This window comes from Nicotiana tabacum, chromosome 3 (assembly GCF_000715075.1).
Source record: "Nicotiana tabacum cultivar K326 chromosome 3, ASM71507v2, whole genome shotgun sequence".
NCBI classification, from domain to species: Eukaryota; Viridiplantae; Streptophyta; class Magnoliopsida; order Solanales; family Solanaceae; genus Nicotiana; species Nicotiana tabacum.
Window position 1 is genome coordinate 126340434 of NC_134082.1, and position 144179 is coordinate 126484612.

Consider the following 144179-nt stretch of genomic DNA (forward strand, 5'->3'; position numbering starts at 1 on the left):
CTATTGAAGCACCTATGACCAGGCTGACCCAGAAGGGTGCTCCGTTCAGGTGGACGAAGGAGTGTGAGAAGAGCTTTCAAAAGCTCAAGACAATTTTAACTACAACCCCTGTATTGATATTGCCCACAGGTTTGGGGTCTTATACAGTCTATTGTGATGCCTCGAGGATTGGCCTTGGAGCAGTATTGATGCAGGACGATAGGGTGATTGCCTACACGTCCAGACAACTGAATGTGCATGAGAAGAATTATCCTGTCCATGATCTCAAGTTAGCTGCTATTATTCACGCTCTAAAGATCTGGCGTCATTATTTGTACGGTGTTCCTTGTGAGATTTATACTGATCACCGGAGTTTGCAGCATCTGTTCAAGCAGAACGACTTTTTTCGCGCCAAAGGAGGTGGTTAGAGCTACTGAAGGACTATGACATCACTATCTCATGGTGGCCGATGCTTTGAGTCGCCGGGCGGAGAGTTTGGCTTATCTACCAGCAGAAAAGAGGCCCATGGCAATGGATGTTCAGGCCTTAGCCAACAAGTTTGTGAGATTGGATCTTTCGGAGCCCAGTCGGGTACTTGCTTGTGTGGTTTCTCGGTCTTTCTTGGTTGATCGTATCCGGGAGCGTCTGTATGATGACCATCATTTGCTTGTCCTCAAGGACAAGGTTCTACATGGTGATGCCAGAGATGTGATCATTGGTGATGACGGGGTATTAAGGATGCAGGGTGGGGTATGTGTACCCAATGTTGATGGGCTTCGGGAGTTGATTCTAGAGGAGGCCACAGTTCGCAGTATTTCATCCATCCGGGTGTCGCGAAGATGTACTTGGATTTGAGGCAGCACTATTGGTGGAGGCAGATGAAGAAAGATATAGTTGGGTTTGTAGCTCGGTGCCTCAATTATCAGCAGGTGAAGTATGAGCACCAGAGACCGGGTGACTTGCTTCAGCAGATAGAGATTCCAGAGTGGAAGTGAGAGTGGATCACCATGGACTTCGTAGTTGAACTTCCATAGACCTTGAAGAAGTTTGATGCCATATGGGTGATTGTGGATTGGCTGACCAAGTCCGCACACTTCATTCATGTGTGTACTACCTATTTTTCAGAGCGGTTGGCTGAAATTTATATCTAGGAGATTGTTCGCATGCATGGAATTCCAGTTTCCATCATTTCAGATAGAGGTACTTAGTTCACATCACGGTTCTGGAGGGCCGTACAACATGAGTTGGGTACTCGGGTGGAGTTGAGCACAACATTTCACCCCTAGACGGACAGGCAGTCTGAGCGCACTATTCAAATTCTTGAGGATATGCTCCGTGCATGTGTGATGGAGTTTAGAGGTTCTTGGGATCAGTTCTTGCTATTGGTGGAGTTTGCCTACAACAACAGTTATCAGTCCAGCATTCAGATGTTACCGTATGAGGCCTTGTATGGTAGGCTGTGTAGATCCCCGGTGGATTGGTTCGAGCTGGGCGAGGCTATATTATTGGGAAAAGACTTGGTTCAGGACGCTTTGGAGAAGGTTAAGGTGATTCAGGATAGACTTTGCACAGCCCAGTCCAGACATAAGAGTTATGCGGAGCGGAAGGTTCGTGATATTTCATTTATAGTTGGAGAGTGGGTCTTACTTCAGGTTTCGCCTATGAAGGGCGTTATGAGATTTGGAAAGAAGGGGAAATTGTGTCCGAGGTTTATTGGTCCTTTTGAGGTATTGCGACGTGTTGGGGAGGTTGCTTATGAGCTCGCCTTACCTCCCAGCTTGGCAGGAGTCCATTCGTACTTCATGTTTCGATACTCTGGAGGTATCACAGTGATCCGTCGCACGTGTTGGATTTCAGTTTAGTCTAGTTGGACAAGGACATATCTTATGTTGAGGAGCCAATGGATATATTGGACAGGCAGGTTCAAAAGCTGAGATCAAAGAGCATTGCATCAGTAAAGGTTCAGTGGCGGGGTCAGTCGATCGAGGGGGCAACTTGGGAGACCGAGCAAGATATGCGCAGCCGTTACCCTCATCTTTTCACCACTTTAGGTATGTCTCTATGCTCGTTCGAGGACGAGTGAATATTTTAAGAGGGGGAGGATGTAATGACCCGACTTGTTATTTTGAGAATTAATGCCCTGATCCCCTATTAACTGCTTTCCCCATGTTTATTTCTACAATTGTGATTTGCCGAGAAGATTCATTTTGAGTTTCGGAGTGTTTTGGAACACTTAGTCCCCAAACAAGAGTTTAAGCTTTAGAATTTGGACCGTAGTCGGAGCAGTTTGAAGACGGTTCCGGAATGGAATTCCATCGACTTCGTTAGCTCTGTTGGGTGATTTAGGGCTTAGGAGCTTGTTCAGATTGTGTTTTGGAGGTCCGTATCTTATTTAGGCTTGAAATGCTGAAAGTTGAATTTTTGAAGTTTCCGGATCGATAGTAAAATTTTAATATCTGGGTCGGAATCTGATTTCGAAAGTTGGAATAGTTCCGTATGTTCTATGTGACTTATGTGCAAAATTTGGAGTCAAATGGACATGGTTTGGTTGGGTTCGGCATCAGTTGTAGAATTCTTGAGATTTCTAGTTCATTAGGCTTGTATTGGAGGGTGATTCGTGGTTTTAGCATTGTTTGAGGTGAGTTGAGGGTTGGATTAAGTTCGTATAATATTTTAGAATTGGTTGGCATGTTTTGTTGAGGTCCCGAGGGCCTCGGGTGAATTTCGGATGCTTAACGGAAGTTGAATTAAACTTAGAAAATTTCTGATCTTGCTGAACCTGTTGGTTTCGCACCTGCAGAGTTTGGACGCAGGAGCAGCACCACAGAAGCGATTAGGCAACCGTAGGTGCGGTCTAAGGCATAAGGGAAGTGGTCGCAGATGCGGCCCAAGGACCCCAGAAACGGAACCAAATCTGCTTATAAAGGGCCGCAGGTGCGAAATCTGGCCATTTAATGAAATTTCGCAGGTGCGGAGTAGGAGCCGCAGGAGCATGACTACAGGTGCGGTTAACCCCTCGTAGAAGCGGAAATCGCTGGGCAAAAAAGAGAGAAATCTAGGGTTTAAGTTCATAACTCTAAAAATTGAACTGGAGCTCGGTGGAGGACGATTTCTGGAGATATTTTGAAGGAGAAGGATTGGGTAATAAATTCTAACTCTAATTTGGTTCTAATACATTAATCTATTGTTAGTTTTATCATTTAATTTTGGGATTGGGGTGAAACTTTGGGAAAAATTGAGAAAAGTTCTTAGGCCGAATTTTGGGATTTTGATCGAGATTTTGGTATCGGATTTTAGTGATTTTCGTTTGGTTAGACTTGTGAGTGAATGAGTGTTCATAATTTGTGACTTTTACCCGATTATGAGACGTGGTCTCGGGGAGGATATTTGGGCGTATTTCTATTTTCTTGCCTTCGCTTCGATTCCTTTATCTAAACTCGTTGTTTGTAGTTATATTTATATTATGGAATTGATTTGATTAGATTTGGGCCACTCGGAGTTGGATACTCGTGGCAAGAGCGTGATTTCAGATTGATTGAGCTTGGTTTGAGGTAAGTGGCTTGTCTAACCTTGTGTGGGGGAACTCTCCTTAGGATTTTGGTACTGTTGCTATATGAATATCGTGTACATGATGTGATGAGTGCGTAAACGTGCTAATTGTTGAAAAACCCAGTCTTTTATTAAGTAAACATCTCTGTTCTCTTTTAATTGAGCAATACTTGTACTTGAAGTTCTTGTTTAGCTTAGGAAAGCATGACTATGTGTCCTAACTGCCTTATATGCTTTAACTGCTTACTTGGATTCTATGTAGCATGTTTAGAGTAGAAATTCATATTTATTCTTGAATAGAACTGTAGATTTCTTTCTTGCGACTGTTGTGTGTTTACTTTGGGAGTACGAGATGGTATCCCGGAAGATCCCTCTTGTTTGTTTACTTTGGGACTACGGATCGGTATTCCAGGAGACCCCCCTGCACATTTATAATTAGGACTACGGGATGATATCCCGCAAGATTACCCTGTATTGGATATTTATGTTTTGGACTACGGATCGGTATTCCTGGAGATCCCCCTGCACATTTACGATTTGGACTACGGGACGATATCCCGGGAGATCCTCTGCACATTTATGTTTGGGACTACGGGACGTTATCCTGGGAGATCCCCTATTGTTATCTTTGTGTATTGAGTTATTTCTTCCTATGATTTCATCCTTATTGACTGTTAGCATATTTAATTATACTGTCTCATTTTACGTTATTTTACCTTGTTATATATATATATATATATATATATATATAACCAGTAGGGCCCTGACCTTCCTCGTCACTACTGAATCGAGGTTAGGCTTGGCACTTACTGGGTACTACTGTGGTGTACTCATGCCCTTTCCTACACATGTTTTTCATGTGCAGATCCAGGTTCTTCTGCTCAACCATACTACCCGTGAGGCGGAGCGATTCAGAGTCTTCGAGCTATATCTGCAGACCTAGAAGATCCTCTCTATTCTCCCTTTTAGCTATAGACTTTTTGCATTTACTCTTGTTTAGACTTCTGGAGTTAGAACACTATGTATTTCTTTACCTTGTGATTTATGAGATTCCGAGTTTTGGGAGTGTTTTGTGTTCAGTTTGAGAGAGTGAAATTGTATATGCCGAGCGGCATTTTTAAACTTCTTTATTATACTACTCATAATTTGCTAGTTTCGTATTTTATTTTCCTTTTCTGAAAATTGTTAGGCTTACCTAGTCGTAGGGACTAGGTGCCGTCACGATAGTTAGGGAGAACTTGGGTCGTGATAATACAAGTTTCTTATTTACTATGTCTGAATTCTTCTGAATTTGTGAGGGCTCCTTTTTACTCACCAAGAGAAAAACCTATTTTCATTGCAACCAAAAATAAACTTGGCAGGAAATGTAAATTAAACACATTACAGTTCAATGCATTTTGCTTATGCCGTTTTGAAAATAAAGCATTTACCTGTTGAAAGTCTTTTTTAGAAAAATTACAGTTTTCAAACTTATTAATATTTTTCGACGATTTTGGAAAAAGATTTGGGTTTTCAATGATATACTTAAAAGGCAGATCTATTTTCTGGAACTGTGAAAGAGCTGAGCATTTTATCTCCGAGTTACTTCTTTTATTACTTTCATTTTTTTTATGAACTGTTGTTGGCTATTGGTGTTGGATTTCGACCTTTGTACCAGCTCGTCAGCACTTTCAACCTAAGGTTAGATTTGTTACTTATTAAGTACAAGGGGTCGGTTTTACTCATACTACACTTCTACACCTTGCGTGCAGATGTTGGATATTGATGTTGCTGTGATCGACGGGAGCTGAAATTGAAGACGTACATGCATTCCGGTTGTAGCTGCCTCTTGTTCATGGTAGCCTTAGATTTATAAAAATCTATTTATGTACATTTCGAACAGATGATATATTTATTTAATACCAGCTTTGTAAACTCTAATATTAAGCTCATGATTTGTACTACTAGTCTTTAGGAAATGTATAATATCCAGATATTTTCTTTTAATTAATTGTCTTTTTAAATTTCATTGGAATTGGATAGTAGTTAATTGGCTTACCTAGCTGGTTGGGTTAGGTGCCATCACGACTAGTTGAATTTTGGGTCGTGAAAAAATATCAAATGCGCTCACTGTGGGGGGTATAGACTCCGGAGGGGCTACTTCAGCCCAAGCATTATAATAAGCCAATCTGGTCGGCTGCGGCGTGCAGCCCGATCCCATAATAATAAAGCCTATAAGTCCTGTTGCGGCGTGCAACCCGATCATATAATAATAGCATATATAAAGCCAATATGGCCTGCTGCAGCATGCAATACGATCCCATAAATATCCTCACAATCAGGCCCTCGGCCTCACTCAGTCATCAATCTCTCTAGTCTCTCAGGCTAAAAAATGTCATGAAAATGATGCCCAAAAATGATGATATGATGTATCAGTAAATAGAAACAAAGACTGAGATATGATATGAAATGAATGAACATGACTGAGTATGAAATTACAATTTAAACAAATAATTCAACAGTAATACGACCTCTGTAGGTCTCAATAATACCGGCATATAGTCTCAACATGATTTTTATGATTCTCTGCTCAGTTTCTTTAACACATGAAAGATAGATAATGCCAATAATATTTGACTACACAATTCCACGGAATCAATTACGTTACAATTTCTACTGTGTACGCTCACACGTCTATCACTTAGCATGTGTGTCACCTCCAAATAAATCACATAACACATATATTCAGGGTTTATACCCTCAGCTCAAAGTTTAGAAGTGTTACTTACCTCAACCCGTGCAATTCTGTATTCTAATAAGTCCTTGCCTCGTTAATTGGACTTTGAACGTCTCGAATATAGTTACAAATAATTTGATACAATCAACACGAGGTATAGGAATCAATTCCATATGAAAATGTTAAGTTTCACAATAAAATCTAAAAAGTCAACTCAAGGGGCCTACGTAACAGATAAAGTTACAAAATACAAATGCCCAATCAACCACGAGTACAACCATACCAAATTTACAAAAATTCCGACATCAACTCGACCTCTAAATCTCAATTAAAGTCTATGAAATTTTCTACATTTTCCCAACTCAAATACTAATTAAATGATGAAGACAATGATGGATTTATGTATATTAACCAATTCTGAGTTAGAATCACTTACCCGCCCAACAATTTTCTTGAAATATTCCTCCAAGATTCACTTTAATCTGAGCATCCAAAGTCACAAAAATAATGGATCCCCGTTGTTTTTGTAATCTACCCAGGGATTTTGCACCTGCGGCTCTTCTTCGCTTCCGTGACACGGCACATGCAGTCCAAATGTCCGCACCTGTGGAACTCACTTAAACCCCCTATCTCTATCGCTTATGCGGCCCCAGTTCAATCATCTGGGAGCTCGCGCTTGCGCGAAAACTTTTGCATCTATTAAGCTGGCTGCCTTCCATTAATCCGTATCTAAGGAGCTTAGGCATACTTGCGGGTGTAACGACCCGGCCGGTCATTTTGAGAATTTACACCCCGATCCCATATTAACTACTTCCCCCATGTCTTTTTTTGCTATTATAATTTGTCGGGAGGGTTCATTTTGAGTTTCAGAGTATTTTGGGACACTTAGTCCCTAAATGAGAGTTTAAGTCTTAGAATTTGGACTGTAGTCAGAGTAGTATAAAGACGGCTTCGGAATAGAATTCCGTTTATTTTGTTAACTCCTTTGGGTGATTTCGGGCTTAGGGGTATGTCCGGATTGTGTTTTGGAGGTCCGTAGTTTATTTAGGCTTGAAATGACGAAAGTTGAATTTTTGGAGTTCCGATCCGATAGTCGAAATTTTGATATCGGGGTCGCAATCTGATTCCTGAAGTTGGAATAGGTTAGTAGTGGTGAATATAACTTGTGTGCAAAATTTAGAGTCAATTGGATGTAGTTTGGTTGGTTTCGGCATCGGTTGTAGAATTTTGAGATTTCAAGTTTATTAAGGTTGGATTGGAGGATGATTCGTGGTTAGCATTGTTTGATGTGATGTGAGGGCTCAACTAAGTTCGTATGATGTTTTAGGATTGGTTGGTATGATTGGTTGAGGTCCCGGGGGCCTCCAGTGAGCTTCATATGCTTAACGACTTTGGTTTGGGACTTAGGCATTTTGCTGAAGAATTTATGCTCCTGTTGTTTTTGCACTTGCGGTTATTGGACCGCAGGTGTGGAGTTGCAGAAGCGGCTATGGAGCCATAGATACGGAATTGGACTTTGGCAACAGGAACCGCAAGTGCGACTGGGGGACCACAGAAGCAGATTCGCAGATGCGGCCGTGTGACCGCAAATGTGGTCCCAGCATGGATAAGTGGTCTTCGTACCTTCGATGATTTCTCCGCAGGTGTGGGACCGCAGATGCGGCCCTATGAGCGTAGACGCGGAAATTGCTGGGCAGAAAAGAGGATTTCGAGGGTCTGAAATTTCATAACACAATTCGATTTGGAGCTCGGTGGGAGGCGATTTCTCGAGGGATTTTGAAGGAGAGCTATTGGGTATCTAATTCTAACTCGATTTTGATCATATTACATTAATCTATTGTTGGATTCTTCATCTAATTAAGGAATTTGAGGGTGGAAGTTTGGAAAATGGGGGAAAAGTTCTCAATCAAAAATCTGAGGTTTGAGTGAGAATTAGACGTCGGATTCAGGTGATTTTTGTACGAGTGAACTCGTGAGTGAATGAGGGTTCATAATTTGTGACTTTTACCCAATTTCGAGACGTGGGCCCGGGGAGGATTTTTGGATGTTTTTCTATTTTCTTGTCTTAGCTTCGAATCATTAGCTAAATTTGTTGTTTGTAGTTATATTTACGTTATGTAATTGATTTGATTAGATTTGGGCCACCCGGAGTTGGATACTCGTGGCAAGAGCATGATTTCGGATTGATTTGAGCTTGGTTCGAGGTAAGTAGCTTGCCTAACCTTTTGTGGGGGAACTCCCCTTAGAATTTTGGTATTGTTTGATATATGAGCGATGTGTACGTTAGGTGACGAGTGCGTACACAGGCTATTGTTGTAAAACTATGTTTTTCACTAAGTCTTAACCTGTTTTGTTCTTTGTTTGAACTACATTAGCTTATGTTATTACCTTGATTAGGTTAGAAAAGCATGCTTACGTGTTAAACTCTCTATTTGAGCGTTGTACAGCATGTTCTAGTGAAATTCCCTGTTTTCCTTAAATGCAAACTTTGTTTAAACTGCAAATTCCTTGATATAAATACTATTTGTATTGACTATGCTGCATATTTACTTTTGGACTACGGAATGGTAATCTGGGAGATCCCCCTGTACTGTATATTTGCTTATTTACTTTGGGACTACGGATCGGTATTCTGGGAGATCCCCCAGCACTGCATATTTACTTTGGGACTACGAAACATATTCTGGGAGATCCCCATACATATTTACGTTTAGGACTACGCGACGGTATCCCGGGAGATCCCCTGTTGCTATTGCTGTGTTTTGAGATGTTATTCTTTTGTGCTTATTTCCTGGTTAAAACTTTAGTATTTACTTTTTTACTGCGATATACCTTTCTATTAAATTTTATTATATTAAAACCAGTAGGGCCCTAACCTGATCTCTTCACGACTAAACCAAGGTTAGGCTTGGCACTTACTGGGTACTGCTGTGATGTACTCATGCCCTTTCCTGCACTTTTTTTCTGTGTGCAGATCCATGTACTAGCTATCAACATCGCTTTTAGCTGTGTGGTTGCTGCTTCGAGAGACTACAAGGTATATCTGCCGCGTCCGCAGACCTAGGAGTGCCTTTCTACTCTTCCTTAAGTTAAAGACTTTCCTTGTATTTTCTTTGTTAATTCAAGAGTTTAGGAGTACTATTTACTTCTGTAGCTTGTGACTTATGACATTCCGGATTTTGGGAGAGTTATTGTATTTTTTTTGAAGTGTTAATGTATATGTCGAGCGGCATGTCACTTCCTTATTTAAACTTACTTATTAGTTTATAGTTTCATGTTTTTGTCTATTATTTCGCAAAATGTTAGGCTTACCTAGTCGTAGAGACTAGGTGTCGTCACGACAATTTGCGGAGGGAGAATTGGGTTGTGAGAAGTTGGCATAAAGCTCTAGGTTCATAGGGGTCATGAGTCACAAGCCGATTTATTAGAGTCTCGTGGATCGATACAAAGACGTCTGTACTTATCTTCGAGAGGCTATGGAACTGTTAGAAAAATTCCACTTCATTTGATTCTGTGTCTTGCGAGATGTTGACTTCGAAATTCTAAATCTTTTATTCCCTCACAGATGGTGAGGATACGTGCTGTTAGAGAGGACTAGGCACCTGCGCCCCCTGCTAGAGCCGCCCGAGGTTGGGGCTGGGGTAGAGGCCGTAAACGTGCACGCGGTGCAACCAGAGCACCCGCACGAGTTGCTGCAGAAGAGCCACCGGTAGTTCTAACCATAGCACATGCACCTGATACGCCTACTGCTACTACTCCAGCTCTTTAGGAAACCCTTGCACAGTTCATGAGTATGTACAACACTCTAGCTCAGGCAAGGTTGATTCCCCTTACTGCAACCACATCTCAGGCCGGGGAAGAGTATAGACTCCTGCCGCCCACACTCTAGAGAAGCGGCTTCAGGTTGATCAGATCCTAGAGGTTATACTGGTACCGCTTGTAGCCCCAGGGTAGCAGCTTTAGAGGAGGAGAAGTAGAGTCTTGAGAGGTACAAGAAGTACAAGCCTCCTACATTTAGTGGTCTAGACTCAAAGGATGCTTAGGGATTTCTAGAGGAGTGCCATCGTATTCTCTGACTATGGGCATAGCAGAGTTGAGTGGTGTTCCTTTCACTGCCTTTTCACTTCGAGGGGTAGCCTATAATAGGTGGCTGACTTTTGAGTTGGACAGTCTGGCTGAGGAAGCTTCTCTTTCATGGACTCAGTTCTCTGACATGTTTTTGAGAGAGTATTTCCTTTAGAGCCTCAGGGATGCTTGGTGCGTGGAGTTTGAGCAGTTGCGCCAGGGTACTATGTTTGGAGTATGCAGTCCGTCTCATCGACTTGGCTAGAGATGCACCGACTTTGGTTTCTACAGTTCGAGCGAGGGTTCGCCGGTTCATTGAAGGACTCATTCCTAGCATCAGGACTAGCATGGCCTGTGAGCTTGAGATGGACATCTCGTATCAGCAGGTGGTGAGTATTGCTAGGAGAGTGACATGCTTGCTCGGGATAGGAAGGAGAGAGAGGCCAAAAGGTCTCAAGAGTCAAGCCATTATTCTGGTGCTCGTGCCCCAACTGCAGTTCGCCAAGGTAGGGGTTATGTGAGTCGCCCCATTCATTCACCTCTTCTAGCAACCAGTGATATTCCAGCTCCGCCTAGACCTCAGGAGCCTTATTATCAACCTCTAGTATCTAGTGTGCCTCCTACACGAGGTGCTATCAGTGGTCAGTCCGGTCGACCTAGCCCGAGTCAGACATAACCGCCACGCCCTCCTAGAGCTTATTTTGAGTGTGGAGACACTCGCTATATAGTGAGGGATTGTCCCACATTTAGTAGGGCTGCACCTCCATAGACTTCTCAGCCACAACATGCTCCTCCAGGACCTTAGGCTATGATTACAGCACCAGTTACCACCCCACCTGCTCAGCCAACCCGAGGTAGAGGTCAGGGTGGTAGGGGTCGCCCTAGAGGGGGAGCTCAGGCCAGATACTATGCCCTTCCTACTCATACCGAGGCTATTACTTCAGATTTTGTCATTACAGGTATTGTTTCGGTCTGTCATAGAGATGCATCAGTTCTATTCGATCCAGGATCCACCTATTCTTATGTGTCTTCTTATTCTGCCCGCATTTGGGCATATCTCGGGATTCTTTGAGTTCCCCTATGTATGTGTCTACTCCTATGGGAGATTCTCTTATTGTGGACCACATTTATTGGTCGTATTTGATTGATCTTAGTGGTTTTAAGACCAGAGCTAATTTATTATTGCTTAACATGGTAGATTTTGATGTTAACTTGGGCATGAACTAGTTGTCGCCCTATTATGCTATTCTTGATTGTTACGCCAAGACCGTGATGCTGACTATGCCACGTTTACCGCGATTAGAGTGGAGAGGTACCTTAGATTGCACTCCTAGTAGGGTTATTTTATTTCTTAAGGTTCTGCGAATAGTTGAGAAGGGGTGTGACGCATATCTAGCCTATGTGATAGATGTTAGTATTGATACCCCTACAGTTGATTCAGTCTCAGTAGTGAGGGATTTTCCATATGTGTTTCTAGATGATCTTTCGAGTATGCCACCCGACAGAGATATTGATTTTGGCATTGATCTATTGTCGGACACTCAGCCCATCTCTATTCCGCCTTATTGTATGGCCCCTCCTAAGTTGAAGGAGTTGAAGGAAAGGTTGATAAGGGTTTCATTCGGCCTAGTGTATCACCTTGGGGTGCTCCTGTCTTATTTGTGAAGAAAAAGGATGGTTCTATGCGTATATGCATTGATTATCATCAGTTGAACAAAGTTATAGTGAAGAATTGGTATACTTTGCCTCGTATTAATGACCTATTTGATCAGTTACAGGGTGCTCGAGTGTTTTCAAAGATTGATTTGTGTTCAGGTTATCATCAGTTAAAGATTCGGTAGCCAGATATCCCGAAGACTGCTTTTAGGACTCGGTAAGGTCATTATGAGTTCCTAATTATGTCATTTGGGCTGACCAATGCCCCAACAATATTTATGCAATTGATGCACAGTGTATTCCGACCATATCTTGACTCGTTCGTCATTGTCTTTATTGATCGGGAAGATCATGAGCAGCATATAAGGACAGTGCTTTAGACCTTGAGAGAAAAGAAATTATATGTGAAGTTCTCAAAATGTGAGTTGTGGCTGGATTCTGTGGCATTCTTGGGTCACATAGTATTGAGTGAAGGGATCAAGGTGGATCCGAAGAAAGTGTAAGCAATGCAGAGTTGGACCAGGCCATCCTCGACCACAGAGATCCGTAGTTTTCTTGGTTTGTCGGGTTATTACTATCGATTTGTTGAGGGGTTCTCATCTATTGTAGCACCTATCACTAGATTGACCCAAAGGGTGCTTCGTTCAGGTGGACGAAAGAGTGTGAATAGAGCTTTCAGAAGCTCAAGACAACTTTGACTAAAGCCTTAGTACTGGTATTGCCTTTAGGTTTGGGGTCTTATATAGTTTATTGTGATGCTCCACGAGTTGGCCTTGGCGCGGTGTTGATGTAGGACCATAGGGTGATTGCCTACGCGTCCAGATAGTTGAAGGTGCATGAAAAGATCTACCCTATCCACGACCTTGAGTTAGCTGCTATTGTTCATGCCTTGAAGATTTGGAGGAACTATTTTTACGGTGTTCCTTGTGAGATCTACATTGATCACCGGAGTTTACAACATCTATTCAATTAGAAGGACCTTAATTTACGTCAAAGGAGGTGGTTAGAGCTGCTTAAGGATTATGACATCACTATTTTGTACCATCCGGGAAAGGCCACTGTCGTGGCCGATGCCTTGAGTCGCCAGGCAGAGAGTTTGGGGAGTCTAACTTATCTACCAGCAATAGAGAGGCCCATGGTGATGGATGTTCATGTCTTAGCTAGCGAGTTTGTGAGATTGGATATTTCTGAGCCTAGCCGAGTATTGGCTTATATGGTCTCTCGGTCTTCTCTTTATGATCGTATCGGGGAACGTCAATATGATGACCCCTATTTGATTGTCCTTAAGGACAAGGTTCTGCATAGTGATGCCAGAGATGTGATCATTGGTGATGACAGGGTATATAGGATGCAGGTCCGGATATGTGTGCCCAATGTCGATGGGCTTTGGGAGTTGATTCTAGAGGAGGCTCACAGTTTGCGGTATTCCATCCATCGGGGTGCCGCAAAGATGTACCAGGATTTGAGGCACCACTATTGGTGGAGGAGGGTTAAGAAATATATAGTTGGGTTTTTAGCTCAGTGCCTCAATTGTCAGTAGGTGAAACATAAACATCAAAGACCGGGTGGCTTGCTTCAGCAGATAGAGATTCCGTAGTGGAAGTGGGAGCGGATCACCATGGATTTTGTAGTTGGACTCCCACAGACTTTGAGGAAGTTCGATGCTATTTGGGTGATTGTGGATCGACTGACCAAATCCGCACACTTCATTCCTGTGTGTACTACCTATTCTTTAGAGCGATTGGCCGATATTTATATCCGAGTGATTGTTTGCCTACATGGTATTCCAGTTTCCATCATTTTAGATAGAGGTACTCAGTTTACATTACGGTTTTGGAGAGCCATACAACATGAGTTAGTTACTCGGGTGATAGTTCGAGCGCACTATTCAGATTCTTGAGGATATGCTCCGTGCGTGTGTGATGGAGTTTGTAGGTTCTTGGTATTAGTTTTTGCCACTTGTAGAGTTTGCCTACAACAACAATTATTAGTCCAACATTAAGATGGCGCCGTATGAGGCTCTGTATGGTAGGCGGTATCGGTCCCCAATGGGTTGGTTCGAGCCGGGCGAGGCTAGATTATTGGGCACAGACTTGGTTCAGGGTGCTTTGGAGAAGGTTAAGGTGATTCAGGATAGACTTCGCACCGCCCAGTCCAGACATAAGAGTTATGCGGATCGGAAGGTTCGTGATGTTTCATGTATGGTTGGAGAGCTGGTTTTGCTTCGGGTTTCGCCTATGAAGCGCGTTATGAGATTCGAAAAGAGGGGCAAGTTGAGACCAAGGTTTATTGGTTCCTTTGAGGTGTTGTAGCGTGTTGGGGAGGTTGCTTATGAGCTTGCCTTACCTCCCAGCTTACCAGAAGTTCATCCGATAGTTCATACTTTGATGCTCCGGAGGTATCATGGTGATCTGTCGCACGTGTTGGATTTCAGTTCAGTCTAGTTGGATAAGGATCTATCTTATGTTGAGGAGCCAGTGGCTATATTGGATAGGCAGGTTCGAAAGCTGAGGTCAAAGAACATTGCATTAGTAAAGGTTCAGTGGCGGGGTCACTCGGTCGATGAGGTGACTTGGGAGACCAAGTAGGATATGCGCAGCAGTTATCCTCATCTTTTCACAACTTCAGGTATGTCTCTATGCTCATTCGAGGACGAACGAATGTTTTAAGAGGGGGAAGATGTAATGACCCGACCGGTCATTTTAAGAATTTACCGCCTGGTCCCCTATTAACTACTTCATCCGTGTCTTTTTCTGCTATTGTGATTTGCTGAGAGGGTTCACTTTGAGTTTCAAAGTGTTTTGGGACACTTAGTCCCTAAATAAGAGTTTAAGTCTTAGAATTTGGATCGTAGCCGGAGCAATGTGAATATGGATCCAGAATGGAATTTTGTCGATTCTGTTAGCTCCGTTAGGTGATTTTGGGGCATAGGGGTGTGTCTGAATTGTGTTTTGGAGGCCCGTAGCTTATTTAGGCTTGAAATGGCGAAAGTTATATTTTTGTTCCGGGCCGATAGTAGAAAATTTGATATTGAGGTCGAAATCCGATTCTTGAAGTTGGAATAGGTCCTTAGTGGTGAATATGACTTGTGTTCAAAATTTGGGGTCAATCGGACGTGGTTTGGTTGGTTTCGTCATCGGTTGTAGAATTTTGAGATTTCAAGTTCATTAAGGTTGTATTGGAGGATGATTCGTGGTTTTATCATTGTTTGATATGATTTGAAGGCTCAACTAAGTTTGCACGATGTTTTTAATATTGGTTGGTATGATTGGTTGAGGTCCTGGGGTCCTCGGGTGAGTTTCGGATGCTTAACGGCTTTGGTTTGGGACTTAGGCATTTTGCTGAAGAATTTCTACACCTGTTGTTTTCACACCTGCGGATATTGGACCGCAGTTGTGGAGCCGTAGAAGCGGCTATGGAGCCGCATATGTGGAATTGGACTTTAGCAACAGGAAACGCAGGTGCGACTGGGGGACCACAGAAGCAGACATGCAGATGCGGCCCTGTGACAGCAAACGCGACCCCAGCTCGGATAAGTGGCCTTTGCACCTGCGATGATTTTTCCACAGGTGCGGGACCGCAAATGCGGCCCAATGAGCACAGACGCGAAAATTTCTAGGCAAAAAGAGGATTTCGAGGGTTTGAAATTTCATAACACAAAATTTGATTTGGCGCTCGGTGGGAGGCAATTTCTTGAGGGATTTTGAAGGAAAGCTATTGGGTAACTAATACTAACCCGATTTTGATCTTATTACATTAATCTATTGTTAGATTGTCCATCTAATTAAGGAATTTAAGGGTGGATGTTTGGAAAATGGGGGAAAAGTTCTCCAATCGAAAATCTGAGGTTTGAGTGAGAATTAGACGTCGGATTTGGATGATTTTTGTACGAGTGAACTCGTGAGTGAATGGGGGTTCATAGTTTGTTACTTTTACTCGATTCCGAGAAATGGGGCCGGGGAGGATTTTTGGGCATTTTCCTATTTTCTTGCCTTAGTTTCAAATTTATTAGCTAAATTAGTTGTTTGTAGTTATATTTACGTTATGTAATTGATTTGATTTGATTTGGGACACCCGAAATTGGATACTCGTGGCAAGAGCGTGATTTCAGATTGATTTGAGCTTGGTTCGAGGTAAGTGGCTTGCCCAATCTTTTGTGGGGGAACTCGCCTTAGGATTTTGGTATTGTTTGATATATGAGCGCCGTGTACGTGAGGTGACGAGTGTGTACACGGGCTATTGTTGTAAAACTACGTTTTTCACTAAGTCTTAACCTGTTTTGTTCTTTGTTTGAACTACATTAGCATATGTTATTAACTTGATTAGGTTAGAAAAGCATGTTTACGTGTTAAACTGTCTATTTGAGCGTTGTGTAGCATGTTCTAGTGAAATTCCCTATTTTCCTTTAATTCAAACTTAGTTTAAACTGCAAATTCCTTGATATAACTACTGTTTTGTATTGTTTGTGCTGCATATTTACTTTGGACTACGGAACAGTATTCTGGAGATCCTCCTGTACTGCATATTTAATTTGGGTCCGAGAGATCCCCAGCACTGCATATGTACCTTGGGACTACGGAACGGTATTTCGGGAGATCCCCCTGCATATTTACATTTGGGACTACGGGACGGTGTCCCGAGAGATCCCCTATTGCTATTGCTGTATTTTAGGCTGTTGTTCTTCTTTGCTTATTTCCTGGTTAAAACTTCAGTATTTACTTCTTTAATGCAATATTCTTTCTGTTAAATTTTATTTAATTAAATCCAGTAGGGCCCTGACCTGATCTCGTCACTACTCGATTGAGGTTAGGCTTGGCACTTACTGGGTACCGCTGTGGTGTACTCATGACCTTTATTGCACATGTTTTCCGTGTGCAGATCCAAGTACTAGCTATCAACCTCGAGTCTAATTGTGTGGTTGCTTCTTTAAGAGACTTTAAGGTATATGTGCCGCGTCCGCAGACCTAGGAGTCCTTCTCTACTCTTCCTTAAGTTAAATATTTTTCATGTATTTTTCTTCGTTGATAGTTTCCGGAGTTTAGGAGTACTATTTACTTGTGAGCTTGTGACTTATGACATTCCGGATTTTGGGAGAGTTATTGTATTTGCCGTTGAAATGTTAATCTATATGCCGAGCGGCACCTCACTTCCTTGTTTAATTTGACGAATTAGTTGATAGTTTCATGTTATCGTCTGTTATTCCGCAAAATTTTAGGCTTACCTAGTCGTAGAGACTAGGTGCCGTCACAACAGTTCACGGAGGGAGAATTGGGTCATGATAGTGGGCTCGCAGATGCAAAGGCTTTCTGTAATGACCTGACTTGTCATTTTGAGGATTAACGTCAGTTCAACCGCTTAAGTCGGCGAGTAGCTTTTAAAATATATCATGACTTGTGTGTGTGGTCGAGTTTTGTTTTTGGATGATTTGGGATTAATTGTGAAGAACAATTTTTGTTTAGAAGCTTAAGTAAAAAGAGTTGATCGGAGATTTGACTTTTGTATAGACGACTCCAGAATGGTGTTTCGATGATTCCAATAGCTTCTCATGGTGATTTCGAACTTAGGCATGCGTCTGGATTTGGATCTGGAGGACCGTCGAATAATTTGAAGCATTTTGGCAAAAAAATCTCAAAAAGTTAAAGTTTAGGAAGGTTGAGAGGTTTGACCTAGAATTGACCTTGATGATATCGGGTTCAGATTTCGATTTCCTATAATTGAATATCCTCATTACGTCATTTGGACTTTCCTACTAAAATTTATGATCAAATTACTAAAGTCACACTACACAGTTATTTTGGCAGACAGCGAAGCGAGGCTCGCTTTGCCAGATCAAACGCGGATCCTCTCTTCCCTTGCATGTATTGGACAACAAAGTGAAGCACACTTCGCTAGACTAGAGCGCCCCAGTTTCAGCTCTTTTTAAGCCAATTTAGAGGTTAATTTCCTTCACCTCACTTAGATGGATTTTGGAGCTCTTCTCCACTCTCTCAAGACCACCAACTTCTTTCTTCTTCAATGTAAGAAATACCCAATTTCTTGGTGTGAAATTCCATCATTTCTACACTAGTATTGATGAAATTCACACATAAAATACTTAGATCTTCAAGAAATATCTTCAAGAATTAAAAGGAGGGTTTTGCTAGATTTCTTCCAAAAATGTAATCCTACACCCTTAGACTTACATGTATGGATTTATATTGGGAATATGAATATGAATTAATTATTGGAACTCATGGTATGGTGATTGGAAGCCATAAATTTCCAATTTAAATACACAACCATTGTACAGATTGAAAGATGATTAATTGATGTAATTTTTGCTTGTGGGGTATGGACGAATGGTCACACATGGGATGATTGAAAGTTATAAATTATTTAAGAATGATGGTGGAATAAATTATTGATAAATGGTGGTAGTTGGATGTACAAATTCTATGGTTAAGAGGTGTAGAGATTTATGCACTCTAGGTGTTTGATAAAATGCCTAAATGACATAAAATATGGAAATTTTTACTAATATTTGTCCAATTGAATTATGTTGATGTAGATTGAAGTTGTAAGAATAGTTAGAGGTTTTAATATCACTAGATATGTGAATAAAGAAAGCTCGGTTTGTGGCGATTTTGCCGAGGGATTGTCAAGGAAATATTCATCTAGATTCGAGCTATTCGGAGTTGGATAATCATAGAAAAAGCTTACCAATGGATTGAGTTAATTTTTTTTGAGATAAGTATCTTGCCTAACCTTGTATGGGGAAATTATCCCTTAGGCATTGAGTCTTATGTGAAACTTGTGTAATGTGAAAGTCGTGTACGCGAGGTGTCGAGTATGTACTCGGACTTATATGTGAAAATTCTATCGGTAAAAATTCTTAGACACCCTTATGTATTAAATTGGAAATTATTGGCACTTGTTAAATCCTTAATTTGCCATGTCGCATTCTTTACTTGCAGAGTTTCCCTTATATGGTTATTTGGAATTATTACTATGTTATCCATTCGCGAATACTTTTATTACTAAATTGCCTTGTTCGTGGAAATAATCATTATTGATTCTTATTTGCAAATAATTAAAGGAGAATTTAAGTTATCAAGAGGCATTAATCTAATTACCTAAAATTTGAATTAAAGAAGGTGTTTTTCCTTGCTGATTTACTTTTCCATTCATGATGTTATTTTTGAGAATTTTATATACGTTGTGTGGAGCCGTGGACTATCTGTTGTGAAATTATTTGACATAGTTGTACCCTTTGGAAAGGTTGTTACCTATGGGCATTTGTAATACGAGTTGATTATGTTGTGTAATTTGGATTATTCTTATAAAGAGTATAAGGGTGACATTTCATTGTTGATATTATACGAGGCATAAAGGGGGTATTTCACTATTGTTATATGTGTCTTAATATTGTACGGGCAGAGCTATAAGGGTGACTATATACGGAGAGATAAGGGAGATTATTATACGAAGAGATAAGGGAGGCTATTATACAGAGCGGTGAGGGAGAATATTATATGGAGTGATAAAGGTCGCTATAGGGGAGACAAGGGTGGCTAAAGGAGCGATAATGGTGGCTATTGATATTGTCTGGGCGGATTGATATGCGTGGCTATAGAAGAGACAAGGGTGGCAATGTCAGGGATGATATGTCATGTTGTGGGGTTATTGTGTTGGTGATTTTTATGTGATGTTGTGATTCTTTTGTATTTATTATACACTTTGTGCAACTTGTATTGTATTTTCTTATTGTTTTGGTAAACTTGATAATAGTCTGATCTATGTAGAAATTGTGAGCATGTGGCTATTGCCGGGCGGATTATGTTATTGGCACGTAAACTGTCCGTGCAGATATGATATGAAATGTGGGCACAAGGTGCCTGATAAATATAATGATTATGTTATTGGCATGTGAGTTGTCCGTACAAATGTGATATGAAATGCGGGCACGAGGTGCCGGATAATATAATGATTTTGATATGTGCAGTTTTGTTATGACATGTGGGCACGAGGTGCCGTGAGTAGATGATGATTTTATTATTGGCACGTGAGTTGTCCGTGCGGTTACGCTAGAAATATGGGCACGAGGTGCCGTAAAGTTGTGAATGAGATATGGGCACGAGGTGCCGTGAGAATATGATAGTGGGTTGAGACCCGTGTTTTATAACTATGAGATGAGATATTACAGAGTGACTTTGTTGTGAAAAACTTGTATTTGAAAGACTTGATTAATTGGTTGTCCTTGTGTTCTTTATTTGGTTGAGCAATATTTATGATGTTCTTATTGCTTTGTTGTTCATATCACTGATTGATTCTTGTTGCCATTACTGCTTCCTGTTTCCCATTATTGTTGCTATACTGTTATATCACACAACTTCTTTGAGTAGTGAGTGTCTTGACTGTACCTCATCACTACTCCACAGAGATTAGTTTTTTATTCTTACTGGGTACCGACTGTGATATATACTTTACTCCTACACATTTTTGTGTAGAGCCAAGTAATGGAAATATTGGACTCTGGCATAGTTAGTTGTTGATCACTAGGATACGAGGTAGAGCTGCTTGGTCGTCACAATCCCTTAGAGTCTTTTCATTTTATTGTACTGTCAGTTATCCTTCAAATAGTACTGTATTTGGATCCTTGATATTATTTCATGTATTCGGTTGGAGTTCGTGACTCTGTATTACCAGTCTTGGGAGGTTGATATACATGTTTCCATTTTTGGCTCGATACTTGTTTTACATTATGTTTAAAAAAATATGTTGGGGGGGGGGATGAATTGCTATTATAATTGACTTACCTAGTCTTAAAGATTAAGTGCCATCACAACGCCTGTGGTGGAATTTTAGGTAGTGACAAGTTGGTATCAGAGCTCTAGGTTCATAGGTTCTACGAGTCATGAACGAAAATAGTAGAGTCTTGCAGATCGGTATGGAGACGTTTGTACTTATCTACGAGAGGTTATAGTCCTGTCGTGCGAATTTATTAATTTTGAAGTTTGAGTCTTTGTGTCTCTATTCTCTCATAGATGGTGAGAACATGTGCTACCGGATCATCTAAGCAGATACCCGCACCCCCGCTAGAGCCACGAGAGACCGGGCCGAGGTAGAGGCCAAAGAAGGGCACATGCCACAACTAGAGCACCTGTCAGAGCAGCAATTGAGGAGCCGCTAGTAGATCCGATTGGGGGATAGGTACCAGAAGCATCTGTTGTTACCCCTGGACTGCAGGAGACTTTAGCACAATTCCTGAACATGTTTGTTACATTAACTCATGCAGAATTGATCTCTGTTGAGGCAAGTATTTCAGAGAATAGGGGAAGAGCTCAGAATCCTACCGCTCGTACTACAGAGCAGTGGGTTCACATCGGTCAGGTTACGGGTGTAGTGCCGGTACAAAATGTTATTCCAGTTCACCTAAGGTCAGGCCAGGGACAGTCAGAAGAGGAACAAAAGAGAATTGAGAGGTATAGTCCACCTACTTTTAGTGGCACACGTATCGAGGATGCACAAGGATTTCTAGAATAGTGTCACAGTATTCTCCGTACCATGGGTATTGTGGAGGTGGGCAGAGTTGCCTTTACTTCATTTCAGCCATTAGGAGTAGTGTATTAATGGTGTCAAGTTTATAAAGAGGATATACTAGCAGATGCAACACTACCCATTTGGGCTCAATTTTCGAATATGTTTTTGAAAGAGTTTGTTCCCTAGACTCTCTAAGATGCGTGGCGTACAAAGTTTGAACGGTTGCGTCAGGACACTATGACGGTGTTAGAATATGCCATCAAGTTCAGTGAGTTAGCCCATCATGCACCTACTTTGGTTCCTATAGTCACAGAACGAGTCCCCAAATTCATTGAGAGGCTCGATTATGATCTTACAATATGCATTGCTTGGGAGTTGCAGACTGATACTCTATTTCAGCAAGTGGTGGAGATTTCCAGGATGTTAGAGCGTGTTCAGGGTGAGGAAAGGGAGTCTAAGGAGACCAAAAGGTCTGGAAGATTTGGAGGATTCAGCGGATTCTGTTCTTCAGCTATGAACCATTATGGCAGAGACTCGGGAAATTGGCCAGCCCAGTCTGTACATTAGACTACTCGTGGTGCTCCAGTTAGTCAGGGTACTCATGTGGGATAGTTATCTTTTAGTGCACCCCCAGCATTGGGTTCTTACAATGGTTATTCCAGTTATCAGGCATAGACTCGGTATGAGCAGCAGCTTTCGCAGAGGCATTGTTATGAGTGTGGTGATACTAGGCACATCATGAGAGATTGTCCCAGACTTGGGAGAGGCGGATTCCAATAGAGTACTCAGGCTACAAGCTCTATTCCAGTTAATACTCCACCTGCACTGTCATTTAGGGGTGGAGGACATGCGAGTAAAGGGCACCCTAGAGGGGGAGGCCTGACCCATTGATATAATTTCTATGTATGGATGAGGCCTCTAAACCAGATGGTGTTGTTAAAGGTATGATTTTGATTTGTTACAGAGGAGCACTATTCTTATATTGATTTAGTTCCAACTATTGAGGTGAGACCTCCTATCATGCTCCACTTATGGTGAGTTTGTGATTTTGTACTCCACTCATATGTTTATCCCTTTTGGGAGATTCAATGGTGTTAGCCTATGTCTATCACTTCTGTTTTGCACACTATTAAGAGCTAAGAGGCTAAAAGTGACTTTCTGTTACTCGCTAGGTATGTTTTTATGTAATTTCGATATAGTTTGGTTCAATTTGTGAATTACATGCCCTACCAGTTTGGTGCTTCATTATGTATTATGATTTTTTTAAATGGAATTTATTAAAAGAAGAAAAAGAAATGGAAGGTTTAGGTTGGCACGATGTGCATAATACTTGTGATTCATAGCCGAGGATAGGATTCGTGTTCCATGTGATTATATGCTTGAACCGGGCTACGTGTCGTGGTGGAAGTTAAATTAGGATGAGATTCTTGTAGTTAATTCATGTGTGTTAATTTCTCCCTTGTGAAATTTATTTGTATTATAGCATTGATAGGGAGTTAAGCCTGTTGGGCTTATTTTATAGTTCTTTTATGTGTTTCTCTGTGCATATTTAGCCATATTTGTGTTGTTATCATTAGGTTTTAGCTTACGAGGTATGTAGCTAGGTGATGTTAAATGTGACTCATTGACTCCGATAATAATTAGGAGGTCTTCATGCCTCGTGCTTCGTTGTCAGTATTGTGAAGGTTTAAAATGAGGTTTTAGTTTAGATGAGGTTAATTGATGGTACTATAATTGATTATGAACAACCACTATGATTAGAGATATGGTTTTGGGCATACGCATGATGTGTTACGTCGTGTGGCTATACCTGGTGAGTGTAGGCACGAATTGCTACAGCTAGTAGAGGCTAATACCGTGTGTTGATGTAAAAATCGGGTCTTTTGAAATGGTCAGATAATGATAATGTGATTCTAAAGTTTATAAGTGATGATAAGGGAAATAATCTTTAATTGAGATGGTGTTGTCGAACCTATGTTGATTACGATGATATGGGATCACCCGTGAGTACATATATGATGAATACAGTCAATAATTTGATGTCCTCAAAAAAGGTTCTTGGCACATTCAAGGACGAATGTTTGTTTGACAAGGGGAGAATGTAATGACCCGACTTGTCATTTTGAGAATTAGCATCACATTCAGCGACTTAAGGCTGGGAGCAGCTTTTTAAAATGTATCATGACTTATTTGTGTGGTCGAGTTTGGTTATTCGGATAATTTGGGATCAATTATGAAGAATAATTTTTCTTTTAAAAGCTTAATTGAAAAGAGTTGACCAAAGATTTGACTTTTATGTAGACGACTCCAGAATAGTATTTCGATGATTCCAATAGATTCTTATGGTAATTTAAGACTTAGACATGCGTCCGAATTTGGATTTGGACGACCGTAGTTTGAAGAATTTTGGCGGAAAAAAATTTGGAAAAATTTAAGTTTAGGAAAGTCGAGAGGTTTGACTGAGAGTTGACCTTGATGATATCGGTTTTGGATTTCGATTAATGACAATTGAATAACTTCGTTATGTCATTTAGACTTTCCTACTAAAATTTATGATCAAATTACTAAATTCATACTAACTAGTTATTTTGGCGGACAACGAAGCGAGGCTCGCTTTGCCAGACCAGACGCAGATGCAGATCCTGTCTTCCCTTGCATGCAGTGGACAAGAAAGTGAATCACACTTCGGTAGACTAGACACACCCCAGTTTCAGCTCTTTTTAAGCCAATTCGAGGGTTTATTTCCCCCGCTTCACTTAGACAGATTTTGGAGCTTTTCTCCACTCTCTCAAGACCACCAACTCTTCTCTTCTTAAAGGTAAGTAATCCCCATTACCTTGGTGTGAAATTCCATCATTTCTATACCAGTGTTGATGAAATCTAAACATAAAATACTTAGATTTTCAAGATTTTTCTTCAAGAATTCAAAGGAGGTTTTGCAAAATTTCTTCCAAAAAGGTAATCTGTGACGATCCGGCTGGCCGTCTTAAGAATTAACACTCTGATCTCCTATTAACTGCTATTCCCAAGTTTATTTCTGCTATTTTGATTTGTCGGGATGTTCAGTTTTAAGTTTCGGAGAGTTTTGGGACACTTAGTCCCTAAATGAGAGCTTAACAATTGAAAAGTTGACCGTGGTCGGAACAATGTGAAGACGGCCTCAGAATAGAAATTCGATGGTTCCGTTAGCTCCGTTTAATGATTTCGGGCTTAGGGGCGTGTTCGGAATGTATTTTAGAGGTCTGTAGCTAATATAGGCTTGAAATGCCGAAAGTTGAATTTTTGATGTTTCCGGTTTGAGAGTGAAATTTTGATCCGACGGTCGGAATGGAATTTCGAGAGTTGCAATAGTTCCGTTATGTCATTTGGGATACGTGTGCAAAATTTCAGGTCATTCAGAGGTGGTTTGGTTGGGTTTTTGATCAAAAGCGTGATTCGGAAGATTTTGGAAGACTTAGGCTTGAATCCGATGTGTTTTGGTTGAATTGATGTTGTTTGAGGTGTTTTGAAGATTCGTACAAGCTTGAATAAGGTTTTAGGATATGTTGGTGCCTTTGGTTGAGGTTCCGGGGGCCTTGGGTGTGTTTCGGATGCTCAACAGATAATTTTAAGTTGTTAAAAAGTTGCAGATTTTGTTCAGCTGTTGCAGAGGAATTTTACCCTTCGCATTCGCTAGTGGAACCTCACGTTCACGAAGAGTCATTTGAGGAAGGCAAATATTAAGCCTTCACATTCGTGATGGGAGATCCGCGTTTGCGAAGGGCTGGATACTTGTGAACCACGATCGCGACTGGGCTTCACGTTCGCAAAGGAGGAAATTTGGCCCAGTAGAATTTACTCATCGCGTTCGCGATGAGAGGAACGCGTTCGTGAAGGTTAGACGGGTAAAGAATTGTGTTCGCGAGGGCCTTGTCACGTTCGCGTAAGAGAACTTTTGGTCAACGTCATTTTTGTGCTTCTCGAACGCGAGACTTTGACTGCGTTCGCGAAGAAGGAATTAAATGCCTGGGCAGAATGTTTAAAAGGTTTATTTCGTGAATTTTAGCCCAGGTTTCTCCATTGTTAGGCGATTTTGAAGCTTTTTGAAGAGGGTTGAAGAGGGATTAAAGGGGAATCACTTGGAGGTAACATATTGACTTCATAACTCATTTTTATGTGATTAAAGACCTAATTAGTGGTGTGAAATTTGGGAAAAAATGGGTAATAAGGGCTTGAGTTTAAGAGGATTTGAGGGGTCATTTGGACTCCAATTTTAGTGTTCTTATTATGTATAGACTCGTGAGAGTATGAGGTTTCTGAAAATGTAAATTCTACCCGATTGAGAGATGTGGGCCCGAGGGGCGTTTTGATCATTTTACACATTTTCGCGTAATATCTTAGAATTTAATTGTAGAATCAGTTACTTGAAGTGTTATTTACATTATGCCAATGAATTGAATAGATTTGGCCATTTGGAGTCGAGTACTCGTGGCAAAGACGTGGTGTCGGGTTAATTTTGAGCTGCTTCGAGGTAGGTGGCTTGTCTAACCTTGTGTGGGGGATCTTCCCCTTAGGATTGATATATTTGGTAATTGAACTGCCTTGTACGTGAGGTGACGAGTGCGAACTTGTGCAAATTGTTGGAAATCTAGTTTTCTTTAAGTACTTATCAGTATGTTACTTCTCCTGCTTTTATTACTTGTACTATTAAGCCCATTATTAGCTTAGAAAAGCATGTCTAAGTGATTTAATTGCTTTAATTGTTCAATTTGTTTACTTGAACTCTGTGCAGCATGCTAGGCTAGAATTATTTGTTGCCTTAATATGAAATTTCCCTTCTCTGAATATTTTCTTGCTGCTGCTGCTGTGTATTTACATTGGGACTACGGATGTGGGATTCCGGTAGCTCCCCCTTGTCTGTTTACTTTGGGACTGCGGGTTAGATTCCCGATAGACCCCCCTGCACATTTACTTTGGGACTGCGGGTTAGATTCCTGATAGAACCCTTGCACAGTTATATGGAACTACGGGAATGCACCCGGTAGATTCCCCCAGACTGAGTATTTACATTTGGGACTACGGATCAGGATTCCGGTAGATACCCGTGCATTGATAGTTGGACTACGGAACGGGATCCCTGGTGATCCTTCGGACATATATATGATAGACTATGGGATGGTATCCCGGGAGATCCACTGGACAATTGTAATTGGGACTACAGGAAGGTATCCTGGAAGGTGCCCCGGTTGTTATCTCTGTGTTGAGCTGTATTTATTTCTGTGGCTTATTTTGTCTCTGTTCTAGTTGTTGTTATTCTGTCAATTCTATGTTATTTCTTACTGTTGCACTTATTTATACTGTTTTATTCCACATTGTTAACCCTTATATTGTATTTAACTTCAGTAGGGCCCTGACCTTCCTCGTCACTACCCGACCGAGGTTATGCTTGAAACTTACTGAGTACAGCTGTGGTGTACTAATGCCCCTTCTGCTCATGTTTTTCATGTGCAGATCCAGGTACTTCTACTCAGGCCTACCATCCTTGAGGGAGGCAACTACTTAGAGACTTCGAGGTAGATCTGCCGCATCCGCAGATCGAGGATTCCCTTTCTATTCCTGCCTTTTAGTATTTAGCCCTTCTGTACTTTCTGTTCTTATTAGACAAATTTCAGAGTTAGAGCTATGTAATATTTCTTTTTCTTAGATTGTGATTCGTGGGTTTCCGGGTCTTGGATTTGGATATTGGTTTTGAGATTTATATATGGTGCATGCCAAGCTCTGCTTTTAATTTGTTTTACTCCCGCAAGTTTTGGTTATCTTCCGCAATTTAGGCTTACCTAGTCGTAGAGACTAGGTGCGGTCACGATGGTTCACGGAGGGTGAACCGGGGTTGTGACAAGTTGGTATTAGAGCTTTAGGTTCATAGCAGTCATGAATCACAAGCTGGTTTATTAGAGTCTCGCTGATCAGTACAGAGATATCTGTACTTATATACGAGAGGCTATGTAACCGTTAGGAAAATTCCACTTCATTTGATCTCCCTTTCATGCGAGATTTTGACGTTACAATCCTAAACCTTTGTCTTCTATCTCTCACAGATGATGAGAACACGTGCTACCATAGATGATCAGACACCCGCGCCCCTTGCGAGAGCCGTCAGAAGTCGGGGACGGGGTAGAAGTTGAGGATGTGCATGCGGTGCAACCCGAGCACCCACGCAAGCTACCAACAATTCTATCCAGAGCCCATGCACCGGATACTCCTACTGCTACTATTACTCCAACACTTCAGGAGACATTAGCACTGTTCCTGAGCATATTTGTTACATTAGTTCAGGCGGGGTTGATTCAGGTTGTACCAACTACTTCACAGATCGGGGAAGGGATCTAGAATTCCGCCACCCCCTCTCTAGAGAAGTGAGTTCCCATTTTTCAAGTTCCCGGTGTCATGGCGACACAACCTGTAGTCCCAGTTCAGCGGGTGGTGAGGACCTCTCACCGAGTAGAGGATTGACGAAGTTAGGAAAGAGAAGGGAAGTGAGGAGACCTCGCAGACTGGAGAGACCCACTGGTCCTTATTTTAGAGGAAGAGTATGGCATGGTAGAGGTTTTGTGGGTCTGCTAGCTCAGTTTGCATATTAGATTTTACATAGTGTTTCAAGTGTTCAGGGTCTTGGAGTACCTGTACCGCATAGTTCCCACTGCCACATCCTCCCAGAGCTTGTTTTAAGTGTGGTGACACACTCCATGCTGTGAGGGATTGCCCTAGACTTGGGAGGAGTGCACCTCTATAGACTTCTGAGCCATAGTGTGCCCCGTAGAGTTCTCAGGTTGTGATTACAGCACCAGTTGCTACCCCACCTACTCAGCCAGCTAGAGGTAGAGGTCAGGAAGGTAGAGGTCGCCCTAGAGGGGGAGACCAGGACAAATATTATGCCCTTCCTTCCCGTACTGAGGTTGTTGCCTCCGATTCTGTCATCACAGGTATTGTCATGGGTTGTCATAGAGATGTATCGGTTCTATTTGATCCTGGCTCCACTTACTCTTATGTGTCTTCTTATTTTGCCCCGTACTTGGGTGTATCTAGGGATTCCTTGAGTTCCTTTGTTTATGTTTCTACTCTTGTGGGAGATTCTCTTGTTGTGGACCACATTTATCGGTCGTGTTTGGTTGCTCTTAGTGGTTTTGAGGCCAGAGCCAATTTATTGTTGCTCAGCATGGTAGATTTTGACATTATCTTGGGCATGGACTGGTTGTTGCCCCATTATGCTATCCTTGATTGTCACGCCAAAACCGTGACACTGGCTATGCCAGGTGTAATGCATGTTATGTGGAGTGGTACTTTAAATCACACTCCCAGTAGAGTTATTTCTTTTCTTAAATATCAGCGTATGGTTGAGAAGGGGTGTGACGCGTATTTAGCTTATGTGAGAGATGTCAGTATTGATACCCCTTCAGTTGATTCAGTTCCAATAGTACGAGATTTTCCCGATGTTTTCCAGCTGATCTTCCGGGCATTTCGCCCGATATAGATATTGATTTTGGCATTGATCTGTTGCCGGGCACTCAGCCCATTTCTATCCCTCTGTATCGTATGGCTCCTCCTGAGTTGAAGGATCAGTTACAAGAATTGCTTGATAAGGGTTTTATTCGGCCCAGTGTATCGCCTTGGGGTGCTCCTGTCTTGTTTGTGAAGAAAAAGGATGGCTCTATGCGTATGTGAATTAATTACCGCTAGTTGAACAAGGTTACAGTGAAGAACCGTTATTCTTTGCCTCGTATTGATGATCTATTTGACCAGCTGCAGGGCGCACGAGTGTTTTCTAAGATTGATTTGTGCTCAGGTTACCATCAGTTGAAGATTCGGGAGCCAGATATCCCAAAGACTGCTTTTCGGACTTGGTATGGTCATTACGAGTTCCTCGTCATGTTATTTAGGCTGACCAATGCACTAGCAGCCTTTATGCTTTTGATGCACAGTGTGTTCCGGCCGTATCTTGATTCATTCGTCATTGTTTTTATTGATGACATTCTGGTGTATTATCGGAGTCGGGAAGATCATGAGCAGCACCTGTGGACAGTGCTCTAGGCTCTAAGAGAGAAGAATTTATATGCAAAGTTCTTGGATGGATTCAGTGGCATTCTTAGGCCACGTGGTATCGAGTGAGGGTATTCAGGTGGATCCGAAGAAGATAGAGGTCGTGCAGAGTTGGCCCAGACCATCCTCAGCTACAGAGATCCCTAGTTTCCTTAGTTTGGCTGAGCTACTACCGTCATTTTGAGGAGGGGTTTTCATCGATTGCAGCCCCTATGACTAGGTTGACCCAGAAGGGTGCTCCATTTCAGTGGATGGAGGAGTGTGAGGCGAGCTTTCAGAAGCTCAAGACAACTTTGACTACAACCCCAATTTTAATATTGCCTATAGGTTCGGGGTCTTATACGGTCTATTGTGATGCCTCGAGGATTGTCCTTGGAGCGGTGTTGATGCAGGATGGTAGGGTGATTACCTACGCGTCTAGACAATTGAAGATACATGAGAAGAATCACCCTGTTCATGACCTTGAGTTAGCTACCACTATTCATGCCCTGAAGTTTTGGCGCCATTATTTATACAAGGTTCCCTGTGATATTTATACTGACCATCGGAGCTTGCAGCATTTGTTTAAGCAAAAGGATCTAAATTTGCACCAGAGGAGGTGGTTGGAGTTGCTGAAGGATTATGACATCACTATTTTGTATCACCAGGGCAAAGCCAATGTAGTGGCTGATGCCTTGAGTCGTCGGGCAGAGAGTTTGGGGAGTTTGGCTTATTTACCAACATCGAAGAGGCCTGTGGCGATGGATGTCTAGGCCTTAGCCAACCTGTTTGTGAGATTGGATCTTTCGGAGCCTAGTCGGCTTCTAGCTTGCGTGGTTTCTTGGTCTTCCTTATTTGATCGTATCAGGGAGTGGAAGTATGATGACCCTCATTTTCTTGTCCTCAAGGACAGGGTTTAACACGATTATGCCAGAGATGTGACTATTGGTGATGGTAGAGTATTGAGGATGCAGGGTCGAATTTGTGTACCCAATATTGGGCTGTGAGAGTTGATTCTAGAGGAGACCCATAGTTTGCAGTATTCCATCCATCCCGGTGTCGCGAAGATGTACCACAAGATTTGAGGTAGCACTATTGGTGGAGGCAGATGAAGAAAGATATAGTTGGATTCGTAGCTCGGTGCCTCAACTATCAACAGGTGAAATATGAGCACCTGAGACCAGGTGGGTTGCTTCAGCAGATAGAAATCCTGGAGTGGAAGTGGGAGCAGATCATCATGGACATTGCAGTTGGGCTCTCACGGAATTTGAGGAAGTGTGATGCTATTTGGGTGATTGTAGATCGGCTGACCAAGTCCACTCGTTTCATTCTTGTGTGTACTACTTATTCTTCGGAGTGGTTGGCGAAGATTTATATCCGGGAGATTGTTCGTTTGCATAGTATTCCAGTGTCCATCATTTTAGATAGAGGTACTCAGTTCACATCACGATTCTGAAGAGCCGTTTAACATGAGTTGGGTACTTGGGTGGAGTTGAGTACAACATTTCACTCTCAGACGGACGGATAGTCCGAGCGCACTATTCAGATTCTTAAGGATATGCTCAGTACGTGTGTGATCGAGTTTGGAGGATCATGGGATCAGTTCATTCCATTGGCGGAGTTTGCTTACAACAATAGTTATCAGTCCAGCATTCAGATGGCACCGTATGAGGTTTTATATGGGAGGCAATGTAGACCTCCGGTGGGTTGGTTTGAGCCAAGTGAGGCTAGGCTATTGGGAATAGACTTAGTTCAGGATGCTTTGGAGAAGGTTAAGGTGATTCAGGATAGACTCCGTACAGCCCAGTCCAGACAGAAGAATTACGCGGACCGGAAGGTTCGTGATGTTTCCTATATGGTTGGAGAGAGGGTTCTGCTTTGGGTTTCGCCTATGAAGGACGTTATGAGATTTGGGAAGAAAGGGAAGTTGAGTCCGAGGTTTGTTGGCCCTTTTGAGATATTGAGGCGTGTTGGGGAGGTTGCTTATCAGCTTGCCTTACCTCCCAGCTTTTCTGGAGTCCAACCGGTTTTTTTTCATGTTTCAATGCTCTAGAGGTACCACGGTGATCCGTCACGTGTTAGAATTCAGTTCAGTCTAGTTGGACGAGGATCTATCCTATGTTGAGGAGCCAGTGGCAATATTGGACAGACAGGTCAGAAAGTTGAGGTCAAAGAACATTGCCTTAGTGAAGGTTCAGTGGCGGGGTCAGCCGGTCGAGGAGGCAACGTGGGAGATCGAGCAGGATATGTGCAGCCGTTACCCTCATCTTTTCACTACTTCAGGTATGTCTCTATGCTCGTTCGAGGACGAACGAATGTTTAAGTGTAGGAGGATGTGACGACCTGGCCGGTTGTCTTAAGAATTAACGCCCCGATATCCTATTAACTGCTTTCCCCAAGTATATTTCTGCTATTTTGATTTGTCGGGATGTTCGGTTTTAAGTTTCGGAGAGTTTTAGGACACTTAGTTCCTAAATGAGAGCTTAAGTGTTGGAAAGTTGACCATAGTCGGAACAGTGTGAAGATGGCCTCAGAATGGAAATCTGATGGTTCCGTTAGCTCTGTTAGGTAATTTTGGGCTTAGGGGCGTGTTCGGATTGTGTTTTGGAGGTCTGTAGCTAATTTAGGCTTGAAATGCTAAAAGTTGAATTTTTGATGTTTCCAATTCGATAGCGCAATTTTGATCTGTGGGTCAGAATGGAATTCCGAGAGTTGCAATAGTTCCATTATGTCATTTGGGATATGTGTGCAAAATTTCAGGTCATTCAGAGGTGGTTTGGTTGGGTTTTTGATCAAAAGCATGATTCGGAAGATTTTGGAAGACTTAGGCTTGAATCCGATGTGTTTTGGTTGAATTGATGTTTTTTGAGGTGTTTTGAAGATTCGTACAAGCTTGAATAAGATTTTAGGATATGTTGGTGCCTTTCGTTGAGGTCCCGGGGGCCTCGGGTGTGTTTCAGATGCTCAACGGATCATTTTAAGTTATTAAAAAGTTGTAGATTTTGTTCAGATGTTGTAGAGGAATTTTACCCTTCGCATTCGCGAGTGGAACCTCGCGTTCGCAAAGAGTCATTTGAGGAAGGAAAATATTAAGCCTTCGCATTCGCAATGGGAGATCCGCGTTCGGGAAGGGCATGATACTTGTGAATCGTGTTCGCGACTGGGCTTCGCGTTCGTGAAGGAGGAAATTTGGCCCAGTAGAATTTACTCATTGCGTTCGCGATGAGAGGAACGCGTTCGCGAAGGTTAGACGGGTAAAGCATTGCGTTCGCGAGGGACTTGTCGCGTTTGCATAAGAGAACTTTTGGTCAACGTCATTTTTGTGCTTCGCGAACACGAGGCTTTGACCGCATTCGCGAAGAAGGAATTAAATGCCTGGGTAGAATGTTTTTAAAGGTTTATTTCGCGAACTTTAGCCTAGGTTCCTCCATTGTAAGGCGATTTTAAAGATTTTTGAAGAGGGTTGAAGAGGGATTCAAGGGGAATCACTTGGAGGTAACATTTTTGACTTCATAACTCATTTTTATGTGATTAAAGACCTAATTAGTGGTGTGAAATTTGGGGAAAAATGAGTAATTAGGGCTTGAGTTTACGAGGACTTTAAATGAGGATTTGAGGGGTCATTTGGACTCCAATTTCAGTGTTCTTTTTATGTATAGACTCGTAAGAGTACGAGATTTCTGAAAATGTAAATTTCACCCGATTCCGAGACGTGGGCCCGAGGACCGTTTTGGTCATTTTACACAATTTCGCGTAATAGCTTAGAATTTAATTGTAGAATCAATTACTTGAAGTGTTATTTACATTATGCAAATAAATTGAATAGATTTGGGCCATTTGGAGTCGAGTAAATGTGGCAAAGACGTGGTGTCAGGTTGATTTTTTGCTGGTTCGAGGCAAGTGGCTTTCCTAACCTTGCGTGGGGGATCTTCCCCTTAGGATTGATATATTTGGTAATTGAAATGCCTTGTACGTAAGTTGACGAGTGTGTACTTGTGCAAATTGTTGGAAATCCGGTTTTCTTTAAGTACTTATCAGTATGTTCCTTCTCCTGCTTTTATTACTTGTACTATTAAGCCCGTTGTTAGATTAGGAAAGCATGTCTAAGTGATTTAGTTGCCTTAATTGGTCAATCTATTTACCTGAACTCTGTGCAGCATGGTAGGCTAGAATTATTTGTTGCCTTAATATGAAATTTCCCTTCTTTAAATATTTTCTTGCTGCTGCTGTGTATTTACATTGGGACTACAGATATGGGATTCCAGTAGCTCCCCCTTGTCTGTTTACTTTGGGACTGCGGTTGCATATTTACTTTGGGACTACGGGTTAGATTTCCGATAGATCCCCTGCATAGTTATATGGAACTACGAGAATGCACCTGGTAGATTCCCCCAGTACCGGGTATTTACATTTGGGACTACAGATCGGGATTCCGGTAGATCCCCGCGCATTGATAGTTGGACTACGGGATGAGATCCAAGGAGATCCTTCGGACATATATATGATGGACTACGGGGCGGTATCCCGGGAGATCCACTGGACATTTGTAATTGGGATTACAGGACGGTATCCTGGAAGGTGCCCCAGTTGTTATCTCTGTGTTGAACTGTATTTCTTTCCGTGGCTTGTTTTGTCTCTGTTCTAGTTGTTGTTGTTCTGTCAACTCTATGTTATTTCTTACTGTTGCACCTATTTATACTGTTTTATTCCATATTGTTAACCCTTATATTGTATTTAACCTCAGTAGGGCCCTGACCTTCATCGTCACTACCCGACCGAGGTTAGGCTTGGCACTTACTGAGTACCGCTGTGGTGTACTCATGCTCTTTTTGTGCATGTTTTTCATGTGCATATCCATGTACTTCTACTCAGGCCTACCATCATTGAGAGAGGCGACTACTTAAAGACTTCGAGGTACATCTGCTATATCCGCAGACCGAGGAGTCCCTTTCTATTCCTGCCTTTTAGTATTTAGCCCTTCTGTACTTTCTGTTCTTATTAGACAAATTTTGGAGTTAGAGCTATGTAGTATTTCTTTTTCTTAGCTTGTGATTCGTGGGTTTCTAGGTCTTGGATTTGGATATTGGTTTTGAGATTTATATATGGTGCATGCCGAACGACACATTTAAACACTGTTATTTCCTTATTTCTGCTTTTAAATAGTTTTACTTCCGCAAGTTTTGGTTATCTTCCGCAATATAGGCTTACCTAGTCGTATAGACTAGGTGCCATCACGATGGTTCACGGAGGGCGAACCGGGGTCGTGACATAATCCTAAACCGTTAGACTTACATGTACAAATTTATTATGGGAATATGAGTATGAATTAAGTATTGGAACTCGTGGTATAGTGACTGGAAGCCATAAATTCCCAATTTTAATACGTACCATTGTTGGTGGGGTGTGGACGAATGGTCACACATGGGATGATTGGAAGTTATAAATTGTTTAAGAATGATTGTGGGATAAATTGTTTATAAATGGTGGTAGTTGAATGAACTAATTCTATGGTTAAGAGATGTAGAGATTTATGCACTCTAGGTGTTTGATAAAATGCCTGAATGACCTAAAATCTTTAAACTTTTACTAATATTGGTCCAATTGACTTACTTTGATGTAGATTGAAGTTGTAAGGGTAGTTGGGTTTGAATATCACTAAAGAGCTGAATCAAGAAAGCTCGATTTGTGGCGATTTTGCCGAGGGATTTTTAAGGAAATATTCGTCTGGATTCAAGCCATTTGGAGTTGGATAATCGTGGAAAAGGCTTTCCAATGTATTGAGTTAACGTGTTTTGAGGTAAGTATCTTGCCTAACCTTGTGTGTGTGTGTGGGTGGGGGGGGGGGGGGAATTACCCCTTAGGCGTTGAGTCTTATATGAAATTTGTGTAATGTGAAAGTCGTATATGCGAGATGACGAGTACGTACTCGGGCTTATATGTGCGAATTCTATCGGTTAAAATTCTTATACACCCTTATGTATTAAATTGAAAATTGTTGGCATGTGTTAAATCCTTTATTTTCCATATCACATTCTTTACTTGCCGAATTGTCCTTATATTCTTATTTGGAATTATTACTATGTTACCCATTCGTGAATACTTTTATTGCTAAATTGCCTTCTCCGTGGAAATAAACTCATTATTGATTCTTATTTACAAATAATTAAAAGAGAATTTAAGTTATCAAGAGGAATTAATCTAATTACCTAAAATTAGGATTAAAGAAGGTGTTGTTCTTTGTTGAGTTACTTTTCTATTCATGTTGTTGTTTTTGAGAATTTTATATACATTGTGTGGAGCCGTAGGCTATATGTTGTGAAATTATTTGACATCGTTGTACCCTTTGGAAAGGTTGTTGCCTACGGGCATTTGTAATACGATTTGATTATGTTGTGTGATTTGGATTATTCTTATGAGAAGGATAAGGGTGGCATTTCATTGTTGATATTATGCAGGGCATGAGAGTGGCATTTCACTATTGTTATATGTGTCTTAATATTGTACGGGCGGAGCTAAAGGGTGACTATTATACTGAGAGATAAGGGAGGTTATTATACGAAGAGATAAGGGAGGCTATTATACGGAGCGATAAGAGGGGATATTATACGGAGTGAAAATGGTGGCTATAGGAGAGACAAGGGTGGCTAAACGAGCGATAAGCGTGGTTGTTGAAATTGTCTGGGCGGAGTGATATGGGTGGCTATAGGATAGACAAAGGTGGCAATATCATGGATGATATGTGATGTTGTGGGGTTATTGTGTTGATGATTTTTGTGTGATGTTGTGATTCTTTTGTATTTATTATACACTTTGTGTAGCTTGTATTATATTTTTGGTGAACTAATTGATATCCTTGATAATTATCTGATCCATGTTGAAATTGTGAGCCTGTGACTATGCCGGGCGAATTATATTATTGGCACGTGAAGAATCCGAGCAGATGTGATATGAGTGTATGGTGGGCACAAGGTGTCGTGGGTATATAATGATTATGTTATTGGAATGTGAACTGTCCATATAGATGTGATATAAGATGTAGGCACGAGGTGTCGTGGGTATATAGTGATTATATTATTGGCACGTGAATTGCTTGCAAATGTGATATGAGATGTGGGCGCGAGGTGCTGTGAGTAGATGATAATTTTATTTTTGGCACATGAGTTGTCCGTGCGGATATGATATGAGATGTGGGCACGAGGTGTCGTAAGTAGATGATTATTTTATTATTGGCACGTGAGTTGTCTGTGCGGATCTTATATATTGATATTTTGGGACGTGATTTTTCCGTAGGGTTGTGATTAAGATATGGGCATGAGGTTCCGTGAGAATATGATAGTGGGTTGAGACCCGTGTTTTATAACTATGAGATAAGATATCATATAGTGACTTTGTTGTGAAAAACTTGTATTTGAAAGGCTTGGTTAATTGGTTGCCCTTGTGTTCTTTATTTGGTTGAACAATATTTATGGTTCTCTTATTGCTTTACTGTTCATATTACTGATTGATTCTTCTTGACATTACTTCTTCTTGTTTTCCATTATTGTTGCTATACTATTATACTGCACAAGTTATTTGGCTAGTGAGTGTCTAGACTGTACCTTGTCACTACTCTATCGAGGTTCGTCTTGATACTTACTGGGTACTGTATAGCCAGGTATTGGAAACAAGTTGTGCATAGCCAGGTATTGGAGATATTGGACTCGGCAGAGTTACTTGTTGATCGCAAGGATTCGAGGTAGAGTTGCTTGGTCGCCACAGTCCTTGGAGTCTTTTCATTTTATTGTATTGTCAGTTATCATTCAAGCAGTATTTTATTTTGATCCTTGAGATAATTTCATGTATTCGGTTAGAGTTTATGACTCCGTATTACCAGTCTTGGGAGGTAGTTATAATTTTTTTTGCCTTTGATTCCATACTTGTGTTACATTCTGTTTAAAAGGGGGGGGGGGGGGGCTTGAATTGCTATTATAATCAACTTACCTAGTCTTAGAGACAAAGTATCATCATGACGCATTGTAACGACTCGACCGGTCATTTTAAGAATCAATGCCCCGATCCCCTATTAACTGCTTTCCCTATGTTAGTTTCTACTATTTTGATTTGCCGGGATGTTTGTTTCTGAGTTTCGGAGAGTTTTGGGACACTTAGTTCCTAAAATGAGAGTTTAAGTTTTAGAAATTGGACAATAGTCAGAGCAGTGTGAAGACAACATCAGAATGGAATTCCGTTTGTTCCGTTAGCTCCGTTGGGGGATTTCAGGTTTAGAGGCGTGTTCGAATTGTGTTTTGGAGGTCCGTAGCTAATTTAGGCTTGAAATGCCGAAAGTTGAATTTTTGAAGTTTCCGGTTCGATTGTGAGATTTTTATCTAAGGGTCGGAATGGAATTCCGGAAGTTGGAGTAGGTCCATTGTGTGATTTGGGATGTGTGTGCAAAATTTCAGGTCATTCGGACGAGGTTTGATAGACTTTTTGATTGAAAGCGGAATTTGAAAGATTTTGGAGTTCTTAGGCTTGAATCCGATGCTAAATTGGTGTTTTGATGTTGTTTTGAGCATTCTGAAGGTTGGAGAAAGTTTGAATGATGTTTTAGGATTGGTTGGCATGTTTGGTTGAGGTTCCGGGAGCCTCGTGTGTGTTTCGGGTGGTTAAACGGATTATTTCATGTTGGAAAAAGTTGTAGATTTTGCTTCAGGTCTGTTGAAGACATTTTGTTCTTCGCGATCGTGTATAAGGGGCCGCGATCACGTAGTCTTATTTGAGGGAAGGGGCAGAGTTGTTCTACGCAATCGCGTAAGTCAGGTTACGATCGCGTGAGTCTGAGTGGTATAGCTTCGCGATCGTGTGAGTCATTGTTGCAATCGCGTAAGGTAAGTTGAGGGGTAGTCCATTTTTGTGCTTCGCGATCGCGAGGCTAATTCCGCTATCGCGATGAAGGAAATCACTGGGCAATATTAACCATTTAAAAAACAAAGGTTTTGGCCATTTTTATCAAAACATAAGCTTAAGAGCTCGGATTTGAGCAAGGTTTTGAGGGAGTTTCAGAGATATCGATTGGGTAACGATTCTTAACTCCTTTTTGCTTGTAACCCATTAATCTAAACATGAATTCATCATTTAATTTCGGAATTTGTATAAAAATTGGGGGAAAGTTCTTAGACCAAAAATTCGAGTTTTGATTGGGGATTTGACATTGGATTTGGATAATTTTGGTATAGTTAGACTCGTGAGAGTATGAGGATTTTTAAAATATAAATTTTACCTGATTCCGAGACGTGGGCCAGAGGGGCATTTTGGTCATTTTACCTAATTTTGCGTATTAGCTTAGAATTTGTTGTAGAATCAGTTACTTGAAGTGTTATTTATATTATGCTATTGAATTGAATAGATTTGGGCCATTTGGAGTCGAGTACTCGTGGCAAGAACGTGGTTTCGGGTTGATTTTGAGCCGGTTCGAGGTAAGTGGCTTGTCTAACCTTGTGTGGGGTTCTTCCTCTTAGGTTTTGGTATTGTTAATATTTGAAATGCCTTGTACGTGAGGTGACGAGTGCGTACTTGTGCTAATTATTGAAAATCCAATTTTTCACTAAATAATTAAGATTGAGTTTCTTCTTCTGTTATTACTACTTGCAATTTAAGCCTGTTGTTAGCTTAGGGGAGCATGTCTAAGTGACTTAATTGCTTTATTTTCTCAAACTGTTGTCGCGCCCCCTTTTTCTCTCCGCAGAGAGGAGTCCAGGTTTCGACATTCATGGGGTGTAATGACTCATTTCCTTTTGAGAATTGAGTATTTGAAGAGTTGCCACCTAACGATTTTAAGGTGCGTTAGGGCACCAAGAAGGTTCATCTACAACTACATTTAGATAACCAGAGATAGGGTAAGGGCTTGAAATTATCCTAAGGGGAAGGTGTTAGGCACCCCTCAGGATCCACTAGTGTGGTTCCTGGCTAGACAGTTTTTGTGAATTTGTGCAATTAACAAGTAGAGCTCAAATAATAGGGGATTTAAATTTAAACACACAAGTGTTTGAAAACGATTAATATAAAGCAAGGTTTTGAAAAGAGTTACAATTTAAGCATGCTTATGAATGTAAAGGGGTGTCCTAGGTTTATTTGTAATATGGATCGCATCAATGCAATACCCGGTATGACACTTCTCAAAAGAGGGGATACACGTGGTATTAGCACACCGGTCATCGTATCCATATCTATCCTTTCCTGCTCCATGAAGGTAATTAAAGCGAGGGTTGGTCTCGACCTCTATTGCATGATGTTACCCGTCCCATTCCTATCAGTCCCGGAGGAATTTAGGACTCCTATAAGAAGGAGGTTCTAGGCAGACCCTCAGGTTTAAAGGCAAAATACTAAGGCGACATACAAAACAAGTAGGACTGCATTTAAAAGTGGGAAACATAGAAAACAAGCAGAAGGCTCAGTTATACCTCCACAAATAATGCACATAGATAGTATGACTTATACACAATTAAGGTCTAAATTTAAAATCCTAGAGCAGGGTATTTAAGTAGTAACATCAGATCCAGATTTATTACATGACTCAGAAAAGAAGTCCGAATCAGGTTTGCCAACTGATTTTAATAGCTGATAATTAAACAAAGGCAATTTCAGTTTTATTTAAGTTATTACCTAAGGCTTGCCTAGGTGCAGAGTGAGATGCAGCGGTTGTTCCAAGTCATTAAGACAGTTTGAAGATTATTTTTATTACCTACAACATGTTGTTCTAGTTGTAGAGATTTTCTCCAATTTTATTCAGAAAACAAAGGTGAAAACTATTACTTTACTACCCTTTTCAGGAATCAGTAGTTAACTAGGCATTTTTTAAACAAAATGCAAACAGGATCCTAGAACATGGTATCTAATATGCACATGTAAATTGCAAGGTTGTCGAAAACAGAAACCCTAAGGTATGATTCTAAATGCACACAAGAGTTGCAGAATTTTTGAAATAACAGATTTTTATACCAGTATTGTTATTGCCCTAGGAACAGGATTTCTAAGTGATAGTTCATGGACTAACGAATGAAGTGCTGAAGCAAGAAACATAGGTCCTAAGAACATGGTTTTCTAATGCATGTATGAATCCTAAACATTGTTTCTAGTGCACAATTAGGAACATAAACCTAATAACATGATTTCTTCCCTTTAACAACTATAACATGCATATTTCCGCATCCCTTTTAACTATCCACCCCCAATATTTGTTTACAAATTATTACAGACTATGTGATAGAATTACATAAGAAATGAAAAATAAGAAGTTACAACTATAGAAAGCCTGATTCTGGCTTCCTCTATGAGTTATGTAATAAACTACCTCAAATGCCAATATTGTTACAAAGCCTTTCTCATATCTGGGTGTGTTAGAGTTACCTAAGGACCTCAAGGGATCCCGAGCAGTGCTCACACCCAGATTGCATAACCAAGAGTAAGTGCAGTGTGGAAGGGCTAGCTCTTATGTGTCCAGGTTCAGAGGGAGCTCAAGGGTCCCAAAGCAAGACTCACACAAGAGGGGCAGAACCTAATGATATAATAGTGCATGTGAGAGTGCTTGACATAGATTTAAGAGAGTTGAGTTGGAAGACAGTTTTGAAAATGATTGATTTGAAATAAATTTGCAACAACAACAAAAGAGTTGCTTAGGGAAAATAGTTTTTTTGAAAGGGAAAAGGGATAGGAGAAACAACACACATACAGAACTAGTTCAGAGAGTAGTACAACTTCAGCAATTACAAGCAGGGGGGGTAGGGGTTGGGGACATAGATGACCCAAATTAGAAACACACAATTAGTCATGAATCAAGTACATTAGAAGACATACTAGTTGAGGGACATGAACATGAACAAGTAAACATGCTGATTACATTTGAACAAAGGAGGGCAGAATTTTAAGCATGCTGAGTAAAGCAGTAAACGAGAAGTACAATTTAACAGCATGAGCCATTAAGTTAGCGCAAGGATTGACAAATAAGGGAACACATAGAGTGGTGTTTCAGAATTTAAACTAGGAACATACCAGTTGAAGAAGAAAAGTGCAGAAAAAGTAAAGCAATCAGAGTTCCACAGTCTAGCCTTGGCTTTCAGCCGGCTAGACAAAGCAGTAGCACAAGTAGTAGTAGAGAAAGATAGAGTTTGAGTGTGTAAGTGTTTGTTCTGAACTCAATTGTTCGTGTCTTTAGAGAAGAGAGGGTAGGGTATTTATGGCTTTGAAAACGAGTAGAAAAATAAAGTAACAAGTAAAGGTTTAACACAAATATTGAAGTAGTCACAATCATAATCAATTAATACAAGTATTTCTTTAATCAAGAAGTTACTGCTCAAACGGATACTAACAGGGATAATTAAGGAAAGAAAATCAATTTAAGAAAGATTGATTTTTGACCATATAAGGGATAGTAAAAATATAGAGTATACAATTGAGTCTAGGTACATAATATACTTAATTTGTGGAAAGGATTCAACAGGGGTGAAACATCACGGCAAATAAAGGAAGAGAATCAATCAACTTAAACAAATGAGTAAAATCAAGGGTTTATAAGAAAACCTTGCAATCAAACCATAACTTAAGGAAATCAAGATCAATCAAGATGGAGTCATGATTCTGCACTTCGACATATAAATAGAAAAGAATGAATAGGCGTATCAGACATGAGGGGTCAAACATATTGATAAAAGAAGCAAACTGGATGAACACAAACATACCAAGGTGACATGAGTAGGCTAAAGACTACTCGAAGCATGGTAATCAACAAGTCAAGTAGTCACATAGAACCAAAAATGAAGAAACCAGTCTAACACATAGCAACAGGTAAAGGAAGTCTTCAAAAGCTCATAGTAACAAGTGAGAAAATTTTTAAGAAATTAGGGTTTTAACAAAGTTGGGTTAAAACGGTAAGAACTTAGAATCAGTCAAGACAAACGAAGGAAAAGAACTAACCATAAAGAACTCAATCGAAATAGGCATACATACAAAATAAACGAAGACAGTTTCATAACCCCAAAAATACCTAGGGTTTTCAACACGATGAACCAGGTTGAAGAAAAACATAAACAAACCATTTAAACATAGTAAAATCATAAGATAAGACTGAAAATCGGAGAAGAAGTCTTTTAAAAGAGGTTAAGAAAACCCTAATCGTTGAAGGCGGAGAGTCATTTTGAAAGAAATCGGAAAAACTTTAGAGAAAACACCAAGAGGTTCATAACATGCATAGATCTAAGACAGATCTGAAAGAAAATCAGAAAGCTTTTAAAGCTAGGGTTTCAGAGAACCCAGAAAAAGTGAGAAAACTTTAAAAAGTTACCGATCTAGCCGGAAAAGCCATGGATTTGACTCGAACGACCATGGATAGCCGGAAAAAGACTATAGATAGAAGTTGAGCAAGGTTTGGACCAGATATCTTCAAAATCTTATCATGAAATCACGAAAACAGGCAACCAGGAGACATAGCAGACAGGTATACATCTCAAACAACTATGAGAGTCCATGTATTGAGTGAGAATCGAAGGGGATTAGGGTTAGTTTGGGTGGCAGCGGCTAGTGTTTGAATGAGGTTGCAGAGAGAATTGGAGAGGAAGGGGGTTCAAGAGTGGGGAGTTGGTGGGAAATGAATTAGGTTAGGAGGTCATTTGGGTTTAATTATGGCAGGTGGAATGGGGACCGTTGATCTGAATGATCAACGATCCAAATTGAATGGGGTAGGTGGGGATCTGGTTTGGGCTTGGGTTAAAATTGGGTGTGGGTCAATTAAAATTAGAATTGGTCCGGGAAATTGGGGTCCAATTTGGGCAAGATTCGAAAGTCAATTTTGGCTACAAGTTAAATAGCCATTTTCCCTTTTATTTATAAAAAATAGTAAATAGTTTCTGAAAATATATTGAAAGTACTAAAGTATTTTATAATATTTAATTAGTAATTTAAACATATAGGATCCAATTTTATGAATATAAAACATAATTAAACCTTAAAAAGGCTAGTATTGTAATTATGTGCAATTTAGCTTTAAAAATACTAAATGAAATTGTAAAAATATGTAAAAATTATTTTAGCCATATTTGTGCATAAATATAAAAATTCAATAGATGAATTATCAAAATAATAATAATTATTGGGATTTTATGGATAAAAAGAGGGAACAAATCAATTAAAAAACCTTTAGAATTATGGAAAAATAATAAAACACTTGGACATGCTTATATATACATATATATGATATTTTGAAGTTATTTTGCATATTCAAAAATATATAGGAAAAAATTGGGTATCAACAGCTGCCCTTCTTTACCCGGGAAGAATGAAAGAGTTTTCGGGTAAACAAATGATGGCCAATTTTGACCGAACGAAATAGTTGAAGAAGTTAGGCCGCACCCTGACTTCTGAGTTGCCTACATATCCCTAGTTTTACAAGAATCAGGCCGTATGTAATTCAGGATCCATCGGCGGAGTATACCGATGAAGACCTTCCAAAAACGGACGTAGTATCTAGGGCCGAGTGAGTGAGAGGTTTTACGGGAATGGTTAGGTTCTATATGGATTGGGGGAACTGGAGCGGGACCGCTCCTGCCGGGTTGGCCGTTGCTTGCCGTCTTACCTGCAAATAAGCAATACAAGCGTATATCGTGCATAAATTTAAACATGATGCAAATTCCCGTCGGAGCATGAATGTTGTCTTTGGACGGTTAGGATGACGTCCTTAGACCATGACGTCCTGTGCCACGAAGCGTATGATAAAGGATTCACCGGCCATGAAATGATGTCCTCGGACTATGAGGATGGTGCTTCCGAACCATGAAGCCTTTGAATAATGATATTCTAAAGATTGAAAGGGATCCTCAAGCCATGACATGGTGTTCTCAGGCTATGAAGATGGTGCCTCTGAATGATGACGCCTTTGGATGAGTTGGCTATATTTCAGCCCATGAGGGATGCAGTAGTATGATGCGGACAAGACAGAGCTTAGTCTTGCGAATTGAAGGGCATGGCTTAGCCCGTAAGAAAAGAGAAATAAATAGTGCTTGAGATGGCGCTTAGTTTTGAAGAAAATTGGAGGCAGAGTTTAGCCTCGGAAGGCAGAATGATAGCCTTATGCAAAGATGCGAATGCAGATGGAGGTAGAGCATAACCTCGGAAGGCAGAATGGTAGCCTTATGCAGATTGGAAGGAAGAATAGTAGCCTTATGCAATGCAGATGAAGGTAGAGTTTAACCTCGGAAGGCAGAATGGTAGCCTTATGCAATGCAAGAATGCAGATGGAGACAGTGTTTAGTCTCGGAAGGCAGAATGGTAGCCTTATACAGATTGAAAGGCAGAATAGTAGCCTTATGCAATGCAGAGGCAGATGGAGGTAGAGCTTAACCTCGGAAGGCAGAATGGTAGCCTTATGCATTGCAAGAATGCGGATGGAGACAACGTTTAGTCTCGGAAGGCAGAATGGTAGCCTTATGCAGATTGTAAGGCAAAATAGTAGCCTTATGCCATGCAGAGGCAGATGGAGGTAAAGCTTAACCTCGGAAGGCAGAATGGTAGCCTTATTCAATGCAAGAATGCAGATGGAGACAACGTTTAGTCTCGGAAGGAGGAATGGCAGCCTTATACCAGAAATAAGATAACGAATGATAGTAGAGTTTTCTTAGCTGATAACAGATTATGGCTTTGTGATTACTGGGAGCATTGTGACATACAGGACATCACTGGTGTGTGCTAATAGCAAATGTTGGCACGTGCAACGGTTCAGAGAGTTGTATTCTTGAACAATGTTTGTTCATGGGCGTACAGTATGTTTAATGATTTCGCAATCCTAGTGCCTACATCCAAAGAAAAATTGTGAGTTTTGTAAGGTGGAAAGGTTATTTTGTATCCCTACTGGCTTTGCTTGACTCGTTCGACTTCGATCTGGTGATACCATTTGTATCATTGGGGTAGCGTTGCTAAACAAAGCAATTTCAATGCATGGTTTTGTAAAAGTATGACATAAATGTATAATTTAGAGATGACCTTTAGATGAATCGACGATTGTGACGTGGTTCAGGACATTGTAACCTCTCCTGCTACGGAAGTTTGAGGGTCCTCCTCAAAATTCTGCCCCAATTTAATGGGTTGACGTTTCTGACTGCTGCTCGTGCGAAGATCGGCTGAAATTACTTCGGAATTTTGAGGGTCCTCCTCAAAATTCTGCCCTAGTTTCCAATTGCAGGGGAAATGAATTTTTTCTTGAATTGTGACCAAACCCATAGGGCTGCCTACATATCCCCTCTTAAATGGGAATCGAGTCAGACGTAGTTCAAGTTACATCATATAAGGAAAACATAAAGATTTCACATAGTAGCGCTTGACTACATCTGAATTGATCGGATTTGGCCAGACTTCTCCGTCCATTTCTGCAAGTATGAGGGCTCCTCCTGTCAAAACTCGGTGAACCATGTATAGAACCTGCCAGTTGGGAGAGAACTTCCCTTTGGCTTCATCTTGATGCGAAAAAATTCTCATTAACAGCAGCTGCCCCGGTGTTAACTATTTTGGCTTGACTCTTTTGTTGAAGGCTCTGGACGTTCTGTTCTGGTAGAGCTGACCATGGCAGATTGCATTCATTCTCTTTCCATCTATAAGGGCTAATTGCTCATAACGACTTTTTACCCATTCTGCGTCGTCGAGCTCATCTTCTTGTATGATCTTTAGGGAAGGAATTTCCACCTCAGCGGGAATGACAGCCTCTGTACCATAAACCATCATATAGGGGGTTGCCCCAGTTTATGTGAGGACTGTGGTGCAATACCCCAATAGAGCAAATGATAACTTCTCATGCCACTATTTATGCTTCTCTATCATTTTCCTCAATATCTTCTTGATATTCTTGTTGGCGGCTTCTACAGCTCTATTCATTTGAGGCCTGTAGGCTATGGAATTCTTGTGTTTGATCTTGAAAGTTTCACATATAGCTTTCATCAAGTCGCTGTTGAGGTTGGAGCCATTATTAGTAATGATTGACTCTAGAATCCTGAATCGACAAACAATGCAATCGTGGACAAAGTCTGCCACGACTTTCTTAGTTATTGCTCTATAAGATGCTGCTTCGACCCATTTGGTGAAGTAGTCGATGGCTACTAGGATAAACCTGTGCCCGTTGGAAGCGGCAGGCTCGATTGGTCCAATAACGTCCATTCCCCAGTCGGTGAACAACCACGGTGAGCTTATTGTGTTGAGTCGCTCGGAGGTACCTTTATCATGTCTACATGTATCTAACAGCAGTGGTATTTTCGGACATAGTGGATGCAGTCCGTTTCCATAGTCATCCAAAAGTAACCAGCCCAGAGTATCTTCTTTTCTAAGACAAAACCGTTCATATGTGGACCGCAGGTCCCATCATGAATTTCCTTTAGTAGCCTGGATGCTTCCTTTGCGTCAACACTTCTTAATAGTCCCAAATCAGGAGTCCTCCTATACAGGATTCCTATGCTGTGAAGGAAGTTGTTGGACAATCTCCGGAGTGTGCGTTTCTGAGTAGTATTAGCAAGCTCCGGGTACTCTCCTTTTGCCAAATATTCCTTGATATCATGAAACCAAGGTTTTTCGTCTGCTTCTTCTTCAACATGGGTGCAGTAAGCTAGCCGATTATGGATTCTTACCGGAATGGGATCAATGAAATTCTTGTCGGGATGCTGTATCATAGATGATAGGGTAGCCAATCCATCGGTGAACTCATTCTAGATTTTGGGGACATGCTGGAATTCGTATTCGTGAACCTTTTTCTCAATTCCTGTACATGGTGCAAATACGGGAGTATCTTAGAGTTCTTGGTTGCCCATTCTTCTCGTACCTGACGTATAAGTAAGTCTGAATCTCCAATCACTAGCAGCTTTTGAATGTTCATGTCAATGGCCATTTTGAGCCCTATGATGCAGGCTTCATATTCGGCCATATTGTTGGTGTAGGGGAACCTGATTTTGGCAGACACCGGATAATGCTGACTGGTTTCTGATACTAGGACTGCTCCTATGCCAACTCCTTTGAAGTTTGCTGCTCCATCGAAGAACATTCTCCAACCGTTATAGGATTCTGCAATGTCTTCTCCTATAAATGATACCTCTTCATCAGAAAAATACGTTTTTAGGGGTTCATATCCTCCATCCGCGAGGTTTTTAGCAAGGTGGTCTGCTAGTGCCTGTACCTTGACCGTTTTTGAGTTACGTAAACAATGTCAAACTCACTCAACAGGATTTGCCACTTGGCCAGCTTGCTGGTGGGCATGGGCTTCTGAAAGATGCACTTCAAGGGATCCATTCTCGATATGAGATATGTAGTATAGGTGTAGAAGTAATGTCTCAGCTTCTGAGCTACCCAAGTCAAAGCACAACAGATGCATTCCAATGGAGAATACCGGGCCTCGTACGGGGTGAACTTATTACTGAGATAATAGATGGCTTGTTCCTTCCATCCTGTTTCATCATGTTGCCCCAGAATGCAGCCGAAAGCTCCATCTAACACTGCAAGGTAGAGTAAGGGTCTACCTGGCTCGGGCAGGACTAAGACTGGTGGTGTTGACAAGTATTCCTTGATTCTGTCGAAGGCCTTTTGGCAGTCATCGGTCCATTTAGTAGCGGCGTCCTTCTTCAACATCTTAAAGATTGGCTCACAGATAAATGTGGACTGTGCTATGAACTGGCTGATGTTGTTAAGCCTTCCCAAGAAACTCATCACATCCTTCTTATTCTTTGGTAGTGGTAGTTCTTGAATGGCTTTGACTTTTGATGGATCCAGTTCTATTCCTCAGCGTTTTACAATAAACCCAAGCAATTTTCCAGCAGGAACACCAAATGCGCACTTTGCAGGGTTTAGTTTCAGGTTGTATCTCCGAAGTCTATTCAAGAACTTCCTCAGATCTTCCATGTGGTCAGTGGCCTTCTTGGATATGATAATAACATTATCCACATATACCTCTATCTCCTTGTGTATCATATTATGAAAAATGGTAGTCATGGCCCTCATGTAGGTGGCCCCTGCGTTCTTTAGGCTGAATGGCATCATCTTGTAACAGTACACTCCCCACGGTGTAATAAAAACCATTTTCTCAGCATCTTCTTCATCCGTCTAGATTTGATGATAACCAGCGAAGCAATCTACAAATGATTACAGCTCATGCTTGGCGCAATTGTCAATCAGGATGTGTATATTTGGCAAAGGGAAGTCGTCTTTCGGGACTGGCTTGATTGAGATTCTGGTAGTCGACACAGACTCTGACCTTCCCATCCTTCTTTGGCACTGGCACAATGTTGGCTAACCATGTCGGGTGTTCAACTACCCTTAGAACCTTAGCTTTGATCTGCTTGTTGACTTCTTCCTTGATTTTCAAACTCATATCAGGCTTGAACTTTCTGAGCATTTGCTTTACCGGTGGACACATCGGATCGGTTGGCAATTTGTGAGCCACAATAGACGTATCAGACCAGTCATGTCATCATACGACCAGGCAAATATGTCCTCATATTCTTTCAGAAATTCTATATATTCTTTCTTCTCTGATGGCGATAGGTGGATGTTGATTTGTGTTTCCTTGACATTTTTTGCATCTCCCAGGTTGACAATTTTGGTCTCGTCCAAGTTGGACATAGGTTTGTTCTCAAAGTTCTCAACTTCTTTAACAATCTCGTCAGGTATGTCATCTTCCTCTAAATCAATGTCCATTTGTTGCGTTGTCTCGTTGCATGTCACATTCATTGGTTCATCAAGATAAGTAATAGTAATGATGTATTGGTAAAGTGAGAAAAGATAGCAATAAATATGAAATCATAAGAAAAATCAAACATTCCTTTGGTAAAATATCTGTTTTGAACATCGAAGATCTTATTGCGGGAATTGAAAATGCGAAAAGAAAATCATTTAATAAATAAAACAGTGAATAATACTTGTTTTAGCCTTGCTACCCCGAGGCATGTCTGGCTTTGGTTGTCCTGATGGTCCAATTCTTGAGATGGGCACCTCTACTCACAGCTTGTATGGAAGGGCCTTCCTCCCCCTCCTCCTCGAGAATAACACAACAGTCCATATCATTGTCCTCTAGAAACAAGTTCTTCATTGCCGCAAGTGCTTTTTCTTCATATGACCCATAAATAATGTTGGCCTGTTGGAAGGTCTATTCTAGATGAGGTATTGACTGCCCTAGTGGATAGTAAGGACCGCGCCATGGTGGTGACAAGTTATTGAATTCTTCCCATGTGTATTCATATCCCAAACCGAAGGTAGTGCCATGTTTCTTGAGTTTTATGGGCTTAGAGATTCCTTGGAGGTTCTTGCCGTGCCCTTTGCCATGTTTTCACCCACTCCAATTCAGTATACTCTCGATTTTACTATCTCACCATTTGTCTTTGTCGACAGCATTAACCTGTTCGATGTGGTGGTAAGTTTCTCCACCAAGTTTCCTTCTTCCCTCGATCGGCGAAATGATCTGGTGACTGTCTATAGGGTTGCTACCTTCGCTGTGAATGATCACTTCATGGTGATTCCATTCGAATTTTATTGCCTGATGTAGCGTTGAAGCTACGTCCCCAGCAACATGAATCCATGGCCATCCCAGCAGTAGGTTGTAGGACGCTGATACATCTATCACCTGGAAATTGACCTCGAACTAGGTTGGTCCCATCTGCAAGCATAGAATAATCTCGCCAATAGTGGACCTTTGGGAACCATTGAAGGCTTTCACATTGATTGCTCCATCCTTTATCTCATGCATCCTTTTACTCAACTTATTGAGTGTTACCAACAGACAAATGTTGATACTGGAACCCCCATCGATCAGGATTCTGGAGATGAAATAATCTTCGCATTGTATAGTGATGTGCAGTGACTTGTTGTGCCCCAACCCTTCAGGCAGCAGCTCGTCCTCATGAAAGGTGATCTTGTGGCTTTCCAGCACTTGTCCTACCATGTTAGCCATTTCCCCGCCAGTGATGTTACTTGGTACGTATGCTTCACTTAGCACCTTTAACAGAGCATTCTTGTGCGCCTCAGAATTTTGCAGCAAAGAAAGAATGGATATTTGTGCTGGCGTCTTGTTTAACTGGTCGATGACCAAATATTCCTTAGCTTGTATTTTCCTCCAAAAGTCGTCCGGACCTGTCTCAATGAGGGGTGGCCGATTGGAGGCCTGCTTGTTTGATTCAGCTAGTTGTTCAGGGGTATAGACTCTACCAGTTCTTGTCATATCATGTGCTGCGACAGTTTCTTCAATCCTGACCTTGCCCTTCCTTCTAGCCTCGGTGATATAGTCCCAGGGTACTTCATTTGTATAAAATGGTGTCATGGTTGACATCGCCACTGGGATCGACATGGCTATCCTCACTCCGAACGGAACATGTGCCATGGGTGGCAAGACTGCAACCTCAAATGGTGCAAGTGCATTTGCCGGAGACACGAATTCAACCTCAATTGGTATCGGTGTCTTTGCGGATGGTGCTACTTCAAACTCAAATGGTACAGACATATTCACCTCAGTGTCCTTAGACATTTGGATTTGGACTATGATTGGATTGAGAGTAACTACCGGTTTCTTTGGGTCATAACCTTCTGCGATCAACCCGATTGATCCATCAGGATGCTAGTCATCTTCTATTTCAATTATGTGGACACCTCCACCCTTATGGTCTGGTAGAGGGTTGTTACGAACATTTGGAGCGGGTTCCTTTGCCACAATAATCTTGTTATCAATCAAGGACTGTATCTTGTCTTTTAAGGAGCGACATTAATCGATGGTGTGCCCTTTCATGCCGGAGTGGTATGCATAGGACTTGTTTGGGTTAACCCACTGAGAAGGATTCTCAGGGGTCACATCAGGGATAAGGGTGACATAACCAACAGCTTTGAGCCTCTTATACAGCTGGTCGATGTGTTCAACAATGGTTGTATATTGTTTTGGAGGTCTGTGATCAAAATTAGGTCAAGGTCTAGGGAGGTTTTGGCGTGCAGGGGGTGATTGATAATGGGATGGCTCAGAATTATAAGCTTGGTAGACATGAGCGGGTTGGGAGTATCTAGGTAAAGTAGGTTGATATTTAGGAGGTGAAGATGACTGATAAGTTGGTGGCGGAGCTTGGTATGAAGATGAGGGTGTTTGGTAATTTGGGGTTGGCTGGTATGTGAGTGGAGGTGTTGGGTAAGTTTGGTATTTGAGGGGAGATTTGGTCCTCTGTGCAACCATCATGGCCCTTACGTCCTTTTTCTTAGACACATCACCGGACTGTAAGGCCTTATTTGTAGCTTACAAGGCCTCAAAGTTTGTAATTATACCGCTTTTGATACCATCTTCAATCCTCTCACCTAATTTGATAATGTCATAGTACTGTGGGTCCTAAGCCCGGACGAATAACTTGTTCATTTGTTCCTCTTCTAAGGCAGGTTGGATCTTAGCAGCTTCGGTCCTCCACCGAGTAGCATACTCGTAAAATATCTCCGTGGGCTTCTTCTTCAAATTCTGTATATAGAACATGTCTGGTGCATTCTCTATATTAAACCTGAATCTATCCATGAAGTCAGATGCCATGCCTACCCAGCTTGACCACTTCTTGGGATCTTGGCTGATGTACCAAGATAACGCATCTCCCTTCAAAGTCCTCATGAACAGCTTCATGCGGATTCTTTCATCCTTCCCTACTCCAACCAGCTTGTTGCAATATGTCCTCAGATGGACCCTTAGATCACCCATACCATTAAATATTTCGAACTTAGGAGGTTTGTACCCCTCAGGCAGTTTGACATCAGGCTGTATGCAAAGATCCTCATAGTTTAGCCCCTCAATTCCTTTGCTTCCCTCGACGCCCTGAATCCGGCTGGTTAATTTCTTAAGTTCCTCAACCAAGTTCCTGATATGCAGATCCTTTTCATCAGACTCAGGTGTGCATGAGATAGGTTGGGTGGAGTGTGGCATGGTCTCCACGTAGATAGGAGTGTTATGGTTTCCTGGTGTATGGGTGTGGAAATGGTCATTTGTGGAGTTTTGAGGTTCTAGGATGAGTAGTGGAGTGTTGTTTGGGGTATGACAAGTGTTACATTGGTTCTTTGGTAGAGCAACGTGATGGTGATGGGCGGGATGATTATATTGTTTTAGGATATTTTGATGAGGTGTAGGTTTTTGAGTGTTGGGGAAGTTTACATCTGGGGTGCTGAGGGAAAATGACAGGATTGCCAGATTTCGAACCTGATCGAGCTCTTCTTGGAATTTCAGCAGTTTCTGTTCAAGTTGTGACACATTCTCGTTTGGAACCCGAAGACCCTGACTATTAGTGGCCTCTACCCGTTCAGCCGTGTTCTCATTCCTGATGTTGTTCAAATCTTCCATCTTGCCTTTGTTCTTGCTTTTAACAGGACTAAGAGGAGGAGTGGGTGGAGGTCCCCTAGATCTTGTGAAGTAAGATGATGATGCCAGAATGCATGAACTAACTTTTGGGGAGGGGAATAATAAAAACAAAAACAAAAACACAAAGTAATCAAGTTAGTGAGGATTATAAAAGTATTGCAATATTTAAACATATAGTGCGGGAATGTAAAGCGTGTCCTAATTTGGGAACCTCTTTTGTGTCCGAGGTAGGCCTAGTGATAAATTGATTTGGAGAATTTAAAATGCTAAATGCCTCATTTTATTGATAAAGATAGGCGAATCCCAAAACGACACTAAATAAACAAGAAATAAAAGTCACTAATGGCCATTGACCTTATTACATTGATAAAGCGAAAAAGATAAACTCCTATCTACTTGGTCCCAGAAGGACCTTTCCCAGACTCGGCATCCCTGGCTCCGTTGAACATCTTCCCCAACTCGCGAAGTCTCAGCAATAGGTACACTCTCGCTAGATGTCCACCTTCGGTCCCTTCAGCCTCTTGACAATCTTCAACCCTTTTGAGAAATTTTCTCTCCAGTTCTACTATGCCCCGCTCCAAGTATCCTAGCCTTTTGTTGGCACTAATAGCCATGTCTTTCCATTCCTCAATCAACTTTTGGTTGGACACTTGTATCTCTCGGTGTTCTCTCTCACATTCACGGATCCTTTTGCGCAACTAGTTGTACTTGACTTGCGCCTCGGCCTTTTCATCTATAATTCTGTGACCTTGAATGAACCCTAGCTGGCCCAGACCATCATGATTGTCTTCCAACTAACCAGAATAAAAAGGAGTATAACCAGCATGATATCTGTCTGGCTCGATGGTTTCTTTCCCCGTTACGGTCTTGCAGTGCCACATATGCTGGGCTTGGCACTTGTAGCGACTATCATCATTTTGGAAGTCAGCTCTGAAATGGCTCATCTTGTCGATCTTGGGTATAACTTGCTTCCTACCAGCTTGTCTCATGACTCGAAGAGGGACGTAAGGGTAGGTTCCTCTTAGACCAATTAGTCTCAGGAATGGTGCATCTCTGGATCGTGCAATGAATTCCTCTGTCGGAAACCACTCAAACATCCATTAAACCTGTTCTTCAGTCAGATTATCAAAGAGCTCAACCCATCCTTTGGCATTCTCAGGCTGAGCGAACATGTCGGGGATATAATTCATTTGCTTTGGATGGTGTAAAGCGATGTGGTCATCTCAGTCTTGCCGCTGAATTTCTTGTCGGTATTCGCGTTTTTGGAGATGTTCCATGAGCCAAAGTTGCAATAGTAGATTGCATCCTTCGAAATGTTTTGCTCCTCGATGACACTTCTCCAAGGCTTGGTGTATGTCTGCGATGATCATGAGTACAATGCTAAACATCTGCCCACCAATCCCTTCCATTAGGGTCTTGGTTACCATAGCTAGCCTAGTATGGATACTACCTTTCTTCATTGGAAACACAATTCGATCCAGGAAGCAAAACATGAATACGAACACCCTACGATGAATATGCCGCACGGATGTGATGGCAAACTCATTAGGGTAGGTACGGTATAATTTGCTGTGACTGTACTTTTCATACAAGTAGTCAAAAGGGATGTATGATTCCTTCAGGCAAATTAATTCTGCATTCTTCTTCAGACCCATCATTTTAAGGCAACCCTTGCCTTTGCGGTTCTCAGGCATTAACAAACCCAAAGTTTCCCACACTAGGCCGGTCAGTCCTCCTATCTCCTCTAGCAAAGGTGTCATCTCGATGTCCCCAAAGCGGAACACGGCCCTTTCACAATCCCAAAATAATGTAGCAGCTTCTATGATCATGTTGTTAGGCTGGACCTCCAGGAGGGATGGTAGATTACCCAGATATTTTCTGATGAGGGTTTGGTCACTAGAATATAAATCTCTCCACTAGCTTAGCAATCTTGGGTGGATGTTGGTGAACATGCCGAATTTGGGGACTTCGTGCCTCATATTTCTGCAAGACAAATAAGGTTAGGCCCTTACCCCCACCAGACTCGACTATTAATATCAACAATTAGCATGAAGCATTTAGTTCTCCAAATAAATGCACAGAACGTGATGATGTTCGCTTGGGTTTAGGGAAACCCAGTGGACTTTTGGACAAGGCTATCTTAAAGGATCATTACGCGGACAACATAACTGATCCGACTAGGTTTGACCATGATGCATGCACAATTTTAAATAGAGTAAGGTTTCTATGGGGTTTTAGACTGGTACCCTTGAGTGGAAAACTCAAGGGGGAAAGCACGGAACTGTCGACTGCACCACTGATCGACTAGTTTTACCGCAAATATGCATTTCCGAATTTAGGGATTAATGATATAGGAAGAACGCAACCACTTATCAAGCATTGCTATATTATTTGTTTGGCACGAGTGGAGTATGATGTTGAGCATGATTATGTAATAATTAAAAGCATGTTGACATGTATTTGCATGTTAAGAAAGCGATAAATACAGTAGTTTCATAATTTAAGGCAGTAGTAAAGGAAAGAAACAAGAAAAATACGTTAGTTTTGCTTTTAAAAAATAAATTAAATGCTTAAAGAAATTTAAACAAGTAATTGCACATAGGGAGGTACAAATTAACAAAAACAATCTGAAATGGTAAAAGCCTAAAAATCCCCAGTAGAGTCGACATGTTGTCGTGCACCCTTTTTCCCTCAGTGGAGAGGAGTCCTGGTTTCGACATTCATAGGGTGTAATGACTCATTTCCTTTTGGGAATTGGGTATTTGAAGAGCCCCTACCTAACAATTTTAATTTGTGTTAGGGCACCTAGAAGGTTCATCTACAACTACGTTTAGATAACCAGAGATAGGGTAAGGGCTTGAAATTATCCTAAGGGGAAGGTGTTAGGCACCCCTCTGGATCCACTAGTGTGGTTCCCGGCCATACAGTTTTTGTGAATTTGTGCAATTAGCAAGTAAGACTCAAATAATAGGGGATTTAAATTTAAACACACAAGTGTTTGAAAACGATTAATAAAAAGCAAGGTTTTGAAAAGAGTTACAATCTAAGCATGCTTATGAATGTAAAGGGGTGTCCTAGGTTTATTTGTAATATGGATCACATCAATGCAATACCCGGTATGACACTCCTCAAAAGAGAGGATACACGTGGTATTAGCGCACCGGTCATCATACCATATCTACCCTTTCCCGCCCCGTGAAGGTAATTAAAGCGAGGGTTGGTCTCGGCCTCTATTGCATGCTATTACCCATCCTATTGCTATCAGTCTCGGAGGAATTTAGGACTCCTACTCCTATAAGAAGGAGGTTCTAGGTAGACCTTTAGGTTTAAAGGCAAAATACTAAGGCGACATACAAAACAAGTAGGACAACATGTAAAAGGGGGAAAACACAAAAAACAAGCAGAAGGCTCAGTTATACCTACACAAATAATGTACATAGACAGCATGACTTATAAACAGTTAAGATCTGAATTTAAAATCCTAGAGCAGGGTGTTTAAGTAGTAACATCAGAACCAGATTTATTACACGACTGAAAAAAGAAGTCCGAATCAGGTTTGCCTACTGATTTTAACAGCTGATAGTTAAACAAAGACAATTCTAGTTTTATTTAAGTTATTACCTAAGGCTTGCCTAGGCACAGAGTGAGATGCAGCAGTTGTTCCAAGTCATTAAGACAGTTTGGAGATTATTTTTATTACCTAAAATATGTTGTTCTAGTTATAGAGATTGTTGCCAATTTTATTCAGAAAAAAAATGTGAAAACTATTACTTTACTACCCTTTTCATTAGTCAGTAGTTAACTAGGCATTTTTTAAATAAAATGCAAACAGGATCCTAGAACATGGTATCTAATATGCACATACAAATTACAAGGTAGTCGAAAATAGAATCCTTAAGGCATGATTCTAAATGCACACAAGAGTTGAATTTTTTTTGAAGAAACAGATTTTTATACCAGTGTTGTTATTGCCCTAGGAGCAGGATTTCTAAGTTATAGGCATAAAGCATGGACTAACGAATGAAGTGCTGAAGCAAGAAACATAGGTCCTAAGAACATGGTTTTCTAATGCATATATGAATCCTAAACATGGTTTCTAGTGCACAATTAGGAACATAAACCTAATAACATGATTTCTACCCTTTAACAACTATAGCATGCATATCTCCCCATCCGTTTTCACAATCCACCCCCAGTACTTGTTTACAAATTATTACAGACCATATGATAAATTACATAAGAAATGAAAAATAAGAAGTTACAACTATAGGAAGCCTGATTCTGACTTCCTCTCTAAGTTATGTAATAAACCACCTCAAATGCCAATATTGTTACAAAGACTTTCTCATATCTGGGTATGTTAGAGTTCCCTAAGGACTTCAAGGGATCCCGGGCAGTGCTCACACCCAGATTGCATAACCAAGAGTAAGTGCAGTATGGAAGGGCCAACTCTTATGTTTCCAGGTTCAGAGGGAGCTCAAGAGTCCTAAAGCAAGGCTCACACAAGAGGGACAGAACCTAATAATCTAAGAGTGCATGCCAGAGTGCTTGACATAGATTTAAGAGAGTTGAGTTGGAAGACAGTTTTGAAAATGATTGATTTGAAATAAATTTGCTACAGGAACAGAAGAGTTTCTTAGGGAAAATAGTTTTTTGAAATGGAAGGGATAGGAGCAACAACACACATATAGAACTAGTTAAGAGAGTAGTACAGCTTCAAGGGGAGTAAGGATTGGGGAGAATTTTAAGCATGCTGAGTAAAGCAGTGAACGAGAAGTACAATTTAACAGCATGAGCCATTAAGTTAGTGCAAGGATTGACAAACAAGGGAACACATAGAGTGGTGTTTCAGAATTTAAACCAGAAACATACCAGTTGAAGAAGCAAAGTGCAGAAAAAGTAAAGCAATCAGAGTTCCATAGTCTAGCCTTGGCTTTTAGCCAACTAGACAAAGCAATAGCACAAGTAGTAGTAGAGAAATAGAGAGTTTGAGTGTGTGAGTGTGTAATTATGTATTCTGAACTCAATTGTTCGTGTCTTTAGAGAAGAGAGGGTAGGGTATTTATAGCTTTGAAAATGAGTAGAAAAATAAAGTAACAGGTAAAGGTTTAACACAAATATGGAAGTAATCACAATCAGAATCAATTAATACAAGTATTCTTTTAATCAAGGAATTACTACTCAAACGGATACTAAAAGGGATAATTAAGGAAAGAAAATCAATTTGAGAAAGATTGATTTTTGACCATATAAGGGATAGTAAAAATATAGAGTATACAATTAAGTCTAGGTACAAAATTTACTTAATTTGGGAAAAGATTCAGCAGGGGTGAAACATCACAGCAAATAAAGGAAGAGAATCAATCAACTTAAACAAATGAGTAAAATTAAGGGTTTATAAGAAAACCTTGCAATCAAACCATAACTTAAGGAAATCAAGATCAATCAAGAGGGAGTCATGATTCTGCACTTCGACATATAAATAGAAAAGAATGAACAGGCGTATCAGACATGTGGGGTCAAACATATTGACAAAAGAAGCAAACTAAATGAACACAAACATACCAAGGTGACATGAGTAGGCTAAAGGACTACTCGAAGCATGGTAATCAATAAGTCAAGTAGTCACATAAAACCAAAAATAAAGAAACCAGTCTAACACATAACAACAGGTAAAGGAGACCAGACCAACACACGGAAATAAGTAAAGGAAGTCTTCAAAAACTCACAGTAACAAGTGAAGAAACTTTTAAGAAATTAGGGTTTTAAAAAAGTTGGGTTAAAATGGAACTCAGAATCAGTTAAGACAAACGAATGAAAGGATCTAACCATAAAGAACTCAATTGAAACATGCATACATACAAAATAAACGAAGACAGTTTTAGAACCCCAAAAATACCTAGGATTTTCAACACGATGAACCAGGTAGAAGAAAAACATAAACAAACCATTTAAACATAGTAAAATCATAAGATAACACTAAAAATCGCAGAAGAAGTCTTTTAAAAGAGGTTCAGAAAACCCTAATCGTTGAAGACGGAGAGTCATTTTGAAAGAAATCGGAAAAACTTTAGAGAAAACACCAAGATGTTCATAACATGCACATATCTAAGAATATTCTAAAAGAAAATCAGAAAGCTTTTAAAGCTAGGGTTTCAGAGAACCCAGAAAAAGTGAGAAAACTTCGAAAAGTTACCGATCTTGCCAGAAAAGCCATGGATCTGACTCGAACGACCATGGATGGCCGGAAAAAAACCATAGATAGAAGTTGAGCAAGGTCTGGACCAGATCTCTTCGAGATCGTTCCATGAAATCATGAAAACAGGAAACCAGGAGACATAGGAGATCGGTATAGATCTTAAACAGCCATGAGAGTTCATGGATTGAGTGAGAATCGAAGGGGATTAAGGTTAGTTTGGGTGGCGGCGGCTAGGGTTTGAATGATGTTGCAGAGAAAATTGGAGAGGAAGGGGATTCAAGGGTGGCGGGTTGGTGGGAAATGAATTAGGTTAGGGGGTCGTTTGGGTTTAATTATGGTAGGTGGAACGGGGACCGTTGATCTGAATGATCAACGGTCCAGAGTGAATGGGGTAGGTTGGGATCCGGTTTGGGCTTGGGTTAAAATTGGGTGTGGGTCGGTTAAAATTGTAATTGGGCCGGGGAATTGGGGTCCAATTTGGGCTAGATTCGAAACTCAATTTTGGCTACAAGTTAAATATCCCTTTTCCCTTTTTATTTATAAAAAATAGTAAATAGTTTCTGAAAATAAATTAAAAGTAATAAAGTGGTTTATAATATATAATTAGAAATTTAAAAATACATGATACAATTTTATGAATATTATACATAATTAAAACTTAAAAAGGCTAGTATTGCAATTATGTGCAATTTAACTTTAAAAATACTAAATGAAATTGTAAAAATATGTAAAAATTAATTTAGCCATATTTTGGTATAAATATAAAAATTCAATAGATGAATTATCATAATAATAATTTTGGAAAATAATTATTGGGATTTTATGGATTAAAAGGGTGAAATAAATCAATTAAAAACCTTTAGAATTATGGAAAAATAATAAAACACTTGGACATGCTTATATATGCATATATATGCTATTTTGAAATTATTTTGCATACTGAAAAATATATAGGAAAAAATTGGGTATCAACAACTACTTTACCTGAATTCTATGCAGCATGCTAAGCTAGAATTTCCTGTTTGTCTTGATATGAAATTGACATTGGCAGAATATTCTTCATATTGCTGCTGTGTATATACATTTGGGACTACGGATGTGGCATTCTGGTAGACCCCCCTGCACAGTTATATAGAACTACGAGACTGCACCCGGTAGATTCTCCCAATGCTGGGTATTTATATTTGGGACTACGGATCAGGATTCCGGTAGATCCCCGCGCATTAATAGTTGGACTACGGGATGAGATCTTAGGAGATCCTTCGGATATATATGATGGGCTATGGGACGGTATCCCGGGAGATCCACTGGAGAGTTGTAATTGGGACTACATGACGGTATCCTGGAAGGTATCCCCGTTGTTATCTCTGTGTTGAGCTGTATTTCCTTTCCGTGATTATTTTGTCTCTGTTTTAGTTGTTGTTGTTCTTTCTATTCTATGTTATTTCTTACTGTTGCACTTAATTATACTATCTTATTCTACACTGTTATACCTTGTATTTTTTTTAACCTCAGTAGGGCCCTGACCTTCCTCATTACTATCCGACCGAGGTTAGGCTTGGCACTTACTGAGTACTGCTGTGGTGTACTCATGCCCTTTCTGCGCATGTTTTTCATGTGTAGATCCAGGTACTTCCACTCAGTCTTATCATCCTTGAGGCGAGTCACTTCTGTAGAGACTTTGAGGTATATCTGCCTCGTCCGCAGACCGAGGAGTCCCTTTCTATCTTCTGTAATAGTATAGCCCATCTATATTTTCTTTTTGTTAGACATTTTTGGAGTTAGAGCTTCTTATGTATCTCTTAGCTTGTGATTCATGATGTTCCGGATTTTGGGAAGTATTAGGTTGAGATTCTTATACTGTTATATGCCAGGAGGCATCTTAAATGCTATTTCAGTTGTTATTTCAGTTTTATATTATTTTTCTTTCCGCTAATTTTTCTTTTTCTGCATTTGTTAGGCTTATCTAGTCGTAGAGACTAGGTGCTGTCACGATAGTTTACGGAGGGCGAACTGGGGTCGTGATAAGTTGGTATCAGAGCTCTAGGTTCATAGGAGTCATGAATCATAAGCCGATTTATTAGAATCTCGCGGATCGGTACAGAGACGTCTGTACTTATCTGCGAGAGGGTATGTAACTGTTAGGAAAATTCCACTTCATTTGATTTCCTTTTCATGCGAGATTTTTGATGTTACAACTTTAAACTTTTGTCTTCTATTCTCTCACAGATGGTGAGGAAACGTGCTACCCGAGATGATCGGGCACCCGCGGCCCCTACTGCAGCCGTCAAAGACTGGGGTCAGGGTAGAGGTCGAGGACGCGCACGTGGTGCAGCCAGAACATCCGCGCGAGCTACCGCCGAGGTACCACTAGCAGTTCCGGCTAGAGTCTAGGCACTTGATACGCCTACTACTACTACTACTATTCCAGGTCTTTAGGAGATTCTTGCGCAGTTCATGAGAATGTACACCACTTTAGCTTAGGTAGGGTTGCTTCCCCTTGTTGCAGCTACATCCCAAGCCGGGGAGGTGCACAGACTCCCGCCGCCCGCACTCCTGAACAATGAGTCCATGCTGATTAGGTTCCAGAGATTATTCTTGTACAACCTGCAGTCCCATATCAGCTCGAGGATATGGTGGTGGCTTCAGAAGATGAGCAGCGGAGGCTTGAGAGGTTCAAGAAGTATGATCCTCCTGTATTCATTGGGTTATCATCAAATGTTGCCTTGGGATTTCTGGAGGAGTGCTACCGTATTCTCCATACCATGGGTATATCAGGGTTGAGCGGGGTTTCCTGCACTACTTTCCAGCTTCAAGGTCTGCCTGTGAGTGGTGACGTACTTATGAGTTAGACAGTCCAGAGGAGGTAGCTTCCCTGACTTGGACTCAGTTTTCAGATATGTTCCTGAGAGAGTATGTTCCTCAGAGCTTCAGGGACACTTGGCGTGCAGAGTTTGAACATTTGTGCCAGGGTACTATGACTGTATCGGAGTATGCTGTCTGTTTCACCAGCTTGGCTAGACATGCACCAACCTTGGTTTCTACTATTCCCGAGAGGGTTCGCCGGTTTATTAAGGGGCTTATTCCCAGCATCAGGTCTAGCATGGCTCGCGAGTTGGAGATGGATATTCATTATCACCAGGTGGTGAGCATTGCTAGGAGGATTGAGGGTATGCATGCTAGGGATAGAGAGGAGAGGGAGGCCAAGAGGTCTCGAGAGTCGGGCCATTATTCTGGTGCCCGTGCCCTAGCCGCAGGTCATCATGGTAGGGGTTATATGAGTCACCATGTTCATTTAGTTCTTCTATCAGCCAGTGGTATTCCAGCTCCTTCTAGGCCTCAGGAGCCTTATTATGCACCTATCGTATTTAGTGCGCCTCCTACGTGGGGTGCTTTCAGTGATAAGTCCAACAGACCTGGCCTGAGTCAGTCGTAGCCAACACGTCCTCCCAAAGCTTGTTTTAAGTGTGGTGATACATGCCATATGATGAGGATTTGCCCCAGACTTAGAAGGGTGCACCTCTACAAACGTTTTAGCCATCGTGTGCCCCGTAGAGTTCTCAGGCTAGGATTACAACACTAGTTGCTACCCCACCTGCTCAGCTAGCTAGAGGTGGAGGTCGGGGAGGTAGAGGTCACCCTAGAAGGGGAGGCCATGCCTGATACTATGCCCTTCCTGCCCGTACCAAGGCTGTTGCCTCCGTTTCTGTCATCACAGGTATTATACTGGGTTTTCACAGAGATGCATCGGTTCTATTCGATCCAGGCTTCACTTACTCTTATGCGTCTTCTTATTTTGCTTTGCATTTGGGTGTACCTCAAGATTCTTTGAATTCCCCTATTTATGTTTCTACTCCTATAGGAGATTCTCTTGTTGTGGACCACGTTTATCGGTCGTGTTTGGTTGCTCTTAGTGGTTTTGAGACCAGAGCTGATGTCGTGCCCCCTTTTTCCCTCTTTATGCAATCAGGAGATCGGGTTTGTGACATTTGGGTATGGGACAACTCATTCCTTTTGGGAACTGGGTTTTGCATATTTGAAGAGTCGCCACCTTATTATTTAAGGTGCATTAGGACACCTATAAGAGCTACTCCTAAGCTTGTTTGATAACCAGAGATTAGGTAACGGCTTGAAATTATCCTAAGGGGAAGGTGTTAGGCAACCCTCAGGATCCACTAGTGTGGTTCCCGGCCAGATCGTTTATTGTGAATTTGTACAATTTAGCAAATAGACAAATATAGGCTCAAATAGTAGGGGGTTTAAGTTTAAACACATAAGATTTTGAAAACAATTAAAGGCGAATTTTGAGAAGAAAGGGTTATAACTTCTACAAATACTTGAAAATATAAAAGAGGAAGGGGGGGGGGTCCTAGGTTTATTTATAATATGGATCACATCAATGCGATACCCGGCATGACACTCCTCAGAAGAGGGGATACACGTGGCATTAGCGCACCGGTCATCATATCCATATCTACCCTTTCCACCCCGTTAAGGTATTAAAGCGCGGATTGATCTTGATGTCTGTTGTATGCTACTATCCGTCCCTTCCTATCATTCCCAGAGGATTTTTAGGAATACTATTCCTAAAGGGGATGGATATTATGCAGATTTTAGGTTTTAAAGTGAAAAAGCTAAGGCGACATATAAAACATATAGGGGCTGCACATTAGGGGAAACATATAACAAATAAGAGGCTTATGTATACCTCCTCAAATAAAGCACATAAATAGCATGACTTAAACATACATATAAGGTTTGAATTTAACATATTAAGGTAAGGGAAATTTCAATTGTTGAGGCAGACCAGTTTATTACATAACTCAGATAAGAAGTCAGAATCAGACCTACCTGCTGGTTGTAGCAATTAGCAAATGAGGATTCAATTTTTTGGTTGTTATCACCTAAGGCTTGCCTAAGCATTTATGATAGATCCTATAGACACAGTATCTATTCAGAATGAAGCGAAACAGTAACAATTGAAGACGAACGATTTAGATCCTATAGGCATGCTTTCTAAACCGTGTTAAAGTAAAGAGTGAGGTTGTTTAAAACTGATTCAGAGTCAAATTGATTTTAAATTGGTTTTAGATCCTATAGGCAGGATGTCTAGTATTGCTCATTTTGTAATCCTATAGACATGATATCTAGTCGAGCGTGAATTGAAACATGCAGTATCCCTATAGGCATGATTTCTACAAAAGGGGTAATGAAAATGATATCTGATTTTTAACCCGTTAGTTCCTAAGCATGGTGTTTCAGTGTGGTAATGCAGAAATTAAGACAAGCTCTATAGACAGGTTCTCTAAATGCAAAATTCAATATGCAGAATTTAAGTCCTATAGGCATATTCTCCAAATTTAGAACATTCAGAAATTTAATGAAATTGGATCTTATAGGCATGATATCTAGATGCAGAATTAAACATGCAGAACAACAGATGATATCTAAATTGCAGAATTGAACATGCAGAAATTTAGATCCTATAGACGTGATATCTACCCTCGAACATGCATAATTACCTAGTCCCTTTCACTAGCCAAGACCCAGATGTTTATTACAAAATTATTATAGACTAGACAATGAATTACATCAAGGAAGCACAAAAGAAAAGTTACAACCAGAGGAAGCCTGATTCTTGACTTCCTCTCTGAGTTATGGAATAAACCACCTCAAGTGCTATTGTTTCAAAGCCTTTCTCAGACTTGAGTGTGTCAAAGTTCCCTAAGGGTCTCAAGAGGACCCCAGGTAGAGATGAGTGTAGTGTGGAAGGGCCAACCCTTATGTGTCCAGGTTCAGAGGGAGTTCAGGTCCCAAGGCAAGGCTCACACAAGAGGGGCAGAACTTAAGTCTAAGAATATGGTGGAAGTGCAGGAGTATAGATTTAGAACTGAGTGGAGAATGGAGAGGGGTAAGTTGAAAACATTAGTAGTAAAGCTAAAATCAAAGAATCAGTAATTGCACAAAGGGGTCAGGGGTTTGGGAAATACATTGCAAGGAGCATATATCCTTATTCAGGGACCAGGTTTGGGCACGTACAGTAATAGATGGTGCTGTCATGCCTATAAACCAACCAGAACACACAACATATAGAGGGGATATGGAGGTTATGATCCCAAGGAATCAGGTTTGGGTCATGCACAACTATGTTCAATGTTGTCATGCCCCAAGCCAACCAAAGATACCAAAACATAGGGGATGTGGAACATAGACCCAGGGAGGTCAGGTTTAGGTCATGCACAACAATGCATGATGCTGACATGCCCTTGAACCAATATACAAACACATATGGGGTATGGGGTATTGGGGTTCATACATGAGAAAACATTAATTCAGAAAAAGGAAAGGGTAAATCATAGCATGCTTGATAATGAAACTCGATTAAACATAAACAGGAAACAGGTAAGAGTGAAGGAATTAGTAAAGAAACATATTGTTGTTGATGCTGGAAGAGTAATTAGGACATACCAGTAAAAAAAGAAAATGCAGAAAGAAAAAGTAGGCAAGTTTCCCACATCCTAGCCTTGGCTTTCAGCCGGCTAGACAAGGTAGCAACACAAGTAGTAACAGAGAAAAGAGAGAGACTTTGAGTGAAGTGTGTGTTTTTTAACTCAATTGGTTCGTGTCCTTGAAAGAAGAGGGGTGCAGGGTATTTATAGCCTTTTTAAAAAATGAGTGAAGGAAAAGTAATAAGATACAAATATGGAAACAATCATAGGTCAGAATCAATTACACAGGTGATTCTCTTTAATTAAGGAATCATTGTTTAACAGATTCAAATAAGAAAAGAGATCAATTTAGATACAGACTGATTATTGCCATAAAAGAAGTAGTACAAGCATTCAGTAAGTAATCAAGTCTAAGTACAGAATATACTTATTTTGGAAATAGATTCAGCAAGGTAAATATTACAATAAAGGGAAAAGAGTCAATCAATTTTGAACGGGCTAGTGAAATCAGGGTTCATAAAAGGGAAACTTTAGAAATCAGACACAAGGTGAAGATTAATCAAGGAAGAAATTTCAGTATATAAATAAAGTGAACAGGGTCATCAGATATGCGAGGCCAAACAAAAGAGATAATCACAAACATGCAATAGTGGCAGAAATAAGCTAGTAGTAAAGAAAACATTCGAAGCATATCAATCAAGCAGGTCAAGTCACATTGAATCAATAATGAAGAAAAAATAAAGTATTAGAAGCATGCAAAGGTCTCACAGTAACAGATGAGAAACCTTTTGAAAAGTTAGGGTTTCAGGCATAGTCAAGTTTTAAAGATAGTAGAAACCCAGAGTCAGAGGAATCACACAAATGAAAAGGGATTCTGAAACAAGGAATTTCAAATCAAGTTAGGCATTTAAATGAACAGTTTTAGACCTAAAGCCACAGGGTTTTCAACAATAGTCGAGCCCTGAAAATAGATCAAACAAAAATTAACCAAACGAACACTCATCTAACAAACAACTTTTAGAACTCGACTGAGACCCACAAGAGTTTAGGGTTTTCAGCAACAACGAGTTTGAAAGATGGTAAACAGATGAGTCAAGAAAGATTTTAAACAAAAAAATTCACATCTTAAACATATTAAAAGTCAGAGAAGAGATTTTGAAATAACTTAACAGGAAAAATCCTAATCGGAAAAAGACAAAGAGTTGTTTTTGAAAGCAAAATTGAAGAAACTTCGAGAAGATGCTTAAAAGTTCAGAACAAGCATAGATATAAAGTAGATCTGAAAGAAATCGAAAGACCTTAGAGATTAGGGTTTCAGAAAACCCAGAAAAGATGAGAAAGGCTTCAAAAGTTACCGATCTAACCAGGAGAGTCAAGGGTTTGACTCGAATGACCATGGCCAGTCGGAGAAAGTTCAAAGATGACCAGAGAAGGGACATGAACTAAAATCGAACGAAGGCTAGACCGGAGCTCTTCATAGTCTGGCCTTGAAACCATAAGGACAAACACATAGGAGCCAGGGAAGGCTGATACAGGTATCTGATGACCTTAGAAGGCCATGGATTAGGGCGGATTAGGGTGGCGGCGGTTAGGGTTTGAGTGGTATTGCAGAGAGTTTTTGAGAGGAAGGGGATTATAAGGTGGCGGTAAGTGAGAAATGATAGGGTTTTGGGGACGTTTGGAATTAATTAAAGCAAGGGCGACTATTGGGCGTTGATCTAAGTGATCAACGACCTGGATTAAAATGGGTAAGTGGGGCGGTTTATGAAACTGGGTTTGGGCTTGGTCCGATGGGTTAAAATGGGTCGAGAATTGGGTTAAAATTGGGGTAGGATTTAGGCTATGATTGAAATGAATTTGGGATATTATTTAAATAGCCACTTTCCCTTTTTAAAATTATACAAAATAGAAAATTGATTTCTGGAAATACGTTAAAGGTACTAAAATGATTTATAACACATAATTATCAATTTAAAAATACTGGACTTAATTTTTATAAATATAAAAGCAATTAAATCTTAAAAGGGGATAATATTGCAATTATATGCAATTTAGCTTTAAAAATGCTAAATAAATTTGTAAAAAATATGCAAAAATATATTAGCTCTATTTTACTACAAATATGAGAATCCAATAAATGAATCACCAAAAATGATAATTTTGGAAATTATTATTAAGTTTTTATGAATAAAATAGGGGATAAATTGGTTAAAAATCTTTAAAAAAATAAGGAAAAATAATAAAACATTTGGACATACTTATACATGCATACACATACTGTTTTGATGTATCTTGCATATTAAAAAATATATAAAAAAAATTGGGTATCAACAGCCGATTTATTGTTGCTTAACATGGTTGATTTTGATATTATATTGGGCATGAACTGGTTGTCGCCCCATTATGCTATTCTTGATTGTCACGCCAAAAACGTGACGCTGGCTATGGTAGGTGTACCGCGTGTTGAGTGGAGGGGTGCTTTAGATTACACTTCCAGTAGAGTTATTTCTTTCCTTAAGGCTCAGCGTATGGTTGAGAAGGAGTGCGATGCGTATCTAGCTTATGTGAGAGATGTCAGTATTGATACCCCTACAATTGATTCAGTCCCAGTAGTACGGGATATTCCTGATGTGTTTCCAGTAGATATTTCGGGCATGCCGCCTAATAGAGATATTGATTTTGGCATTGATCTGTTGCCGGGCACTCAACCCATTTCTATTCATCCGTATCATATGGCCCCTCATAAGTTGAAGGAGTTGAAGGATCAGTTACAGGAATTGCTTGATAAGGGTTTTATTCGGCCCAGTATATTACCTTGGGGTGCTCCTGCCTTGTTTGTGAAGAACAAGGATGGTTCTATGCGTATGTGCATTGATTATTACCAGTTGAACAAAGTTACAATAAAGAACCTTTATCCTTTGCCTCGTATTGTTGATTTGTTTGACCAGCTTCAGGGTGCACGAGCATTTTCTAAGATTGACTTGTGCTCAGGTTACCATCAGTTGAAGATTCGGGAGCCAGATATCCCGAAGACTTCTTTCAGGACTCGGTATGATCATTACAAGTTCCTTGTTATGTCATTTGGGATGACCAAAGCCCCATCAGCCTTCATGCATTTGATTCATAGTGAGTTCTGTTCGTATCTTGACTCATTCGTCATTGTCTTTATTGATGATATTCTGGTGTATTACCGGAGTCGGGAAGATCATGAACAGCACCTGAGGACAGTGCTCTAGACTCTAAGAGAAAATGAGTTATATGCTAAGTTCTCGAAATGTGAGTTTTGGTTGGATTCTGTGGCATTCTTAGGCCACGTGGTATAGAGTAAGGGTATTCAGGTGGATCCGAAGAAAGTAAAAGCGGAGCAGAATTAGCCCAGACAATCTTCAGCTACAGAGATCTGCAGTTTTCTTGCATTGGCAGGTTATTACCGTCATTTTTTTGGAGGGTTTTCATTGATTGCTACCCTTATGACCAGGCTGACCCAAAAAGGGTGCTCCATTCCAGTGGACGGAAGAGTGTGAGTCGAGCTTTCAAAAGCTCAAGACAGCTTTGACTACAGCCCCAGTTTTGATATTGCCTACAGGTTCGGGGTCTTATACTGTCTATTGTGATGCCTCGAGGATTGTCCTTGGAGCAGTTTTGATGCAGGACGGTAGGGTGATTGCCTACACATCTAGGCAGTTGAAGGTACATGAGAAGAAATATCCTGTCCATGATCTCGGGTTAGCTACCATTTTTCACGCATTGAAGATCTGGCGTCATTATTTATACGGTGTTCCTTGTGAGATTTATACTGATCATCGGAGCTTGTAGCACCTGTTCAAGCAAAAGGATCTAAATTTCCGCCAGAGGAGGTGGTTAGAGTTGCTGAAGGACTATGATATCACTATTTTATATCACCCGAGCAAGGCCAATGTGGTGGCCGATGCTTTGAGTCATCGGGCAGAGAGTTTGGGGAGTTTGGCTTATTTACCAGCATCAGAGAGACCTATGGTGATGGATGTTCAGGCCTTAGCCAACCAGTTTATGAGATTGGATCTTTCGGAGCCCAGTCGGGTTCTAGCTTGCGTGGTTTCTCGGTCTTCATTATTTGGTCGTATCAGGGAGCATCAGCTTGATGAACCTCATTTGCTTATCCTCAAGGACAAGGTTCAGCATGGTGATGCCAAAGATATGACTATTGGTGATGACGGGGTATTGAGGATGCATGGTCGGATTTGTGTACCCAATGTTGATGGACTTTGGGAGTTGATTCTAGAGGAGGCCCATCGTTCGCGGTATTCTATTCATCCAGGTGCCGCAAAGATGTACCAGGATTTGAGACAGCACTATTAGTGGAGGCGGATGAAGAAAGATATAGTTGGGTTGGTAGCTTGGTGCCTCAATTGTCAGCATGTGAAGTATGAGCACAAGAGACCGGGTGGGTTTCTTCAGCAGATAGAGATTCCGAAGTGGAATTGGGAGCAGATCACCATGGACTTTGTAGTTGGGCTCCCATAGACTTTAAGGAAGTTTGATGCCATTTGGGTGATTGTGGATCGGCTGACCAAGTCCACGCATTTGATTCCTGTGTGTACTACATATTCTTCGAAGCGTCTAGCAGAGATTTATATCCGGGAGATTGTTCGTCTACATGGTATCCCAGTTTCCATCATTTCAAATAGAGGTACTCAGTTCGCATCACAGTTCTGGAGGGCCATACAATATGAGTTGGGTACTCGGGTGGAGTTGAGTACAACATTTCACCCTCAGAAGGACGGACAATTCGAGCACACTATTTAGATTCTTGAGGATATGCTCTGTGCATGTGTGATTGAGTTTGGAGGGTCTTGGGATCAGTTCTTGCCACTATCAGAGTTTGCTTACAATAACATCTATCAGTTCAGCATTCAGATGGCACAGTATGAGGCTTTATATGTAGGCGGTGTAGATCCCCGATGGGTTGGTTTGAGCCTGGTGAGGCCAGATAATTGGGCACAGACTTGGTTCAGGATGCTTTAGAGAAGGTTAAGGTAATTCAGGATAGACTCCATATAGCCAGTCCAGATAGAAGAGCTACGCGGACCGGAAGGTTCGTGATGTTTCCTATATGGTTGGAGAGCGGGTTCTGCTTCGGGTTTCACCTATGAAGGGCGTTATGAGATTTGAGAAGAAAGAAAAGTTGAGTCCGAGGTTTATTGGCCCTTTTGAGATATTGAGGCGTGTTGGGGAGGTTGCTTATGAGCTTTCCTTACATCCCAGCTTGGCAGGAGTTCATCCGGTATTTCATGTTTTGATGCTCCGGAGGTATCACGGTGATCCGTCGCACGTGTTGGATTTCAGTTCAGTCCAGTTGGACAAGGATCTATCTTATGTTGAGAAGCCAGTAGCAATATTAGATAGGCAAGTTAGAAAGCTGAGGTCAAAGAACATTGCATCAGTGAAGGTTCAGTAGCGGGGTCAGCCGGTCGAGGAGGCATCCTGGGAGATGGAGCAGGATATGCATAGCCGTTACCCTCATATTTTCATTACTTCAGATATGTCTCTATGATCGTTTGAGGACGAACGAATGTTTAAGTGTGATAAGATGTAACGATCCGGCCGGTCGTTTTAAGAATTAACGTCCCGATCCCCTATTAACTGCTTTCCCCGTGTTTGTTTCTGCTATTTTGATTTGCCGGAATGTTTGGTTTTGAGTATCGGAGAGTTTTGGGACACTTAGTTCCTAAATGAGAGTTTAAGTTTTAGAAATTGGACCGTAGTCAGAGCAGTGTGAAGATGGCCTCCGTATGGAATTTTGTTTGTTCTGTTAGCTCCGTTGGGGGATTTCGGGTTTAGGGGCGTGTTCGGATTGTGTTTTAGAGGTCCGTAGCTAATTTAGGCTTGAAATGCCAAAAGTTGAATTTTTGAAGTTTCCGGTTTGATTGTGACATTTTGATCTAAGGGTCGGAATGGAATTTCGGAAGTTGGAGTAGGTCCGTTGTGTGATTCGGGATGTGTGTGAAAATTTTTAGGTCATTCAGATGAGGTTTGATAGGCTTTTTGATAAAACCTTTTGGAGTTCTTAGGCTTGAATCCGATGCTAAATTGATGTTTTGATGTTATTTTGAGCGTTCCGAAGGTTGGAGCAAGTTTGAATGATGTTTTAGATTGGTTGGCATGTTTGGTTGAGGTCCCTGGGGCCTCGGATGTGTTTCGGGTGGTTAAACGGATCATTTCATGTTGGAAAAAGTTGTAGATTTTGCTTCAGGTCTGTTGCAGACATTTTGTTCTTCGCGATCGCGTATAAGGGGCCGCGATCGCGTGAGTCAGGTTACGATCGTGTGATTCTGTGTGGTATAGCTTCGCGATTGCATGAGTCATTGTTGCAATCGAGTGAGTCTGAATGGTATAGCTTCGCGATCCCGTGGAGCGTGTCGCGATCGCGTAAGGTAAGTTGAGGGGCAGTCCATTTTTGTGTTTCGTGATTGCGAGGCTAATTCTGCGATCGTGATGAAGGAAATCACTGGGCAGTATTAAACATTTCAAAAATGAGGGTTCGGCCATTTTTATCAAAACTTATGCTTGGGAGCTCGGATTTGAGTGAGGTTTTGGGGGATTTTCAGAGGTATCGATTGGGTAACGATTCTTAACTCCTTTTTTCTTGTAACCCATTAATCTAAACATGAATTCATAATTTAATTTCAGAATTTGTATAAAAATTGGGGGAAAGTTCTTAGACCAAAAATTCGAGTTTTGAGTGAGGATTTGACATTGGATTTTGATAATTTTGGTATGGTTAGACTCGTGAGAGTATGAGGATTCTGAAAATATAAATTTTACCCGATTCCGAGACATGGGCCCGAGGGGTGTTTTGGTCATTGTACCTAATTTCACGTATTAGCTTAGAATTTGTAGTAGAATTAGTTACTTGAAGTGTTATTTACATTATTGAATTGAATAGATTTGAGCCATTTGGAATCAAGTACTCGTGGAAATAATGTGGTTTTGAGTTAATTTTGAGCCGGTTTGAGGTAAGTAGCTTGTCTAACCTTGTGTGGGGGATTTCTCCTTAGGTTTTGGTATTGTTGATATTTGAAATGCCTTGTATGTGAGGTGACAAGTGAGTACTTGTGCTAATTGTTAAAAATTCGATTTTTCACTAAGTAATTAAGATTGAGTTTCTTCTCCTGTTATTACTACTTGCAATATAAGCCTATTGTTAGCTTAGGAGAGCATGTTTAAGTGACTTAATTGTTTTATTTTCTCAAACTACTTTACCTGAATTCTGTGCAGCATGCTAGGCTAGAATTTCCTGTTTGTCTTGATATGAAATTGACATTTGCTGAATATTCTTCATGTTGCTGCTGTGTATTTACATTTGGGACTACGGATGTGGGATTTCGGTAGATCCCCCTCCCCCCTTTATATGTTTATTTGGGACTACGGATGTGGGATTCCGGTAGATCCCCCAGCACAGTTATATGGAACTACGGGACTACACCGGGTAGATTCCCCCAATATTGGTATTTATATTTGGGACTACGGATCGGGTTTCCGGTAGATCCCCACGCACTGATAGTTGGACTACGGGACGGGATCCCGGGAGATCCTTTGGAAATATATGATAGACTACGGGACGGTATCCCGGGAGATCCACTGGATAGTTGTAATTTGGACTACATGACACTATCTTGGAAGGTATCCCAGTTGTTATCTCTGTGTTGAGCTGTATTTCCTTTCCGTGATTATTTTGTCTCTGTTCTAGTTGTTGTTGTTCTTTCTATTCTATGCTATTTCTTACTATTGCACTTAATTATACTGTCTTATTCTACACTGTTATACCTTGTATTTTATTTAACCTTAGTAGGGTCCTGACCTTCCTCGTCACTACCCAACCGAGGTTAGACTTGGCATTTATTGAGTACTGTTGTGGTGTACTCATGACCTTTCTGCGCACTTTTTTCATTTGCAGATTTAGGTACTTCCACTCAGTCTTATCATCCTTGAGGCGAGGCGCTTCTGTAGAGACTTCGATTTATATCTGCCGCGTCCGCAGACCGAGGAGTCCCTCTCTATCTTCTGTAATAGTATATCCCTTCTATATTTTCTTTTTGTTAGACATTTCTGGAGTTAGAGCTAATTATGTATCTTTTAGTTTGTGAATCATGGTGTTCCGGATTTTGGGAAGTATTAGGTTGAGATTCTTGTACTATTATATGCCAGGCGGCATCTTAAACGCTATTTCAGTTGTTATTTCAGTTTTATATTATTTTTCTCTCCGCAAATTGTTCTTTTTCTCATTTGTTAGGCTTACCTAGTCGTAGAGACTAGGTGCTGTCACGATAGTTCACGAAGGGCGAACTGGGGTCGTGACACGCATCTGGTGGAATTTTGGGTTATGACACTTTCTTACACCTGCGACTCACCCTAGCCAGCCCTAGCTTCACTCCTGCGCTGCCAAGCTCGCTCTTGTGGCCTCACATCTACGACCATGACCTTCGCAGGTGCGATCACACCAGTAGGACTAATTCCAACAATTGTTTTAAGTCTAAATTTGATCCGTTAACCATCCAGAATCCACCCGAAGCCCCCGTGACCTCAGCCAAATATAATAACAAGTCCTAAATACGATACAAACTTAGTCGAGGCCTCAGATCACATTAAACAACACTGAAAATATGGATCGCACCCCAATTCAAGCCTAATCAAAACTAACGAATTCCAACTTCTATGATCGATGCCGAAACCTATCAAATCAATTCCGATTGACCTCAAATTTTGCGTACATGTCCCAAATAACATAGCAAAGCTACTGAAATTTTCGAAACCACAATCCGAACCAGATCTCATCAAAGTCACCTCCCGGTCAAACTTATGAACATTTAAAATCTATATATTTTCAACTTTCGCCAATTAGATAAAATTAACTACAGACTTTCAAATAAATATCTGGCCACACTCCTAAGGTCAAAATCACTATATGGAGCTATTGAAACCGTTAAAATTCCATTCCGGAATCGTTTACACATAAGTCATCATCCGGTCAATTATTTCAACTTAAACTATTAATCTTGGAACTAATTGTCCCAATTCATTCCGAAACACCCCCGACAAGTCATATAATTATAGTTGAGCATAAAATAAGTAGTAAATAAGGAAATGGGGCTATGATGATCAGGACGATAGGCCGAGTCATTACACTTCTTCAAAGTTCGAAGTAAATAAAAAATTGCCTTTAGACAAAAAATAAACAAAAATATGAATAATTTGAATGTGATGTTAAGGTGATTTTTCTAATAATAATATTAAATTAGTGTTGGTTATGATTTAAAATTAATGTGGAAAATGATTCAAGAAGAAGAAGATAAAGTAGATCGTACATGCCTAAAATAAGTGTAGCAATATACAATGATTCCGAAGGAAAGCATACCCAGCTTTTGGATTTGTATTTTATTCGTACACAATTAACGGAGGTCTTCCCAGCATATGTTGCAACGTCTCCAATATCATGCTTTTACTTTGTCTTTCCCTTAATGAGTCATTATAATTGGTGCTTTTTGATCCCTAGTTGCTAGGGGAACAAAGGACGAAATACAATCAATTCCTTCATTTAAGTGTTTCTCACTTCTCCTTGTTCCTGTTCCTAACTTCTCCTGGAGTAGTTCCCAATTTTTATTACTTTTCACGCTTTATGGGTGAAATATCAACAAATTCACTCATGATCAACTTTCAACCTAAGATCTAAGACCATATTATGTTAATTATTTTTATTTTGTTCATTCCATCGGTATGAACAATAGAGATGGTAAGAATAGTTAAAGAAGAAAACATAAGTATATTTTTTCAAAAGAAAGATAAAGGAAAAACAGAAAATATGGAAATTGACATTGAAATTTGAAAGGTATATATCTTGGACTTTTTTTTTAAAATTCTTACCGCCTTCTCGAAAACATGTATGTTTTGTCTCGTACTGCTTTATAACCTCCCTTCATCATTGCCCTTAGTACGGACTAGAAGTTTGATATATAAAAATAAAAAAAATCTATTATCAAGAGATAATATAAGCCAAAGACATAAGTTTTTCATTATATACAATATCTGGAATCATGTCCGGTACATCTTTTGAGTTGAAGCGGAGTGAGCAAGTATCAAATCGTGTATATGCTTCTCTATCTGCATGAATAACTTTCATATGCACACTAAATATTTCACCCTTTTCCCTCTGAGCAAACCTAAGAAAAACATCTCTTCTTCCAATTATTTTTATCCAGCATAACTAAGATTTAGTGGATAACAGTAACCAAGAAACTACTTATGATGCACTGGAGAATCTCTTTTGACATTGACACTTTATAATGAAAAACATTGGGTCCCATGCATGTACTATCTCCAAACATTTAGGAATTTGAAGAATCAAGCTATGAAAATAAGGCTTTACATATATTCATCAGAATAACACCAAACACAATATTATTTAATTAGTCTCTTCGTATTACTCACATTCATATCATATTATTGTATTTTCAGGGATTAGCTTTACAATTGAAGTGCTTCAAAGAATACAATAATGATAGGTAAGTCAAGAGACCTAGAAGATGTTTTTTTAATGTTTTGACAGTTAATAAGATCCCAATTAATATTTTGAGTGTATTAATCCGGTGAAACCAACATAGCAATAATCCTAGGCTACTATTTAGTTCAAATAAACCATTTAATGGGAAGTTTTTTAATTTTACTTTTTAATTTAATAGGAGGTCATTTTAATTTTAGGTAGAGACTAATTCATCATTTAACATTTGAAGGATATTTTGTAAAATAACTTCAACTAAAAGTATTCATGCTTATAATATAGTATGATATGATAATGATATGATGCTTTCTTGAAATACATATTATTATAAATATTTTAATTATGTAATTGTACTGATTAATCACTTTTGTTTCATCCCCTTAGACTTGAGTCAACCTCTTATCCTTCTGTCATCTTCTTCATTAAGCCTCTTCTTATACCCCCTTCAAATTTCCTTTCCATCATGTTATTTATGTATTATATAGACCTTTACTTCTCAATATGGCCCCTATCTTTCCTCCTCTTCACACCCCTTCGGATGACAAGGGTTTCCACAAGATCGTCATTCTACTAGTAAGAGAAGGAATAAAGAACTCATGACATATTTTAGTGTTCGATGGAGATTTTTTTCATTTACCTTTCACTTACCCTCCTCTAATTCTTTTCTTTATCTATTACTTATTATGGTTTTCCTTTTATATTTTCATGGTCATACTTGTGTTTCGGGTTTAAATGTTAAGGCAGAATCTTTTTGCTTGACTGGTTTATTTTTCATTGGATGCTAAGATTCCAGTTGTAACGATCAGGCCGGTCGTTTAATAAATTATAGGCTCGTTTCTCCCATTTCTGCTTTTTTATGTGTTCTTCAATTGCAATTCATCGTATCGTGTTGTTTGGTTGGGGTTCAGAGTGGTTTTTGAGTAGAATGAGACACTTAGTCTCTTATTTAAAAGCTTAAGTTGGAAAAGTAAATCGGATATTGACTTATATGTAGAAGATCTCGGATGTGAATTCTGATGGTTCGGTTATCTCCGTTAGGTAATTTTAGACTTAGGAGCATGTTCAGAATATAATTTGGAGGTCCATGGTAGAATTAGGCTTGAATTGGCGAAATCGAAAATTTGGCATTTTTCGGTCGGTAGTGAAAATCTTGATATCGGGGTCGAAATAAAATTCTGGAAATTGTAGTAGGTCTGTAGTGACATTCTTGATGTGTGTGCAAAATTTCATGTCATTCGGATGTGATTTAGTAGGTTTCGGCATCGTTTGCGGAATTTAAAATTTTGGAAATCCTTAGGGTTGAATTCGGGAGTACTTGGGTGTTTTAATGTGGTTTTGGTTGTTCCGGAGGTTCGACTAAGTTTTTAGGTTGATATATGACTTATTGGTATTGTTGCTTGAGGTCTCGAGGGCCTCGAGATGATGTCGGATGGTTAGAGGAAAGTTTGGAATTGAGATTGTGCAGCTAAAGTTGCTACTTCTGATATTTCCGCACCAACGGATAGGGACCGCATGTTCGAGGTCGCAGATGCGGTAGTGAAGCCCCAGATGCAGGATTGGAAGGCTAAGGGAAGAACCGCTAATGCGGTGGATTTGACGCATTTGCGGGCCCGCATGTGTGATTCCTGGGGCACAGATGCGACCGTGATCTTTTTAGTGAAAACCGTAGGTGTAGTTGGTTGGACCGCAAAAGCAGTTGCGCAGGTGCGAGAAGGAGGACACAGGTGCGGAAATACCTAGGCAGAAGATATAAATTAAACCCTTCACAAGTTTTGCCCATTTCCTCCATTTTTTAGGACGGGTTTGGAGTTTTTAGGAGTTTTGAAGAAGGAATCAAGAGGTTACTCATTGAGGTAAGTTATTTGAGCTTAATACTTATGGTTATGGTAACTTTCAGTTGTTTGAGCATGAAATTGGTAGAAATTAGGGATGAAAGTGAGGGGATTAGTGCTTGAAATTGGAGAGTTTGATTTGGGGATTTGAGGGACCATTTGAGGTCAGATTTTGATGAATTTGGTATGTATAGACTCGTAAGTGAAAGGAGTTTCTAGTTCTATGATTTTTGTCGGATTCCGAGACGTGTGATCGGGGGCCGGGTTTGGGTGAATTTCAGGATTTTGGTATAATTTGATAATGTTTTGTACGGATTAGTTCATTGGCTTATATTGATTGCATTATATTGCTTTTAGTCAGACTCGAGACATTTGGAGGCCGATTCCAGAGGCAAGGGCATCGCAGAGTAGGGACTTAACCGGTTTAAGGAAAGTAATGATTGTAAATCTTGTCCTGAGGGTATGAAACCCCGGATTTCACATAGTTTCACTGCTTTGAGGCGATGCACATATTGGGTGACGAGTGTGTGGGCATGCACCATTGAGGATTGTGACTTGGTCCGCCCTGTAGCAACTATTAAATTGCGTATTTGACTAAAACTATATGATACTTATGTGTTTTAGAAGGAGTTTCTACAAATTGGGTTGAATGCCATAATTGGGGCTTGTGCCAAAGCTGGTTGGACCCTTAGTGGTCTTTTCTTATTATCCTCTCACTGTTTTGATTTAAGATCAATACTCAATCATGTTGTGTTTATTGATTTCGTAACTCAGTCTTTATTACTCTGTTTTGATGCATAAAATAATATTTTGGGCTGAGCACCCTATCTTTTTACTGATAGCCCGAGTGGCTTGAGAGGTTTATGACTGATTGAGGTCGAGGGCCTGTTAATTGTGAGGATATTGAGAGTATAGCATGTGAGTTGTCCGTGCGGATTCCGATGCATTGAGTAGGAAGGCGATGAGTATGGGTAGTCTTGCATTTATTCCTGTTGGGGAGAGACCTCTTGCGGTTGATGATCAGGCATTGGCCAATCGGTTTGTGAGGTTGGATATTTCGGAGCCCAGTCGGATCTTAGCTTGTGTGGTTTCTCGGTCTTCCTTGTTTGATCGCATCGTAGAGCGCCGGTATAATGATCTTCATTTGCTTGTCCTTAAGGATAGAGTTTAGCACGGCGATGCCAGAGTTGTGGCTATTGGTGATGACGGGGTATTGATGACGTATGGTCGGATATGTGTGCCCAATGTAGATGGGCTTCAGGAGTTGATTCTAGAGGAGGCCCATAGCTTGCGGTATGTCATTCATCCGGGTGTCGTGAAGATGTATCACGATTTGAGACATCACTATTGGAAGATGAGAATGAAGAAAGATACAGTGGAGTTTGTAGCTAGGTGCATCAATTGTTAGCAAGTGAAATATGAGCATCAGAGACTAGGTGTCTTGCTTCAACAGATGGATATTCCAGAGTGGAAGTAGGAGCGAATCACCATGGATTTCGTAGTTGGACTCGCACGGACTTTGAGGAAGTTCGATGCAATTTAGGTGATTGTGGATCAGCTAACCAAGTCTGTGCAGTTAATTATGGTGTTTACTACCTATTCTTCAGAGCGGTTAGCTGAGATTTATATCCGAGAGATTGTTCGTCTTCATGGTGTCCTAGTTTCCATCATTTAAGATAGAGGTACTCAGTTTACATCGTATTTTTGGAGGGTCGTGCAGTTAGAGTTGGGTACTCAGGTTGAGAGAAGCACAGCTTTTCACCCTCAGAAGAATGGACAGTCCGAGCGCACTATTCAGAGATTGAAGGACATGTTGCGCGCTTGTGTCATTGATTTCGGGGGTTCATGGGACCAGTTTCTAGTGCTCGCAGAGTTTGCATATAATAACAGTTATTAGTCGAGTATTCAGGTGGCTCCATATGAGGCTTTATATAGGAGATGGTGTAGATCCCCATGAGGCTTTTGGGTACAGACTTTGTACAAGATGCTTTGGACAAGGTGAAGGTGATTCCAGAGAGGCTTCTTACAGTGCAGTCGAGACAAAAGAGTTATGCTGACAGGAAGGTTCGGGATGTGTCTTGCATGGTTGGGGAGAATGTTCTACTAAAGGTTTTACCCATGAAGGGTGTTATGAGATTTGGGAAGAAGGGCAAGTTGAGCCCTTGATTCATTAGGCCTTTTGAGGTGCTTCGGAGGATTGGGGAAGTGGCTTATGAGCTTACGTTGCCACCAAGCTTGTTGGGTGTGCATCTGACATTTCATGTTTCTATGCTCTGGAAATATATCGGCGATCCGTATCATGTTTTGGATTTCAGCACGGTTCAGTTAGACGGTGATTTGACTTATGATGTGGAGCCAATGACTATTTTGGAGCGGCAGTCTGAAAGTTGATATCAAGGAATATTGCTTCAGTGAAAGTGCAATGGAGAGGTTGGCCCGTGGAGGAGGATACTTAGTAGACCGAACAGGAGATGCGGAGCAGATATCCACACATATTTGAGGCTTCAGGTATGTTTCTAGACTTGTTCGAGGACGAGTGTTTGTTTAAGAGGGGAAGGATGTAATGACTCGGCCGGCCATTTCATAAATTATAGCCCCATTTCCCCCCATTTCTGCTTCTTTATGTGTTCTTCAGCTGTAATTCATTGTATTGTGTTGGTTGGTTCGGGTCCGCAATGGTTTTGGAGTAGAATGAGACGCTTAGTCTCTTATTTAGAAGCTTAAGTTGGAAAAATCAATCGGACGTTGACTTATGTGTAGAAGATCTCGGATGTGAATTTTGATGATTTGGTTAGCTCCATTAGGTTATTTTGTACTTAGGAGCGTGTTCACAATGTAATTTGGAGGTCAGTGGTAGAATTAGGCTTGAATTGGCGAAATTGGAAATTGGGCATTTTCCGGTCGGTAGTGGAAATCTTTATATCGGGGTCAGAATGGAATTCTAGAAATTGGAGTAGGTTTGTAGTGTCATTTGTGACGTGTGTGCAAAATTTTAGGTCATTCAGAGGTGATTTAGTAGGATTCGGCATTGTTTGCGGAATTTGGAATTTTGGAAATCCTTAGGCTTGAATCCGGGAGTATTTGGATGTTTTGTTGTTGTTTTGAGTGTACCTGAGGTTCGACTAAGTTTGTATGTTGATATATGACTTGTTGGTATTGTTGGTTGAGGTCCCGAGGGCCTCAAGATGATTTTAGATGGTTAATGGAAAATTTGGAATTGAGATTATGCAGCTAAAGCTGCTGCTTCTGATGTTTCCACACCTGCGGATAGGGGACCGCAGGTGCGAGGTCGCAAATGCAGTAGGGAAGGCACAAATGCGGGATTGGAAGTCTAAGACAAGAACCGCAGATGCGGTGGATTTGACGCATCTGTGGGCCCGTAGGAGCGGTTCCTGGGCGCAGATGCGCTCGTGGTCTTTTAAGTGAAAACCGCAGGCCGGTTAGTTGAACCATAGAACCGGTTGCGCAGGTGCGAGAAGGAGGCTGCCGGTGCGAAAATACCTAGTTAGAAGGTAAAAATTAAACCCTTCATGAATTTTTGCTCATTTCCTCCATTTTTGAAGACGGGATTGGAGCTTTTGGGGAGTTTTGAAGAGGGAATCAAGGGGTTACTCATTGAGGTAAGTTATTTGAGCTTAATACATATGGTTATGGTAATTTTCAGTTGTTTGAGCATGAAATTGGTAGAAATTAGGTATGAAATTGAGGGGATTAGATCTTGAAACCTGAGAGTTTGATTTGGGGATTTGAGGGACCATTTGAGGTCGGATTTCGATGAATTTGGTATGTATAGACTTGAGAGTGAAAGGAGTTTCTAGTTTTTTTTTATATTTTTGTCGTATTCCGAGTCGTGGGCCCGGGGCGGGGTTTGGGTGAATTTCTAGATTTTGGTATAATTTGATAATTTTTCGTATAAAATTGTTTCATTGGCCTATATTTATTGCTTTGTATTGCTTCTGGTATGACTCGGGATGTTTGGAGGCCGATTGCAGAGGCAAGGGCGTTGCGAAGTAGGGATTTTGCCGCTTTGAGGTAAGTAATGATTTTAAATCTTGTCCTAAGGGTATGAAACCCCGGATTTCATATTGTTTCGCTGCTTTGAGGTGACGCACATGCTGGGTGATGAGCCTATGGGCGTGCACCGTTGGGGATTGTGACTTGGTCCGCCCTGTAGCATCTATTAAGTTGCGTATTTGACTGAAACTATATGATACTTATGTGTTTTAGAAAGAGTTTCTATAAATTGGGTTGAATGCCATATTTGGGCCTCCTGTCAAAGCTGGTTGGACCCTTAATGGTCTTTTATTATTATCCTCTCACTGTTTTGATTTAAGATCTATACTCAGTCATGTTGTGTTTACTGATTTCGTAATATTACTCAATTTTGATGCATCAAATGATATTTTGGGCTAAACACCCTGTCTTTTTTCTGATATCCCGAGTGGCTTGAGAGGTTTATGATTGAGTGAGGTAGAGGGCCTGTAATTGTGAGGATATTGAGAGTATAACACGTGAGTTGTTCGTGCAGCACTTGAGTTGTTCCTGCGTGTTATAGTGCTTGGGCTGTAGGAGCCCTTCCAGAGTCTGTGCACCCCCAGTGAGCGTGGTTACCATGAGTGAGTGATATGATGTTTTGCTCGAGGGCCTGTTCTTGATCCATGTTGTGCCCGAGGGGTTGTTTACGAGTGACTGTGAGGTTTGCCCAAGGGGCTGATTCTAAGTGATGTTATGCCCGATGGGCGGTTTATGACTCATGTTTGCCCGAGGGGCTATTTGTGACTTTGATCACTTTTACTCTAAATTGCATTGAACCTCTGTTAAAACTATTGAAAAATATTTTTCAAGTGATTTTTACCTAAATTGGATTTTAAACAAGATGATTTGACTTATATACTGATTTGAAAGCATGTTGTGCTTACTGAGATTTCATGACGTGGATTTATGTGTTTCTTGCTGCTCAGTCTTTATTTACCTTTATTACTTACTGAGTTGGCTTCCTTGCACCTTGTATGCATATCCAGGGGTTGCTAGACTTGCTAGCGATTGTTGATTTTCATCCGTCGCGGTTTCATGGAGTTAGCAAGGTAGTTGCATGGCGATCGCAGCCCTGCTCTTATCCCTCCTATCTTCCTTTAGCTGTTATGAGTATTTTTTCCTAGACTGTATTAGTCTTAGCATTTTCAGACCGTTTTTAGTAGATGCTCATTACTTGTGACACCCCGATGTCGGGCTTTTCTTTTTGCACTTTGTTCTTCAAGCTTATATTATGAAGTTTTATTTATTAATAGCTTAAAGACATCTTTATTTTGGCTTATCGGGTTGCTTTGGTAAAAGAGTTATCTTGTCTAGTTCCACGTTAGGTGCCATCACGACATGGTAGATTTGGTCGTGACAAGTTGGTATCATAGCCTAGGTTACATAGGTGTCACGGGTCATGAGCGGGTTTAGTAGAGTCTTGCAGATCGGTACGGAGACGTTTGCACTTATCTTTGAGAGGCTGCAGAACCTTTAGGAAAACTTCATATTCTTGAATTCTTGTCATGCGAGTCTTTTGATTCTGGTCACTAAACTTCTGTTATTCTATTCTCTCACAAATGGTGAGGACACGTGCTACCGGTCAGGATGGACAACCACCAATACCACCAGTTGGGGCCGCGAGAGGCCGAGGTCGCAGTCGAGGCTGTGGTAGGGGTAGGGGTGTAGCCCACACAGCAGCTAGGGCAACACCTGTAGATCCACCAGCCACCCCAGTTCATGATCAGGTACCAGTTGTGGATGCTCCAGTAGGACCAGCTCAGGCACCGGATGTGCCTATTGTTATCCCAGGCCTTTAGGAGGCCCTAGCTCAGATTTTATCAGGGTGCACTGGTCTGGCTTAGGAGGTCTCAGTTACTACAATCGCAACTACTTCTCAAGTTGGGAGAGGCACTCAGACTCCCTCTGCTCGCACACCTGAGTAGGTTGTTTAGGCACTTCAGACATCGGGGGCACCTCCATCCCAACCGGTTACAGCTGCTCAGGACTATGTAGCTCCTATTATGCCAGAGGACAAACAACGTAGATTGGAGAGGTTTGGGAGACTCCAGCCTTCATCGTTTAGTGGTGTTGAGGGTGAGGATACATAGGGTTTCTTGGACAAGTGTCAGAGGATGCTTCTGACCGTAGGTATTATGGAGACCAATAGGGTCTCATTCACTACTTTCAAATTCTCTGGGGCTGCACTTAGTTGGTGGGAGGCTTACGAGAAGCATATGTTGGTTGGCGCAGCACCCCGTACTTGGCAGCAGTTCTCCATTCTCTTTTTGGAGAAATTTGTACCTGAGTCTTGTAGAGTGGAGTTGCGTAGGCAGTTCGAGCATCTTAGTCAAGGTGATATGTCTGTTACATAATATGAGATGCAGTTCTCCGAGTTGGCTCGTCATGCAGTTTGGTTGGTTCGCATAGACCGAGAGAGGATCAGGAGGTTTATAGATGGCCTCGGTTTTTAGCTTCGGTTGCTTATGACCAGAGAGAGGGTGTCTGGTGCTACTTTTGATGAGGTTGTCGACATTTCTCGACAGATTGAGATGGTTCATGGTCAGGAAAGGGTTGAGAAGGAGGCCAAGAGGCCTTTTGGACAGGGTGGATCAATGGTGCTCCTCATGGGGGTTAGTTCCAGTGCGACAGAGGCCGTCCATTCAAACATGCTTAGTCAGCTCGCCCAGTTCACTGTGGTGCATCATCGGGCCATATTTCTCATAGTTCTCATTAGGGCCATTCATCACTTAGTGCTCTTCCAGCTCAGAGTTCATCCTGTGTTACATCAGTTCAAGACTCTTCCATGCCATGTTCTTCTACTAGTCATCCTGGTGCTAGGGTTTTACTTTAGTCCCCCCTCTCCAGCACTAGAGGGTTGTAATGAGTGTGGAAAGTTAGGGCATATGTGGAGGCAATGGTCTCGTCGCCATGGGGGTCCGCCTCAGCAGAGGATTCAGTCATCGACTTCAGGAAAAGTTACTTCACCACCCACCTAGTCAGTTAGGGGTGGTGGACAGTTAGCTAAGGATCACCCTAGAGGGGGAGGTCGATCAGGTGGTGGTTAGACCTGTTTCTATGCACTCCCAGCCAGACTAGATGTTATTGTTTTAGATGTCGTGATCACAGGTATTTTCTCAGTTTGCCATAGGGATGCCTCTGTATTATTTGATCCTGGTTCCACTTTTTCATATGTGTCGTCATATTTTGCTCTTTATTTGGATACGCCCTGCGAGTCTCTTGTTTCATTTGTCCATGTATCTACTCTGGTGGGCGATATTATTGTTGTGGACCGCGTATATCGGTCTTGTGTGGTGACTATTGGGGGTTTGTAGACCCGAGTGGACATTTTGTTGCTTAGTATGGTTGGTTTTGATATGATATTAGGTATGGATTGGTTGTCTCTATGTCATGCTATTCTGGATTGTTACGCTAAGACGGTGATGTTGGCTATGCTAGGGGTGCTACGGATTGAGTGGAGAGGTTCGTCGGATTATGTTCCTAGTAGGGTAATTTCATTCTTGAAAGCCCAGCGAATGGTTGGGAAGGGTTGTCTTTCTTATTTGGCCTTCGTGGGGGATGTCAGTGCAAAGGCTCCTATCATTGATTCAGTTCCGGTAGTGAGGGATTTTCCGAATGTGTTTCCTATAGACCTGTCAAGCGTGATGCTAGACGGGGATATTGATTTCGATATTGATTTGGTGCCAGACACTCAGCCCATTTCTATTCCACTGTATCCTATGGCAGAGGAGGAGTTAAAGGAATTGAAGGAGCAACTTCAAGAACTCTTTGATAAGGGGTTTATTCGGCCTAGTGTGTCACCTTGGGGTGCGCCTTTTCTATTTGTGAGGAAGAAGGATGGCATAATGAGAATGTGCATTGATTACAGGTAGTTGAACAAAGTTACCATAAAGAACAAGTATCCCTTGCCTCGTATTGATGATTTATTTGGCCAGCTTCAGGGAGAGAGGGTGTTCTCCAAGATTGATCTCAGGTCAAGGTATCACCAGTTGAAGATCAGGGACTCAGACATTCTTAAGACAGCTTTCAAGACCTGATATGGTCATTATGAGTTCCTTGTGATGTCTTTCGGGATGACCAATGCCCCAGCAGCATTCATTCATTTGATGAACAACGTGTTTCGGCCTTATCTCCAGTCATTTGTTAGTGTATTCATTGATAATATCCTAATGTACTCGCGTAGCCAGGGGGAGCACGTTGAGCATTTGAGAGTTGTATTACAGTGGCTGAGGGAGGAGAAGCATTATGCAAAGTTCTCCAGGTGTGAGTTTTGGCTTAGTTCAATGGCGTTCTTGGGGCACGTGGTGTCCACTGAGATATTCAGGTTGATCGGAAGAAGGTAGAGGTGGTTCAGAGTTGGCCCATACCGTCTTCAGTCACATAGATTCGTAGATTTCTTGGTTTGGTGGGTTATTACCATCGGTTCGTTCAGGGATTTTCATCTATTGCATCACCCTTAACCAGATTGACCCAAAAGGGTGCTCCTTTCAGGTGGTTGAATGAGTGTGAGGCGAGCTTTTAGAAGCTCAAGATTGGCTTGACCACAACTCCAATGTTAGTTTTGCCATCAACTTCAGGTTCTTATACGGTGTATTGTGATGCTTCTCGGGTTGGTATTGGGTGTGTTTTGATACATACGGGTAGAGTGATTGATTATGCTTCTCGTCAGTTGAAGCCCCACGAGAAGAACTACCCTGTTCGTGATTTGGAGTTGGTTGTCATCGTTCATGCATTGAAGATTTGGAGGCATTATCTCTACGGTTTGTCTTGTGAGGTGTTTACAGAACATCATAGTCTCCAGCACTTGTTCAAATAGAAGGATCTCAATTTGAGGCAGCGGAGATAGTTGGAGCTACTAAAGGACTATGATATTACTATTTTGTACCATCCGGGAAAGGCCAATATGGTGGGCGATGCTTTGAGTATTAAGGCAGTGAGTATGGGCAGTCTTGCATTTATTCCTGTTAGGGAGAGACCTCTTGTTGTTAATGCTCAGGCCTTGGCCAATCAGTTTGTGAGGTCGGATATTTTGGAGCCCAGTCGGATCTTAGCTTGTGTGGTTTCTCAGTATTCCTTGTTTGATCGCATTCAAGAGCGCCAGTATGATGATCTTCATTTGTTTGTCCTCAAGGATAGAGTTCAGCACGGCGATGCTAGAGATATGACTATTGGTGATGACGTGGTATTGATGACGTATGGTCGGATATGTGTGCCCATTGTAGATGGGCTTCGGGAGTTGATTCTAGACAAGGCCCATAGCTTGCAGTATGTCACCCATCCGGGTGTCGTGAAGATGTATCACGATTTGAGACAGCACTAGTGGTGGAGGAGAATGAATAAAGGTATAGTGGAGTTTGTAGTTCGGTGCATCAAGTGTCAGCAGGTGAAATATGAGCATCAGAGATCGGGTGTCTTGCTTCAGCAGATGGATATTCCAGAGTGGAAGTGGGAGCAGATCACCATGGACTTTGTAGTTGGACTCCTACGGACTTTGAGGAAGTTCGATGTTATTTGGGTGATTGTGGATCAGCTGACCAAGTCCGTACACTTCATTTTGGTGTGTACTACCTACTCTTCAGAGCGGTTAGCTGAGATTTATATCCGAGAGATTGTTCGCCTGCATGGTGTCCCAGTTTCCATCATTTAAGATAGAGGTACTCAGTTTACATCGCAGTTTTGGAGTGTCACGATCCCAGTTCGCCCTCTGTGAACTATCATGACGGCACCTAGTCTCTACAACTAGGTAAGCCTACAAATCCGAAAAAAGAACAATTACGAAAAGAAAATAACTAAAACCCGAAATAACAAAATGAAACAGTGTTTAAGATGTCGCCTAGCATATAACAGTACAAGAACCTCAACCTAACACTTCCCAAAATCCGAAACCCCATGAATCACAAGTTAAGAGATTACATAAAAAGCTCTAACTCTGAAATGTGTATCAACAAGGAAAATACAAAAGGGCTATACTAATACTGAGAATAGAAAGGGACTTTTCGGTTTGCAGAAGTGGCAGATATACCTCGGAGTCTCTACAATAGCGCCTCGCCTCAAGTGTGATAAGACTGAGTGGAAGTACCTGGATCTGCACATGAAAAACATGCGCAGAAAGGGCATGAGTACACCACAACGGTACTCAGTAAGTGCCAAGCCTAACCTCGGTCGGGTAGTGACGAGGAAGGTCAGGTCCCTACTGAGGTTAAATGAAATACAAGGTATAACATTGTAAAATAAGACAGTATAACAAGTGAAACAGTAAGAATTAACACAGGATGGAAAAACCAACAACAAATATAACAGAGACGAAGTAATCACGAAAAGGAAAACAGCTCAATACAGAGATAACAACCGGGGATCACCCAGGATACTGTCCTGTAGTCCCAAATATAAATATCCAGTGGATCTCCCAGGATACCGTCCCGCAATCCAACTCATAATGCGAGGGAATCTCCCGGAATATCAATTCGTAGTCCCAAATGTAAATACTCAGTACATGGGGAATCTACCGGGTGTAGTCCTGTAATTCCAATATAAAAGTGCAGGGGGATATCCCGGAATACCGATCCGTAGTCCCAAAGTAAACAAGTAGGTGAATCTTCCGGGATACCATCCCGTAGTCCCAAGTAAACACACAGTAACAACACGAAGAATACACAATTCAATTCAAATTCAATACCAAGGTAAACCAGGTATTTCTAGTCTAGCATGCTGCACATAATCCAAATAAGGCAGTTTGAGCAAGTAAGGCAATTAAGGCAGTTAGACATGCTTTCCTAAGCTAATAACAGTCTTAAATTACAAGTAGTATAAACAGGAAAAAAACACAATTGTAATTACTTAATGAAAACCGGATTTTCAACAATTAGTACAAGTACGCACTCGTCACCTCACGTACAAGGCATTTCAAATATCAATAATACCAAATCCTAAGGGGTTTCCCCCACACAATGTTAGGCAAGCCACTTACCTCGAACCGGCTCAAAATCAACTCGAAACCACGCTCTTGCCACGAGTACTTAATTCCAAATGGCCCAAAGCTATCCAATTCAATTGCATAATGTAAATAGCACTTCAAGTAGCTGATTCTACAAAGAAATTCTAAGCTAATACGCAAAATTAGGTAAAATGACCAAAACTCCCCTCAAGCCCACATCTCGAAATTGGGTAAAATTTATATTTTCAGAATTTTCATACTCCCATGAGTTTAGTCATACCAAAAGTACCAAAATGGTCCCTCAAATCATCACTCAAAGCTCTCTAATTAACCAAGCCTTAACTCCCAATTTACCATTGATTTTCCTTAAATTTTCATGCTTAGAATTATAAAAATCACTAAAATAACGAGCTTAAGGACCCAAGGCTTTACCTCAATGAATCCCTCTGAAACTCCCCGTTGAAAATGCTCCCCAAAGCTCCCCGTTTGAAAATAGGTGAAAAATAACTCAAATTCGCGAAAGGCATCTATTGATATGTTCTGCCCAACAAATATACTTTTGTGGCCATGTGCGGTCGCGCTTTTGTGAAACTAAAGTCGCATCTGTGACAATTCACTAAAACCCAGCTTTTGCACCTACGATTACCCTTACACAGATGCGGTGCCGCTTCTGTAGTGAATCATCCGCTTCTGCGATACCTGCTGACTCTCCCATTTCTGCTTCTGCGATAATACTGTCGTTTCTGCGGCTCCGCACCTGTGGGCCCCAACCGCAGGTGCGGTTATGATAGAAGATCAGCAACTTCAGCTTCTTCAAGCCACTCCCAATTCTTCCGACAACCTTCTGAAATCATCCCGAGGCCCCCCGGGCCCTCAACCAAAAATACGAACAAGTCCAATACCACTATTCAAACTTATACAAATCTTCCAAACACCTCAAACCACAATGAATCAACCAATTAGCATCAGATTCATGCCTAAAACTTCAAAAACTCTCGAATTATGCTTTCGATCAAAAAGTCTATCAAACCTCGTCTGAAAGACCTGAAATTTTGCACACACATCACATTCAACACTACGAAGCTACTCCAACTTCCGGGATTCCATTCCGAGGTTGTCTTCACATTGTTATGACTATGGCCCAAATTCTACAACTTAAACTCTCATTTGGGGACTAAGTGTCCCAAAACTCTCCGGAATTCCAAATAAACCCTTCCGGCAACTTACAATAGCAGAAACAAACATGGGGAATGCAGTTAATAGGGAATCGGGGCGTTAATTCTAAAAATGACCGACCAGGTCGTTACATCCTCCCACACATAAACATTTGTTCGTCCTCGAACGAGCATAGAGACATACCTGAAGTAGCGAAAAGATGAGGGTAACGGCTGCGCATATCCTGCTCGGTCTCCCAGGTCGCCTCCTCGATCGACTGATCCCGCCACTGAACCTTCATTGATGCAATGTTCTTTGACCTCAGCTTTCTAACCTGCCTGTCCAATATTGCCACTGGCTCCTCAACATAAGATAGATCCTTGTCCAACTGGACTGAACTGAAATCCAACACACGCGATGGATCACCATGATACCTCCGGAGCATCGAAACTTGAAATACCAGATGAGCTCCTGCCAAGCTGGGAGGTAAGGCGAGCTCATAAGCAACCAACCTCCCCAACACGCCTCAATTTATAATGCCTCATACGGTGCCATCTGAATGCTGGACTAATGGTTGTTGTTGTAGGAAAACTCCGCCAATGGCAAGAATTGATCCCAAGACCCTCCAAACTCAATCATACACGCACGGAGCATATCCTCAAGAATCTGAATAGTGCGTTCGGATTGTCTGTCCGTCTGAGGGTGAAATGTTGTACTCAACTCCACCTGAGTACCCAACTCAGGTTGTACGGCCCTCCAGAATCATGATGTGAACCGAGTAACTCTATCTGAAATGATGGAAACTGGAATACCATGCAGACGAACAATCTCCCAGATATAAATCTCTGCAACCGCTCCGAAGAATAGGTAGTACACACAGGAATGAAGTGTGCGAACTTGGTCAGTCAATCCATAATCACCCAAATGGCATCGAACTTCCTCAAAGTCCGTGGGAGTCCAACTACGAAGTCCATGGTGATTTGCTCCCACTTCCACTCTGGAATCTATATCTGCTAAAGCAATCCACCCGGTCTCTGGTGCTCATACTTCACCTGTTGACAATTGAGGCACTAAGCTACAAACCCAACTAAATCTTTCTTCATCCGCCACCACCAATAGTGCTGCCTCAAATCCTGGTACATCTTCGCGGTGCCCGGATGAATGAAATACCACGAACTATGGGCCTTCTCTAGAATTAACTCCCGAAGGCCATCAACATTGGGTAAACAAATCCGACCCTGCATCCTTAATACCCCGTCATCACCAATAGTCATATATCTGGCATTACCATGCTGAACCTTGTCCTTGAGGACAAGCAAATGAGGATCATCAAACTGACGCTCCCTAATATGATCAAATAATGAAGACCGAGAAACCATGCAAACTAGAACCCAACTGGGCTCCGAAAGATCCAATCTCACAAACTGGCTGGCTAAGGCTTGAACATCCATCGCCATAGGCCTCTCCAATGCTGGTAAATAAGCATAACTCCCCAAACTATGTGCCCGACGACTCAAAGCAGCGGCCACCATATTGGCCTTGCCCGAGTGATACAAAATAGTGATATCATAGTCCTTCAGCAACTCTAACCACCTCCTCTGGCGCAAATTAAGATCCTTTTGCTTGAACAGGTGCTGCAAAATTTGATGATCAGTATAAATCTTACAACAAACACTATACAAATAATGATGCTAGATCTTCAGGGCGTGAACAATGGCAGCTAACTCGAGATCATGGACAGGGTAATTCTTCTCATGTACCTTCAACTGTCTGGATGCGTAGGCAATCACCCTACTGTCCTGCATAAAAACTACTCCAAGGCCAATCCTCGAGGCATTACAATAGACGGTATAAGACCCCAAACCTGTAGGCAATATCAAAACTGGGGTTGTAGCCAAAGCTATCTTGATCTTCTGAAAGCTCGCCTCACACTCTTCCGTCCACTGGAACCGAGCACCCTTCTAGGTCAGCCTGGTCATAGGGGCAGAAATCAATGAAAACCCCTCAATAAAACGACGATAATAACCCGCCAAGACAAGAAAATTGCAGATCTCGGTAGCTGAAGATGGTCTGGGCAAACTCTGCACCGCTTCCACTTTCTTCGGATCCACCTGAATACCCTCACTCTATACCACGTGGCCTAAGAATGCCACGGAATCCAACCAAAACTCACATTTCAAGAAGTTAGCATATAACTTCTTTTCCCTCAAAGTCTGAAGCACTGTCCTCAGGTGCTGCTCATGATCTTCCCAAATTCAGGAGTATACCAGAATATCATCAATAAAGACAATGACAAACGAGTTAAGTTATGGTCGGAACACACTATTTATCAAATGCATAAAGGCTGCTGGGGCATTGGTCAACCCAAATGACATAACAAGGAACTCGTAATGACCATACCGAGTCTTGAAAGCAGTCTTCGGGATATCTGGCTCCCGAATCTTCAACTGATGGTAACTTGAACGCAAGTCAATCTTAGAAAACACTCATGCACCCTGTAACTGGTCAAACAGATCATCAATACGAGGCAAAAGATAATGGTTCTTCACTGTAACTTTGTTCAACTGGCGATAATCAATGCACATACACATAGAACCATCCTTCTTCTTCACAAACAAGGCAGGAGCACCCCAAGGTGACACACTGGGCCGAATAAAACCCTTATCAAACAATTCCTATAACTGATCCTTCAACTCCTTCAAATCAGGAGGGGCCATACGATACAGAGGAGTAGAAATAGGCTGAGTGCCCGGCAACAGATCAATGCCAAAATAAATATCTTTATAGGGCGGCATGCCTGGAAAATAAACTGGAAACACATCAGGAAAATCCCGTACTACTGGGATTGAATCAACTGTAGGGGTATCAATACTAAGATCTCTCACATAAGCTAGATACGCGTCACACCCTTCTCAACCATATGCTGAGCCTTAAGGAAAGAAATAACTCTACTGGAAGTATGATCTAAGGCACCCCTCCACTTAACACGCGGTATACCTGGCATAGCCATCGTCATAGTTTTGGCGTGACAATTAAGAATAGCATAATGGGGCAACAACCAGTCCATGCCCAAGATAATATCAAATTCTACCATACTGAGCAAGAATAAATTGGCTCTGGTCTCGAAACGACTAAGAGCAACCAAACACGACCAATAAACGCAGTCCACAATAAGAGAATATTCCACAGGAGTAGAAACATAAATAGTGGTACTCAAAGAATCCAGAGGTTCACCCAAATGTGGGGTAAAATAAGAAGACACATAAGAATAGGTGGAGCCTGGATCGAATAAAATCGATGCATTTCTATGACAAACCATGAGAATACTTATGATGATAGAATTAGAGGCAACAACCTCAGTACGGGCAGGAAGGGCATAATATCTGGCCTGGCCTCCCTCTTTAGAGCGACCTCTACCTCCCCGATCTCCACCTCTAGCTGGCTGAGCAGGTGCGGTAGCAACTAGTGCTGTAATCATAGCTTGAGAACTCTCCAGGGCACGCTGTGACTGAGAAGTCTATAGAGGTGCACCCTCCTAAGTTTGGGCAATCCCTCACCATATGGCATGTGTCACCACACTCAAAACAAGCTCTAGGAGGACGTGGTGGCTGTGACTGGCTCGGGCTAGGTCTGTTGTACTGACAACTAAATACACCTTGTGCAGGAGGCGCACTAGATACTGGAGGAGCATAATAAGGCTCCTGAGGCCTAGGAGGAGCTGGAATACTAGTGGCTGCTAGAAGAGCTGAATGAACAGGGCGACTCATATAACCCCTACCATAACGAACTACAGCTGGCACATGGGTACCAGAATAATGGCCTGACTCTCGAGACCCCTTGGCCTCCCTCTCATCTCTCTCCCTAGCATGCATACCCTCTATCCTCCTAGCAATGCTCACCACCTGCTAATAAGAAATATCCATCTCCAACTCACGAGCCATGCTATACTTGATGCTGGGGATAAGCCCCCCAATAAACTGGCGTACCCTCTCGCGAATAGTAGAAACCAAGGCTGGGCATGTCTAGCCAAGCTAGTATAACAGATAGCAAACTCCAAGATAGTCATAGTACCCTAGCGCAAGTGCTGAAACTCTGCGCGCCATGCATCCCTGAGGCTCCGAGGAACAAACTCTCTTAGGAACATATCTGAGAACTGAGTCCAAGTTAGTAAAGCTGCCTCATCCGGACTATCTAACTAATAGGTACGCCACCACTCATAGGCGTCTCCTCGAAGCCGGATGGCAGTGAAAATACCCCACTCAATCCTCATATACCCATAGTACAGAGTATGCGGTAATACTCCTCCAGAAATCCTAAGGCATCATCTGATACTAACCCATTGAATACAGGAGGATCATACTTCTTGAACCTCTCAAGCATTCGCTGCTCAACCTCTGAAGCTGTTGCCCTATCCTCAGGCTGATCTAGTGTTGCAGGCAGTACAGGAATAATCTGTAAGACCTGATCAACATGTACTCACTGCTTAGGAGTGCGGGCGGTGGGAGCATGTGCTCCTTCCCTGGCCTAAGATGTGGCTAGCAAGGGGAAACAACCCTACCTACGTCGGAGTGGTGTACATGCTCATGAACTGTACAAGAGTCTCCTGATGTGCTGAAGTAGTAGTAGCAGTAGGTGTATCAGGTGCTTGGACTCCAGCTGGAACTGCTGGTGGTACCTCAGTGGCAGCTCACGCGGGTGCTTTGGCTACACCACATGTGTGTCCTCAGCCTCTACCCCGGCCCTGAACTCTGACGGCTCCAGTAGGGGGCGCAGGTGCCTCATCATCTCGGGTAGCATGTGTCCTCACCATATGTGAGAGAATAGATGACAGAAATTTAGAATTGTAATGTCAAAAATCTCGCACGACAAGGAAATCAAATGAAGTGGAGCTTTCCTAATAGTTACATAGCCTCTCGCAGATAAGTACAGACATCTCCGTACTGATCCATGATACTCTAATAAACCGACTTATGATTCATGAATCCTATGAACCTAGAGCTCTGATACCAGTTTGCCCTTCGTGAACTATCGTGACGGCACCTAGTCTCCATGACTAGGTAGGCCTACAAATGCGAAAAAAGAACAATAGCGGAAAGAAAATAACTAAAAACCGAAATAACAAAATGAAACAGTGTTTAAGATGCTGCCTGGCATATAACAGTACAAGAATCTCAACCTAACACTTCCCAAAATCCTGAACCCCATGAATTAGTAAGTGTCAAGCCTAACCTCGGTCGGGTAGTGATGAGGAAGGTCAGGGCCCTACTGAGGTTAAATGAAATACAAGGTATAACAGTGTAAAATAAGACAGTATAACAAGTGCAACAGTAAGAAGTAACACATGATGGAAAGAACAACAACAAATATAACAGAGACGAAATAATCACGGAAAGGAAAATAGTTCAACACAGAGATAACAATCAAGGATCTCCTAGGATACCGTTCTGTAGTCCCAAATATAAATATTCAGTGGATCTCCCGAGATACCGTCCTATAGTCCAACTCATAATGCGCGGGGATCTCCCAAAATACCGATCCGTAGTCCCAAATGTAAATACTAGTACTAGGGGAATCTACTCGATGCAGTCCCGTAGTTCCAATATAAAAGTGCAAGGGGATCTCCCAGAATACCGATCTGTAGTCCCAAAGTAAACATGCAGGGGGATTTCTCGGGATACCATCCCGTAGTCCCAAGTAAACATACAACAACAACACGAAGAATACACAATTTAATTCAAATTCCATACTAAGGTAAAACAGGTATTTCTAGCCTAGCAAGCTGCACATAATCCAAATTAGGTAGTTTGAGCAAGTAAGGCAATTAAGAAAGTTAGACATGCTTCCCTAAGCTAACAACAGGCTTAAATTGCAAGTAGTATAAACAGAAAAAGGAAACACAATAGTAATTACTTAATGAAAACTGGATTTTCAACGATTAGCAAAAGTACGTACTCGTCACCTCACGTACAAGGCATTTCAAATATCAATAATACCAAATCCTAAGGGGTTTCCCCCACACAATGTTAGGCAAGCCACTTACCTCGAACCGGCTCAAAATCAACTCGAAACCACGCTCTTGCCACGAGTACTTAATTCCAAATGGCCCAAAGCTATCCAATTCAATTGCATAATGTAAATAGCACTTCAAGTAGCTGATTCTACAAAGAAATTCTAAGCTAATACGCAAAATTAGGTAAAATGACCAAAATGCCCCTCAGGCCCCCATCTCAAAATCGGGTAAAATTTATATTTTCAGAATCCTCATACTCTCACGAGTTCAGTCATACAAAAAGTACCAAAATCGGACCTCAAATGGTCCCTCAAATCATCACTCAAAGCTCTCTAATTAACCAAGCCCTAACTCTTAATTTAGCACTGATTTTCCTTAAATTTTCATGCTTAGAATGATAAAAATCACCAAAATAACGAGCTTAACGACACAAGGCTTTACCTCAACGAATCCCTCTGAAAATCCCCCTTAAAATGCTCCCCAAAGCTTCTTCCCGTTTGAAAATAGGTGAAAAATAACTGAAATTCATGAAACGCATCTATTTATATGTTCTGTCTAGCAAATTTGCTTCTGCGGCCATGTGCGGTCCCGCTTTTGTGGAACTAAAGTCGCATCTACGACAATTCACTAAAACCCAGCTTTCGCACCTGCGTTTACCCTTACGCAGATGTTGTGCCGCTTCTTCAGTGAATCGCCCACTTCTGTGGTCCTTGCTGACTCTCCCCTTTCTACTTCTGTGATTATACCGCCGTTTCTGTGGCTCCGCACCTACGGGGCCCAACCGCAAGTGCGGTTATGACAGATGATCAGCAGCTTCAGCTGCTTCAAGCCACTCCCAATTCTTTCGACAACCCTCCAAAATCATCCCGAGGCCATCGGGACCTCAACGAAAAATACGAACAAGTCCAGTACCACTGTTCAAACTTATACAAATCTTCCAAACACCTCAAACAATATCGAATCAACCAATTAGCATAGGATTCATGCATAAGAACTTCAAAAACTCTCGAATTACGTTTTCGATCAAAAAGTCTTTCAAACCTCGTCCGAATGACCTAAAATTTTGCAAATGCATCACATTTAACACTACAGAGCTAATCCAACTTCTGTGATTCCATTCTGAGGCCGTCTTCACACTATTTCAACTACGGCCCAAATTCTACAATTTAAACTCTCATTTAGGGACTAAGTGTCCCAAAACTTTTCGAAACTCCAAGTAAGCCCTCCTGGAAACTCACAATAGCAGAAACAATCATGGGGAATGTAGTTAATAGGGAATCGGGGCATTAATTCTTAAAATGACCGGCCGAGTCATTAGATGGAGGGCCATGCGTCAAGAGTTGGGTACTCAGGCTGAGATGAGCACAGCTTTTTATCTTCAGATAAACGGATAGTCTGAGTGCACTATTCAGATAATAGAGGACATGTTGCGGCCTTCTGTCATTGATTTTGTAGGTTCATGGGACTAGTTTCTAGTGTTCGCGGAGATTGCATATAACAATAGTTATCAGTCGAGTATTCAGATGGCTCTATGTGAGGCTTTATATGGGAGATGGTGTAGATCCCCAGTAGGTTGATTTGAGCTGGACGAGGCTAGGCTTTTGGGTACAGACTTGGTACAAGATGCTTTGGATAAGGTGAAGGTGATTTAGGAGCGACTTCGTATGCTGCAGTTGATACAAAAGAGTTATGCTAATAAGAAGGTCCGTGATATGTCTTACATGTTTGGGGAGAAGGTTTTACTGAAAGTTTTACCGATGAAGGTGTTATGAGATTTGGGAAGAAGGGCAAGTTGAGCCCTCGATTCATTGGGCCTTTTGAGCTGCTTCGGAGAATTGGGGAGGTGGCTTATGAGCTTACGTTGGCACCTAGCTTGTCCGGTGTGCATCCAGCATTTCATGTTTCTATGCTCTGGAAGTATATCGGCAATCCGTCTCATGTTTTGGATTTCAGCACGGTTCAGTTAGACGGTGATTTGACTTATGATGTGGAGCCAATGGCTATTTTGGAGTGGCAGTACGAAGTTGAGATCAAAGGATATAGCTTTAGTGAAAGTGCAATGGAGAGATCGGCCCGTAGAGGAGGATACTTAGGAGACCGAATGGGAGATGCAAAGCATATATCCACACCTATTTGAGGCTCCAGGTATATTTCTAGACTCGTTCGACGACGAACGTTTTTTTAAGAGGGGAAGGATGTAACAACTCGGTCGGTCATTTCATGAATTATAGCCTCGTTTCCCCCATTTCTGCTTCTTTATGTGTTCTTCATATGTAATTCATTATATCGTGTTGGTTGGTTCTGGTCCGTAGTGGTTTTGGAGTGGAATGAGACACTTATTCTCTTATTTAGAAGCTTAAGTTGGAAAGGCCAACTGGACGTTGACTTATGTGTAGAAGATCTCGGATGTGAATTTTGATGGTTCGGTTAGCTCCATTAGGTGATTTTGGACTTAGGAGCGTGTTCGGAATGTAATTTGGAGGTCAGTGGTAGAATTAGGCTTGAATTAGCGAAATTGGAAATTTGCCGTTTCCCGGTCGTCAGTGAAAATCTTGATATTAGGGTCAGAATGGAATTTCGAAAATTGGAGTAGGTCCGTAGTGTCATTTTTGATGTGTGTTCAAAATTTCAGGTCATTCGAAGGTGATTTAGTATGTTCTGGCATCGTTTGCGGAATTTGGAATTTTGTAAATCCTTAGACTTTAATCCGGGATTATTTGGGTGTTTTGATGTTGTTTTGAGTGTACCAGAGGTTCGACTACGTTTGTAGGTTGATATATGACTTGTTGGTATTGCTGGTTGTGGTCCCGAGGGCCTCGGGGTGATTTCGGATGGTTAATGGAAAATTTGGAATTGAGATTATGCAGCTAAAGCTGCTGCTTCTGATGTTTCCGCACCTCCGGATAGGGGACCGCAGGTGCGAGGTCGCAGATGCGGTAGGGAAGCCACAAATGAAGGATTGGAAGGCTAAGATAAGAACCGCATATGCGTTGGATTTGATGCATCTGCGGGCCCGCAGGTGCGGTTCCTGGGTGCAGATGTGCTCGTGGTCTTTTAAGTGAAAACCACAGGTGCGGTTGGTTGGACCACAGAACCGGTTGCGCAGGTACGAGAAGGAGGCCGCCGGTGCGAAAATACCTGGGCAGAAGGTATAAATTAAACCCTTCGCGAATTTTTTCTCATTTCCTCCATTTTTGAAGACGGTATTAGAGCTTTTGGGGAGTTTTGAAGAGGCAAATCAAAGGGTTATTCATTGAGGTAAGTTATTTGAGCTTAATACTTATAGTTATGGTAATTTTCAATTGTTTGAGCATGAAATTGGTAGAAATTAGGGATGAAATTGAGAGGATTAGAGCTTGAAATTGGAGAGTATGATTTTGGAATTTGAGAGACCATTTGAGGTCGTATTTGGATGAATTTGGTATGTATAGACTCGTGAGTGAAAGGCATTTCTAGTTTTATGATTTTGTCGGATTCCGAAATGTGGGCCATGGGGCTGGGTTTGGGTGAATTTCAGGATTTTGGTATAATTTGATAATTTTTCGTATGAAATTGGTTTATTGGCCTATAACAATTGCTTTGTATTGCTTTTGGTCAGACTCAGGATGTTTGGAGGCCGATTCCAGAGGCAAGGGCATCACAGAGTAGGGATTTGGCCGCTTTGAGGTAAGTAATGATTGTAAATCTTGTCCTTAGGGTATGAAACCCCAGATTTCACATTGTTTCACTCCTTTGGAGTGACGCACATGCTGGGTGACGAGCGTGTGGGCGTGCACTGTCACGGATTGTGACTTGGTCTGCCCCGTAGCAACTATTAAGTTGCGTATTTGACTGAAACTATATGATACTTATATATTTTAGAAAGAGTTTCTATAAATTGGGATGAATGTCATATTTGGGCCTCGTGCCAAAGCTGGTTAGACCCTTAGTGGTCTTTTTCTTATTATCCTCTCACTGTTTTGATTTAAGATCTATACTCAGTCATACTATGTTAACTGATTTCGTAACTCAGTCTTTATTACTCCCTTTTGATGCATAAAATGATATTTTGGGCGAAGCACCCTGTCTTTTTTCTGATAGCCCGAGTGACTTGAGAGGTTTATGAATGAGTGAGGTTGAGGGTCTGTAATTTTGAGGATATTGAGAGTATAGCACGTGAGTTGTCGTGCAGCACGTTAGTTGTCCGTGCAGATTCTGATATTGATACTATAGCATGTGAGTTGTCCGTCCGTGTTATAGCATTTAGGCTGTAGGAACCCTTACAGAGTCTGTGCACCCCCAGTGAGCACGGTTACCTTGAGTCAGTGATATGATATTTTGCCCGAGGGGCTGTTCTTGATCCATGTTGTGCCCGAGGGGCTATTTACGAGTGAATGTGAGGTTTGTCTGAGGGGCTGATTCTGAGTGATATTACGCACGAGGGGCGGTTTATGATTCATGTTTGTCCGAGGGGTTGTTTGTGACTTTGATCACTTTTACTCTAAATTGCATTGAACCTCTGTTTAAACTATTGAAAAATATTTTTCAAATGATTTTTACCGAAATTGGATTTTAAACGAGATGATTTGACTTATATACTGATTCTAAAGCATGATGTACTTACTGAGATTTCATGACGTGGATTATGTGTTTCTTGCAGCTCAGTCTTTATTTACCTTTATTACATACTGAGTTGGAGTACTCACATTACTCCCTGCACCTTGTATGCAGATCCAGGGGTTGCTGGACATGCTAGCGATTGTTATTTTCATTCGTCGCGGATTCGTGGAGTTAGCAAGGTAGCTGCATGGCGACCGCAGCCCTGCTCTTATCCCTCCTATCTTCCTTTAGCTGTTATTAGTAGTTTTTCCTAAACTGTATTAGTCTTAACATTTTCAGACAGTTTTTAGTAGATGCTCATGACTTGTGACACCCCGATGTCGGGCTTTTCATTTCCGCACTTTGTTCTTCAAGCTTATATTATGAAGTTTTATTTATTAATAGCTTAAAGACGTCTTTATTTTGGCTTATCGAGTTGTTTTGGCCCCATCACGACATGGTAGATTTGGTTCGTGACACCACTATATTTGTATGCCTGTGTTTCACTGAGTTACGTGCTCACTTCATTAGGATATTGAGTGGCTACTGAAGGTATTGTTAAAGTATTGACTTTGGTTGTGATAAGTAATTTCTCATTTCTTCTTTTGAAAAAATCACAAAATGCAAGATCCTTTGAATCTTCATATTTCCATATTTGTAAGGGCGTTTGAAATATTTAACTTTATATTTCCAGCTAAACACATTTACGCTTTAGGACACCTTTCTATGACCAAAATGTCTTATTCTTTTTTCTTCATTTCTCGGCCTTGGTTTTTCATTTTAATTATTCTTTAAAATCAGGTCACTAATGCCTTTAGTCTATTTGTTATCTATATATCTATATTATTTGGAAGTTATAGAAGAAGAAAGAAAAGGATATTTAACATTTTTTTCAAGAAATAGAAATAGGTATGGAAGTAAGAAAAAAAAAGGAAGAAAAAGTGTTAAATAGGAGGAAAAGGAAAAGAATAGGTTAAGACAAAATTTACGGGAGGATTCTTATAATTTGATTCAACAAATTTGGGATGACACATTAATTTTGCTGCTTTTACCTTTTTATTTTTGTATGTGGTAGTTGTTATTATTTTAACTTCTTGGATTTTAAACAGACAAAACAAATCTGCAAATAATAAAATTATACTCAATGAAAGAAAAATTAGGTAATTACTTTAAATATCACACAAGCTTTGTTTTTTTCTTAATTGGGGGTGGGGGAGGGTTAAGGGGAGGAGATTACGAAGTGGAGAATTGAGTTCCCTCCAACAAGGCGAAAGTTCAGATAATCAATCAATCAACTAAACTACTAACATTCTGCACAAGCTTCGCTATAATTTATTACACGAGAACTTTATCTTTCTATTTTAATTTAGTCTTGACTCTTGAGTATTCCAACATTATCTAGGAAGTTTGAATTGGTAAGTCATAAGTTCAGCTACTCCCCCTGTCTTAAAATACTTGTCATGTTTTGCTATTCGAGAGTTAAATTAACTAATCTTATATGGAATAATTAATTTAATATTTTAAAAATAAATTTTAGATATTTGTAAACCATATAAGAAATTTGCAGTTCTTCTCATATTAGTATGGTGAAAACATATATATTAAAATATTGATCAAAGTTCATGTAATTTAACTCTCAAAAAGTAAATTGTAATTAATAAGTTTTTTGGACGGACAGGTATTAATATTTTCTCAAATAATGTGAGAGTTAGTTTTTGGTTTGTAAATTGTGGTCACATTAAATGTGACTTGACACCTACGCTATACCAAGTTACATAGTACTTCCTCCGTTAACTTTTAGTTGTCAAGTATTCTAAAAAAAAATTATTTTTTTTATCACTTTTGGCATATCAAGAGAAAAATAATTCATTTTTCTTGTTTTGCCTTTAGCATTAATTAGACATTCCAAATTATTTTTCAAATCCATTAAGAGTATACATCAATTAATGTGGGTATCATAGTAATTATGCACTTCATTTATTGTTTCTTATGGGGTGTTGATAATAGGCTATATAGAAGATATTTACACTCTAAATGTACCATGCTTTATTGTTGTTTTAAAGGCTAAATGATAACAAAATACTCTAATTGGTGTTCTTTTGCTTCGCAGGGACTCATCCAAGTTAGGAAGAGACTATGGAGTGTTTTGGAGTCAATAATGTGGATAAAAGGCCAATCAAGAAGCACCCGAGCGAAAATAAGCAAGGAAGAAGCAAAAGGAGGCCTGGGCTGGATGCCACCGCGACCGCGGTCGACCGCGGCTGGACCGCAGTAGGCAAAGGAAGCGAGGCAGAATGTTTGTGTTTCACCGTTGTCGCGCCACGTTCTACTGCGGTCGCGCCCGTTCTACCGCGGTCGCGGTCGACTGTGTAACTGCCCAGAAATTGTGGGACTAAAGTGTAAATCGGGGGAAATTTATCTTGACCCTTATAAACTCAACAAACTCGCCCAAGCAAAGGTTAAGCTTGTTTTTTGACTAATTTGGAGGCAAGAACAAGTGTGAGAAGAGCAATCAACCATTAGAGTTTTTCAATCTTCTCTTTGTTATTTCAATTGCACATTATGAATACTTTTGTAGTTATATCTTGCTTTGCTATGAGTAACTAATTCCTTAGTCTAGGGTTTTGATGGAACCTGTTGAGGATGAACTTCTTGTTATGTTAATATAGTTTTTCCGGTTTAATCTCTATTTGTTCAACTACGTTCTTGTTGTAGTTAATTGATAGGATCCTCAATTAGTTGTGCCTATTTAGTATGTATTACTCGGGAGAGAGTGCATATTTAGGTAGTTATTGAATATCACCACTCCCAAAGTATATGAGGGATCAATAACCGAGGGTTTAAAGACGGGATTAGCGATAACGAAGCCTTGGGTGTGATCTAAAGTGAGCTATAATTAAGGTCAGCTAGCGTAACTCGGGAGAGTGCGTCTAGTAAATTGTCGTAATTACTCGAGAGAGATTTACAGTAATAAGAGTGCTCATGATCGATAGAGATGTTTAGGCAAATCTGTGTGAAACATAACCAGAAGGGATTCCATCAATTGGGGAAATCACGTTAGATCCTTCTTTTAATTGTTTACAACTTAATCATAGTTAGTCTTTAGTTACTTAATTGTAGTCAGTTATAGTTAGTAGAAATATCCTCAATTGTATTCAAAACGTTTGGGAAGTTGATTCGGTAGAATTTAGTGAGTCTAACAAGAGTAATTGATAGGTTAATTCCTTGTGGGTTCGACTCTGGGCTAAATACTCAGATTATATTTGCAACGTCCGCTTGTCCTTTTTTATAAGGCATAGTTGGGCGTGATCAAATTTTGGCATTGTTGTCGGGGGATTAACGGTGTTATCAATTACAATTGAAAGAAGTACAAAAATTCTTAGTATAGTCAATTTTCTCTATATCCAATCTATACATTGAAATTTTAACGTTTGTTGACTTGGTTGTACAGGTGCATGCCTAGAAACTCATCGAGAACTGGTGAAGTATTTGAAGCATTATCAGATCCTGAGAAAGTTTTCAAGGCCTTGAATCGGGCCAACCGGAAAAGCAAACAATAACAACAAACAACTGAACAATTCGAACCAGACATGGGGGATCACGTAGTAGACCCAGTTGCGCCATTAGTGCCAGTGGTACCTCTTGTGCTAGAGGCTGCTCTATATGACTGGGCCCAACCCACTGCAGAGAACTTGGCCACAACGATTTTAGTCCCACAGATACAGGTTGAATCGTTTCAAATCACGAACAACATATTGCACTTGTTGCAAAACAAGGGACTATTTTCAGAGTCACAAATCAAAGATCATCAACAGCACTTGAAGAATTTCCTGTCAATCTGTAAAATTCAAAGGCCGCCCAACGTAACTCAGGAAGCAATAAAGTTGTTGTTGTTTCCATTCTCAGTGACAGGAGCTGCCCAGACTTTGCTAAACTCGCTCCCCATTAATTCCATAACGACTTGGGATGAGTTAATCAAGAAATTTGTGAACAAGTTTCATCCACCCAATAAGACTGCTCAACGAATTGATGAAATTTTGAGTTTTAAACAGAGACCAATGGAGACACTGCAAGAAACATGGGAACGATTCAAAGGGATGTTGGTTATATGACCGCAACACGGTATTCCATATCAGATATTGGGGTAGCGGTTTTACATGGGTTAGGCAGATGACATGAAGGGTAATGTTGATGCTTCGGCTGGTGGAGCATTTTTGAGCAAAACATGGAGAGAAAGCTAGAGTCTGCTTGACAAGATGGCACAAAATTCGGGGTGGACAACCAGGAATGCACCAATCACTCTAGTGGTTCACTAAGTGCCCTTAGATCCATCCAGCACTCTTGCTGAAAACATGGCGAATTAACGACACAGATGAGTATACTCACCAAAAAGGTGGAAGAGTCAGAGCAGAAGTGTTACAACCCATATCCACATGTGTTAGTTAATGTCATATATTAGTTAACATAAATCCAAGAAGGAATTATCTTTGAGATGATAAGAAGTCAATCCTATTGGTCTTAAGTGATACAAGAGTGTATAAGGGTGATTAACAAGTATTAGAAGTTAAATGAATCAAGGATGTTGTAATTCGTATTTTTAGGTAAATCTAGCGGTGCTTAATACACTCAAGAGGTCATGTATTAAGGTATTTTAATCATATAATATCCGTATCATAAGTCTTGAAGTCAAACGAGTTATGAAACAAAAGTCGACAAAAGTTGTCTCAACTTAGGTTCATAATTTTACTAAAACATTAGGTCAAATATTTCTAATCTTTTCTCCTAATTTACAAGGAATTATGGGGTGATACCAACCAAATTAAAGATCTATGAGTCTAGTTTCCAACGCATTAAACCGTTCATCGATACGATCTCGGAGTAGAGAGATATTCGCATTTTCGCGAGACTGCGCCAAGCACCTCTCTATGGGGCCCACTAAGGCGGTTTAAGATATTTGGACCTATATAGGATGCCTCCAACCCGTTTTAAGTCATTTATTCTCACTATTTTCAGACCTTAGAACCCTAGGAACATCCTCTCAAGGTTCTCTCAAGATTCAAGACCCAAAAAAGGGCAAACAACACAAATCAAGTGTCGGGAATTCCGTGGCGCTAGTAAGTCTCTTGTTCTTCTTGTTGTTGCTCATTTTTGTGTCGTTCCAGCTCATGTGGGAGGTTGTTTTAAAGGGTTTATGTTCTGTAAATCAATCCTAGGTGATTTAAAGCCTTCTAAAGTGATTCTAGTGCCGAAAAACACTAATCGATCGCTAGTTTTGCTTTTTTGTTATTGTGGCAGCATTGGAGGGATATTTCATGAAAATTTAAGGTCAAATTAGAGTTGTTCTTTCTGTATAAAGTTAAATAACCTCTTACTCTATATGTATTTAAGATTATCCAAGTTGCGGCTAAGCCATTGAAGCTAGAACTTGTGAAATATATATCGAAAGGCTTGGTAGTAGTGTTATTGTTTTGTGGACTGTTTTGCGTTGTTGTTGGGCTGCGTATTTTACTACTGTTTTGTGGAGTTTTAGAGGAGGAAGGGTGTGGAGAAACACCATATATATGTAGGGTTGTGGGATGATAGTTATTCGTAACATTTCCGGGTCGTTTGACACGACTACGGTGGTCGTCGTATGTATGGAGTGATTAGGCTGTGCGTGGACTATTTTGGGAGGCTCAATATGTTTATTATTGATGTTGTTTGGGCTGTTTGGTGATTGTTTTGAATGGTGTGAAGTCATATATATAGGGGAGGTGCTGTCCGTTTCATCGTAAAATAGGTTGTGGTCGATACATAATAGTTATGACGCTTAAATGATAACGATAGTATCGTTTCTCTTATTGTAGACTAAGGAGTTTTGACAATTGCATAGCTTGAGATTGGGGCAGTATATACAAGGTATGTGAGGCTATCCCTTTCCTTCTTTTGCACGACTCCGATTGTACATAATGTAATGAACGAGCTTCCAAAGATACTCTACTCTTAGAAGCTAGTAGTACTTACATTGCTTTCCCTCTTATGGAATGATTGATGTTAATGTTGCTTCTCTTATTCTTATGTTATCAATGTTGTTGGTACTTCCTGATTCTTATAAGGTTCGTAATGAAGAGTTGGTCCTAATAACGTGTACAGAGGATACCGACCTTACGTCACCCCGAAAGGTTTAGAATGTGATTCCATGAGTCGAGCATGCATTATATATATGTATCTATTTTACTCTACCGAGCCGCGCTATAGTCGGCCGAGTACGGCACCTATTGTGCAACCACTGATCAGTTGGGTTTTACCGAGCTCCACGTGACCGGGTACGATTCTACTGAGCCTTATGATGGTCGGGTATGTTTACAGAGGCGAATGTTTTAAAGGTTTATGTATTTATACATATGTATCATGCATTTCATGTCAATAGCTCTCAGAGGTACTAAGATGTTACAGGTTGTATATTCTCTATCCTTGCTTACATTACTGATCGTATTTATGGTTCCCTGCCTTACATACTCAGTACTTTATTCGTACTGACGTCCTTTTATTTGTGGACGCTGCATGTCGTGCTGCAGGTCCTGATAGACAGGTAGGTGCATCTCCCCCACCACAGTAGGCTGTCCAGTTCAGCGGTGATTGGCGAGATCCCTTCTCCGGACTTGCCTTGGTCTTGGTATGCATATTTGTTATAGACATTATGGGTATGTCAGGGCCCTATTCCGGCTATGTTGCAGCACTTATGTTCCTTTAGAGGCTCATAGACAAGTGTCGACTCATGTATAGTTTGGTATGCCTTGTCGGCTATTTTTTGTTATATAGTCCTTCATGGTAACGTGGTAGCTCATACATTATATGTAGTTTCTTGATTGTCTGGTCATCCCCTGCTATGTATGTTCATGCCGTCATATTTTATTGTTGGTTGTCCATGATCCAGGTCTACCATTTATATTGATCTCGTCAGCCCTAAAAGATAATAATGAAGGTTAGATAAAATGTACGTTGGTGCTCGGCAAGTATGGTCGGGTGCTAGTCATGGCCCTCCAGTTTGGGTCGTGACAAACTTGGTATCAGAGCAGGTTGTCTTAGGTATTGTCTATGAGCCATGTCTAGTAGAGTCTTGATTATGGATGTGTAGCGCGCCACATTTATAATCAGGAGGCTACATGACATCTAGGGTTATTACCTTCTTCCTGAATCTAGATCGTGAGTAGAGTTGAGTCGTAAGTGTTCGTCAGGAGAATGATATTCCAAAGACGGCCTTCCGGACAAGATATGGGCACTTTGAGTTCTTGGTAATGTCGTTCGGGCTAACAAATGCCCCAGCAGCTTTTATGGATCTCATGAATACTATATTAAGGCCCTATCTTGATGTGTTCGTGATTGTATTCATTGATGACATTCTAGTGTATTCTTGTTTGGAGGCGGAACATGCAGGCCACTTGCAGATAGTATTACAGACGCTTCAGGATCGTAAGTTATATGCTAAGCTCTCCAAATGTAAATTCTGGCTGAACTCAGTAGCGTTCCTTGGCCATGTGATATCTGACGAGGGTATTAGTGTCGACACTCAGAAGATCGATGCAGTAAAGAATTGGCCGAGACCTACAACACCATCAGAAGTCCGCAGCTTCCTAGGGCTAGAAGGATATTATAGGCGATTTGTGGAAGGGTTTTCCTCTATATTATCACCATTGACTAAGTTAACACAGAAAGCTACCAAGTTCCAGTGTTCTGACACTTGTGAACGTAGTTTTCAGGAGCTGAAGAATCGATTGACATCCGCACCAGTGCTCACTCTTCCTAAAGGAACAGAAGGTTATGTGGTATATTGTGATGCCTCAGGTATAGGTTTGGGGTGCGTATTGATGCAGCATGGGAAGGTGATTGCTTATGTATCAAGACAATTGAAGAAGCATGAAAAGAATTATCCAACCCATGATTTGGAATTGGCTGCAGTAATATATGCTTTGAAGATATGGCGGCACTACTTATACGGCGTCCACGTTGACATCTACACAGGTCACAAGAGTTTACAATACATCTTCAAGCAGAAAGAGTTGAATTTGAGGCAGCGTAGGTGGCTTGAATTACTGAAAGACTACAACGTCGAGATATTGTATCATCCCAGTAAAGCTAATATTGTGGCAGACGCTCTCAGCTCGTAAATCAATGGGAAGCTAAGTACATATTGAGGCAGGTAGATGGGGGTTGACTAAAGAGCTTCATCAGCTAGCCAATATGAGAATCATATTGTTAGACTCTGATAACTGAGGTGTTACTGTACAGAATAGATCAGAATCATCTTTGGTATCCGAGGTAAAAGCACGACAATATGAAGATCCTATCTTAGTACGATTAAGAGAGAGCATTCAGCAGTGTAAAAGTATGGCTTTTGAGATCGGAAGAGATGGGGCACTGAGATACCAGGGCCGATTATGTGTGCCTAATGTGGCAAGGTTGCGAGAGAAAATTATGAATGAGATTCATCAATCCCGATATTCCATCCATCCCGGCTCGACAAAGATGTATCATGATGTCAAGGAGCAGTATTGGTGGGATAACATGAAGAAGTATATTGCAGAATTTGTAGCCCAGTGTCCCAATTGTCAACAAGTAAAGATAGAACATCAGAAACCCGGTGGATTGCTTCAGAATGTAGAGATTTCGACCTGGAAATGGGAGGTGAATAATATGGACTTCATTATTGGATTACCTCGCTCTTATCATAAGTTTGACTCCATCTGGGTGATAATTGATCGACTTACAAAATGTGCCCATTTTCTGCCAGTTAAGACAACTTATACGGTTGAAGATTATGCGAAGTTTTATATCAAGGAGATTGTTAGGCTTCATGGTGTGCCGGTATCTATTATATCAGACCGAGGAGCTCAATTTACAGCTAACTTTTGGAGGTCTTTTCAGAAGGGTTTAGGCACACAAGTGAATCTCAGCACTGCATTTCATCCGCAGACTGACGGACAGGCTAAACGTACTATTCAGACACTGGAAGATATGCTACGAGCATGTGTTCTAGATTTTAAGGGGAATTGGGATGACCACCTTCCACTCATAGAATTCGCCTACAATAATAGCTACTATTCAAGTATTAAAATGGCCCCATACGAGGCACTATACGGGAGAAGATGTAGATTACCAGTTGGATGGTTCGAAGTCGGTGAAACAGAATTATATGGGCTAGATTTGATTCACCAAGCTATTGAGAAGGTGAAAGTGGTACAGGAGCGATTGAGGACGGCACAAAGCAGGCAAAAATCTTATTCTGATGCCCGACGTCGTGATCAAGAGTTTGAGGTTGGTGATTGGGTTTTCCTGAGGATCTCACCAATGAAAGGTATTATGCGTTTTGGGAAGAAAGGTAAGCTGAGTCCAAGGTATATCGGGCCATATAAAATTCTTCGACGGATTGGACAGGTTGCTTATGAGTTAGAATTGCCATCCGAATTGGAATTTGTCCACCCGGTATTCCATGTATCTATGTTGAGGAAATGTATTGGAGACCCTTCTCGAGTCGTCCCTATCAAAGATGTACAAGTTACAGAGGACCTATCATATGAAGAAGTGCTAGTGGCGATATTAGATCGACAAGTTCGCAAGCTGAGAACAAAAGATGTAGCTTCCGTCAAAGTATTGTGGAGGAACAAAAATATGGAAGAAATGACATGGGAAGCAGAAGAGATATGAAGTCTAAATACCCTTACCTATTCCAGAATGAAGATAACAAGGATGCTGGTGGAAGACAGAATACATTGGAAGGTGAAACGGCTCTATGAGGTAAGCAATAATTTGTGAATACTTCTCCTTAATACAAAATGGTGATATGTAGATAATGTAAATATGCATAATGCTTTGTGTAGCCTTGTGAAGCCATATGTTGGGCTTAATTGCTTGCAAGTTTTGCTAGTGACCATTTTATAGGGGAAAATTGATCGGAAATTTCCATTGGAATCCACGATGATTTAAACTCCCCATGAACCCTTACATTCGAGGACGAATGTTCCTAAGGGGGGAGGGTGTTACAACCCATATCCACATGTGTTAGTTCATGCCATATATTAGTTAACATAAATCCAAGAAGGAATTATCTTTGAGATGATAAGAAGTCAATCCTATTGGTCTTAAGTGATACAAGAGTGTATAAGGGTGATTGACAAGTATTAGAAGTTAAATAAATCAAGGATGTTGTAACTCGTTATTTCAGGTAAATCTAGCGGTGCTTATTACACTCAAGAGGTCATGTATTAAGATATTTTAATCATATAATATCCTTATCATAAGTCTTGAAGTCAAACGAGTTATGAAACAAAAGTCGACAAAAGTTGTCTCAACTTAGGTTCATAATTTTACTTGAACATTAGGTCAAATGTTTCTAATTTTTTTCTCCTAATTACAAGGAATTATGGGGTGATATACCAACAAAATTAAAGATCTATGAGTCTAGTTTCCAACTCATTAAACTGTTCATCAATACGATCTCGGAGTAGAGAGATATTTGCATTTTTGCGAGACTGCGCCAAGCACCTCTTTATGGGGCCCACTAAGGCGGTTTAAGATATTTGGACCTATATAGGATGCCTCCAACCCGTTTTAAGTCATTTTTTCTCACTATTTTCAGACCTTAGAACCCTAGGAACATCCTCTCAAGGTTCTCTCAAGATTCAAGACCCAAAAAAAGGGCAAACAACACAAATCAAGTGTCGGGAATTTCGTGGCGCTAGTAAGTCTCTTAATCTTCTTGTTGTTGCTCATTTTTGTGTCGTTCCAGCTCCTGTGGGAGGTTGTTTTAAAGGGTTTATGTTCTGTAAATACTCCCTCATGTTCTTAATATCAATCCTAGGTGATTTCAAGCCTTCTAAAGTGATTCTAGTGCCGAAAAACACTAATTGATCGCTAGTTTCGCTTTTTTGTTATTGTGGCAGCATTAGAGGGATATTTCATGGAAATTTAAGGTCAAATTGGAGTTGTTATTTCTGTATAAAGGTAAGTAACCTCTTACTCTATATGTATTTAAGATTATCCAAGTTGCGGCTAAGCCATTGAAGCTAGAACTTGTGAAATATATATCGAAAGGCTTGGTAGTAATGTTATTGTTTTGTAGACTGTTTTGCGTTGCTGTTGGGCTGCGTATTTTACTACTGTTTTGTGGAGTTTTGGAGGATTAAGGGTGTGGAGAAACACCATATATATGTAGGGTTGTGGGATGATAGTTATTCGTAGCATTTCCGGGTCGTTTGACACGACTACGATGGTTGTCGTATGTATGGAGTGATTAGGCTGTGCGTGGACTATTTTGGGAGGCTCAATATGTTTATTATTGATGTTGTTTGGGCTGTTTGGTGATTGTTTTGAATGGTGTGAAGTCATATATATAGGGGAGGTGTTGTCCGTTTCATCGTAAAATATGTTGTGGTCGATACATAATAGTTATAACGCTTAAATGATAACGATAGTATCGTTTCTATTATTCTAGACTAAGGAGTTTTAACAATTGCATAGCTTGAGATTGTGACAGTATATACAAGGTATGTGAGGCTATCCCTTTCCTTCTTTTGCACGACTCCGATTGTACATAATGTAATGAGCGAGCTTCCAAAGATACTCTACTCTTAGAAGCTAGCAGTACTTACATTGCTTTCCCTCTTATGGAACGATTGATGTTAATGTTGATTCTCTTATTCTTATGTTATCAATGTTGTTGGTACTTCCTGATTCTTATAAGGTTCGTAATGAAGAGTTGGTCCTAATAACGTGTACAGAGGATACCGACCTTACGTCACCCCGAAAGGTTTAGAATGTGATTCCATGAGTCGAGCATGCATTATATATATGTATCTATTTTACTCTACCGAGCCACTCTATAGTTGGCCGTGTACGACACCTATTGTGCAACCACTGATCAGTTGGGTTTTACCGAGCTCCATGTGGTCAGGTACGATTCTACTGAGCCTTATGATGGTCAGGTATGTTTTTTTACCGAGCCTATTATGGCCGGGTACGATATGATGATGATGATGCCCACAGAGGTGAATGTTTTAAAGGTTTATGTATTTATACATATGTATCATGCATTTCATGTCAGTAGCCCTCAGAGGTACTAAGATGATACAGGTTGTATATTCTTTATCCTTGCTTACATTACTGATTGTATTTATGGTTCCCTGCCTTACATACTCAGTACTTTATTCGTACTGACGTCCTTTTATTTGTGGACGCTGCATGTCGTGCTGCAGGTCCTGATAGACAGGCAGGTGCAGCTCCCCTACCACAGTAGGCTGTCCAGTAAGCGGTGATTGGCGAGATCCCTTCTCTGGACTTGCCTTGGTCTTGGTATGCATTTTTGTTATAGACATTATGGGTATGTAGGGGCCCTGTTCCGGCTATGTTGCAGCACTTATGTTCCTATAGAGGCTCATAGACAAGTGTCGACTCATGTATAGTTTGGTATGCCTTGTCGATTGGTTTTTGTTATATAGTCTTTCATGGTAGCGTGGTAGCTCATACCTTATATGTAGTTTCTTGATTGTCTGGTCATCCCCTGCTATGTATGTTCATGTCGTCATATTTTATTGCTGGTTGTCCATGATCCAGGTCTACCATTTATATTGATCTCGTCAGCCCTAAAAGATAATAATGAAGGTTAGATGAAATGTACGATGGTGCTCAGCAAGTATGGTCGGGTGCTAATCATGGCCCTCCAGTTTGGGTCGTGACAAAAAGCAGCAGGTACACATTGTAGACACTACCAATGGGGGCTTATGCACATCTTGCATTAGTCAGCCAATTGGTAACTAGTTTGAATACAGAAAGTGATCATCATCACTACCCTGAGGACATGAATTATCTGTCTAATTATGGAGGCTAGAGATAGGGTAGTCAAAATTGTGGCCAACAAAATCAGCCATACAGGCCAGTCCAGCCATAGCTCAACAATGGAAACATAGGAGGTATGAGACCTCTCAATAATATGGTGCCTTTCCAAAGGCCACAGGGATACAATAATTAAAATCAGTAGCAGGGTTATCATCCTCCTCAGCAGCATCATGGTGGAAGGTAGGAAGATGGGTTTGCTAAACTCGAGGCGATGATGCAGCAGGTTATTGAGTCAAATGCAAAGATGAGTGAAAGAGTATATGCACATGAGTCAGGTATTAAGAATATTGAAGTGGAAATGGGCCAAATTTTGATGTCTTTGAATAATCGTCCTCTTGGGACATTGCTTGTAGACACACATATAAATCCAAAAGATCAAGGCCCGAAGCAGCTGATGGCAGTGAGTCTACGTAATGGTAGAGACTTAGACTTGGATCAAGATAGGGCTCGAGAAAGCAGACAAGCTGAGACATTTGTACCGGTGCCCATTGAGCTAGATGAGTCAACAAAATTGACAGAGGTGATAGTACAGCCTGCCCAGGAAGAGCATAACACCCAGATTGAGGCTAAGAAAGAAGCTGAGATAGTCTAGGAAATAGTAGTTGAGGTGGTAGCTGACAAAGAAAATACCCACATCATTGGGAAGAAGAGACCCTCTGCACCATTCTCACAGAGGCTGGCCAAGTACCAAAAAGAGGAACAATACAAGAAATTCTTGGAGATGCTGAAACAAATCCAGATAAATATTCCATTGATTGATGCGTTGAAAGAGATGCCCGGTTATGCAAAAATGATGAAGGACTTGAATCCCCGAAAATTCGATTTCCAAGACTTGGCCACAGTGACTCTTACTCAGACCTGCAGTGCAGTGATGACTAGACCAATTGCTGAGAAGCTGTCTGACCCAGGGAGTTTCACAATTCCATGCACTATTGGTAACTTTACTTTCGCCAAAGCACTTTGTGATTTGGGGGCTAGCATAAATCTTATGCCCCTGGCAATTTATAAGAGGTTGGGGATTGGAAGAGCCAGACCCACTTCTATGTTGTTGCAGCTGGCTAACATGACCGTGAAAAGACCCTCTGGTATCTTGGATGATGTGTTGATTAAGGTAAGGAAATTTGTGTTCCCTGTAGATTTTGTGATTCTAGATTGCAAGGTAGATGAAGAAATTCCCATAATTTTGGGAAGGCGTTCTTGGCCACTGGGAGAGCTCTCATTGATTGTGAAACTGGGAGCTCATGAAGAGGCTGAAGGATGAGGAGATAACATTCAATGTGAAGAAATCTATGAGGCGACCAAGTGAATTCACCAATTGTTCTCTTATTGATGTCGTGGATGTGATCGTAGAAGCTGATGATGAGATGCTAACTATTGAGGACCCTCTTGCTGCATGTCTGGTAAATTTAGATAAGGTGAATAGGGAAGAACTGGCAGAATGGGTGTTGGCTTTAGAGGGCAGAGGGTTCTGGGATAGAACTCTTGAATTCGAACCCCTTCACTTAGAAGACAGAGAAACTCCTCCAACTAAGCCATCCATCGAAGAACCACCAAAGATGGAATTGAAGCCACTGCCCGCTCATCTCAGGTATGAGTTCCTAGGACCTAACTCCACGTTACTTGTTATTATCTCATCTAGTTTGTTAGACGTGCAGGTGATAACTAGGTATTTTGATACATTTTATACTCCTTCTTGCTTAAGTTTTGATTAGAAATGTGTACAAAATAGTCCCAAAGGCTCATAAATTGTGCTTGATTGCTGGTTTGATCAACAAGGTGACAAGATATCAATGATCAACTCAAAAAGGAGTGAAACTTGCACAAGTACCAAGACAAGATAAAGATCAGGCAAAACAAGGCCAGTGCGGCCGCACACCATTCTGTGCGGTCCACACAAGTGATGTTAGAGAGTGTGCATTTCCAGGACAACAGGTATTGCGGCCGCATGGGGTTTTGTGCGGTCCGCACTGTGTTCATCGCAGCCGCACTCGATTTAGTACGATCCGCAAAAGCCAGAGTTCATGAAGTGCCAATTCCAAGTTTGAAGCACAATGCGGTCCGCGCTCCATTTCATGCGGACCGCACCTTGAAGCCACTATGGCCACACTCAATTCTGTGCGGTCGCATTGCCCGAGTTCAGAGAGCCGTTTATTCAAGTTCAGAGCCTTGGTGCGGCTACACGTGATTTAGTGCGGTCCGCACTAGCCCCGCAGGGGTATTTTTATCCAGATTTTTCAGCTTAGTATAAATAGCTTATTTTCCCATTTTTAGGTCTTCGGATAGTTTTTGTACTGAGTTGCGCTCGTGACTTCCGTTCCTTTAGCTATTTTGGGCAATTTTAGCTTCATTTCAACATTGAATCTTCTAGTTTATCTTAGCAATTAATTAATATGAGTTTTTCTTCATCTATATCTTTGTTTTCTTCTCTAATTATGAGTAGCTAGACCCATAAGCTAGCGTTGTGGCTCAACCCTAGTGTGGGTAATTGATGGGTCTTGTGTTTTGATGCTTGATTGTCTATGGGTGTTTGATATTTGGATTAATTTCATGTTTAATTGTTGAATTAGTAGTTGCAAACACTAGCTTATACTTAGTTGACTTTGGCTCTTCTTGAGAAAGAGAGCCTAAGTCTCTGAAATTGGTCCAACAAGGAATTGGGGCATACTCAAGAGATAGATAGCCCCAATTAAAGGGTTAAATATAGAAATAGTAATACCCGACTTGAACCTTGATTGCTTGTGCAAATTTGCATACCCAATTGGTCTTGAGAAAGTCAATTCGGGCAAAAATCACTCGAACCACCGAGAGGTGTAGAGTGGTAGAATCGTGCAACGGTTATATCATACTCCCCAAATGTGTCAATCATGCCTTAGACTAAAGTATCCGTCAATTGATCACCTAGGTGAAAGTGACTAACCTGGTGCTTTTTACCCATTTGAACAACTTGCAATAGTTTAACCTTAGCTTACTTTAGTATAATTGAGCATTGTAGTTTAAATAATTAGAAGTAAATCAAAACCCAAAAATGTTTAGAAGTGCAATTTGGAACACATACACAATTCCACTTTAGATAGACACCCGACTCCAACTTCTAGCTCCATGTGGAAATCGATCCCGACCTTAATCGGGTAAAATCTGCTTCGACCCTCTCTCGCTACTCAATAGTAGTTTAGGGTTGGCCTCGATCAACTTTTTGGCGCCATTGTCGGGGAGCTAACGGTTTTGGCTATCTATATAAATAGTTTTGTGTATTGCTCTTCTTTCCTTCTTTGTTACTAATTTGTGTGTGTCACAACTTCTTGTACCAAATGGCAGCAAACAACGCCAATGACCCTCTTAGAAATGTGATTGCGGGGGAGGAGGTAGATGACGTCGGAGATGATGAGGTGCCTCTTGTACCTCAAGGACAATGTAGAGGCTGCCAGGCCAATGCTAATGCAAATGACAATATTCCAGACTCTGCTCTGCCACCTCCAAGGGTGGCTCCTAGAGTGCTTCCGAACCAAGGCTACGCAAGTGCTACTGTCCCACCCCGAATTCAGGCGGGCAATTTTCAAATAACCAATATGATGCTGACTTTGCTAGAGTATCGTGGGTATTTCACGGGCGCTGCAAATCAAAATGTTTATAAACACCTCAAGGGGTTCGTGGATACATGTTGGGGGAGTAAGCAAACTAACGTGTCTGAGGATGCTCTCCAGTTGAGACTCTTCCCATTTTCACTTAGAGGGAAAGCACTTGATTGGCTTGAGCAACTTCCCAATCATTCCATCACTACTTGGGATGAGTTGGCAGATAACTTCATTGCGAAATGTTTTTCACCGGACCATATGGCTGCATTGAGAGATGAGATCTTGGAATTCAAGCAAGAGCCCACGAACATTTGCATGAGATTTGGGAGCGTTATAGAACAATGGTGAAGGAATGCCCCAACAATGATATGACCGAGGCGATGATCCAAAAAACTTTCTATCGGGGTATTAACACCACAAACCAATGCATAGTGAACCAACTTGCTGGGGGAAACTTTATGAAGTTGTCTTATGATAAGGCTTGTGACATTCTTGACGAGATGGCTAACACTTCTTCTGCTTGGTAAAGTAGAGCCAATGTGCCCCAAGGTGACCCCACGGTCACTCATTTGCACAAGGAGTTACATGATCATGGGCAGGCTATAGCTAAGTTGACAACCACGATGAACCAACTAGTGAAGCACAGTTGCAACAAGTTCAAAATCATCGCCAAGTGAATTCCATGGAGGGTGTTAACATGCTTGTCAACAAAAGAAGACAAAGAGGTCAACAAAACCAAGGGAATTCAGAGCAATTTGACAATGATTGTGGTGGATTTCAAAATAATGGTTATGATGAACAAAGTGAAGAGGTGCAATACGTGAATAATTATCAAGGCCAAAAAGGCAATTCTTCCAACCAACAACAATGGAGACCCCAAGGTAATTGGGGCAATCAATAACAAGGCAATGGTAATTGGGGAACAACAACCAAAACTCCAACTGGGGAAATCAGAACAACAACCAAAACTCCAACTGGGGAAATCAGAACAACAATCAAAACAATCAGGAAAGTTGGAATGGTAACAACAACAATTGGGGTGGTAACAACAATCAAGGTGGATGGAACAATGAAAACCAAGGAAACCGGGGGCAAGGCTTTCAAAGGCCCCCAATGTACCAACAACCGAACAGTCCACCCCCATTTCCATCTCAAGGTCCTAGTTCTTCTAGCAATGATATGGGTAGAATTGAAATGATGTTTGAATAGATAATGAAGAAGAATGCGGACTCGGATGCTCAATTGGCTTCCCACAATACCTCTATTAGAAACTTGGAGGTACAGTTAGGACAAATCTCACAGTCTTTAAATACTCACCCTAAGGGTGCTCTACCAAGTGATACGGTAGTGAACCTGACTAGTGGGAACAATCATGTTATGGCGGTAACAACAAGAAGTGGGAGAGGAGGTAATATGCATGCCTCCAAACAAAAGCAAATTGTGGATGATGATGTTGAGTTGCAAGAAAATGAAGTTCCTTTGGTGGTTGAAAATGTGATGGATGAAAATGTGAATGAAGAAGTGAGGATTGATATTCACGATGTCGAGGTGGAAACTCAAAATGATGTGAACCCGTCTAGGGAACACATAATAGACATGACGGAGCCGATTGTGCCTAAAGCTAAGGCTCCTTTGCCAAGGACACCTCCACCTTATCCTCAAAGGCTCGCAAAGCAAAAAATGAGAATCAGTTTAAAAAGTTCATTGACATGATGAAGAGCTTATCCATTAATGTGTCTTTGGTGGAGGCTCTTGAACAAATGTCGGGCTATGCTAAATTCATAAAGGACTTGGTTACAAAGAAGTGTTCTATGGATTGTGAAACTATAAAGATGACTCAGCAAGTTAGTGCTATAGTGCATTCAATGGCCCCGAAGCTTGAAGATCCCGGTGCTTTCACCATTCCTTGCACCATTGGGAGTGCAGATTTTGCTAAGGCTCTATGTGATTTGGGGGCTAGTATCAATTTGATGCCTTACTCAGTTTTCAAACCCTTGGGTATTGGGAAACCTAGGCCGACTTCCATGATATTACAAATGGCAGATAGAATGATGAAGAGACCATTGGGTATTATTGATGATGTGCTTGTCCGAGTGGACAAATTTATCTTGCCAGCTGACTTTGTGATCTTGGATTGCGAGGTGGATTATGAAGTTCCTATCATATTGTGAAGACCTTTCCTTGCAACAGGGAAGGCCTTAGTTGATATAGAAGCAGGGGAACTCACCTTCCGGGTGGGTGACGAGAAAGTGGTCTTTCATGTGTGCAAATCAATGAAGCAGCCCAACAGTACGGAGGTGTGCTCTTTTGTGGACCTTGTCATAGCAGTGATAGTTGATGACACCGGTGCAGTATCTTGTGTAGAGGACCCTTTGGAGGCCGTATTGTTGAATCTTGATGTCAATGATGATGAGGTCCGAGTGGAGTGCATGAATGCTTTACATGGAATGGGCTCTTACTCTTATGAGCCTAGGAAATTATCTTTGGACCTTAAAAATAGGAAGACTAAACCAACAAAACCTTCAATTGAGGAGCCTCCGGTGTTGGAGTTGAAACCGCTACCTCCACACCTCAGGTATTAGTTCTTAGGCTCAAATTCTACTTTGCCAGTTATTCTTTCCTCTTGTCTTACTAACATGCAGGTTGATGCCACATTGGCGGTGCTTCAAAAGTGGAAAAAGGCATTGGGTGGACTTTAGCTGATATTCGGGGGATAAGCTCCGCATTCTGTATGCACAAGATTATTTTGGAAGATGATGCAAAGCCCTCCTTGGAGCATCAAAGGAGGTTGAACGAGGCAATGCAAGAAGTTGTGAAAAATGAGGTGATCAAGTGGTTGGATGTCGGGGTTGTGTACCCCATCTCTGATAGCTCTTGGACTTTACCGGTGTAATGTGTACCGAAGAAGGGCGGCATGATCGTGGTTAGAAATTCACAAAATGAGTTGATTCCTACAAGAACTGTCACTGGTTGGAGGGTATGCATGAACTACCATAAGTTGAATAAAGTGACCTGGAAGGATCACTTTCCTTTGCCTTTTCTTGATCAGATGTTAGACCGACTTGCTGGGCGTGCCTTCTACTGTTTCTTGGATGGGTATTCTAGGTACAACCAATTCTTGATTGCTCCAGAAGATCAGGAGAAGACCACATTCACATGTCCATATGGAACCTTTGTTTTCTCTAGGATGCCTTTTGGGTTGTGTAATGCACCGGCTATATTCCAGCGGTGTATGATGGCCATTTTCACCGATATGGTGGAAGACATTTTGGAGGTGTTCATGGACGACTTTAGTGTTGTGGGAGACTCATTTGATGAATTCTTGAATAATTTTGATAGAGTTTTGGCCCGTTGTGAAGAAACCAATCTTGTTCTCAATTGGGAGAAATGCCACTTTATGGTGGAAGAGGGCATAGTTCTCGAGCATAAAATTTCAAAGCATGGTATTGAGGTAGACAAAGCAAAAATAGATGTGACTTCAAAGCTCCCTCCCCCTACATTCGTCAAGGGAGTTCAAAGTTTTCTTAGGCATGCGGGGTTCTACCGAAGATTTATCAAAGACTTTTCGAAGGTAGTGAATCACTTGTGCAAGTTGTTGGAAAAAGATGCTTTCGTGTTTGATGAAAAATGTATGCAAGCCTTTGAACTTCTCAAGCATAACTTGACCACCACTCCTATCATTACCGCACCTAATTGGAGTTTGCCCTTTGAGCTCATGTGTGATGCGAGCGATGTTGCGGTTGGGGCGGTTTTGAGTCAAAGAGTGAACAAAATGTTTCATCTGCTGTACTATGCGAGCAAGACAATGAATGATGCTCAAGTGAACTACACGGTGACCGAGAAAGAACTTTTGGCTATTGTGTTTGCAATGGAGAAATTTTGCCCGTATCTCATGGGTGCCAAGGTCATAATCCATACCGACCATGCCACACTCCGGTACTTGATGACGAAAAAGGACTCCAAAGCTAGACTGATGTGGTGGGTCTTGTTACTTCAAGAGTTTGATATGGATATTGTGGACCGGAAGGGTAGTGAGAACCAAGTGGCGGACCACTTGTCCCGCTTGGAGGAGGAGGGGAGGCCTCGTGATGGCCTAGAGATCAATGATTCATTTCCCGATGAACAACTCCTTTTGGTGTCGATGAATGGTATGCCATGGTTTGCGGATGTTGCTAATTTCCTTGTGACTGGTATAATCCTGTGTGAGCTCTCTTCTAACCAAAGGAAAAAGCTCAAGAGGGATAGTTTGGATTTCTATTGGGATGAGCCATACTTGTTCAAGATTTGCACGAATGGTGTGATCCGAAGGTGTGTCCCGGAGGAAGAGGAATTGAGTATCTTGGAGGCTTGTCATTCCTCTCCCTATGGTGGCCATCATGGTGGGCGAGGACGGCTTACATAGTTCTTAGTTGTGGGTTTTATTGGCCAACTTTGTACAAAGATGCAAGCGAACTAGTGAAGAGGTGTGATGAATGTCAAAGAGCGGGTGGAATTTCGAAGAAAGATGAGATGCCTCTCAATACCATTCTTGAGGTTGATATTTTTGATGTATGGGGCATTGATTTTATGGGCTCATTTGGGAACACATACATTCTTGTGGCGGTGGACTGTGTTTCAAAGTGGGTTGAAGCCGTGGCTTTTCCCAACAATGAGGCCTGGAGTGTTGTTGCATTTATCAAGAAGAGCATTTTTACAAGGTTTGGTACTCCTCGTGCAATCATAAGTGATGGGGGGTCTCATTTTTGCAATAGAGCTTTCGACACTTTGCTTGCAAAGCATGGTGTCAATCACAAAGTTTCTACTCCCTATCATCTTCAAGCAAGTGGTCAAGTTGAAGTCTCCAACAGGGAAATCAAAAGCATATTGTCAAAGATGGTCAATGCAAATAGGATCGATTGGTCAAAGAAGTTGGATGACGCTCTATGGGCTTATAGGACTGCTTACAAGACTCTGATTGGAATGTCTCCATATCGGTTGGTGTTTGGGAAAGCTTGCCATCTACCGGTTGAGTTAGATCACAAGGCCATATGGGCTTTGAGGAAGCTAAATCTTGATTGGGGTGTTGCAGCAAATCTTCGTGTGGAGCAGCTCAATGAACTTGATGAATTTCAATTACATGCCTACTCCAGTTCTTCCTTGTACAAGGACAATATGAAGTACCTTCATAGTAAATATGTTCGTAGAAAGGAGTTCAAATTTGGTGATTTGGTTCTTTTGTTCAACTCTCGGTTACGTCCGTTTCCGGGAAAGCTTAAATCAAAATGGAGTGGCCCTTTTGAAATGATGTGTGTGACCCCGTTTGGTACACTTGATTTAAACAACAAAAATGGGGAAGTCTTTAGAGTGAATGGGCATAGGTTCAAGCACTACTTGGGAAAAATTGATGATAACCATGTGGTGGCACTTCTTCATCTCAAATGATGTGATGATAACCTGCGTCGTGCCGTGACGTTAAATCAGGCGCTTCTTGGAAGGAAACCCATGTGTGCTTCTTTGTTTTTCATTGTAGGATAGGATTTATTTTTGAACTTACTGGTTGTGAGATGTTACAGGTTTGTGTTGATGCAGTGCAAGACATAGTGAAAAAATTGCCAAGTCTCTGAAGTTTTCAATGCAGAACGCACTACATTTTATGAAGCCGCAAAGAACTTAGTGCGGGGGGCACAAAAATCAGTGCAACCGCACTGATGATGGATGAAATGAATAGCTCTCTGAAGTTTACCACCATGGCCACATTGCATTTTGTGCGGTCCATGGTGGTCTACTGCGGTCGCAGTGTATTTAGTGCGGATCGCAGTGGCTGCCTTAGTTTGTACCTCATGACTTTGAGCAATGTGGACCGCACTGCCATTTTGTGCGGTCTGCATTGGGTTGGCAAGTAGGGCCCTAGGTCCTTTTCTATAAATAGGACCTGAGGCCCTTCTTTTACACTTTTCGATCTCTTGACTCTCAAAACTCATAAAATCATTGTTCATCTTTTCTCTTGCTCGTAATTAACTGCTTGAAATCGTTAATCATCAGTTCTTCTCACATCTGGTAACATTAACTTCTTTTTAATTGTCTTAATTTAATTATTTTCTTTTAATTTTTGTTTTTCTTGTTTGCCTTCTGTTTTTCCCGTGCTTCTTTTGATTTGGTAAAATTAGGTTAGTCAATTTCTTGATTACAGTAGAATTAGGTAGTTAAAAATACCGGGCAAACACTTAGGGACCTTTCTTAGGTGTAAAATTGGACTTAAAATCAAAATACATTGAACCCTAAGTTAGTGCTGCTTCTGGGTAATCAGTGCGGACCACAGTGGATTTTGTGCGATCCGCAGTGACATTTTGTACGAACCGCATTGCTGAAAGTCCGGAAACTTGATCTTCGAGGACCGTGTTTTGTGCGGTCCGCGGTGCCTCAATGCGGACCGCATTACCATTTTATGCGATCCGTGGAGCATTTGTTCAGAGAGTGGGTAGTCTGAACCCCACCTCTGTGCGGACCGCATTGGCATTTTTTGCGGTCCGCATTGGCCTCTGTGCGGCTGCACTACATTTTGTGTGGTCCGCATTGTGTAATGTCTACAACTGTCTGCAACCTTTTCTTTTCTGCAACGCTGATCTTAATTACTTCTACTGATACTAACAAGACTAATGGATGTTGTTTGCAGACATTGGTGAAACAAAGAGGCTCGGGTTCTAAACAAGCTGGTCGAGGTGAATCCTTCCGGGGAGGGAAAAGAAAATGATAAGACTGACTGCTTAAGCCCGACAAAACATTAAAAACATGAAGAAGATCATTAACACTGCTGATAGGGCCATTGACAAGTTTGGGAGTGAATACGAGCCTTCCCGGGATATATCTTCAGACTCAATCCCAGAGTACATCCCTGACTGGCCGGAGAGAAACAGACTAAGAGACACTTATCCACCTTCCCCCGCTACCCAAGCGTCAGTAAATGTATCTTCTAGGTCGTCTGAGGGCTCAGCTGAAGGCAGTGGGAATAAATACTCTACCTCTCCCACAGCTTCATTATCCGGAGAGGGCACAGAAGGAGAAGAAGATGTAGTAGGAGAAGGGGGTGAGCCCCAGGTTGGCGGGGTAGAACAAACTAGAAACCCAGAGGTGTAGCAAGACCACTTTGTGAGCGAGGTGGCCTACCATAAATTCAGAGAATGGTGTCCTGTAAGGAAATTAATTCCGGAAAGAAGTTTTATAGATATAGACATTTTGCCTCACAACCCCAATGTGAGAAGACAATTTATAGAGAGAGTGGGCTGTGAATATTTCTTAAACAATTGTGAAAATTCAAACAAGCACCTGGTCAAGGAATTCTACAGCAATGTTGCCCACATCAAGAAGGGAGCCAAAGTGACCAAAGTGTACAATTTGAAAGTGATGTTCGATGGGAAAACCATAAATGACTACTTGGGCTTTGATGAGGAGGATGAGTCACTGTATTCGCCGAAGATGGAATTAGGAGAGGAGGTCTGTCCTTGGTTGGCACAATATCTGGCAATCCCAGGTACCACCCCCAATTGGTTGAATACATGAGTGAAAATTTTGAGAAGAAGTTTGAATTTCGAGGCCAAGGAGTAGGAAACATTCGTGTGTAACAGATTGGATCCTACTACTCATGACAACTCACTCCCTCTTCACCGGGCAATATTGGTAGCATCAATCATGGCGGGGTACCCGATTAATGTCGGGAAGGTGATGTCTCGGGCAATTACACAGGTAGGCAGTGAAGATGACAAAAACTACCCTTTTCCCAGCTTCTTAACCATGTACTTCACGGACCTAAAGGTAGAAAAGCGACCATTTGATATAAAAGTGAAAGAAAATTCCTCGTTCTCATGTCACAACATGCAGGGTGATGACAACCCTAAAAGCAAGAACTACAAGAGAATAACCACTGCTGCAACTGGCCAGTCTGAAGAGCCAGTAGTGGTAGTAGCTTCTACTCAGCCTTCGTCCACCTCAGTGGACATGCCCCCTAGTCTATCCACTTCAGCAGCTCCAGAGATACCCTCTACCCTAGCCCACCCAGTGACTGCACACCGCATGAGCCAGGCCCTTCTCAGCATCAACAACTGGATGCAGACAGCTTCTTCTAAGTTGTCTGTCCTCACTACTACAGTAGCAGCTCAGTCGACACCTCCACCTCCACAGGTCCCACGGTCTATTGAGGACACCCTCAAGGATATACTGGACAACTAGAAGAAAAACCTTAACACTCAGAAAGTTCTTACGGACACTGTGGTGTCTCATGGAAAAGCTCTCAAGGAGCTTGCTAGGGAGGCCAAGAATATGAGAAAGATGCGGGCTTCCAAGGAGTCCGTAAAGGAGTTGAGGGTTGAGGTTTACAGATTGAAGGCAGATCATCTGCCTTTGGATTTATTGTTACAGGAATCTGTGCCAGCAGCTCACCCCCAGCCAGATCAGTCCCAGAGGCCTCCCAAGAGGAAGAGGATGATTCCCCGAGCAGATGATGCAGTCATCTAGTTGGCAGACCCACCAGAGACCTCCTCCAGTCAGCCACAAGATGCAGCCCAAGAGCTTGTCCAGGTCCAGGCCCTGGCCCTAGCAGCAAAGCAGCAGGTCATAGGGAACCAGTCTGAGGTTCCCGAGCATATTGAGGACCTAGGGACCACTCAGAATCCCATGCAGACAGACGGGCCATAGAGAGTCTCTATATCATTTTCCCTTTTTATTTTTGGTGCTTATTTGGTTTAGTTGGCATTGAGGACAATGATAGCTTTCATTTGAGGGAGTAGGCCCTACATTGATTTGTTGGATGATTGTATATATTTGACAGTTTTTATGCTTTCTTTATTTTTCATCTTTGGTATGTATATAATTTTAGCACGTCTTTACATTTTTCGTACTTTTTACTTTGGGCCTGTATATAAAGTATATGTTACATTGTATATATTAATCCCCTCTATTGTATATTCGATTAAATCCCCTCTTGTAAATATTCATTTTAATTTCCGCATTTTTCTTTTCCGTAGCTTCTTATTTATGTTCGTAGCTTCTTTTTTTGAACGTTTGCAATAAGTCTTTGGTTTTCTTAATGCCGCGGTTCTTTCCAAAGGTGGAGTTTGTGTGAATCGGGCGGCTCTTCCCAATGATGGATGGCGTGATAACCTTCTTAAGGGTTTGAGTCCGTCTTTATTTTTGCTTTTAGTAGTTAGTGGTTAAGGGTGCCTCAAGCAAAGCTTCACTTGGGCCTAGCACATTTGTTGTTGATCTCATGGTCAAAAACAAATTGTTGTGTTTAGGATGGTGAAAGTCGTGACCTTAAGACTCTTGTGTTGAACGATAATCATCAAGTGGTTTTTCGGGACCATTGTGTGCTCAAATCTTATCTAAGGTCGTTGTGGGCCCCCGACTCTATATATTTAGTGATCCCATAGCTTGTGTGGTGAGAAATTGCATTTCTAGTCCAAGTCCTGAGCCATTGGTCTAGAACTTGCCCTAAATATTTGTTGAGGCGAAATCCTAAGTGAATTTTTACTTGAGACATGATTATAGGCTCTCCTTGACCCAAATGATAGCTTGAACACTTCCTTAGCCTACCAATGATAAAATCCCTAGTCAACCCATTTGTGCCTTAGACCTTTTTCCTTCAAGAACCATGATACCAGCCTTTACCCATTCTAAAAGATACCCTCTCTTGGCACCCGATCTTTCCTTTAGCACATGGAAAAAGTATAAGTTTGGAGGGAGAGACGAGGATGGCAACAAAGTGGTAAAAAGGTACAAAATGAAGAAAAGAAAATGCAATGAAAAAGAAAGGAAAGCAAAAAGATAAAAAGAATGTTCAATGTGTAAGAGAATAAAAAGGGATTCAAGAAAAGCAAAGAATGAAAGGTATGGAAAGTTGAGAAAAGATAAAAGATTTGAAATGTATAAGAAAGAGTGACAGTATGTCCCTCTAACCCCTTAGAAAGAAGTGAAAAAACTAAAAAAGTCAAGTGAATGTGTGTCAAAATGAAACAAAAGAAGTGCTTAAGGGAAGATGGAACTTACTTAGACCAAATATTGCCTACCCGAAACCAAAAGCCTTTACTATTTCTCCACAAGAGCCCTATATGATCTCTAGTTGAATGAAACTTATATTAGTGGTGACTCATATAAGGGGCAATCATATGGTACTTAGAGCCGGACTTGTGAATTTTCCTTGAGAGAGATGAGTGATTTTCCATTAACCTCATTCTGAGTGTCACTATTCTAAAGGTGAGGTTTTCTTAGGGAGAGCTGAGGATGTGTGAGTTTGTGTTTCACAATGACCAAAATAATAGAAAGAGTTCTTTGATGTGTTGAGCCAACTCTTGATGCTCTTGTGTCGCACTTAATCCATGGTGTTTAAAAGAGTAAATGTTGTTAATGATTCATTTGTATTGAGGGCAATTGTTAGTCCCAATTGATGCTAGATGAGGTCACTTTAGGACAACTGAATTTTCTTGGATGTTCTCTTAAGGGGTAGGTCTTATTTTGTTTGCTTTAGGACAAGCAAAAGCTTAAGTTTGGGGGAGTTGAAAACTAGGGATTTTGATACATTTTATGCTCCTTCTTGCTTAAGTTTTAATTAGAAATGTGCACAAAATAGTCCCAAAGGCTCACAAGTTGTGCTTGATTGCAGGATTGATCAAAAAGGTGACAAGATGTCAAAGATTAGCTCAAAAAGGAGTCAAACTTGCACAAGTACCAAGACAAGACAAAGCTCAGGCAAAACAAGGCCAGTGCGGCCGCACACCATTCTGTGCAGTCCGCACAAGTGATGTCAGAGAGTGTGCATTTCCAGGCCAATAGGCATTGCGGCCGCATGGGGTTTGGTGCGGTCTGTATTGTGTTCATCGCGGCCACACTCGATTTAGTGCGGTCCACAAAATCCAAAGTTCAGAGGAGTGCAAGTTCCAAGTTTGAAGCATAATGCGGTTTGCAATCCATTTCATGTGGACCGCACTAGAAGCCACCGCGGCCGCACTAGATTCTGTGTGGTCTGCATTGCCCGAGTTTAGAGAGCCATTTATTCAAGTTCAGAGACTTAGTGCAGCCGCACGTGATTTTGTGTGGTCCGCACGAGCCCCGCAGGGGTATTTTTGTCTAAATTTTGTAGCTTAGTATAAATAGATTTTTTTCCCATTTTTAGATCATCAGATAGTTTTTGTACTGAGCTGCGCTCATGACTTCCGTTCCTTTAGCTATTTTGGGCAATTTTAGCTTCATTTCAACATTGAATCTTCTAGTTTATCTTAGCAATTAATTAATATGAGTTTTTCTTCATCTATTTCTTTATTTTCTTCTCTAATTATGAGTAGCTAGACCCATAAGCTAGGGTTATGGCTCAACCCTAGTATGGGTAATTGATGGGTCTTGTATTTTGATGCTTGATTGTCTATGGGTGTTTGATATTTGGACTAATTTCATGTTTAATTGCTGAATTAGTGGTTGCAAACATTAGCTTATGTTTAGTTGACTTTGGCTCTTCTTGAGAAGGAGAGCCTAAGTCTCTAAAATTGGTCCAACAAGGAATTGGGGCATACTCAAGAGATTGTTAGCCCTAATTAAAGGGTTAAATCTAGAGATAGTAATACCCGACTTGAACCTTGATTGCTTGTGAAAATATTCATACCCAATTGGTCTTGAGAAAGTCAATTCGGGCGAAAATCACTCGAACCATAGAGAGGTGTAGAGTGGTAGAATCATCCAACGGTTATATCATACTCTCCAAATGTGTCAATCATGTTTTAGACTCAAGTATCCGTCAATTGACCACCTAGGCGAAAGTCACTACCCTTGCTTTTTACCCATTTGAACAACTCGCAATAGTTTAACCTTAGATTACTTTAGTTTAATTGAGCATTGTAGTTTAAATAATTAGAAGTAAATCAAAACCCAAAATTGTTTAGAAGTGCAATTTGGAACACATACACAATTCCACTTTAGATAGACACCCGACTCCAATATCTAGCTCCCTGTGGAAATCGATCCCGACCTTAATCGGGTAAAAGCTGCTTCTACCCTCTCTCGCTACTTAATAGTAATGCAGGGTTGGCCTCGATCAGCAGGCACAACAACTTTTGCAGATACTCAAGGAGTGCAAGACTACCATTGGGTGGACCATGGCAGGCATTAAGGGGATCAGCCTAACCTATTGTATGCATAAAATTCTGCTGGAAGAGGGACACAAACCTTCGGGAACACCAAAGAAGGGTGAACCCAAACATGAAGGAAGTGGTGAAGAAAGAAGTGATAAAGTGGTTGGATACGGGAATTATTTTCCTAATCTCTGAAAGCAACTGAGTTAGCCCAGTGCAATGTGTTATTAAGAAGGGTGGCATGACGGTGGTAAAAAATGATAACAATGAGTTGATCTCTACAAGAACTGTCACAGGCTGGAGAATTTGCATGGAATATAGAAAATTAAATCTGGCCACCCGGAAAGACCACTTCCCACTTCCCTTTATTGATCAGATGCTAGACTGATTGGCAGGAGGTCTCAATTCTATTTTCTGTATGGGTACTCATGGTACAATCAAATCTCCATTGCACCAGAGGACAGAGAGAAGATCTCCTTCACTTGCCCAGATGGCACATGCAATGCACCCACCACATTCCAAAGGTGCATGATGGCCATATTCACTGACATGGTCGAAGACATAATGGAGGTGTTCATGGATGATTTCTCAGTGGAGGGAAATTTATTCGATGAGTGCCTTATAAATCTGACTCGTGTGCTGAAAAGATGTATTGAGACTAACCTGGTACTTAATTGGGAGAAGTGCCATTTCATGGTACAAGAGGGCATAGTCTTGGGACACTAGGTATCAAGCAAGCAAATCGAGGTGGACCATGCTAAAGTTGACGTGATAGCAAAGTTGCCACCTCCCACTTCAGTCAAGGCAATCATGACCTTCCTTGGGCATGCCGATTTCTACCGGAGATTCATAAGAGACTTCTCAAAAATTGCCAACCCTCTCTGTAAGTTGTTATAAAAAGATCACCCCTTTTTGTTTTCTGATGATTGTGGGGTAGAATTTGAGGAGTTGAAAAAGAGGCTAGTCACAGCACCCATCATTGTCACCCCCAACTGGGAGAAACCATTCGAATTCATGTGTGATGCCAGTGACTATACCATGGGGGCAGTGCTGGGACGGCGGAAAGACAAGCTAATGCACCCAATCTACTATGCCAGTAGAATGCTGAGCGGATCTGAACTACACTATGACTGAAAAGGAGATGTTGGCTGTGGTGTTTGTATTTGACAAGTTCAGATCATACCTGAGTGGCTCTAAGGTAATTATATACACTGATCATGCAGCTCTCAGGTACTTGATTGAGAAGAAGGAGTCTAAACCACACCTGATTCGTTGGGTTCTATTACTACAAGAGTTTGACCTCAAAATTCGTGACCGTAAGGGCACAAAAATCAAGTCGTTGATCATCTATCACGACTTGAGGGAGCTAAAAACTCAGTTGCGATTTACGGTATTCTGGAAACCTTTCCAAACGAGCAGCTGCTCGCTACAAGCCTTGAGGAAGTGCCATGGTATGCAGACTTTGAAAATTACCTGGCTAGCGATATAGTTCACCTATGACCTTTCCTCTGTACAAAAGAAAAAGTTTTATCGTGACTGCCACATGTATTATTGGGATGAACCTCATTTGTTTTGAATATGTGTTGACAATATGATCCGGAGGTGTGTCCCCGAGATAGAACAATCTTTTGTTTTGCAGGCATGTCACGCATCGGCGTATGGAGCGCACTTTGGAGGAGTCAGGACAGCTGCGAAAGTGCTGGAGGCCAGTTTCTTCTGGCCAATAGTGTTTAAGGATGCACATCAATGGGTGAAAGGCTGTGATGAATGTCAGCAAATCGGTAACATTTCCCGTCGCCATGAGATGCCCATGAACCCAATTCAAGAGGTTGAAGTGTTCGATGTCTGGGGGATTGACTTCATGGGCCCCTTCGTCAGCTCCTTTGGCAATAAATACATACTTGTTGTTGTATATTACGTGTCCAAATGGGTAGAAGCTGCAGCTTTCCCACCAATGATGCAAGAGTGGTGGTGGGATTTTTGAAGAAGAATATATTCACTCGTTTTGGGACCCCGAGAGCCATTATCAGTGACTGAGGCACTCACTTCTACAATAGAGCCTTCGAGAAATTGTTAGCGAAGTATGATGTGCGCCACAAGGTGGCAACCCCATATCATCCTCAGACCAGTGGACAGGTTGAAGTGTCAAATAGAGAGATAAAGAGTGTGCTAACCAAGACTATGAACACCACAAGAACTGATTGGGCGAAAAAGCTAGACGATCCACTCTGGGCCTATAGAACTGCTTTCAAAACACTGATTGGTATGTCACCATATAAGTTGGTGTTCGGGAAAGCCTGCCACTTGCCAGTGGAACTTGAACATAAAGCTTGGTGGGTACTGAAACAACTGAATCTAGACATTGAGGCTGCGGGCACAACGAGAATAATAGAATTGCATGAGCTCGAGGAGTTAAGATATCTTGCTTTTGAGAGCACAAGGTTGTACAAGGAAAGAATGAAGAGGTTGCACGACAAGAACATTGTGGAGAGTAATTTCAACTCCGGGGACATAGTATTGCTCTATAACTCAAGATTAAAGCTATTTTCGGGTAAGCTCAAGTCACGATGGTTTGGATCATTTTGAGTTGTCGAAGTATTCCCTTCAGGGGCCGTAGAGATTGCCGCAGAGAAAGACTCTCGTACATTTAGAGTCAATGGGCAGAGATTGAAACTATATACTGGCATGAATGAACCAAAGGAAGTGACAAAGATCCACCCGACTGAACCTCAAAGGTTAAGTGAACCTTAAATGTTCTTATCTGCACCGACTGCGATGTTAAATCAGGCGCTACATGGGAGGCAACCCACGAATGTTGTTGTTTTCTTTTCTTCTGTAACCTCCTTATGAAAAAAACTAGTGACCATGACCGCGGTGTGACCGCGGCAAAAGAGGAGTATTCTGCCTCAGGCTTGCATGATCCACCGCGACTGCAATGGGACCGCGGTACGACCACGGTAAAACGTAAGTATTTTGTCTCTCGCCTATTCATTCATCGCGGCCGCGGTCGACCGCAGTGATTTGCTATTTTTTTTGGTCGCCCAGGTAAGTAGATTTGATTTATTTTTATTTTTTTTCTTTTCTAATCCCCCCCCCCCCGGTTAATAAACTTAAAAGACCTGCCTCCCTCCCCTTTCCTTTCCCCATCTTCTCTCTCTCTCTCTCTCTCTCTCTAAGAGCCCTAAAGCCACGCCTCTTCTCCTTTCTTCTTCTTCTTCACCTCTCACACTCTCACCCATCTTCCCTAACCTCCATCCCTCTCACCCTCTCCTACATCTAGGTATGTCAAGCTTCCCTATCTCTTCTCCTGTATTTGTGTATTAGTTTTATGTTAGTTCAATGCTTTAATTGTGTAGTATTTCTAGTAGATTATTTTTCTTTTGATTTTCTTTTCTGCTTTTAATGGGTTATGTGCACAATGTTGTAGAGAAGTGTGTGCACAATATTGTACAGAAGTGTGTGATTGTGTGTGTAAGACTAATTGTGTTGGGGTGGAATGGTGAAGTACGAATTGTTGATTTGGGGGAAGAATTGATGTCTCCATAGGGCTAGGGGTGTTAGAATAGAGCCTTGCTCATAAGGTGTTCATGAAATTGCCCCAATGAAGTTCTAATGGCTCATGTGACCATGGTAGTGGTAAAGTCTGAGTAACCACCCAAGGTTCACACAACTCAAACCCTCACTAATAGGAGACTTTATGTTTGGCAGGTACAATGCATCCATCCAGGAAGAGACGTACCACAGGGTCCTCCGCAAGTGGACGGGGCAGTTCTTCTAGAGCTCGGGATCAAGCTAGTGCAGAATAGTTTGACCGCGCTAGGTTTGTCTCCAAACCTGCTGAGGAGAGGTATAATGCCAAGGCATTCAAGAAATTGTTACCTGAAGTGCATATTGACCGACAAGCCTTGCAAGTGGAATGCCCAAATATCTTTGCTGACTTGAGGAGTTGTCAGCTGGACATCTTCTTTGATGAACTAGAGGAGGCGAATGTACAGATGGTTAGGGAATTATATGCTAACTGCATGGAGCATGAGAATGGGGTGGTCACAGTTCGAAACACCTGGGTAAATGTGTCCCTTAAGACTATCCACCGAGTGTACTGGCTGCCAGTATTCACCGGGGATAGAGATACTTACATTGCTTATCATCGCCCAACTATTTGGTGGGCACCGATTCTTGAAGCAATATGTATGCCTGGCAAGGAGCATATATGGATAAAGCACCGGATCACATTGAACTCACAGTCTCTTAATTGGGAGGCTAAGTGTTGGCTTACAATTATTAATAGTCGTTTGCTACTCTCCAGCAACACGATCGATGTCAATGGGCCACGAGCAGCAACTATCTACTATTTTATGACCCACCAGGATTTTTATGTCTCCAAGCTCCTCTATGATGAGATGTTCATTTGCTCCCCAGAGGTACTCAAAGTACTTTACTTCCTATCTCTAGTTAACAAGTTGTGCTGTGCTGCATGAGTTCCTGAAAATCCCAAAGTTGATGAGAAATTGCCATTGAAAGACCCATTTAGGGCTAGCAAAATCACAGTTGGGAGAGAGCCGGTAGTGATGGTTGAGGATGATGATGAAGCTGATGAGGATGCTGAGGTTGTTGTTGCCCCACCACAAACAAGAGCTGATGAGGTGGGCCCATCACAGGCCCCCTGAAGTACCCGTATGATATCCCTGGAGTAAGAAATGTCTGGTCTCCGCACTTCTGTCACTGACCTGGGCACCAAAGTTGACAATTTGTCTACTTAACAGGTCAAGTCAGAGAAAAAGATCATGGGATGGCTCCGGGCACTAGGACGAGCGTGTCACCTCGATCCTAGCACCGTCTCTGATCAGGATTGAGCATCAGGGAAGTCTCCTTACCTTACCATGCTTTATATTTGTTGACATGGGGACATGCCAAAGTTTTAAGTGTGGGGTGGGGGATGGTTGTTGTTGTAAAAATTGTATAACTTTGTATGGTGTTGTTTTGTTTGTTTGTTTGGTATTGTTGGTTTATATTAGTAAATTTAGACTTGGCCCGAAGAAGGACACCTCTCGACAAGTCTCTTGAGGGATATAAGTCGAACAAAAACAAAAATAAAAACAAACAAAAAAAATAGGAATATGGGGACTCTTCCTGATGACGAATCTTTTTGACAGTTTTCTTGAGGGAAGTAAGTCTAAAAAAAATACCAAAAAGAATTTTTTTTTTAGGTAGTGTAGTAACTCCCCCTTGGTTTTTCTTTGGGTCACGGTTCTTTTCCAAGGGTCTAGCTTGAACCGGGTGTAGTTAGTTTTTGTTTATTTTGTTTTTAGTTTTTTAGTTAGTATTGATGGGCTATGAGCTGAAATAGAAAGAGAAACCCTAGCGTTGATACACCTGAACACAGTAGATACTAGAGTGTAACGCTTAGTGTCAGTGGTTGATTCTTGCTAAAGTGCCTTAAATTATATGTTTGTAACTAACTTCAACACTCAAACGAGAGTGTCTTGATAAGCCAATCTGGAGTGAGTCATGTGCCATATGTGTGTGAGTTGTACTGTATTCTATGCTCTACATTTGATGCCTAGAACTTGCCCCATGTGTTTGCAAAGTGAAATAGTAGCTTTATTCAGCCTTAGAAGTGATATAGGCATTTCTTGTTTAAGCCAGATATATAAAGTAGACCCACCTAAATGTAATACATCGTAGTCAATACCGTTGAGCCTATAAGCATGTTTCTTTGGCAACCACATTGCGAACCTTACCCAATTGTTTGAATGGCCCATCTATTTGAACCCATTTAGCTCCCATAAGCACTTGAATGATATTGAAAAATGCAAAAGTTAAAGTGTGGGTTGGTGGTTTGATTTTTGAGTGGAACCGATGAAATAGAGGAAAGGTGCAATTTTTGGAAAAGTAAAATAATAATCACCACTTAAAAAAAAGAGAAACAAATGAGTAAATGTAGTAGTTGATAAGTGGTGACTTGATACAATTGCACCTAATGGAGTGGGATGTTATAAATCAAAATACGGTGGAATGTCTGGTTGACATAAGTATGGTTTGGAAGGTTAATGTGATTGTATTAAAAATGCTTAGGGAGGTTAGTCACTATATCCAAATATATCCTACCCGTCCCTTAACCTACATTACAACCAAGTGAAGTTCTAATTGATCTTAGATTGAATGGGCTCGATTAGTAGAGTAGTACACTACGGGCAAGCCTATGGTGCATCTTTGTGGTATGTGAATGTTCTTTTTGAGAGTGAGAGAATTTTGTCTATCTGAGTTCCTAATTGTTCTTAATATTATTATTTGTGGAACTACTCTCTTGTGTGATGTGAGAGCATGTGATTCACAAAGGAAAGGTAAGTCTTGACTTCTGTATAGAGTAGTTTGAATAAGTAAAAATATTGCACGGCACATGAAAGTACACTTTTGAGGCAAAGATTGTTCACTACTAGGCGCAACTTTGGTGAGTTGTTCTTGGTATGATAAGTTAGGGGAAACAGCTTAGGGAAGGAACCTTTATAGAGTGTGCTGGATTGCTCGAGGACTAGCAATGATTTAAGTGTGGGGTGTTGATAATAGGCTATATGGACGATATTTACACTCTAAATGTACCATACTTTATTGTTGTTTTAAAGGCTAAATGATAACAAAATACTCTAATTGGTATTCTTTTGCTTCGCAGGGGCTAATCCAAGTTAGGAAGAGACTATGGAGTGTTTTGGAGTCAATACTGTGGAAAAAAGTCCAATCAAGAAGCACCCGAGCAAAAGCAAGGAAGAGGCAAAAGGAGGCCTAGGCTGGATACCACCGCGACCGCGGCTAGACCGTGGTAGACAAAGGGAGCGAGGCAGAATGTTTGTGTTTCACCGCAGTCGCGCCGCGTTCTGCTGCGGCCGCAGTCGACTATGTAACTGCCCAGAAATTGTGGGACTAAAGTGTAAATCGGGGGAAACTTATCCTGACCCCTTATAAACTCAACAAACTCGCCCAAGCAAAGGTTAAGCTTGTTTTTAGACTGATTTGGAGGCAAGAACAAGTGTGAGAAGAGCAATCAACCATTAGAGTTTTTCAATATTCTCTTTATTATTTCAATTGTACATTATGAATACTTTTGTAGTTTTATCTTGCTTTGCTATGAGTAGCTAATTCCTTAGTCTAGGGTTTTGATGGAACCTGTTGAGGATGAACTTCTTGTTATGTTAATATAGTTTACCCGGTTTAATCTCTATTTGTTCAACTACGTTCTTGTTGTAGTTAATTGATAGGATCCTCAATTAGCTATGCCTATTTAGTATGTATTACTTGGGAGAGAGTGCATATTTAGTTAATTGTTGAACATCACCACTCCCAAAGTATATGAGGGATCAATAACCGAGGGTTTAAAGGCGGGATTAGCGATAACGAAGCCTTGGTTGTGATCTAAGGTGAGCTGTAATCAAGGCCAGCTAGCATAACTCGGGAGAGTGCGTCTAGTAAATTATCGTAATTGCTCGGGAGAGATTTACGGTAATAAGAGTGCTCATGATCGATAGAGATGTTGAGGCAAATCTGTGTGAAACATAACCATAAGGGATTTCATCAATAGGGGAAATCACAATGTTACATCCTTCTCTTAATTGTTTACACCTTAATCATAGTTAGTCTTTAGTTACTTAATTGTAGTAAGTTATAGTTAGTAGAAATATCCTCAATTGTTATTCAAAACATTTGGGAAGTTGATTCCGTAGAATTTAGTGAGTCTAACAAGAGTAATTGATAGGTTAATTCCTTGTGGGTTCGAATCTGAGCTAAATACTCAGATTATATTTGCAAGGTCTGCTTTTCCTTTTTTTTATAAGGCATAGTTGGGAGTGATCAAGTGTGCAAAGTTAATAGTGAACAATTAAAAGTGAACGGATGGAGTATTTACCTTTTTTCTCCTCTTTTTTGATGTTTTTCTGTCACGACCCAATTTAAGAGTGTGACCGACGCTTAGGAGCAAGTGCGCCCAAGAAAAGTCTTATTGGTATTTTACAGAAAAACGGACAAAATTTTCCCTGTTTTTGGACTATCCAAAAAAAAAATTTGTCTCAAAATCAACAACCAACCATCCTTATATCAAACCAAACAATCAACAACTTATCAATTAACCAAAATAAGTCTCCACTGTTACTAATCAACCCACTAACAACTAGAAATACTAATTTATCTCCAAATTCAATGAGAAAGTATAATACTCATCATAAGTCTATAATAACGAAATATACTTATGACACTAAAAGAATTACTATAGAGCGACTCTAAGAGTTCAAAGAAAAGACCATAACAATAAATAAAATCTCCGCCCACATGAATAAGTGCAAGGCTCACCAAGAACTATAATCCTGTGCACTCTAATTAAAGAAATTCTCGCCTGCATCAACTACAGTCTCTATAAAAAATAGTGGGGAGCGAGTCGCTAGCTCAGTGAGCAATAACACTTAACCACAAACCGTTTTTATTGGGGACAAGTCAGAACACCTGCTAGTATATTGAACAGAAAATATCATAAAAATGCCCTTTTGGAAACAATACACAATTTTCAGTCTCATCATGTTTTTCTTGTAGTATAATACAATTGACAATTCAGTAATAAGCTCGGTAACCACTTTATAATATCAATATTCATATTTGGGAGGCTCCACTGAACGAATCATGTAATCGGTATAACTGTGGACTTCTTCGCAAAAAGTCAAATATAACGGTAGTCCCTCTCTAGGAAAATCAGTAACACTATGCTAGTTCTACTTTTCCACTAGCAAGGGCTGCAACGGTAATCGGTAATTGCAAGGAGCACCAGGTCTAAAGAACTCGCCGTTAGCTACGGGATCCTTCAAATTCTACTCCCATTTATACTTGTCTCTGTAATCCGTATATACTCATAGGAAAATATTTTAAAACAATATAGGGCATTTCGGTTCTTATCAAATCATGTGATTTCAATTCGATAATAGTAATTTCAAGTAATGGTAAAACATATCTTGTGACAACAAGAATCTTTAAAAGAACGGTAATCATCTCAAATAACTATTTCAGTATCATATCGAGTAAAGGAATTGTCTCACATGCAACTCAAAATAAGCGGTAACATATTCGAATTAAAAATTATGTGTAAATTATGCAAGTTATGAAAACACAAATTACGGTAAGATTACTACTCACAGTACTCGTATGAAATACCAACTCGTCGTCTCGAGCGATCCGTACAACTTTCTTCAATCAATCTATAACCACATCAACATCGATCTCGGGTAATTGCCTCATTTAGGCTAAATTCATCACTAATTTAGAATACCCAATCCTCCGAGTATTATTTTATCATACTACTCGTGTATTATCGAATTATATTTATCCATGGTATTAGTAATTTAAATTAGTCCAAAATCTTTTATATAAAAAGGTATTTATGTCGTTTATTCCTTGTACTGTTCAATTTCCTTAATCGTGTGCATAAGTTGAAACAGAAATAACATTACCGTCCATAATATTCCTTCTTAATTGGTACTTATCCTTTGTACTCAATACATGACTAACCACATTCAAACCCAAATTCAATATTGTCCATTGCAATACAGTTAAACACCAAAACTCAATCCTTATACCCTAACTTAATTTACACCTAGCAAAGATCATATATAATGAGAATAGTTTAAGTACAAATATATCAATACCCTTCTTTTTCTAAGTGAATTTATCATCCAGTAGCATTGAATCAACTTCCAATTGCATAATTTGCCCAGAATAACTTTTATTGGTATTAAATTTCTTATACCTTGTGAAACCTTTCAAAAATATAAACTGAGATAAAAAGAATTACCAGAAAAAAAAACAGATGAGAAATTTGAGTATTACCCATAAGAGCCAGTACGTATTTAAAATTTCTCAAGGTTTAGTTCCAGCCTCTTTCTTCTTCTTATCCTTTGTTTCCTCCTCTATGGTTTTTCTTTCTTTCTTTCTTAGTGTTTAGCTTCTGTTGTTTAGCAGAAGCTTTGTTGCGTCCCTTTTTCCCTTTTCTCATTTCTCTTTCCACTGGGCTTTAGCCCATTCTCCTATTATCTTTTTTTAAAACTTTAGTTAAAGACTTATATGCCCTTATTAATATATAGGGTATTACATTCTCCTCACCTTATGAAATTTTGTCCCCGAATTTAATTCTAGTATGTACCTGTAGACTGAAATATATGAGAATACTTGACTTGCATAGCATCTTCCAGTTCCCACGTAGCTTCTTCAACTGTATGATTTCTCCATAAGACTTTCATGAATAGTATTTCTTTTGATCGTAGTTTTCTTACTTGTCTATCAACAATAGCCATCGGCTCCTCCTCATAAGACAACTTCTTATCGAGCGGTATAGTTGGTGCTTCAAGCACCTGAGATGAGTCTGGTATATATTTTTTTAGCATTGAGACATGAAACACTGGATGAATAAAGGACAACTCAGGAGAAAGTGTCAAACGATAAGCCATAGCTCCCACTCAGTGTAGTATCTAATACGGTCCTATAAACCTGTAGCTCAACTTGCCTCTTTTCCCAAACCGCATCACACCTTTCATAGGAGAGACTCGTAGGAACACTTTGTCCCCAATTTTGAACATTAAATCTCTTCTTATCTTATCTGCATAAGACTTTTGTCTGCTTTGAGCTGTGACCAATCTCTGGCTGATTAATTGGACCTTATCAATAGCTTCTTGTACTAAGTCGCATCCCAATAAGTTAGTCTCACCAGCTTCAAACCATCTGATAGGAGAACAACATCTTTTACCATACAATGCTTCGTACGGTGCCATTTGAATACTAGACTGGAAGCTATTGCTGTAAGCAAATTCAACTAAAGGTAGATAAGTATCCCAACTACCTCCAAACTCAAGAATACAAGCTCTCAAGATATCCTCCAAGATCTGTATATTATGTTTTAACTGCCCGTCTATCTCTGGATGAAATGCAGTACTAAAATCTACTCGTGTACACAATGCTTCTTGAAAATATTTCCAAAAGCGTGAAGTGAACTGTGATCCTCTATCAGAGATGATAGATACTGGAACTCCGCGAAGTCGGACAATTTCGTTCATAAATATATATGTATACCTCGTTCCTTCATATGTAGTCTTTATTGGCAAAAAGTGTGTTGATTTTGTCAAACGATCTACAATCACCCATACAAAGTCAAAACCTCTAAGGGTTCGTCGTAGCTCGGTGACAAAATCCATAATAATTCTTTCCTATTTCCACTCTGGAATCTCAATTTGTTGTAGTAGTCTTGCGGGTCGCTAATGCTCAGCCTCGACATGCTGAAAGTCAAATAGTTAGAAATAAAGTTAGCAATATCTTTCTTCATACCTTCCCACCAATAAAATTGCTTTAGGTCATAGTACATTTTTGTGGATCCAGGATATATAGTGTATCTAAAGTTGTGGGCTTCTTCAAGAATAGCTTGTCTCAACCCATCTACGTTTGCTACGCATAGCCTGCCACCCATTCGAAGAACACCATCACTTTCAACAACCATATCTTTGTTTTTACCATCTAAGGCATCATCTTTGTATTTGCATAATCGCTCATCCTCATATTGGGTGGCTTTAATGCACTCAACTAATGAAGACTTAGCCTGAGCACAAGCCAACAATGCCTCTGAATTTCTGACACTAAATCTAATATTTGTATCTTCTAGCCTCTAAATATCTTTGGCCAAAAGTCTCTTTGCAGGAGCTATATGTGACAAACTCCCCATAGATATTCTGATCAATGCATCAACCACCATATTAGCTTTTCTAGGATGATACAAAATAGAGCAGTCATAGTCTTTGAGTAGTTCCATCCACCGACGCTGTCAATGATTCAGATCTCTATGCTAAAAGATATACTTCAGACTTTTATGGTCAGTATAAATCTCACAAGTTTCGCCATATAGGTAATGCCTCCAAATTTTTATAGCAAATAACACTGCAGCCATCTCCAAATCATGTGCATGATAGGTTAGCTCAAGCTTTTTTAATTGTCTCGAAGCATAAGCTATAACGTGACCATTTTTCATGACAATACATCCTAATCCCACCCTCGAGGCATCACAGAATACTGTAAATCCTCTAAAACCTGATGGTAAGGCTAATATTGGTGCAGTTGTCAAACATGTTTTGAGTTTCTGAAAGCTCTGCTCGCATTCCTCCGTCCACTAAAACTTTGCATTTTTCTATATTAGCTTAGTTAGTAGTGCTTCTATTCTAGAAAAATCCTACACAAAACGCATGTAATAGCCTGCTAAGCCTAAAACGCTGTGAATCTCTGTAGGAGAAGTAGGTCTAGGACATTTCTGCACAGCTTCTGTATTCTTAGGGTCTACCACAAAACCATCTTTGGATACAACATCCCTAGAAATGCTACTGAGTGTAGCCAAAATTCACACTTCGAGAACTTAGCATAAAGTTGATGTTCTTGAAATGTCTGCAATACAGTCCTGAGATGATTCTTGTGTTCTCCTTGGCTACGAGAATTTATCAGAACATCATCAATAAATACTATTACAAATCTATTAAGAAACGGCTTGAACTCCCTATTCATTAAATCCATGAATGCAGCTAGACCGTTAGTCAGTCCGAAAGACATCACCAGAAACTCATAGTGCCCGTACCTAGTCTTGAAAGCAGTCTTAGAAATATCTTCATCTTTGATTCTAAGCTGATAATAATCAGATCGGAGGTCAATCTTTGAAAAGTGGGCAGCTCCTTGTAACATATCAAACATGTCGTCTATACGAGGCAAGGGATATTTATTGAGTATTGTTATCTTGTTCAACCGACTGCAGCCAATGCACATTCTTAGAGATCTGTTTTTCTTCTTTACGAACAATACTGGTGCACCTCATGGTGATACACTAGGTCTAATAAAACCCTTATCCAACAAATCATGTAATTGTTACTTTAGCTCCCTCAACTCTGATGGTGCCATCCGATATGGGGGTATCGATATAGCATGTGTGGTCAGATGGCAAATCAATATTAAAGTTTATTTCTCGTACTGGAGGCAATCCTGGTAAATCCTCAGGAAATACATCAGAAAAGTTTTTCACTACTGGTACATTTTCTATGCTAATTGTTTCCTTTCTTGTGTCATTTACAATATCTAAGAGACCTAAGCAAACTTTCTTTAGAAGTCGTTGAGCCTTCATAAAAGATACAACTTGGCAAGTCTCTGGAACCTGACCCCTTTTTAGAACAAAACTGGGTTTGTTTGGTATCTCAAACGTAACTATCTTTGCATGGCAATCAACGATAGTATAGAAAGGAGATAACCAATCCATTCCCATCAGCATGTCAAAGTCAATCATATCAAGTACAATAAGGTCAACTAGAGTATCTCTACCCTCAACCTGAATCTGACAAGCACGATACACGTATTCAGCTAATAGGGACTCTCCAACAGGAGTAGCAACTAGGAAATGATCATTCAATAGCTCAGGTTGTCTACCAAACCTCAAAGCAAAGTACGACACATAGGAATGAGTAGACCCCGGATGCATCAAATGAACAAACAGAAAGAATACATGTAACCACATCATTCGAGGCCTGAGCATCCTGTCTAGTAAATAAAAAAACTCTCGCTTGACCTCTACCAGCATTCCCTTGTCCTTGATTCACAGTAGCACGATCGCCAGCACCTTGACTTCTATTTCATGTACCTATAGTACCTGAAGTATTACAAGTGGTCTGAGTAGGTGCAGCTGACTGAATAGGAGCTTGGTTGAAATTCCTCGGAGGCTGAGGACAATCCCTCAAATGATGTCCCAACTGGCCACACTAAAAGCACTCTCCAGTTAGAACACGACACTGGCCCAAATGTGATCTACCAAGAGTCTGGCAGATTGGAGTAGTGGCATATATCTACCCAGAATTACGATGTCCAGATGATGATGGTCCCCTAGTACCCTGTATATATTGTGGTCAGTATGTGGACTGTGAAGACAAGTTTGTCCCTGTTTGAGAACCCTTTTTCTACTGTCCCTTACTTCCTGCTCTGCGATTTTCACTAAAACTACCATTGAAAGATCCCCCTGTCTTGGCCTTCTTACATAAATCACTAGCTGCACACTCATCACGTCCCTTGTTTTCAATCTTTCTAGCAAGATCGACTGCATCAGAGTAGGACAAAGTCTTCATCTATGGGGCTACTGTAGCATTAGACGACCAACCAACCCATCAACAAACCTCTGAACTCGAGCTTCTTTGGTAGGCACTAAGTAAGGAGCATATCTAGCTAGATTATAAAACTTGGTGTTATATGTTGACACATCTATATCTGGAGTTTGAACCAATCTCTCAAAGTCTCTAGCATATTTTTTCCTCACGCTTTATAGAAGAAAATGATCCATGAACAACTTACTAAGCTCGTCCCATGTCAGTGGTGCTGCTCCTACTGGCCTTCCTAGAAATACAGTTGCATACCATGTATTGGCCATATCCTCTAGTTTGTATGTTACGAGCTCTATGGCTCTCTCACTAGAACATCCTGGAGCACGTAATGCCTTGAGTGTCCCATCCAAGAAACTTTGAGGATCTGCTGAATTATCAGAACCTGTGATTTTGGTGGTTTCAATTTTAGGAACTCTTGAGGGATACCTCCTTATTCCCGAAAGTCTGAGTCTGTGTAGGTGCTTGTGTCTATAAGGTAGCCTGAGGAGTTAAACTTCCACCATGAGTAGGCATTAATGCCTCTAACGCATTCAATAACCTTGACATTGCATCTGCAGGTAAGGTAACAGTAGGTACAATAGTTGACAGTGGTGATGGAGCGTCCTGAACCTCCTATTCTTGCACTTTATCTAGGGAGGAACGGAAGTAGCCATAATCGGCAAAGTAGGAGTCACAGGAAAGGGAGGAGAAAAAGAAGCCAAGGGAGCTTCATCAGAAACGGGACCTAAACTTTCACTACCAAACCCGCGGTCAAAAAGCTGCTCAACAGAATCATGAGCAGCAGCGGGAGCATCATCAACATCATCAGGGATCACTACCAGGGCTTCAATAGATTCAG